The following is a 144,179-nucleotide window of genomic DNA, read 5'->3' as shown; positions in this document are numbered from 1 at the left end:
TTTTGTTCCTCAAAACAAATTTTCTGGTTTAGTTTTCTACCTAATTCATGGAAATCTCTCGTTAGATCTTGAAAACAAAAGAATTGTAAAACAATATGTCTAGAAAATTTTACATCCATTTTTAAATAAGATTTAAGGCATCAACTGATGAAGTTAAAATGCTTTTATGAAATGTGATATTTTTCCATTTGATGTAGAAAACGTTGACTGTAACAAATACATGCAAAACAGACACCAAGAGTTAATGAGCAAGACAACTTATCAACAAAACACATGCTTTGAGAGTAACGATGCGCTATTTCTTCAGAAGCTTGAGAAGGAAATCTCACAAGTTATGTTGCAAATTTTTCAAGGAACATTGACAGAAAGGTTTAATCTCCCAAATATCCAATAGCCTGTGCTTTTTTCTATATTGAAGAATTTATTTCAAAAAGAACATTTGTATAATCAAATTTTGACTCTGAAGCTGAGACAACTAACATTAATAATGAAGGTATCTTGAAAACTGATTTTGAGATAAGTCCTCTTGAGGCATTGTTAGTTGCAAAAACAATTGGTTTTATACGTAACTACTAGATATAAGTCAATGAGAGATGGGTTTTACTCAAACTTCGAAACTCCTTTTTCTCATTTATTATCCAGTGACGAATTCTGGAAATGGAGCTAGAAAATCAAAAGAAATTTCGGAGATACATTTACATTGGCCCAAAATTTGGAAAAAAGAGGAAGGTTAAATCAAAAGAAAAAGAAATAAATTACTCATGACGAAGAGAAAAAAAAATACTTAAAAAGATATTTAAAAAAAAGCTTAAAAAATATGGGGAAAAGAGTAAACAAAAAAATGATCGAATTATAATAATAATAAAAACATCATCGGGTTACACAATGATAAACATTCATAATTTAGAACGGACTATTAAACTGTGAGAAAAAAATGAAAAACATTTTTTTTTTTAAATTATGTATTCAAACATATTTTACTTTCCATTACATGACTGAAAAAAAAAGTAATATTTTCCACATTAACTATGGTTATATGTCGTAATTCGAAGAAAAATCTTGTTTTTAGACATTTGTGTGGCCTATGGATTCCTAACGAGCATCAAACATCTATTATATATAATTCTCTTACGTGGCTCCCAAATTTTGGGTGTATTTCTTTTCCGCCGGTGGCAACGTTTGCTTTGTTTTGTTTACGTTTTGAAAACATCAAAGCATTCTGCCTTTTAATGATGTGTTTCTGATCTAATATACACTGGTTATCATAAATTAAGGAAAAATCACAAAAATAGCGATAACTCTTTCAAAAGTAAGCCAAACCGTGCAAAATTTGCATATGTTGTCCACTAAGAGTAGCTGAGTAAAATTGCAATATGCAAATTAGTGGCGCTGCACTCGGCTTACGTCATCTGCCTGGAGCATAAAAGTCCAAGTTTGAGAGAAAGCACACAAATTTTACTGTGATTGCGACATTGAAAATCTGAGATAGCCAATTCGTAATAATGACCTCTAGGCATCATTTGCCTGAAGAACTACGATGGAGAGCCATCGGGAGACTAGAGGCAGGGCAGAGTCAATCAGAAGTGGCCAGATGGCTAAATGTGAGTCCATCTGTGGTTCATAGACTTTGGAGGCAATTTCAAACCACAGATTCGGCATCTAGGAGGTTCAGTCAAGGACGGCCAACTGTTACGACCAGTGCCGATGACCGATATTTGACATTAAGTGCACGCAGGAATAGAACCGCTACTCCGACACATCTTAGATCCTCTCTTGCTGCAGCCACCGGAAGGTTGGTGTCAACGTCAACTGTGCGCAGAAGGCTCCACGAAGGTGGTCTGTATGCGAGACGACCAGCCATTTGCGTGCCGCTCACATCACGCCATAGGAGAGACCGTTTGCAGTGGGCCCGACAACATGTCCACTGGACGTCAGATCAATGGAGGCCTGTTCTCTTTACGGATGAGTCCAGGTTTAGTCTAGAAAGTGACAGTAGACGTTATTTGATATGGAGAGAACCTGGGACCCGTTATCATCCATCAAACATCCGTGAAAGAGATGCATACGGAAGAGGCAGTGTCTGTGTTTGGGGAGGCATATCCTTAGGAGGGCGCACATACCTCCATGTCTTTCCAAGGGGAACCGTGAATGCTCAGGTTTATCGAGACAACATTCTTGATGCTTATGTGCGCCCATATGCCGGGGCAATTGGTGATTGCTTCCTGTTACAGGACGATAATGCAAGACCACACAGAGCTCGCATTGTTGATGATTATCTTCAACAGGAAACAATTACTCGCATGGAGTGGCCAGCTCGATCCCCGGACTTGAATCCTATCGAGCACGTTTGGGATGCTCTAGGGAGGCGTGTATCTGCCATCAATCCGCCCCCTCAGACCCTTGCCACGCTTGCAACTGCTTTACAAGAGCAATGGCTCTCACTTCCTATTGAACTGATAGACCGCATAATTGAAAGCATCACACATCGCTGTTTGTGCTGTATTGCTTCTAGAGGCAATCATATTCCATATTAAAGGTACTTTTTCTATTGCAAACCGATACTTCCAATTTGTTTATTTTATACATGTGCTAATTTCTATACTACTATTAATGTCTGATAATTTCTTTTTATGTTGTTTAATACCTTACTATGTGTTGTATATTGTGGGTAAGTTTCATAAAATTCCATGTGTAATTTCTTGAGTTATCGCGATTTTTGTGAATTTTCCTTAATTTATGATAACCAGTGTATATAATTCTCTTACGTGGTTCCCAAATTTTGGCTGAAGTACTTTGTACAACTAAATAAGATTCTTTTCACGACACTTAAATATTTACTTTATTTTCTTCATATGAGTCGCTCAGAAGCCAAAGCGGTTAAGTCCAAAACACAGAAATTGAGAAAATTAATGTTTTCTGATACATTAGTTTTTAAAATTCTTGGTTTAATAATTTAATTAGAAAAGTGTATAAAGTCTTTTTTCGAGGTGTAAACTCTGCAAAAAAACAAGATATGTACAGGATGTCTAAATAAAAACGTAAGTATTTATTGAAATAATGACAGCATCTTGAAAATTTTAGGACTTATACCTTTTGGCAGCTGAAAAAGATAAGAAATTTATGTAAAAAAATACATATAAAAAGTGGACTTATTCACAATGGCTTCTGAAATTATTGTACAATATATTCAGAAGCTATTAAAAAAAGGGCTGTCTAACCTAGAAAAAATTAACCAACGAGTTAATCCTTTAATAACTTAGAAGATTATTATTTATTTCATCAAAATTTCCAAAAATCAGAAAATATCAAAAAATGGACTTAACCGCATTGGCTTCTGAGCGGCTCATATATCAGTCGGCAAAGAATTCTGTTAGGTTAAAAAACATTTCGCTAAAAAAATTACAAATTAAAAAAATAAAAATAAACAACTTAAAAAATAAAAATGCTGTTGCCAGCCATAGAATTTTTTGAAAGTTAACTTAATAAATCAAAATGACATAGAAGGGCAACTAGATCAAAATTATGATACCTGAGCGCTTGACGTAACAAATCCTTCAATTCTATAAGTGTTGTATCGCCAAATGCCCAAATTAACAATTGTGTTTTTAAAGAAATTCTATAAAACGTTTTAAATAAACAACCTACTTCTACAACTGCATCTTGAAGAACTTGGCTCATTGATTAAAAATATTGTTTTAATTTTACAGTACTAACTTTACTTCTACTTTTATTATTGCTATGACCCTCTTTCATTACATTTTACAACTTCATGCTAAATTTGAGGACTTTAAGTTGTTTTGTGGTTGAATACTGAAATTTAGAAATGTGTACATAAAAAAAATTATATTTAGAGGTTAAGAGTAGCCTCAGAAAAATTTGAATTGTTGACACTGAATTTAATAATGGAAACAATCGTTTTTGTGAAAAATTGAATTGTATTGCTGACATCAAAACTAAAAATATTGTGTTTCAACTTAATACTACCTTAATTTATATTTTAGAATTGCCTCGGAGAAATTTGAATTGTTAGAAATGACTTAAACAAAAAGTTTTATTTTAACTGACAAATACTATATTATAATTTTAACTTTTTCTATGTCTATACTCATTTTCTTACTCTTTTCGTTGTTTTTTATACATTTTATAATTTTGTGATAAAATAAAAAACTTATAGTTGTTCTGCTTCTGAACACTGATGAAAACACATAATGATGGGCTTCATCAACAATCAAAAATATATACATTTATTTTGCAAATTTTTTATTATTAGGGTGGCGCCCTTCAGAGAATTGAAAATGCAAAATTATCTTCATAGAAGCCGATGCTGTACATCCGGCGTTCAGTGGCAGACTACTATTTCATATTGTTTTACAGCACATGGCTTTTGCCCTCTGGTGGGAAAGACTTTGAAACAAAACTTACAACCGTTACTTTTCTCAACAACTGAAATTTCGAATAGCGTGATTAAGAAAAACTGTTTGCAATTTCAAATTAGTATTGAAATATACAGGTTTAGAATTTTCTACACAGAAAAGTTTTTGGAACTTCAGTATTCAAAAACGTATACAAAAGCTAGACGTTAAGAACGTATTCAATGAGCGAGCAAAGCGAGCATTGGATTGCGAAGCAATCCGAAATGAACTGCGAAAGCAGTTCCGGGGGTTGGTGAGCGTTAGCGAGCAGGGGGCGAAGCCTCCTAGTTCTCAAAATTAAGTGTTCATTCACTGGAAAATTTAGTGTTTATTCACTGGTAAGAACTGTTCCTTCACTTGGTCATCTTACTACTTATTATTTAAACCACCAAAAGCTTAAAACAATATTATGTAAGTTATCTAACTTTTTTTACATAATTTGCATTTAATAACAAATATGTCGACACCATCATTTAGCTAAAATTACAAATTTTGAAATTTTTATGAATTTTTTTTAAAGGCAAGCTATGCTTAAGTGTTCCTTCATTGTTTAGTTTACCCTATAAGATGTTGAGAAATTTGCGATGTTGTGAGAGATGTTTAAAAATGTTGACTACGTATTTTTATTAATATTTATAAAATATATATTCAAGAAATTGATAAATATATTATTCCAAATTTATACATACGTATGTATATTATTGAAATTGTATCAATTATTGAAAAACAAAATAAGAAAAATAAAAAATAATCACATTAAATAAGCACAATCTGGTGTGTTCTATCAGAAGCACGCTTTTTTAAAACTAGACATTTGTTGAATAAAGTGTTTTTTATTCAAAATTCTTTACTAAATTGCAAATAAATTATTAAATGTCTAAAAAAGAAACATCGTATTTTATAGTGTGAAAGAAATAAAAATAAAAAGATTAGCAAACGATTATTAGCGAAAAAAATATGAATGAAATTTTACGCTACGCGCGCGAAGTCAAGTTCCTCCCAAGTTTATCACATTTTAATATTAATCGCCCCAATCAGTTATTTCTTTATTGTCGCCAAATTATTTTTTTAAAAATAATTAATTTTAATTTTTCTCAGCTTCTAATAAATAAAAACAGTTGAAACTTTAGATTTTTCAATTGAAAAATATGTAGATTAATATGGTATAAAAAAATTCATACCTTATAATTCAATATTTTTTCATCCTCACTTTAATTAAATAATAAAAAATAATAAATAATTATTAAAAATTATTTTTTGCATGAAATTAGCTTTGGGTAAATGAGTTTTATGAGTGGGTGCAATTTTTCTTTGAATTGCTTCATTAGTTTTGAAAATATGACTGAAAACGCAAAAAGCGAAATTAACATTAAAGGGTACGAACTTTGAACTGCTCTCCTGACCAAACTATGGGGACCACATTTCCCAGATTGCGGCTACCCACTATATTTTGAAGATAAGAAATCCAAATATGTAAAAAAAAATGCATGTTTATTCAGAGAAAGTACGTTTTTGTGTCTGATTTCGTAACTTAATTAATAGTTAGCACTAATTAATTAGCATATTTGAGGTCACCCCCAGGAACCATTAAGATTGACACTTAGTTCGTGAAAATACGATCATTAGAACGAAAGTTATTCAGGGTAATTCGTTTTTTTTTTTTGCGGACTGTACATTGCTGTCTTAAAGTTATCAGTGTCTTCACACAAAGTATTTAAACATTTAGAAAAAGTTTCGTATCCATATTCGGAATTCCATGTTTGTGGAAAAAGTTTCCATGTCCGATCGAATGTCTCCGACTTATGCCTACCAAAGCTTGCACAAGTTTATGATTGACGTCATACTTACGACTAAATTTCTGACACTCACTTGAAAAAGTGGAGCCAAAACTTTTCATGCATAATTGGCAGATGATTTTTAAGTTCACGGAATAACCAAATGTAATTCCGCTTTTAATATTTAAATTAAATTTTTCTCAATCATCACAAGGTACATTTCGAAGAAGGGGTTGAAATGCAGACATAGTCATCATTATGTAGATAGATGAAGACTTATAAACATAGTCATTCTGAGCAGTCTTACTAGTTTCCTCAACTGCATGGGGAACTTCATTCACAGAATTACAGTTCAAAGAATTTTTATCAACATTACTTGACACGCAGGTTTGGAAAGTACTCCGTAAACTGTTTTAATTTATTGTAGAGTGGTTTTTCATTGCACATCTAATAGCTTTACTGGGCTTAGTTGCCCGTTTCTTAATATTCCTCCAGCGAGAACTAATTATTTCCATTATGTAAACAGATAATTAATCCAGACAGATAATTATTTCAGATTAATTAATCCAGACAGATAGACAGACCATTATGTAAAAATTAACAAGAAATTAAAATATATATATGTATTAACTATAAAAATAACAATCAACAAAATAATAAACTTAAAATAAAGATTTAGTTCTAAAAGGAACTGTTTTTTTATCATACAATACTACAATTATCAAAGAAACTATATTTCAAAACAATAATCTGCATGTAAACAAATCGCTATAAAATCGATGTGAAAGTAGTAGTATCAGCAGTAAAGTTGCCAGATTTCAAAATAAAATATTTATTAAATTAAAATCATTGTGAGTAAAAAAAAAGAGTTGTTTGATAGTTTCGGTTACCACTGTTCAGTTTAAAAGTCGAAGAGCGCTACTTTCGTTTTCATTTTCTGAGAAAGTGGTTTGCTTACAAATTGAAATTCTTATAACTCGTTAACAAAAGCTCCAATTTGAATTATATTTGTTGCATATTATTCTGAAAAGTGTGAATATTTTTAATATCACAAAAAACAAAAATAAGAAATTGTAAGTATTTTTCGTGTTTTGAACGTCCATTGTCCCCTTAATATCTTGTAGCTAGAGCACGTGGGCGGAACAGAGGGGTCAACCCCCAAGCAATGTCCCCACGTTGTCCTAATCAATGTCAAAGAAATAAAATATATCCTAGGAAATCTGAAGTAAAGTTCTTCCTTTTTGTCTGAGACACTGAAGTTGGCAAAAATGAGATTCGATCCGGTCAACTTCCACTTTTAAATCACAGGCCAGTTGTTTTTTTTCCCCGAAGGGCAACTCATTAGATATATTTTTAATAACGCCTTCATCTGTATAATTTAAAAGAACTTTGGAACTCTTTTTGTTTTTTCCTCTTTTAAATATTGATTTGCGTCACCTAATGTACTTGCTTTATTTTACTTTATTATTGACAGGGATTCTAAACTTGTGAATTGTGCAATGGTCCTGTATTTGCATCATTTATAAATAAATTAACTGTACAAAGGATAAATAATTTTTAAAAAAAACATTTGTTGATTAAAAATCTCAATTAAACTTAATTTTATATAAGAACTATCTCCGTAAATTTGTCAGAAAATGGCAAAAAAAATCTTTCCTTGATTACGTGTTATAGTCACTTTTGCATAATCTTTCTAACACAATAAACCTTCAAAATATTATTCAAAAGAGCAAAAATAATAACCAAATTTTATCGAAATTTTGTTCTTTTTGATGCATTTAAAAATGAAACACAATCCCAATCCTTTATTTTTTTTACATTTTTGATGACATTCATTACTTTATTTTATTTATTCATTTTATGCTGATAAAAAAGAAGAAAAGGGAAATTTAAAATAAGTGAGTTTTGAAATACCATTGTTTCAAGCCACCATAATAGATCTCTCATAGGTCTTTCTTTTAAATAAATTTTGATCATTATATTTGAAATAAAAGTCCTACGTGAATTGATTGACAAATAAAAAAATATCCATTTTGATTTTAGAAAAACAGAGATAATAGTGAAAAATTAATTATTTAATAGAAGTTAGAATTGAGTAAAATAAAAATTCACAGAATGAAAAAGCAATTTGCAAATCATAATAATAAACGAAGTTTTCTAATTTTTGATAGACTAACAAAAGAATGAAGTTTATTGTTCTCTTGATTTACATACCTGATGCGATTCAGCTTATTTTATGATCTAAAATAGAAAAAATTCCAATCTAATTTAGAGGATATAATTACTTACGTAAATAAATAAATTAACCTAACAATAAGCTGACTTATTTACATGCATTCAACTTGGAAGTTTCACGTACTTCAAAACTGCACAATCAAGACTAACAAGTGGTCACTTAAAGTGTCTTATATTTAACTAGTATTAAAAGATCTTCCCCATCGATGAAAAATTCAAAACCTTGAATTTCACGCCTTATCATATCTTCAGCTTGATTGGGAAGGATTGAAACAAAGACTCCTACATGCTTTAGATTTTCTGAACGTATACGAACAAATGGACCTGGTATAGCAGATAGGCTAGACCAGTTAGGATGGACAACTTATTTACATAATCCGGTAAAGCTGTCGGTAAAGGCGTCGCTCAGTTTTTAGTGCAGTTCATGAATCATGAGTTCGATCCTCACAGCCGACATAAAGATAGGCTTACGCAAGCAGAAAGATGCATGCTGAATCTGCCATTACTGTAAGTCCTATCATTGGTTGTGGAGTTGAAAATACTCCAGGCGCTGACAACTTTGTCTGACCACAGTCAAAATTACGCTGCTTTCCTGCCGTTACCATTAAAAGATTAGCTAGTTGGGTGTAGGTTGCTGAAAGAACAAAAAAAATTCCAGTTTCATATATTTCGAAAGAGTCGTACCAACAAAAGTATTACTTATAATTGTTCAATATTCATCAATTCAAAATAGTAAATTATTGTATTAAACTGTTTAACAAGAAATTAAAACCTATATCTTAATTCAGAAAATTTCTCTTAATTGTTAAAAAGTCTATTAAACACAATATAGTTTACATTGGTCTTGAAAAGGAATTTTATATTTTTTATCAGCAGAAAATGTATTCGAATAAATGGCATAGCCGATGCAGTAAAGAACTAACGTTATTTGCCACCAGTTCACTTAAAATGAGGACAAATAAAGTAACAAGTAGAGTCATTACCAAAAAAAGTGAATGCTTTAAATTCATAACAAATTGCCGTGTTTATCCAACACAATACTACAGGAAAGGTTACTTGTAAAAACAGATATTAAGAAAATAGTACAAAAAGAATATGTTGTAACTAGAAAAGGAAAAGAGGGGCCGGGATAGACTCTCTGTGTAATAAATGGTGACTGGTGCACGTTAAGTCTGTCGGATCACAAAGTCTACCATGTTCCCACAACAAATTATACCTCGGAGGGTACTGGATAGGAGATTAATCGATATATGGTTCAGGTCAAAATTATGATCTGTAGATGCATGAATAAGTCCGCCCTATAATCGGGTGTGACGTATGTGGCTAGCAGAAGTCGAATTCTTAGCCGTAGATGGCGCTGCTAAAAAGCAAGAACCAAGAACCCCCAGTGCCGTAATGGCCTACGACAACTAGAGAAAAAAAAAAAAAGAAAGAAAAGCCTGTATATCCTACAAACCAGTTATTATTAGTTTTTTTTATATTTTTTTAATAAAAATATAACATGAACAACAAATCTCAAGCAGAAGAGACGAAATAATACGGATATTTTAGACTGTAGAATGGGTTTAAGGGAATTCTTTCGTGAATCGCACCCTGACTTTTTTCCTGAAATTTAGGATTAGTTCGTGAGGAACAAGGTAAAATATTTCACTGAGATATAGAGGAAATGGAATGGAGATATCTAAGGAAATGGAATGTCAGTACCCCAAAGCTGCATTCTACAAGGACACAATCTCTGCACAGTTCACAAGAGGAAAAATGGCAAAAGAACATATAAGGTGAATAAAATTGTTACTATAAAGAATTACGTTAAAAATTTCGTTTTAGAATTTTATGTAGAGTTTACAAGGGGGAAAATGGCAAAAGAACCTGTGAGGTAAATAAAAATGTTACTCTGAGAATTTAAGTTCCACATGTTAGCCTGAAAACTATAATTTGTATGAATTTAGGAATTAATGAAATTTAAATGGCGTCTCAAAATTTCCTGATTTTATTTGTTACTTTCAAAATATTTTCACTTTAAAAGACATTTACGCGAAGCTGACTAGAGAAAAAATGGCGAAAGAACGTTGAGGTGAATAAAAATATTACACTAAGGATTTGCGTTCTGCATATATTGCTTGATTTATTATATAACTTCAATTTAAATAGATTTATGAATTAATAAAAAATATATGGCGTATAAAAATTTAATAATTTCAACTGTTTTCTTCAAAATACTTTTATTCACAAAATTATGCAATGTTTACTAGGATAAAAGTGGCTTTAGAACTCTTAAGGTGAATGAAATACAAAGGTTTATAGCGTCACATATGTACTTAATAATTGCTGTAATTTATCTGTAATTTATATTGATTTTTGAATACTTAAAATTTAAATGGCATCCGAAAACTTCGTAATTCATAACTGTTTCCTTCGAAATATTTTATCACTTACAAAGAGTTTTATGCAAAGTTTACAAGAGAAAACGATCTTTTCAAGCAATAAAAATCTCTACTTTAATGACTTAGAGCATTTTACATTATTTTTAAGAATCGCTTGAATTAGGCTATAATTATAATATATATAGATTTATAAATTATCAAGATTTAAATGGCATCTCAAAATTTCTCAGTTTCAAGCGTTTTCTTCAGACTATTTTTAGTTTAAAAAATAATTCTAAGTTTTTTAGGGCAACAGAGGCAAAAGAACTTTTGGGGCGAAGAAAATGCGTTACTGCGTTATTACAAAGATTTATAATTTTATATATATACTTAAGTCCTTTATGATATAGTAGCGATTTATATGGGTTTTTGAATTAATGAAATTTAAATGGATCTCAAAACTTCATGACATAAACTGTATCCTCCAAAATCTTTTATCATCTTAGAACAATTTTACAAGAAGTTTACAAGAAAAAAAATGTCAAAAGATCTTTCAAGTAAGAAAAAAAAACTTATAGCGTTCTACATTATTTTTAACAAATGCCTGAATCAGGCTATAACAGTAATTCATGGGGATCTATCTGTTAATAAAAATTAAATGGGGTCTCAAAATTTTATGTTTCCACCTATATCCTCATAATCCATGTTATCATTTTTAAAAAAAGTACGTTACAGAAATAATTTTCTGTGTCAGTGTTAGTGCTGAAACAAACATAAGAAAACAAACATAATGTATTTTTTCGTATTTTACTTTATTTACACAACAATAAATTAATATGCAAATTAAAAACTAATGTGTCTGAAAAGAGACCAACTGAAATATATGTGATTCCCCACTTTACAAAAGAAATTTCACGAAAACATTTTTTTTACTCACCACCTAAATTATATAATAAATTACCATTTCAGTTGCGAAATATCCAAATCTATTCTTCTTTTAAGCGTGCTTTATTTCAATTTGTGATGAACATTGACGATTTAGATCTCTATTTTTCATTTTAAAGGAAGCATTTGATTTTTTATACCAGTCTTGTGCCATTCCAAATTAATTTCTTATGTTACCTTTGCTATTTTCTTATATAGTCTCATGTACTTTTTTTCGATTATTACAGTGTTCAACAATATATGATGTCTTATGACGAGCAAAATAATTTATGATTGTAATATCCCCCCCTTTTTTTCTTAATTTCTATTTTAAATTTTTTGTATTACCTTTCTTTGTCGCTTGGACAGGATTATCCTCTTGGCGACGAATATATATTCTTTGTATTTATGTGTTTGTTTTTGTTCCCAATAAATTTTGTTTTCGATTTCGATTAAATCAGTCCGCAAAGTTATAAAAATCGTCAAAAAATACTTTTTATCAGATAAAACTATTTTAAAACATATTTTGTTGTAATTAATACAATTTATAAATTTCCCTTTTACATAGAGTAAATTTAAAACTTAATTTTCTATTCAGATTGTAGAAATAACATGGAACAACTTCATTTAATTTTCTTTTTCACACTAATGTAAGATATTTTGTGTTAGTGTAACGGCAAAAAAAGACGTTAGAAAAATGAAATTCATAATTCGTGAAATTTTGATGCAAGAAGCATCAAATTTCTTTGATACTATAAGCTCAAAACCGTTTAGCGCGAAAAATTTTCTCACATTTTATGGATTTTCAATATTTTTTTTGTGATCACATTCAAGAATATTTGCTTCTTCACAACATCATCCCTACATCTCAGAAGCAAAATTCAAAAAACAGATACTTTAAAATATTCGATTTCGAACAAAAAAAATTAAAAAGTAAGCCTCACTAGGGCCTAGAAAACGAACATTTTATGCCTAGACAACTTAGGTTCCAGTATTTCCCGGTACTTTCCGAAGTAGGACCGTAAAATCTGATCCGTAATGGCCCTACACCAGATTTTATTTCGCTTAGGGAATCGCATTAAACTTTCGTCCTGTTGCCAACAGGAAAGAAAAAAAAACAAAATAAAAGTTGAAAATGAAAAGAAATCTGAAGGAGGGAAGGACGCGGGTAAAAGTTCCTCTTTGGTTGTAAAACTTTTCAAAGTTAAAGTGACTCTTTCTGTTGATAAAGGGGACAGAGTGTCCGATATTTTTGTCTTTTTCCTTAACTCAATTGAACCCCGCTTCACCAAGAAGAAGATCGTGTTTTTTAACTTCAAATAAAACTTTGGGGAGGGGGGATTAACCGTATGTCAAATAATTTCTTTAGTTTAGAAATAAAAGACAACTAAATTGTGAAAATAAATAAAAACTTTTTTTCTTCTTTTGTTTGATATCAAAAAATCGATGTTGATATGACAGAAAAGTTGAAAGAAGAAAGCTTCACGAATTTGGCAAGCAAGCTTTATTTTCTGGTACGTAGAGTATCATTTTATTTCACTAAATCAAAATTCTAATTTTTCTCACTCTGTTTAAAAATTTTGTATCCATAATAAGCTAACTGCAGAGCATTCAAATGATGATAAGGTATACTTGGTATTCAAATGATGATAAGGTATTACGTATGAATAAATCACAAATATAGGTACAAAGATGGAGGTACTATAGTTTCTGTTCTCTAGAAAAAGAGCCTTCTTCAGTGTCTAAACACAGAATGACTATAGAAAAGTTACGAAACTAACACATGTAAAGTGCTAGTTTAATCAGTTGGGAAAGAAATACAAGCTTGAACAATCTTGTTCATGTAACTGACTTCACGTATTAGTGTAGTGACTTTTCTACTAAAATTTCAAGCTTATCCACTACAGAGTGCTCTTGTTTATAGAACAGAAACTATAGTATGTCCATTTTCGTACCTTCACTTGTGCTTTCTTCATGGTGTTCTTGTTTTAATATCTGCATGTTGTTCTGTTGCAAGCTTCACTGATATACGCTTTTAGAATTCCTGATGAAAATATAGTGATGAAATGTCACAGTTTATAATTTATGCCAAGAAAAACGATATCTAAATGTGACGAATTACTAAAAAAGTGGGACTGAATGCTGAAAAGCTTGTATAAGTACAGAAGGAGGCAAAATGAAATTATAAGGTGATCATCAGAAGTGCCTCCAAGTTTTTTTTTCAATCAAACTGGTTTTGATATTTTTAGTCCCGACTTTCTCACTAATGATTCTTTAGATTTTGATAGTGTTATTATTTTTTAATCTCTTAAATATTAATTTTTATGCATCATTAATGTATTTTAAAACTTGTTTCCTCTTATGTGAATATTTCTTTTACTTCGTTTTTAACACGATACGAAAGATATTTATAAAAGAAAACATTTCTCGACAATACTCAAATATTTACCTTTTTTTGAATAGGAAAAAAATATGAGAAATAACATAAATCGAAGTATCATCGACGTTTATAAGTCTTCTTTTTAAAATAAGCTCACCAATATCTCATAAGAAATCGTAACGTATTGGTAGCCTATTTTCTTTACTGTAAAAATATTATTGAAAAAGATTAATCATTTCAACCCCACTAAATTCATTTTCAAAGTTTCCATTTTGACGACCAAGTATTTTAGTTTCTTCATAACTTTTTTCAGCTGGAATTTTTCTACAAAGCACTTTTATTCATCAAATATAGATTTCAGATAACAAACGAAGATTGTATTTAAATAATTAAGAAACTAAATATGAGCGGGAAAATTATCAGTAAAAATTAGAAATTTAATGCCTTTTCTATAAGATAAGAACACTCTATATAACATAAGGTAAAATATACTTACATCTAAAATTATAAATATATACTCATACGATTAGTTGAAAATTTTATTAATAAAATGATTAAATGAGGTCTAATAATGAATGAGGTCTTTAACTAGATGAGATTTTTCTTAAATATCATCATTTCAATAAGCTCATAGCAAACAGGTTGTAAAATTAAACAATTAAAAAAATGAGATTTTTTTTCAAATAAATTTTAATTCATTGTTTTTCTTATATTTGGGACAGGAAAACTTCACTAATCCTTTGACTGCTGTAGGTGCATATTAAACATTCATCGAAAATCATTTGTATAGTCTACACTATAAGAAATTCCAGATTGAATTACGGTATGAAGTACCGGCACTTTGTGTGCATAATCCGCAAAATCCATTTAAGTTAAGATATTTTAAGTTACGAAATCAGAAACATAAACATACTTCATCTGAATAAAATATCTCTTGTTTTTCGACAAATTCGGATTTTTGACATCCATATAGAGGGTTAGTCACAATCTAGGAAATATGGTCCCGATAGTTTCGTAAAAAGTGTCGTCCAAAGTTAGTTAATTTTATATTTCGAGTATTTTGCCATATCTAGAGAACTTTTGAAGAGAACTGAGAATTGTCTGCACGCAATTATAAAATTCGTCGATCCAAGGAAAAATTCATACAAAAAATAACTTTTATTTTTTTATTAAGTAATAGTACGAAGACTTTTGAATTGTAAGAAATACCGTTGCAATTTTACTTGAATATAAGAGGTGACCACAATCTGGGAATATGGTCCCCGTATTTTGGTCAGAAGAGAGATCCAAAGTTTGGACCCCTTAATGCTAATTCTACTTTTTGCGTAATTCGCCATATTTCAAGAACTTTTTAATGAATCTATAGTGAATAATTACTGTAATAAATTCTGCAAAAAGAGATACGCAAAATGTTAATTTAAAAATTACCGTTATGCACGAAAGTTTGAATGAAAACCCTTAAAATATATCGATTGAATTATGAGAATGACTGGTTGGAAAAATTTTAGTTCCTGTAATGTGTCCTATAGAATATGATCTGGACTCTCTGCTTGATAAATGATTCTAAATCAAAGAACTCTATTTTCGACATTCTCTTACCCTCTGCATTACTGACTATTCAATAGATTAATCAGTAGTGAATCAGTCTCTGAAATGAAATGGACCAATCCGGTCGTGAATTAATGTAACAGACGATTTTTCGTTTCGAAAGACACCCCTTCGTTTCGTTATCTTAGTGAAACAAAAGAATGAAGACAGGACAAGAAAAGTCAGGATTAATCTTTCTCTCCTCGAACTAATTGATGTCAGTATCGTTTGACGTTAGGAAATGGCAGACGAAAACGATCATTATCCGCCCCAACCCCACTTCCATCTGACATGTGACAATTTCTTAATAATGTTCGTGTCAAAAAAAGTATTCCTCACACCTTATCTTTAAAAAAGATCAAAAATAACACAAAAAAAGCTTGAAATTATACGGTTCCAATATTTTTTTCTAATATATTTTTTAAAAAAAATATTCTGTGGTTTTTTTTTCTTCCTTGCCTGTTTCTTGGATTCAGTTCAAAATGACTATCTAACTTTTGTTTTATTAATTGCAAAGATAAAAATGTTTCACTTTTATCGACAAATTTAAATTAGTTTCATCACATCGTACCTAAAATTTGAACAATGAAGCAAGAAAAGTTTTAATTCTAACCAATAAAATAACTTCAATTTAAAAAAAAATATTAAGAATACAATGAAAAACAAAAAAAAATTAAAGATCTATGTGAGTGAGATCACTTATTTCATGACAAATATAAAAATCATGTCTCTCTATATAGAAACGAGTCAGTCTGCATGTATGTTTGCTAATAACTCAAAAACGTCAGTACTGATTTGATTCGTGCTTTTTTTTTTTTTTGTTCTTTACTTTCCAAATTTTGATAAGGTAATTTGTAAACACTCACCCGTCTCTGTAGCGATGCAGTATGGGCGTAATATAGAAAACACGAAATTCTAGTGTTAAAATTCATTGAACTTTCCTTATTAACCTTTGAATGGCTTACTGATTGCTTGGCATTTTTTGTTAGAGATTACTAATATTTTTGGATAATTTTTTTGTATTTCACACCTCTCTACGTTGAGTTGTTCACTTGAAATATTGAAAAATTGTATTTTTTAACAGCTTTGTCGTTGCTCTATCTTAGCAACAGCATCTTTGCAATTTATTTTGATTCCGCAGTGGACTCATCGTTAAGACATGGTTCCCAGCAGATCACCGAAGTCAAGCTTCACTGGTTGCGGTCAGTGTGAGGGTGGGTGATCACTTGGATCTGTCTGCATAGGGGTATTGGTCCTCGTTAAACTGTTCTACCGTAAAGTGCTCGACTTCGCTTACAGGTCATCGGCTACCGTGGGGGGGGGGCATCCCCTTTGCAGAGGATAAAGACTGTGATGTAGACAACCGAATTAAAATGGCAAGCAAGTGTTTCTTTGGACTAAGAAAGCAATTAAGATCAAGCCTAATCAGTCGAAAAACCAAAATTAAAATTTATAAGACTCTTATTCTACCTGTATTGCTCTATGCAAGTGAAACATGGACACTAAACGCAGACACTCAGCGTACTCTTGGTGTTTTTGAAAGGAAAATCCTTAGAAATATTTTTGGCCCAGTACAGGAAAGAGGCTGTTGGCGAATCAGATACAACTTTGAATTATATAGACTCTATGCACAGCCACAGATAGTGCAGGTCATCCGAAGCAATAGATTAAGATGGCTTGGCCATATCTGGAGAGATCCAGAAAACAATGCAGTATTAATAGCCACCTTTAAAAATCCATCTGGATCTCAGGCCAGAGGAAGGCCCCCAACTAGATGGCTCGACGACACTACTAAAGATCTCAAAGTAATAAAGATTAACAACTGGAAAAAAGTCGCCATGGATAGGAGGCGTTGGAGGCTACGCGTGGTTGAGGCAGCCAAGGCCTGTAAGGGGCTATGAAGAAGAAGAAAGACTGTGGTGTGTCTTCGAATTTTCCTCAGGGATGTTTCCCAGAGTATCGCCCATATTAAATAATAGCCAATAGTGCGCCTCTAGTGCGATGTAAATGAACTATAACAACAACAACAGCAATTTGTTTTGGAAAAAAAATGTCATACGAATCTGGAAAAAAGTGAAATATGTAATAGGCATGTAGGTACTTTATTAACGTTGCACTAGAGCAGCACAAAGGGCTTTGGTGATGGTCAGGGAAAGATCCCTGAGGATAATACGAAGACCTCCTATCACAATTTTGTGAGGCCACTTCCTCAATTTAAGCATCTAAAGGAGAAGGAAATTTTCTCCAGATCCCTGTACCCATGGTACGGACCTTCTATTTCACAGGCTTTACGATCATGTATATCGCATGTTCTCTGTGGGTCTTAACATAGTCGAGAACCAAACCCTACTCCTGCGGATCGGAGTCCGACTCTCCAACCACTGGGCTAACCACAGAACGATTTACCTAATATAAGCTTACTAAGTTCATAGTTTAAATGCCAAAGTAAAACCGTGAGCTAAAAGCAAATACGCAGGCTAACAGAAGTTTTCAGTACTTAAAGAAATACTACATTCAACTGTCAGAACAAAGATAAATATGCTTATTCTTATCCACCCAAACGGCAATTCAATTTTAACACGTTTAAAATTATTAAATATTCTCTAATACTGAAACTTTTTGTTGCCAAATATTAATAATTATTATTAAATTTTTACGTCTTTTAAACTCAATTTCTTAATCACTATCTTTATAGCACAAATCACTGTCTTTTAAATGAAAATACCTTCTTCCATCAGCCTGACAGCCTAGTACAGGCCAGTGCGGTCCAAACTAGTCGTCTCTATGCGGCTTCTCGTGGTCTTAAGATCTTTTTCCACAGAATCAATCCATCTGGTAATTGGTTTATAATACCTAAAAATAAAAATATCATGGAACTTATTAAAATAATTCAAATTGTTTATGATGATAGTTTGGGCCTCAAGAGCAGAAAGATGCCTGCAGATATTTACTTTAATATAAACAAAGATCGATGCATAGCACACATTTCAACTTAAAAAACCGACGACGAACGTGAAAACTGTTTTGCTTAGACGCTGTGAAATTTTAAAAAAATTCAAATTGTATGCAATAAAATAAAATTTAAAATTTTCAAATTTTATTTTCCAGTGAGCGTGGAAACTTCAATGACAAATTAAATGAGAGAAATTCAATGTAAATGAACACAAATTTTTAAAACTGAAAGTCTAAAACTAGGTTTCAATTTTAAAGCTAGGATCCAAAATCAAATCAAAATTTTAAGGTAAATCTATTAATAAAATTGAAAGTAAAAGAAAACTTTAAGACGAAATTTTAGAGAACGCGTTGAAAATTTTTAGATGTATATTTAATATTATTCTAAGAAAGTGCTGTTTAGTTTAATCATTAACGACATTATTATTTTAATTATGATTTTCCCAATACTTTTATAACTGATAAATAGGAATGCACTTTAGGTAGTTCAACGAGCATGTCTTCATGAATTGACGACGGATAGTAATATTTTTTTAGATAATAAGAATATAAATATTAACTTGTAATGAACCATTAACGCTAATGGATTCACTGCAAATTCAATTATTTCGAAGTTATTTTAAGTCGAATTTTATGTGTTTAAATCATCAGTTCACTGATTATATAAAGTTATTGCACAATAACCTCAGAATTTCCTTACTAAGAAAATTCTTAATTTATTATTGTTTCTTACGATATATATACCATTAACTATATGTAAATAATGCATCAGAATAACTCAATATATGGCTAGAAAACGTCAATGAAAATGAAATAAAAAAGCAAGTGAAAGTAAAAAAAATTGAATTGCTTTCAGAGTTCTTCGTAGACACTTTCCAATCAATATGTTAGAACACATAACAATATAGTTATGAGCTTTTGAATTTTAGAGTTATTTTCTAGAATATTGGGGGGAAAATCTACGTGTAAACATTCCAAAATAAATTTAAATGTCACCGCTGGAATTTATCAAAGCATAACTTAAAAAAAGAAAATTTAAGAGAATGATAAATTTTTATCAAATTATTAAAAAGCATAATTTAGACTATGAATTTCAAATTAGTTTTCCGAAAGCTAAAGTTAATACTCGCAGAGATAATAAGAACACCGTGAAATTTGAGTCGATGTATTACCAAAATTTAAACAACATTTTCTCAAAACTATCCTTTCAAATTTCTCCAGATCTAATTAGTTTAATAAAAATACTAACATTGAAACTATAGTTACTGTTATATGCCATTAACTATATGTAAATAATGCATCAGAATAACTCAATATATGGCAAAAGTAAATACAATTATACGAACATGTAGCATAAGTAAGTTCATGCAAATTAAATTCCCGATAGAAGTCGCAACACAAAAAATGTCGAAGATTATTGCAATCAGAATAAATGTATTATTTAGGGCATACATTTATTCTGAGGTGATTTTAGGACAGCCTAAAATAAGTTAAGACGTGTTAGCATTGCGCATCTGAAGTATGTGTATTGATTTTAAATTTTTGTGGGTGAGACAAAAAAGCGTTTGTTTTAAATTTTAATTAAACACGTAGAATTATGTACGTATAAATGTGGCATTGATAATTTACCTGGTTTCTACCAATTAGTTTATAAAGTTGAGTCATTCGGGAAAAGTAATTAAATGGTTTTAAATGTTTCATAAAGCATGCATTTTACAAGTACCCTTTTATTTTATATCCGTCGTTGAACAACCAACCCAATTTAGGGTTTTACGACTACTAATGTTCAACTCCGTAGCTTTGTAATTTTGAACCAATCCAGAAGACAAGGAAACTCCTGGATCAGTAGCCCCAGAGGTATTGATTTGGTACTGGAACATGGAGGACTTAGCGACTCGACAGACTTAACGAGCATCAGTCAGCAGTTAGTTTACGGGGAGTCTTCGGCCGACGGGAATCGAACCCACGAACTCTTGGACATGAGCCTAGTGCCCTACCAACCAGGCTATTCCGGCCTCAAATACTCTTATAGACGAAATTCATGGGTTTTCTTTAATTTTTATTAAAAGAATTTACTAATTATGCTAGTATCAACATTAGATTAGTACGAATTAAAGTAAGACTTAAAAAAGGGGATCCAGCCTTGTGACGGTGACTGTAACTGTGAATAAAGTAGACCCTCATAAATTTATAGATTACGTTATTCCCTTTGGCTTTTTCTTGTCTGTTCCTTGGTTCGTTTTAGAAAAAAATGTTCTTTTTTTGGAATTTTACAAATTTATAAATACTAAAATTACTAGTCCTGGTACACGAAAACCTCGCAAACATTGTACAAATATGCTGCAATAACGGAATTAAGTTAAATAATTAAGTTAAGTAAATGGCAGTTAAATTATACCTTATTTTCGGGACATGCTGAGACCTACTCAGTCAGAACACAAACCGAAATGAGACACGTAAGGCGCTTAAGACTGTTGATCTTTTCTGAACTAGCATAACCTTGAAAATAGAAAATGTGTATTCTTAGAGGAACTGGCAATACTCTTTTTGTGCAAAAACGTCAGAGAATTTTTTTTCGAAATTCGTTTACTTACGTTGCAAAGTGCCAGGCATTAAGCTTATTTCAATCCAAAACATTGCGATGACAATTTTCAAATTAAAATGATAGAAAGACTTAGTTAGATTACATAAAAAATTGAATTTTTGAAGCAATAGTTGTTTTAGATGGATGAAATATTAGAATTAAGAGTTTAGGAAAAATTTCTAAAATATCTGAGAGAGTTTGAGGTTTTGTGTGACTGAAGTACACTGCTAGAAATTTCTCGGTAAAATATTTAAATAGCAACTTATTTAATTTTTATTTCACCATACTAAACCAAAACAGTTAAATAATCACAAAAAAAATTACATTCAATTTGTTAAGAATAAGAATAAACGTTTATTCATTGTTTTTACCTAACCGGAATTTTCGAATTTCAGCTTTGGTACTACAGTATTTCTTCTGCTCCTTCAGTACATGAAATTTCTAGTGCCCTGCATTTTACAATCCGTGACCCTAGTAGACTATCAGAATTCGAAAGTATCATCCACGCATAATTGGTACGTTATTTTTATGGTTTAGAAACTATGCTAGTTGTCACAGTTTGAAAACCGTAAAGGTAAAAAAAATGTTCCTAATCATAATCTCTGCGGTTAATCTGATGAACAAACTACTGCCAATAACTTTTCTGTAGTCTCAGAATTAAAATTCTAGCAGTGTACGAAGTCAATTGCAAATCCAAAAGTGTACGAAGTCAATTGCAAATCCTTTTGATGAATGCTTTTTTCAAATTCTACAGCAATTTTAAGAAACATTTTTGTTTCCGCGAATTAAATGTAAATTAATAGGTTGTCATAATTTTGTCTCACCATATATCTAGATGAATATTCAGAGATTTGGTATTAACAATGCCAAAAAACATTTTGAAAATATTTTTTTTAAATGTTCACACTCTAAATAAACAAAACTTAACGGAAAACAAAACAATGTTTACATGAGAAAATGAAAATTGTTGATCAATGTTAATCATTCTTTCCCGTTTCTGAAACTTTTCTAGCCTCAAACTCCTTACACTTCTTTAAAAAATCGTCGTTGAAATAAGGGAACCATTTTAAATGAGAAGAAAATATACTTTTCTTCCCATTTACAATATCACATTCAGTTTTAGAAAGAAAATAGCCCCGTACATTAAGCTCATTTCCAAAGGAAATTGCAAGTCCCAATGGCATTTCTCTCACATTTCAGTTTAAAACTAATATCTTTCAAAAATAGCCTCTCATACGTGAGAAAATTCGTTGTAACACCAAAGGGGTTTTTTTTTAACCCATCTTTGAATAAATCATCACCACAAGGCAATCCCCCAAAACACGTCGCAATCTCAAGAAACCCCTAAAGTAAATAAATAGTATGAAACGCTTCACTAGAACTGTGATCGACTCGCTCCCAATTCAAATATAAACCCATTTCAGCTCTCTCCAATCCAGGAAAAGTAGTCGGAAAACTGGAAAAGAAAAAAATATATATATAACCTTTGAGTTGCTTACAAAATAAAAAGAAAAATCGGAAAATATTCCGCAAAATATATTTTCCCATCTACACAAGTTTTGTAAGAGCGCCAGTTCGATATTACCATCGATATATTGGACCTCCTATTTGCTTTAAAGGGAACTTCGATTGAAAACGTTTAGTCTTGATAGATCGATTTGAACTCTAACATTGATGCCGAATTTATATTATTCGGAAAATGTATCTAAAACTCATGCACTCCAAAATCTGAGAGGCATTTAAAAGGAAAAATGTTTTATTCGGAGGACATAAATCAAACATAAGAACCTGGAAGAAAACTGATGACGAAACAAACGTGATTAAGTTAAAATCAATAGTTTGAGACCCATTCAGCAAAATGGAAATCATAGTTCAAAGTTCCTAAAATTTATTCCGGTTTTAAAAGAATAATCGGATTCAGTTTCTTTATAGAATAAAATTTAAATTTAATACATCCTCTTCTGTATTGTAATACCATTTATTTCCGATGGAAAAATTTTCGGTAGGAAATCAATGTTACGAATTCATAGACGCTTTATTTGATATCGTATATCATTTTGATTAAAAATCCAACTTTATATCAATGAAACTGATAAAGAGTAAGTGACTGAAAAATTATTTTATGTCAACAAATGGGATTAAATAAAAATCTATATTTTAAATGTCTCGCTAAAATAGGCAATCATTAGTAATATTCTCGTTTTACTTATCAATCTATTTTTGAAGAATCTTTTGATTTAGTTCCTTTATAGAAGAAATTTTATATCTTTCATTTTAACACTTCCCATAAATAATTTTCTTATAAAGAGAAAATTCATTTAAGTAAACTTTAGAATGTCTGTTTTTTATCGAATGCTATTTTCACTTCAACGTTTAAACTTATTGTGGTTAAATTTATATCAATTTTTTTTTCTAATTGAAAAGCAAAAGGTACAAATAGAAAGATTAAATAAGTAACGAATACAAATGTACGTAGGATAACAAAGAAGGAAAACCGAAGTCATTGCCTTAAAAGTTCTCTTGCTTCCCAATATCTTGAGGACTCAGTGTGTCCATGAAGGGCCCCACATAGAAGCAGGTGGTCCCTGCCCAATTTCTCTCCAGATTTTACAAAGTGGACAAAAAGGCGTGGTGGAAAGGCCTATGCGGTATAAGTGAGCAGAAAGACAATCGTGGCCTATATATAAGCGGAAGGCTGCAACTGCATCACGTCTTGGTTTGTCGGGAATTAAAGAACTTACATTTCTCCAACTTTTCAAAGCTGTGCGAGTCTGAAGGTCTTGCAATGAGTTGGTTTTACATAAATTTTTAAGGAGCAGTTTGATTTTCCAAAAAGAAGTTGCCGTATTTGGTTGTTGTAGCAAAAGGCACCTTTTTTATATCAAAATTTAAATTAAAATGCGTTATAATTAAAATTAAAATCAACTCATTTTAATGTTTATATCAAAATTAAAATGTGTTGATTTCCTGCATTACATTATATTCATGTATTCATTGCTATTATATATCGTTATATAATATAAGAAGAGAGTGGAATGTTAACACATAGCCAATCACAGAAGACTTCTCTTTAGTAAGGCACAAAACAGCCAATCAAAATTGAGAACGCATGTGTGTGAAAAAGTAATAATTTTTAATAATGCTACCTGCAGAAATGTTACAACTAAACTTACCAGCTAAAGCTTGTTGTGATTTTTATTTGTATCGAATGTGTGAAATATATTGATCAGAGTTTACTTCAAAATACTCACATATTTGTTGCATAAAATGAATCGCCATGAAAATCGTAGACGTGAATATATTTTACTTACTTTTAATTGTTTTTTAGTAACTTTCAAAACATTGTTCAGGCAGAAATATTAATTAACAGTTTATATTGGTTTGAGATATTTCTTAAATAATGCTTAAAAGTGCAAATTATTTGTACACAAAATGATGAAAAAAAAAATCAATGAAAAATGTACATAGCTAGGTTTTGGGAACATTCAGAGATCTATCGTAAATAGTTTTTAATTTTATTGTTTTAACCTTACTTTTTTTACAACAATTCTGACAAAAATGTTTATTGATCATTAGTAACATAATTATTTCATTTTATATTTGTGTTTTTATTAGTATTGAGTATGACAAAAAAATTTGTATAAATATACGTGAGGATGCCCCGTGGCGAAATTGGTGACTTATATTTGGCGCCATTCCTGTTTGCATGTAACACCGTAGTAACAGGAATATCTGCAAAACATAATGTATGTTCAATAAAACTATGGAAAATTTCAACAAAAGATCGGTCAAAACTTTATAAAACTGCAGTGAACCCAATATAAACAAAATTAATAAACCCAATAAAATACATTTTGAATCGAAACAAAAATTAATGGATTAAGCACAGAAAGAAAAGGGGAAAAAAACAACTCACTTCACAACTCCCAGATTCAGGTACACAAAATTCTCTAATGGCAGTTAGATACTGTCTAAATTTATCTTGAATAGAATAGACATTTATCATGTGTGCCTATCCATCGCCACATAAATTCGGCGAAACACGAATCGAAAAAGGCGTCTGTGGTACCGGTCTGTGGACCGGTGACAATTTTTTGTGAAGTCCCTTTTTATGACTGCCCACATACCTTTGATCTTATTAGCCAGAAGCAAAAGTAACCTTACAAGCCGGTATCCAACGAAGAACTAACGTATCTCTGAAATTACATATACCATTGAACATTTAAAGCTAACACTAAAATCTAAACCAATCAGAATCATGATTGGGTTTCAACATCGCCTAGCTTGGCGATCAACCGCGATCACAACTTGGCGAGAATCAAGGGGCGCCCTCAAATATAGTCTACCCAAGAAATTAAATTACTTAATTTAATTTGTCGAATTTCAGTTGCATATGTTTTTATTACATAATTTGCTTTTTGTCTGATAGAAACTAAAATATTTTGTCAGTCAACAGTATTGAAGTTAATTGGGAAATTGCTTGCAATGGTATTTGCTTTTGGAATATTACTTAGCATCAACTTATCAATATTACATGTTTTAAATTTTTCGCCATATTTTAAAGTTTTTTCATCAGGTTCTAATTTATTTCAGTTTAAAATTTAAATTACTTGGGGGGGGGGTATATGAAGCACCATATGGGAAACGTCCGGCATCCTATAAGATCAACAATGATTTGAGTTAGGCTCTGCCATGCATGCTTCGGATACGGAGATTAATCTCCGGCTAATACCCTATGGTAATGTGTTAAATAATATTACTTCCTCGCTTTATATAAGTTTATAATATTGTTTGTATTAAAATTGCTTTATATAAGCTTATAATGCTGATAATAAGCACCTCTGAGATTTTACAATCCTACCATATTCTCTTTATGTGATGTTGGTGCAGAAAAAGTGCCAGATAATCTCTAGGAAAACGACTTTAACAAAAATGTAATTGCGTAGCAATTAACGGGGGTTGGCGAGCGATAGCGAGCAGGGGCCGGAGCCCTCTAGTGTATATATATATATATATATATATATATATATATATATATATATATATAAATAAATACAAGAAAACACGAAGAAAGTTAAGAAAAACAATAAGTTTCATTTATTGCGCTTAAGCTGCAAGTAAACAGAACTCATTAGATAAGTTCAAAATGAAGAATAAAACAAAGAAAAATCAAAGACATATGAAAAAAAGGGGGGGGGATAATAAGAAAAAAAATAACAAACAACAGTTTATATATATATATATATATATATATATATATATATATATATATATATATATATATATATATATATATATATATATATATATATATATATATATATATATATATATATATATATATATATATATATATATATATATATATATATATATATATATATATATATATATATATATATATATATATATATATATATATATATATATATAAAAGAATGAAATTTTATTTAAAAAACCGGAAAAAAAGATATAATCTTTTCTTCAGCCCACACGATTATATCCGCAAAACAGAGTGCTTTCTGATATTGTATCAATAAAGCCAAAGCAAAATATATTAATACAATAGTGTGAGGAGCACTCAAAAATTTTTTTTACAAAAATAACAATAAATAAAATAGATCACAGAAAGTAAAAATAACATGTAAGAACAGAAAATAAAATGAAATAAAAAAAAAAACATTAAAAAGGGGCTATAAAGTGAGTAGCAAAATCAGATCAACTTACATGGACGAAAAATTTTTCAATAATGATTTAAAAATGTTTTCGCAGAAAGATTGCCAGATTACAAAATATGAAAACAAAAGATGAAAACAAAAGATCCTTGGTAACTAACAAATCAAATCTCAGAATACCAAATCACTTCAGCAGTGCAGTAAGAACGGCACTTTAAAACCCTCTTGTTACACTCAATTTGCGCTTTTGTTTATATATATATATATATATATATATATATATATATATATATATATATATATATATATATATATATATATATATATATATATATATATATATATATATATATATATATATATATATATATATATATATATATATATATATATATATGGGTCATTCTCACGAAAACTGTCATTTTTCAGTTCATAAAATCCCGAAAAAGTAAAGTGAATAAAAAGCTCTGAAACTTTTTATATTAATAGAAATATGTAATGGCATTATAAAGAAAGTATATATCCTATAAAATATACTCAATATTTAAATTAATTAATTTTTTAAATAATTAATTTATAATTAATTAATTTATAATAATTAATAACTAATTAATTAATTTAATAAATAAATTAATTAATTTAATAAATTAATTTATTAATTTTTTAATTTATTTTTCAAATTAATTAATAAGTAAATTAATTATTTTCACTATTTAAAAAGTGAGGGAATGACACTAATAGTGAAGGAATGATATTTTATTTTAATACATGTTTTTATCTAAGTTACATCTACCTAAAGTTTGAAAATGATAACATACTAAGTATATCTAATATTTATTATAATTTACTCTTACATATTTAATAGTTTTCACAGGTTTGGGAAATAAAATTGGCTTGCACGATTGAACAAAAAAAAATTAATAATATACTCATCTTGAATCATTCCCTCACTTCAGCGTCATTCCCTCACTTTATACACTAGTGAGGGAATGACGAATTCAATAAAATTTAAAAATAACAGTTAGGCCTAATTAATTTCTGAAGTCAATCACATACAATTATAATCATACAAGAAAGCAACATATAATGATCCACTTTCTCGATGAAGTTGTATTTTATTTTACTCTAAAAAATGACATGAGGGAATGACAAATGTAAAAAAATTTTACCTGGTTTGATTCATTCAAATTTATTCCACAGCAAGGCTTCTTTAAGTTGAAGATGGAAATATACTGCAATTTTGTTCTATGATGCCAGTTGTTAACATCTGAAGTTTTTATTAAAATATTTCTATTCTAAGAAGATTGCAGGTGATAAGAACATTGTTGTGAGGGAATGACGCGAAACACTGGGGACAAAGTTTAAAATAGTGCTGTGTTAATATTTTTATCAGAAATTAAATTTAAAATTGATTTTCTGAATTCTATATTTTAGTATTCTGAAATAAAAAACACGAATTTGTAAAAAAAAAAATTTATTTCAGTAACAATTTTTTTCTTTTTTTAAATCAGCAGTGGGGACAAGTGAGGGAATGACATATTTGTATATTTTAATTACCTAAAATAAATAAAAAATAAAAATTGATAATTTTATTTTTATTCTTTTGTTAGCTTGCATTCTGAAGGACACTTTCCCTGAATTTTTTTTTTCGTAAACTGTAAAACAAACATAAAATATACTGGGGACATGAAAATGACTGTTTTTGTGAGAATGACCCACATCTATATATATATATATATATATATATATATATATATATATATATATATATATATATATATATATATATATATATATATATATATATATATATATATATATATATATATATATATATATATATATATATATATACATAAAATTTGCGTTTGCAATTTCCGATCGGAAAAAAAATTAAGTACGAAACCAATGTTAATCCAGCTAACCAATCTTTTCATTTTAATTTTATATTCTACACCGATTTATAAGTTTATATTAAATCAATTTAAACCATTGGTCATAAAACAAATGCGTTTAAGTAAAAGTCAGTAGCTTAGGTACCTGAATGAAATGTTATTTAATCATAATTTATGTTCTTGAGCTACTTCTTATTTTTTTCCTTTTAAAACTGTTTGATTATGAGAAAGCTAATTGGATATTGTTAGATAAAAGAAGTAAAACCAATGTAATTTTATTTTAGAATTCTTATTTTGTTATTGTACTATCGATCATCGTACGACACTTTAAGTATTTAAATTTATATCATTTAAAGTTGTATTAATAACCTTTGTGTCAATGATAGTGATAGTATTTTTAAAATATAACGTTTAAATTTCACAACAAAAGATAAATTATAATCTTAAATTCTTAAATTATGTTTTACTTTAAGGAAAACTTTAAAATTTAAATATTTACTTCTTAGACTTGTTTTATCAACAGCAATTTAAATAAAAAAAAACATTTCTTCAAGTGTTAAAAAATGTCTACTATCTTAATCTCCATTTCATGTGAAAACTAGAATACTGTAAGAACTTCTCGCTTTACTCACCGACCCCCGTGGTTGCTTCGCATTCATCATTGTTTTTTTCTTAAAATCGACATTTAAAAAAAAGCAATTTTGTTAATGTTTGTTTATCATAGTTTTATGTTAGAGCATTCTGATAATCGTAACAAAAGGTGTGAATACTGAATTATAAAAATTATTAACTTGTCTGAAATTTTATCATTATAATGTTAGAAGTTGGAAACAATTTTTATCTTTGTATAATTCAGATTTTGATATTTTTGAAATATTTATTATAAAATTTAAATTTATTTCTGGGAACATCTTACCCCTCACAATTCTATTACAAAATTTTTCGGCACAAATACGAGTTTATAAAGTGAAGATCTTGAGAGAGTCAGATTTCCTATAAAAATGTATAATTAGTCATTATCTGACGTGCAGCAGCTGAGCGATAGCGCTTCGCGCTGTCGTGCCACAGGTCCCTGGTTCGATCCTTGGGCTGGGCAAGGCTGACTCAGCCATTCATCCCCTCAGTGGGTCGATAAATGAGTACCAAGCATGCTTGGAAACTAAACACTGGGGGTTCCGTGTTCGGCTGACCACCTGACCGGAACACTTGCTCCTGCACCCCAAAGCCCAAGGTCAAGAAAACTGAGATGAAACAGTAGGCCTTGGCCCTCTATGGGCTGTCGAGCCACTGAGTTTAGTTTAATTTTTAGTCGCCATATAACGAGGAAAAGATGAGAAAAAAATTTCTAAAAAAGCATTGAAAACCGTAATTTCTGTAATTTGTTAATTCTAAATATCGAAATAGTACTTTCAGAACGTCGAATTTTAACATTGTAATTGAATTTTTACTAGATGCGTAATGTTAATAGTTGAACTGTATGGCATTTTTTACTTATAGTTAAGCAATTAATTATTCTCAAATTAATTATCGAATGTTTTTTTTTAATTCGTCGTATTGTCTCTGCATTTCTCTACACACTTGTAATTTCAAATATCTAGAATGTATAAAAATGCAAAAACAAAATGTATAAAATGTAAAGTTAAATATCCAAAACAATGGCAGCTTCACTTACTATCTTTTAATACAGAAAGATATCAAAATTATATATCTTGGAATTATATAGTCAAACTTAATTCCCTTAACTTAATAGTTCAAATCTTTGAAATTTAACATCCATGACGAGATTTAAATGGGATTTAAAAGAAAAACATATTAGTTTTAAAACTACAAGGAAGAAAAAAAATTATATTTTAAATTTTTTAAATTGTATTTTGCTTTTTGAAAAACATTTGTGCTAAATATACAAATAAACATATTTTTAAACAAAAGATTAAAAGATTAAACAAAAATATTTTCTCACATTTATTTGAGTAAAATATCCCATGATTACAAAATATTAACTTATATTGCTCAAACTTGAAATAGTCTAAAATTGGTCTTATTAATAAAATATGAAAATTATATGAAGTAAAAATGTGAAATTAAATTTTTTATAAATTAAAATTCTATGTATTAAAACTGTACCAATGATAGGATAACAAATTAAGTTAAACTGAAAAAGTAATTAATAGGAATACCTCTTATAAACTTTCAACTCTTTCAAAATATGCTCTATATTTATATTTTATCAAAATTATTTCACTTTTGGAGAGTTATTGAGATTTAAATTTTTTACCACATTAAATATTGTATTAACTTTTTTTGCATTATTTTAAATTTGTTAAAATTTATTTCTTATAAAAGTATTTGAGCTTGAAAACTAACGTTAAAAAAGCTTTTGACTTGATATTAAATATTAATTTCGTATCGGCAGTCCTTTCAATTCACTATAACTACAAATAAATAAAATAATATATTTTTAGTATGATATTTTTTTTTAAAAATTGGTACAATAAATTCATTTATATATTAAACATTCCAGCATAAGTGAATAAGCTTTCAAAAAGCAAAATTTAATTTTAGCAACATGAAAAATTGCTATATATGAAAAGCTTGAAAAAGATTGAAAAAGAAGATTTACAATTTTATAAGAAAACATAAATCATTTTATAAAATCCTATATTTTCCAAATTAAATTTTGAATACCGAGGCAGATAGAGATTTATAAAAATATGAATACATATTAAATTTCTGTCTTTAACTTTTATTATATTATTCGATTCGTAAATTTATTTCTTTGAACAATTTTTAGTGAAATATTTATTTCCTCTATATTTGGAGTTTAAAAAAAATAGAAGAGCATTAAAATTAAAAACGCAACTTAAATTTCAAATGTATGATCAAATAGCTTACTTTATCAAAAGAAAAGAAAATAATTGCGTTATGTCAAAAGTAAGTTTAAAGTCTTTTTTCTTCTAAGTTCTTTTGAAAAATTTGAAACAGATTTAGATTTATTTCAGTATTTCCATCTAATGTATTATAATTTTAAGTAATTAATACGAGTATTCGTATTTTACTCTGCTTTATAGAGATTATACCGTACATTATTATTCCGATTATTCGTATTTTACTAAAAATTAAACATAAATGCTTACCATTAATGATGTTATATGTTTACAATTTGTGTTTACAAGAACTGACGTTTTAAAATTTTACAATTGCACTAAACAAATATGGTAATAACATTAAAAATTATTTAAACATAATTAATTAATTAATAAAGCAGAAAGATTACTTTACTGCTTTAAGCATAAATACTTTTAGTATAATTACTTTAACTTATTTTACTTAGTTTAATTTTACTTTAACTTTCAATTACTAATACTTTAATACGTGTTAATAATATGTTATGATGTTTGAAAAACTTAATTTTTAAACTAAGACAAATGAGGAAGGCAGATGCAAATCTTATACAGTTTAACTTAAAATTCTAAAAACTGAAATTCTTCCAATTAATATAGTTGTTGAATTTTACGCAGTGGAGATTTTCAGCTTTAATATGCTCATCAGTTATTTTTTTTCAGTTTTAATATGCTCATCAGTTATTTTTTTCAGTTTTAATATGTTTATCAGTTATTTTTTTCAGTTTTAATATGTTTAATTAGCTTTTGAGTGTAAAAAAATTGTTCATCAGAATGATAAGCCATGTTTTTTTTTCCAATTGTATCTGAATTTTAAAAACACGATTTCCATGTTAAACAATAAAACGTTTCAACGAAATATGCTTCCACCTAGTTGTAAATTTCATTAATAATTAGCGGTAACTAGTAAATAAGTACCTTTGTGGATACATTAATGCGAAAAGTTAAACGTATAAACATCATATATGAAAAAAGATTGTAGCTTATCACTATAATGCCTTCAAACTTGTCATTCATCCAAACAAAGAATGTCAATGTCTAACAGTGGTATGACAAGAATTGGAAATGATTGGACATCATAATGATAAGCCATGTTTTTTTAATTCGTGTAGGAAAGAATTGGTTTAAAAATATACATTCTCCATGATAGACGCTTTATTTAATTATGAGGATGCAAAGTTGTTGATGACGAGTGGATACCAGTATAAGTAGTTTTTTGGAGGCATCACTAAGAAACAGTTATCAACGTCAAGTTTAGTAAAAAGTGTGGCTAATTACTATATTACCCCAAACCCATCATATATTTTATTTTATTTTATAACAGTTGTTGAACAGCAGATCCAATTTTTAGGTTTACGACTACTAATGTTTAACTCAATAGCCTTGTACGTTTGAACCCAATCCAGAAGACAAGGGATCTCCTGGATCAAGTATTGGAAGAAATTCGCCTTCGTGGAGGACTTTCTGATGGAACTAACCCGCATTTGCGTTACATGGAGAGGAAGACCACGAGAACCTCCCACTGTTAGCCGGACGGCATGGGGACTCTAACCCATGATCCGTCTAACACTGAGAATATTTCACGTCAGCACTGTGATCGGTGCAAGCCGGATGCGGAATTCGTATCGACCAGCCATCGCCCAGATTGGCTTGGTCATCGCCCGGTTCACCACATTGGGAGGCGAACGCTCTATCCCCTGAGCCATCGCGTCTCAAACCCATCATATATCTCAATGACGAAAATCAGAGGTATTTATGGTATGACGAGAATAATTCAAAATTGGTAGAGTTAGTTGGAAAATCCGAAAGAATAAGCCAAATAAAATTATAAATGCTGCATATATATATTTAAAGTTACTATAAATGCTGCATATATATATCTAAAGTTATATCAAAAGTTACAAAGTTTATAGGTTCAAAATTGAATTTGACAAAAAAATACATTTTATTTATAAACTCAATTAATGTGTGACATATCCCCTTTTTTGTTGCTATATAAATATAGAGAAGGAAAAATGCTTTTCATTTCTATAGTCTCTCTGTATTTCAAAATGTATATTGCCTTTTAAGAATTCTTGATGAATAACTTTGCGTAAGCAAATGTTTCATGAATAATAGTAAATTAGAACATGAATAACAATACTAATGAAGCATAGGTTTTATTCCAATACTTTCAGTTAACGAACTCCTTTAAACTAAACCATGTAATCGAAGTGTTGGGATTTAATGAACTTCATTGGTTGCAGTGCGCGTCCTCATTACGTCAACTAACACTAACAATCAATGCATCATTATCTTGGAGGCATCACACCTCCAACAAAGTCAACCATTTAGTTCGCGATCGCAAACTCCCACAGTATACAGTTTATATCATAGAGCCACGAATGCTGGATTGAGCATTCATCAGTTATTAATAACAACTCAATGGATGCCTTGCGAGGAATGGGTTGGAGTCTCTAATTGCAATACAGAAGAGACTAGAGCTCTGAGAGAATGAATTATATCATCCATGGTATGTGTTATTATTTAACGCAGCAGAGCTTATATGAAACCAAATCAAGACTCCCCATTCTATCAGAACAGGAAGTTTATAGACCATTATATTCATGGCGAAGTTATAATATTTAGCCATTTACATTTACCTTAGGCATGATGTCATGAGACCTAATATTTTAGCCACCATTCATGAAGTATGACTCAAATATTAGTAGATATAAGCAACACATTATGCTTGTGGTTTTTTCTTCAAATCTAATTGGAATGTATGTGTAATTGTTATGATGTGGACATTAAAAAAGGACGAAAATCATCGAATTCTTTTTTATTTTTATTCAAAACAGAAACTCTGGTATATTGCAAAATCTACTCATTTTTGTATGTGAATGTGTATCGAGTAATATTATTAAATAGTAAATACATTTTAAGCCTTGCAGAAATTTTTAAATTAAATAATTCACTGAATCATTGAATTGTAAATTTTTATAAATAGAAAACAAGGAATTAGTAATAGGAAAAAAAGGAGAAGGAGAAAAGGAGGACAAAAAAAATTATTGAAAAAAAATTTTATTACACTTTTACGATCTTCCCTACACTAATGTTCATTAAGGTCAAGTGCCACAGTCATACATTTTCCCGATATTCCATTGATGTTTTTAAGGACTTATAAAATTTTTGTGTTAATATCAATTTCTATAAGTGGACTGACAATTAAATAGCAAAAGTCCTTTTCAGATTTTGTATCGCATATTTTACTCATATTTTCCAAAATGTTGATAATTGTTCATTGTAGTAATATAATCTTCATTTTAGTTATTGAGAGCCGTCCAGTACGACGAAAGCATTCAATGTTTTAGTCTGAGAGAATGAAAGATGAACTAATTTTTATTAAAAAAAAGGAAATTCATTGCTGACCACTAATCAAATTTTAAAAATAATGCTATTGAAATCTAACAAATCGAAGTACAGAAAGGTGTATGTAATAAACATCAAAGCAGTGCGTTGAATTTTGAAGGTGTTACTAACAGTCGTCATAAATCTCCCTTCTGTTTCATCTAGCAATCGCACTGTTTATTACATTCACCATTTGTACGGTGCATAGTCAGATTTCAATAGCGTTATAGCGTTTTTGTTTTTCTCCCCATAAATATTAATTTGCTACCCCTACTGTGCATACTTTTTTGTGTTCATTTTAGATAAGGATTCTAAAAAATACTACTTAATAGGGGGTATTTACTGCTTATCCTGTATGTGCAACCCTAATGAAATAGCTAAAGTGTTTCATGGGCTTAACAAATAAAATACAGATGATTAAAAATCGTGAACTTAAAGAATTAAATAAACTTAACACATTTATTATTAGTTGAAACATCTATTTTAATACTTATATATTGGATATTTGAGTTTTAAAAAAATAAGGAAACATAAAGGGAAATTATAGCATTTTCAAATTCAAAAGTATTATAATTTGTATCGATGAATTTACAGTAAATTTTAATTTTTTCTTTTAACTTTAAAATTCTTACAAAGGAATATTTATCGATTTTATTTTACTTAAGTATTGTCTTTGTAAACCACTATATTTCTTTCAATAATTTCTCTTTATATTTACGGATATGTTTATTTGAGCGCATTTCTCAGATATGTATACATTAGAATTTTCATTCTAAACTAACGGTAAAGTAACCGGCTGTAGCCTCTCCCTCCAATTAACCATAACATTTACGATTAGGAACATTTCCTTACATTGTGGTTTTAAAACCATTCACAAAAAAAACAATGGTAAAGAAATCATGAATTCAAATCAATATAGCTTCGTAAGCTTTTACAACTAGCACTATTTCAAAACCATGAACATTAAGTTTAATTAGAGATTCGAGGTAATGGATTACTATTGTTGGACAATTCTTCTAACTAAACAATTCGACTTCGGTAACTCTTTAGGTAATGGATTTTGGAGCTAAGTTAAACTGTGTCGAACCGTGAAGTATGAATTAGTTAGCTTATCTGAGGGTGGCATCCAGCGTTAGAGATGTGAAATACTAGTTTTTGTGTGTATTAAGCAGGTTCTGTAATAGGAAGCTTATTTTGTGTTACGAAACTTTCATTAATACGTGAATGAAAATTTCGTATTCTAAAAGTCCAGAGACATTAATTGAGGAGAGCAAGACATTCGAAACTCTTCGTCTGCTGAAGGAATGGAATAAAATATTCTAGTATCAACGCTAGGATTCGAACTCCAATCCAACAGGTCATGAGATTGACAAATTAGCCCTCTTGGCTCTTGTATATACCCAGCTGCAAAGAACTAAGTGACTTCATAAGATGAAATTCTGGTTATTGACAGTATTAGGTGAAAGAAGTTATTAAACGATTATTCTCGCTGTCAGCAGTTCGAATACCATATTTTTTATGGTTATTTTAATGTTTTAATTGAATATAGTAAACTTAATAAATCAAACTTAAATAAACTATTATTTAATATTTTTTTACCGAGAAATTTCTAACAGTGTAGGTCGTAAGCTAATTGTAAAATCCAGCTATTTGCAAACATTCACTGTCATTTTGCATTGCACATGTATAATTGGAAAAGTCTTCAACATTTTCTAAACAGATATTGGCCTATTTTAGGGTTAATGAAGAAAGCCGATAAATTTGTAGGCTAATTACCATCATCCAGTAATTATTCATAGCTAATTACCATGAATTTAGGCTAAATATCATTCAATGTTCAATCAACGCCTGATTCATTTCAAACAGCAAACAATAAAATCCAAATAATGGAGGCTTATTGTAAATAGCCTTATTAAATGTTCACTGCTATAAGACATGAAAATTCAATCAGATTGATCAATTCTTGCTTTCTTTATTTTATTAAAAGCATATAGGCTTATTTTTATAAGAATAAAGATATCAGGCCTACTAGAAAATACTGAAGACTTTTCAAATTCTGCATGGCGATTTGCAAAGAACAGGATTTTTAAATTTAATTATAAAATACAGGTTTCTTTAAGCTAAATTAAATTGAATTTAAGACTTACTTTTTTTTCATTTCTTAAATATTTTTTTCGATTGGGTAAAAAGTACACGCATTAACTTATTCACATACATTTTTATTCAATAATGATTTTTTTCAAGAAAATATTAATTTATCGTTATTAAAATATCACTAATACTAATTTAAAAATTATAATGTTATAATTTTAGCGAAATGAAGAACCTTTTATTAAAAATGGAATAAAGAAAGAGTCAGTAGAATGTAATGCATTTTAAAACAAAATTAAAAATGCAAATCAATATACCTTTTTTTTTAACTATTCATACTATGAGATCAAAAGAACTCCTTAATGAAGTAAATTCACTTTACTTTAATAAAAACTTAATTTTCTCCCTGAAAAAATGTAAGCGTCTTTTGTTGCCAGAAAAATTATTTTCTTTATGCATAAATTAAGTATAAAGGATTTCATGAGATTCGCTTTGACAGAATTTATTTTAATAAATAATGAATACCAACACGTGATATGGGTGATATTTTTTTGTAGTTTGAAATTTAGTTTTAAAAATGGAATATTCAGAAATTAATACATCTAATAGACATGTCACTGTTTTTTATGACTATATTGAATATGTTCTACACCATTACCTAGGGTGATTCATTATTTTTTTTAATAAAAAACTATTTTTTTGACTAAATTTTATGTTTTCAAAATAACGATTAAACAAAATATTTCCTTCGTCACAAATGTTTGAAACTGTTCCGAAAATTTTTTTTTTAAATTCTGTAATTAATTTTTCTCACTTTTCCATATAAATCGTCAGAGTAAGGTTTCTTTTACTTTTTTGTATATCAATACGACATCTGAAGGAAATAACACTATTTTTTCATGACTATGAGTTTGTTCTAAAGCATTACCTTGTGTGATTCATTCTTTTTTTAATAAAAATCTATTTTTAGACTAATTTTCATGGTTTTAAAATATAACTGAAACAATATTTTCTTCGTCAAGAAATGTTTGAACTTATTGTTGCTATAACCCGATCTGATTTATAAATTTTAAAATATTTCTTTGTTAAAAATTTAGAAACATTTTTTATTTATTTATTGGATTCAAAATTACGAAAATTATTTTAGAATTATAGGTACTCTTAGTTCAGAACTGTTCAAAAATCAACAGTTGACTTAAAAAATATGTCACGTTCTCCACAGAAAGAAATCATGCCATAAATTCTATAATTATTTTTCTTATTTTTCCACGAAAGCTGTCAAAATAGGGGGTTTTTTTTTACTTTTTTTTCACTACGTCATATGAAGGACATGACACTATTGTTTTCCATAACTATGTCGAGTATTTTCTACGGCATTATCTTGCGTGATTCATTCTGCTTTTTGAAAAATAAGAACCCATTTTTAGACAAATTCTCATGATTTCCGAAATGTCAATGTTTTTTTCGTTAAAAAAATTTTAAAGCTGTTGTTATTATAACCCGATCACTTTTAAAAATTTCAAAATATTTCATATTTGAAAGTTACGAAACAATATTTATTGGATTCTAAATTATGAAAATTATTTTAGAATTACAGGTACTAGTAGTTCAGAACTGTTCAAAAATTAACAGTTGACTTAAAAAATATGTCACGTTCTCCACAAAAAGAAATCATATCATAAATTCTATAATTATTTTTCTTATTTTTCCATAAAAGCAATCAAATAGGATTTTTTTTTCTTTTTTTTTACTTTTTTGTTTCAATGCGACATATGAAGGACATAGGAAGTCATGTCATATATTATATTCTTACTTTTCTTATTCATCTATGAAAGCTGTCAAAGTAGGGTTTTTATTTTTTTTTTTATTTAATTACGCATTCTATGCTGTATTCTACCTATCTATAATAATAAAATGAAAAGTTTGTCTGCATCTGTGTGTTTTTGCGTCTCCAGAACCATTCGTACTAGCGTCCTGAAAGTTTAACAGTGTGTGAGAGGAGCGATTTTAACCCCCAAAATAACCTAAAACCTTTTAAAAAATTTAAATTTCATAACCGCCGTTGAACTGCAGACCCAATTTTTAGGTTTTTCAACTACCAAAGTTCAACTCTGTAGACTTGTAATTTTGAACCCAATCCCAAAGACAAGGGAACTCCGGGATATAGTATGGGCAGAAATTGTGTCTCCGTGGAGAACTTTTTGATGGAACTAACCCACATTTGCGTTATATGGAAAGTAAAAACACGAAAACCACCCAGTCTGATGGCAAGGGGACTCTAACCTCTCATCCGTCTACCACTGAGGGTATTCTACGCTAGCACTATGATCTGTGCGAGCCGGTTGTGGAATTCGAATCGACCAAACAGAGCTGAGATTCGAACCAAGTGCCCCTGGATAAATATATATATATAGTTATTTAAGCAAAGAATAATCCGAAAACCTTATGGATCAAATGCTGGTGAGAAAATGAATGCAAGAGGTATAATCATACTTGATATTTATGCTATTATAAACGAGAAAACGAATGCTAAAAATAATACATAATTGTTCCTTCAGTTTTATATAAATATCATAATGAAAAAATATTTAGTTTAGTTCTGTAAATAAATGTAATGATATTTATGCAGCTATAAACTAGCAGATTTATCGTTAAAGAAAACATGTGCAATGAATGAATAATAATAATTACTGTAATAATTATAATAAATAAATATAAACAAATAATAATAATAAAACAATAATAATAATAATAAAACAATAATAATAATAATAAAACAATAATAATAATAATAAAACAATAATAATAATAATAAAACAATAATAATAATAATAAAACAATAATAATAATAATAGAAGAATTAATAATTCAGTTCTTTTTATGATTTAGTTGAATAAAGTAACTAAAAATTATTATAGTTATGAATCTAAGCTCAAATGTTTGAAGCCGTACTATTCTTAGTTTTAGCAGACTTAATATATTTACTCCTCACAGATATTCAGAAATTTTTTAGTTCCCAAATCCGTTCATTTCAAAATTACTTCTACTTCTTTTGCCCTTGTTAAATTATTTACATTTAATCCCCAAAAAATAATTGACTCATAACAGAGAAATTGTTAAAAAATCAACTCCGGTATTTAATCAACTACTTTATTTTATTTTTTTTTTGTATGATTTCGAAAACATTTTAGCTAGTTCTTTCTAATGATGGAAAGTAAACAAAACCACTCTACCTTTTTTTGTTTTGGAAAAGCAATGAAAAAAAGAAGAACAATTATGGCAAGAAAAAAGATTCCAATAGAATAAAAGAATATTGATACTTTTCTTTTAGAACGTAGTATCGAATTCTATCATTTGTTATAGTTTTTTTATAGGAATAGTATATTTACCGGTGTCAAATTAAATTCTTGATATTACTTTTATAACAATCTCCAGAGGGACTACCATCATTTATTTTTTAAGAAGAGCATTATTACATAATAGTTTAAATCGTATTGATTTAGCGTTCGTGATTTCGAGTTTAACGTGATTAGTTACTACTTTGATTTAATGTTAATTTTATTTTTTGATAAAAAAAAATTAGAATAAGCATTTTTATATAAAAACTTTTGAAACGTAATATTGTTATAAATATTATGCTTTTAAAGTTTTATAACTGTTGTTATAGATAGAAAAAAAGAATATTGTTACTTATTATCAAATGAATAAAAGAATATTGTTACTTGATATCAAATGAATAAAAGAATATTGTTACTTATTATCAAATGAATAAAAGAATATTGTTACTTATTATCAAATGAATAAAAGAATATTGTTACTTATTATCAAATGAATAAAAGAATATTGTTACTTATTATCAAATGAATAAAAGAATATTGTTACTTATTATCAAATGAATAAAAGAATATTGTTACCTCCGTTTTTTAGGACGTAGTATCGATTTGTATAGTCCGTTTTTAATTTTTTAAAGGAATGAAATATTAACCGCTTCAAATTGTATTCTTGATATTATATTTCTAATAATCTATGTAGAGGCCACCATAATTTCTTTTTTAAAAGGAGAATTATAAATGGAACTGATACGTAACTTAAATCATATTTTTTGAATACTTGAGAGTTCGTGCAAGTACCTTAAGTTTATGATTTTTTTGTACTAATTTCAATTTTTTTATCAGTAAAAATGAAAATAAGAATGAAACAGTTTTATGATAAATACTTGAAAACTAAATATTTTTATCAATATGATGTTTTTTTAGTAATCTTTGAGCTATATTTCGTTAATTTTGAGACTAATTTCGTCGCGAAATCACGTGATTTGTGACAAAAACTCTCAGGTATATGCTGAAAATGTTTCCTTAATTTGAGATATCGTCGTAGTGTATTGTGGGAAATTATTAACTTGAATAACGAAACTAAGATGAAGGCTAGATGAACTAAAATAAAGTGACGAAATAATAAGACAGCACTGCATGCTGGTCAAAAAGTTGTCCCTGTACAAGGAAGATCCCGGGATTGAATCCCGCTTCGGGTGAGTGGATTTCTTTGTCCTGTCTGTCCTTCTTGTGCAATCCACCTATATGGTACCCACGATAAAATGATGATTAGAAAAGTTCGATACTTTATGCACTACGAGTTACTTTTTAATTCAGGAAAAAAATTAAATGACATAAAATTTCTTCCATTTTGACGAATTTCGTTTCCTTGAAATGGCGATAGTTATTTTGTCAATTTGACGAAATTCACTGGCAACATATACCAGAAACGGTTTCGTCAAAGACGAAGAAAACTTCGTGATATTTGAGTATCCATTTTTTGCCATGTTCTTATAGATTCTGCCTAAACATTTTGCTTTTCGTAGGATTTCTTGCATAGTTTGCGAAAAGTACAAATTTTATTAAGGAGTTTTTTAATTGTTTAAACAATTATTTTCACATTATCTTATTAACAAAATTTGTATGTCAATTAATTGTTCAATTGTATGTTAGTTATTGTTCAATTTTTGCTTATTTAAATCGGATTTCTAATGTCCCATCATTTTCATATAATTTTCTACTCATTTTTAAGAACTAAATACACTTTTATATTAAAATTGGTACGAATTGGCGATTGGAAAAATTGGTGAAATAGTACAACAATATAATATTAAAATTGGTCATAAGTCTAAATTATTAAAGAAAATCGGAAGTTTCATTCAAACTCATGTAGAAATGATAAAACTTGTTGAACCTTTTCTCAGAAAATAATGAAGCAATTTACAATTTATTTGTTTTATTTCTTATAGTATTAGTTTTTACACTAAAATGTTCAAAGTTTTTTAATTTTTATATTTTTTATTACTTTTGAAGTCCAATTTATGAACAATTCAAATTCAAAATTTAGTTTTATGAATTTTGAAAACAGATGTTCAAATGTGCTTCATAAAAATATACTTAGAAAAAAATATTCAAAAGTACCAGAACATGGTAAAATTCATCATGTTTCTAGCACTAAGAGAACGCTAAATTTACGGTATTGACTTTAGGTAAAATTAACAATAAAATATAGTTTTTTTTATCACTATTCTGTTTAGTACTAAATGTGATAAAATATAGTAATTTTATCAGGAAATCTTAGCATAACATAATAAGCAATTCGGTTAAATTTTCTTTTCAATTGTTTTGCATCTACTAAATGTGTGGTAAGAGCTATAACTCTAAGAATTGGAATTTTCGATGAACCGTTGCCACACGAACGAAACAATTACCAAATGAAGGGTTTATAAGTACTGTATATTTTGGTTTTATTAAAAGGAATGTTTTTTTCTCCAGAAATCAGAAATGTCAATACCATGCAAGTACGATAATTTTAACGTTCTGTTTTTTCAAATTTAAAAATTTATACAATATTTTCTGAGAAAAAGTAAATCAGTGTTGCCCAATTAATATACACAGAGATAAAGCATCTAAACTACCTTAAACATGTGGGGGGGGGAGAATCCAACATTTGATTTGTTTAATAATTGTAATGTACACAGAGAAAAAAAATCTGGTAAAATTATCGTCTGAAAAAATTATCATAAAATTAACAAATTTCATTATAAATTATTAAAACTTATTTTACTGTCAATTTTAAAAAAAATCATTACCAGAGATTTGATAAAATTTAGTGAGCTTTTCGGTGCTCTGATAAAGGCAGAAACATGGTAAATGTTCCCCAATATTGGTAATTTTAAATATACTTTCTTTCTCAATATATATATGTAATCAAAAAAATCCTAAAAAATAGTTACTGAAATTTTTCTTTAAAATCAATAATAAAAATCTGTGTATTATAAATAAAGAAAAATAACATGAAGTACAAATAAGGAAAAAAAGTGGATAGGTGACAGTTTAGGTTCAATACACAATAACTTTCATCCTTTTGTCCACCTCTATTTATAGAAAAAACAGTAGTAACTGTAAACTGTAGTAATTCGTTTTTATCCCGTTATTTGTACTTTAGTCACTTTGTTTTGCTCGTATCTCAAAGTATAACTCGTTTTCATCTTTGCGTGGAGAAAAAATTCTGGTAAAATTACCGTACTGTATGACAATGACATTTCTGATAAGAAAAAAAATTTTAATTCTGGTAATAAAAACTAAAATATACGGTATTTAAACCATTTATTTGATAATTTTTCCATTCATATGGTAAAGGTTTATCGGAATTTCAAGTTCTCAAAATTACAGTTCTTATTACCTAACATTTGATAAAAAATATAAAACTGAAAGTTAAATTTAATAGAATAAACGGTTTATTTGCAATGCTATAAAGTATCATGATAAAATTACAAAATTGCACCCTATCTGCTAAATTCTATTACACATTATAAAACCATATTTTAGTGCTAATTTGACAAAAATATTTACAAAAGTATTTCGGTAGAAATCACCGAGCTTTTTGGTGTTACCATAGAGCCACAAAAACGGTAAGTTTTACCTGATTCTGGATAAATTTCTGTCACAAGATACTATTAATCGATTTGAAATATTTATGTTAGTAAATAAAAAGTTCCCTTATTTTTCAAAAGTATCTGAATTTTTTTATAGTTTTCAGATATTTTTTTAATTATTTTACTGTCTATCCTTACCACAATTAAACTCCCACATATCTTTATAAAAATTAATATTTTTATTTGATCAATACGGATCCTTATTTATTTTGTGCTGATAGCTTTAAAGGAAAAATTCAGATGCAATTTTTAAAAATTCTTTTGTTAAGTATTTCATTGACCTGAATTATTTTCAGGCAAATGCGACTGGATACTTTGCAATGTTTTAATATCACTCGACTATGACCGGAACTGCCTACGTGGTTCATTTTCAAAAACTTGGCTTGCTTTTTCTGTCCTCATTTTGTCTAGTACCCCAAACTTTACATTTCATTAACTTTTATACTTTTATTTACTATATAAGATTCTAGATTTCAAATGTCAACCTATCATAAAATATCACAATTCACATATTTGTTGAAATAAAGATGAGGCATTTGCCTTGCAAATAGTCATCAATTGTTATACTTAAATTTAAAAGCTCTTCCTATGTAATAAATTGCTGCTAGAAGCAATGAGTTTAAATTAACTGCGATTAGTTTTTCCTTTGCTTCGAAAAGTCTGAAAAATTGGAAATATAAACTTTTTAATTACTTTTAACTGAATTCGAAATTTAAACAAAATAGAAACGTCTTACTATTTTTTACTAGTAGTTCATTTACGTCGCACTAGAGCTGCACAATGAGCTATTGGCGAATTCTTTTTTTTTACAAATCATTATATCTAATCTTCATGTGACAGGTGCAAACCATTAAACCAAAACTCAAAAGCACCACAGTGTTATGGTTATTTTCTCTTTTTTGTGTGATTTTCAATAAATCAAAAAAGAGAAATATTTCATTACGATTGTCTAATGCTTTGTGCTTTTAATATATAATTACATTTTCATAAAAATAAATTTATTTTATTGACTGATTTTCATTTTATTGTTCTTCTAACACTTGATTTTTCCAATCACACCTTATTATTTAATAAATTAAATAATTGATAAATTTTACAACAGTAAAAAGGCCGAACTGCATGCTGAAATATGGATGACATATTTCCTAACAAAAACTAAATTAATATCTTATTTAATCTGTTCTTCAGCAAATAAAAATAATTAATATAATCGATATTCTCTTAATACAACAACCTTGAATTGAGTGCAGATTAAAAAATAACTTTAGAGACTCTGAATCTGCCTAACACATTGGCATAGAATTCAAAAACCTTTATATGATTGCTAATGTGCTGAAGTCATTAAAATTCATTATTTCTCACACTTTCTTTTCCGCCATTACATTTGAATGCGCAAGGTCAAGAAAACGAGCCTGGGCAATAAATAAAATCGATTAATAGCCACCTTAACTTTAGTAAGCGAAAGCAATTCTAATGTATACTTGGCGCTCGCACTTTTGATTTGTGGATGGACAGAAGTGTCCTGTGTTGCTCACCCTGCCGAAACACCCTCTGGACTATTTTCAAAATTTTTTATATTTAATAATTCATATGTACATAAAAATAAAAATTTATCTTAACTTTTGCGCTCCATATGACTTACTGAAATAAAGGATCCTTTTATATTTATCAGAATTTGGTTCTTCATTTAAGCAGTTTATGATGTTTAATATATCATTGCTAGCCTGTATCATTCTGGAATAAAATAATTACAATTGGTAATACAACGATGAACATTATATTGACTAATGGTAAACCATCGAACATTTTCAGCAAAGAATAATTCCAGCATCAGCAAATAATTTCTTCCGTGCGAATTAATATTTTTTAAAGTATTAAAATACAAACATAATTCCAAATAATCACTTCTTCACTCAAGTATGCAAACGTACCAATCCAAAATATAATTTTTGCACCCTACAATAACTGTAACAAAATATTTTGCTATTAAATCTATTTTATTCGTTATAATTTTGCTATTAAAATAATTTAAATTAATCAATAACAGACAGCAGATCTGTAAAATGTACTTTACCTATTAGTTATTAGCAAATGCATTTTTGTTTTTGAGTATAGCTCAATGGAGGATATTCAAAGAACATATTTTATTGTATTTATTAAAATATTTCTCTGGGAACTTAACAAAAAAATTTTAATTAAAAAACATAAATTAGCATAAGAAATGCATCAAAGTCGAATGACTATTAAAACTTTTATTCTGGTTAACATTCAAGCAAAGCCTTTATACAAAATAAAAAAAGAATAATGAATCTCGGAAAACCTACAAAAACACTAAATTAAAAAGGAACAATGGATTTAATTAAAATGAAATAAAATTTTGTATGATATATTAAATGATGACTTATGAATTATTTTCAAAGAAATTAATTTAAAATTACTTCACAGTAGATGTCACCGACCTTTATTTTGAATAAAAATCTAATGAGAGACTTTTATGAACATAAAGTTTATCTATAGTATTTTAGAAAACTCAATAATTTAAAAATAAATTATTAACATATGAAATCTTTATTTGAATAGTGCTTTATTCATTTTAAGTAATTGGGTTTTATGAATAGATATTTTTCCTATCCTATCTGATATGTAGTGCCCTCTGTTGTTCATAAGAAATAAACTTGAGTTGTATTAATTTTAAAATAAGATAGAAATATTTTTGTATATGTTACCGCAAAATCACAAAGTCTGAGAAATCCTTGGTTTTACCGGTGAAACTTAGGATTTACCAAAATAGCTTGGTAGAATTCCGAAGTATGCATTAGTATGATTCAAATTCAGACTTTTACCAGGTCTTCGCGGATATACATTGAATACTGTTCAGTTGAAGAGGGCCGTAAAAAATTGAAGAAATTTAACCTTCGCCAACAGCATCCTTTATCAGAAATGTTGCACAATGTGTGTCTTAAATAAGTTAAAATACACCGAAATGTTTTGATTGAAAATATAAATAGTAAAAGTGATCAAAATCAGGTATAAATTTAATATTATGTCGATGAAACTGTCTCACAATTATTTTTTAAAGAGTTACAAAACAACTCTTTCTTTCCAAACTTTTACCGGAAGGTGCTGGTAACTCCCAGGTTTTACTCCAAAGAATTAGTAAAAGTCCGAAATGGAAACATCATGAAGCATACTTCTTAATTTTACCAAATCATACTGGTAAATTCCAATTTTACCGGTTAAACATAGGATTTACTAAATTTTAAGCTTTTACAGTATATATACACATGAAAATAAGGCTGGCTCTTATTTTTATTAAGTAAAGTTCCTCCCGTAATCAACTGCATGCCATTAAAATTTCTAAAACTATGGAGTAATAAATAAATTCGTGTATCTGGGATATACTGTTTATAGTAATGAAGTTAACAAAGTAGGTAAGATTTTGGAGAAAAATCTCTTAAGTCGAAAAAAAAATATTATTTGAAAATATTTGAAGATGAATAATAAAGTTCTGTATTTATATTTATCATTAGAAATATGGATTTAGCTTACAAATTTTGAAACTAATTGCGTATAATAAACTGTTGACAAGATGTGCCCATATTCGTCTTATTTACAGTATTTTAGAAATAGAAAAAGAACATTACTTTCTTGAGCAGAAGCTTATAGATTCTTTCGGAGATAAAGTTCTTTTTTTTAAATTTTTAATTTAAAACATTGTCTGAAGAAAATAAAGAAGGGTAATTCCGTTAAATATATTGCAAGCTTTTTAAAGTCATTCGAATTCAAGAATTTCCCTATTCGAAAAATCTGTCTCTATAAATTTATTTGTATTTAAAAGTCATTTTGAAATCTGGTCAAAAGTCATTGTGAAATCTGGGCAATGAAAATGTATAAGATGTGAACTATTATGTAGTGTTTTACACGGGGTTTTTTTTAGAAAATATTTTAATTTTTTTTGTTATAAAAAAGAATTTGGTTACATCATTATCGTTCTCATCAAAATTCAAGGGAGTGAACAGTAATTCTAAAGAGCGATATTTCCAGAATTGTGATTAACTTATCGTTTGCGAGCTTTATATTCTGGACATATTTTAAAATGCGTGTTTACGAAAGTGGACATAACTCGAAATGCATATTTAAGAAAATGGTCAGAGTTTAAGAACATTAAAATAGCATTTGATTCTATTTTTTAAGCTTCTGTTATAAAAAAAAATTTTTTTTTCACAGATTAAATTAATGAATAAAAATAAATTCATCATGTGATATCGTTCATTTGCCTTAATTACTAAATACAGTCATTCTGATCTTTAAATCCGGGACTCCGACCCGTAATTACTATGCTTAGTGTTTAAAAAGTAAGAAAAAAAGTACGCAGTTTCTCCTTTAGTGGTTGAACACGGAAAAAGAGGTTTTTTTGTTGTTTTCTTCATTTCTTAACACGCATTTCTTAATATTTTCTTAAACACGCATCTCGAGCTGTACCCATTTTCTTAAACACGCATTTTAAGCTGCGTCTATTTTCTCATACACGTATCTCGAGCTGTACCCATTGTTTTTTAAACAAGCATTTTCAGTTACGTCCATTTTCTTATACACGAATTTCGAGTTCTGCCCATTTTCTTAAACACTCAGTTCGAGTTGTGAACTGAATAAAAAGTTGAACAACACTATGATTACTCTCACCACAGTACTTTATCAAAATTGGCTTCGATCTTGAAACATTGAAACAGTAATCTAGTTACCTAGTTGAAATCAGTGGCTACATTACAAAGTTGAGTTTCATTCTTGGTGATCATATAGTTACTTCAACAATGCGCTACTAATAAGCAAGCGACCTTAAAAAAAGTAATAAACTAATTAACGCATTCTTGAGCTATAAAGTAAACGAAAGTAAAACACTGACTCTATGACATTCATATTAGATAGCTATACGATCGTTAAATAGCATGGTTATTGCAATCAAATAAAACTGGTCAAAGTCAAGATTCTTCCTTTCCTAACAAACATAAATTTATAAATCGGAAAAAAAATAAAAATTTAATATTTTTACAACATGTCAAAATTCTCAAATCTGTTTTCAGTAGCTTTGCAATTTCATGAAATCCACAAAACTCAACCAAAATTGTGTTTCAAAATAAGAAACACTTTCGTTTTGAAACCCTCAACTTGTACGAGGCAAACAATTAATCCATTATTTAGCAGTAGAACTAACCCATCAAGGCGCTGCAGCAGACCCAACAACTTCAAATCCTACCGATGGATCCTCATTAGGAACTTCAACCAGAAACGATCGCTGTTCCACGGGTCACATTTTGTCAACAATTTAAATTCTATGGCTTATCCTCCAGCATCTTCATACTTGCAAGACAAATTTAACTTTAATGAGATCCCCCTTTTCCGACCGTACTCATCAACCTCTATTTTGCATCTCATTTGCAAGTTCAAGGGTCAGAACGTGGTGAAGTTTGATGTGCTTCTAGAAAGTAAAAAGAGAATTATTGTCATTGAAATTCGTTCGAAAATTTGTAGATTTGAATATTCTTTCCAGCATTTGCATTTACGATTTCATTTTATATAAATTTGTTTTCAACATTTAATCTGTATAGAAAATGTTGAAGAAGTAATAATTAAAATTAATTCAGTAATTATATATATATATATATATATATATATATATATATATATATATATATTCAGTTCAAAATGTAGAGAAACCAAGAGAAAAATTACAGAACAATGAAAAAAGAGGAAAAAAGAAAAATAATAATAAAAATAACAAAAAAAGGGGAAAACAGGACAAAAAATTTTAAAAAATCCGGAAAATAAAAGATATAATCTTTTCATCAGCTCACACGATTATATCCGCAAAAAAGAGTGCTTTCTAATATTGCATCAATACAGCCAAAGCAAAAATATCAATACACTAGTGGGGGAAGCACTCAATAATTTTACAAAAAAATTACAACAAATAAAATAGAACACAATAAGTAAAAATATCACGTAAAAACAGAAAATAAAACATAAAGAGAAAACAGAATAAAACATGAACTGAAATCTATAAAGCGAGTAGCGAATTCAAATGAACTTACATAAACTTCTATTTACTTGCGGGTTATGCGCAATAAATAAAACTTTTTGTTTTTCTTATTTTTCATCGTGTTTTTTTGTTTTTGTTTATTATGCTATGTATATATATAACGTTATTATCACTAATATATTTTGCTTGCTTCGACTATAAAAATACAATATTAGAAAGCATTGATTTTGCGCATATAAAAATATCGTGTGAGCTGATGATGAGATTACATCTTTTCGTTGCTAAATTTTCAAATGTTAATTCATTTTTTAAAATTTTGAACATTTTTTTTTCTTTTTTTATTTATTTCCTTGTTTTTTTTTTTTTTTTTTTTTTTTTTTTTTTTTTTTTTTTTTTTTTGTTTCTACCTATCTATCTATTTTATATGTATATATATATAAAGCAAAATTAAATATGAAAAGCTAAATAATAAATTTAAAAAAAATAGAACACATAACTCCAAGTTAAAAAACAAAGCCCAGCCACTAAAATTATTGTAAAAAATAGTTTTCAGATTTCAGTTTTTTTAATTTTAGTACTTACATATTTTTTATTGCTCTCATGAATAGTATCAAGATTGCTGTTACTCCTGAGGTTAACTAAAGTTTTATTTTTACTGCTTCTTAAGAGAAATTAGGTTACTTTTAGTATAAACTAATCCGAAGAAACAAATAATGTATTTTCAGCATGTTTCTTATTTTTTACAAATTTTAATATATATGTATTTTATTTATTTATTCTCCGCCAAAAAATAAATATTTTGCTGCTACAAATTTTGAAAAGAAAAATAGCGAAACAAATGCCTATTGTTAAAAGAAAACAATTTTCAAACTTCAGAATTAAGTTATAAATACTTAATCAGTGTAGAAAAGTCCTTTTAAACAAATGGTATATTTCGTTTCACAAATTTTGAGTAAGCACTCAAGTCCCTGCGGCAGTATTATAGAAATAACACAATACTTCAACTGAGAATACTTATCGAAATAACACAGTACTTAACAATTTAAACTGAGGCATCTTTAAAATATTAATATAATTGTACTTTAAGTAAATATTTCAGCGATTTTTGAAAAGTAAGTTCATGCATTTTTTTCTTATTTTAAACAACTGGCTTGATTTGTTAAAATATTCAAAATTTTTAAATCGACTGTTGGAAAACAAAACTTTGTCCGAGAGAGTGTAGTATTTTATTTTTTTACCATTTCATTGAATTCTTTGATTATCTAAAATTCTTCTATGCGTGCTTATTTTAACGAAAAATCACAGTGAATAAAAAAAAAACGAAGCTTTAAAGAGATCTTAATTTTTTAAATTATAATTATTAAATTATCTAGAGAATTTAATTTTTTTCAAAAAAAGATTTTGACAAAAATTAAATTCATCCTAAGGGAAAGTAGTAATAGTAAATTTTTAAAAACTCTCTATCTTGTTTATTTTGTATCCATTTATTTATTTATTTTTTTACGTTCAAAGAATCTATATAACGTCTCTTCTTTCGTACTTTGTGTTATTGCCAGTTCAGGCTAATTGAAATCCCTAAGGAGAATTCCGCAAGTATTTTTCTTACAATCATCTATTAACATTAAAGGGAGAGTTTGTGTCCGGAGTCTATGCGTCTCTTTACTTACTCCAGAACTGGGCTTTGAAATTTTGACAAAAGAGTAATTTCAGCCAACGAGGATTTTTTCTTTCATAACATTATTGCAATTTAAACTACGGACAATTCTGCTTTTTTAACAATAATTTAAAGGATAGCATCAGCATGACTTGTGAATTCATCAGAAGATAATTAATCTTCTTTCAATTCGCGATCGCAACGCTCGAGGACGCCCTCTAGCGGGAGCCTGAAAATATCGGACATTAGTTCCAGCATAAAAATTGGCAATGACGGACGCCATTTTATTCGCAGCAAATAAGAAGATAAATTTCCCTAAGGAAAAGGTAGAACTTCTTGAAAAAACTAACCAGAATATGCCAAACATTGAAGCAGAACACGCCAAGCATTTGAAGAACAATTTCTCAATAATTTTTACCTTTCTATTACCAGCAACATAACTTCCAATATCATGATCACTTGCTGTTACAGATTGTGTGTATTACGGTAAAATAATGTTTTCTGTCTTCAATTCATTACAAATTAAAGTGAAGTCAACATTGCTTTCGTCATTCCAATGAATAAATGTGAATTCAGAAAGTACAGAACTGTAATAGTTATAGAATATTCTTCTTCCTTATAGAATAGTATATATTTCCGTATCTATATAATTCCGAAAACAACAATAAGGAATCATCACATTACTTGAACTAGTACCATTTGTGCTGATTATTAATAAATTTTTATCGTTTTCTTGGTAAGTATTTTTTTTCTGTTTTGAAAGAATAATTTCAACTAGAATTCAGCTATTCTGTTTTTAGGCTACAAATTCAAATTCATATCGAGAACTTACAATTATAAAATTTTGATGTTGGTATGTTATCTAAAAGTAATGGAGGGATAATCTATCCATATATTATTTGAAAATAAAATTTTTAAACGAAGAACATTTCATTTGGAATTCTGCGGATTTATAAAATAGGTGAGTGTTTTGATTTTTATAATAAAAAATTTGCTTGTAAATAATTCTTCTTCGTATTTGATGATCGTTCTCTACAGAATGGTTTTTTACGTCTGATTAAGAACTATAAGAATGAAAAAAAGAAACTGTATGAAAGATTTTAAAATAGTTTTTTACAATAAGAATTTTTTATTTTGCGTTTCTTAGTTCATGGATTTTTGATAAAAATTGTTGTCAAAATTCTTTTTTTGAAAAATTAAATGGTATAACATTATGTGCTTATGTATACTTCTGGCATATTCTATAATGTTTGAAGTAATATGATTCAGAAAAGTATGGAAAAAAAATTCGGTACTTACGTATTAACACCACCGCAGCTACAGATTTGGTGGTTTTTAAGTGCCGCCAATCTACACTTAAAATTTTTGCGACAAATCATAAAATAAAACATTTCATTTAAAATTAAAGTATTCAATCGGATTTCGGAGGGAAATGGGCCAATATAGAGCTTAGCATAGATTCAAAACAATCTCTATTTTCTTTCACCTGGTCCCCATATGAACTCTAATAAATAAGATTCCAATTGAAATATTATTTCCAAAACGTACGTTTACTAAGATAAAGTTTAATGTCATGGGAATTGGTACATTTTCGTCTTTTCGGTAAAATATTTCGCTCCTGAAAAAATAAAATTGCATCTTGTTTTGTTTTTGGCAAATCCCAAAGACGAATTTTCGTAGCACTAAAAATTAGCGTCAAAAAAGAATTTTTTTTTTTTTTTTTTTTTTTTTTGTGTGTGTTTTGTAAGCATTCTTTATTTTACGTTTTTCAGTTTCTAAATACTGATTTTTATTAAAACGTGAAATTTTCTGATAAAAATTGTTGTCAAAAAACTTTTTTTACGAAATTAAATTATGCAAAATTATGAGGTTAATGTATACTTTTTGTTCATTTTAATTTTTGCGGTAATATGAACCTTAAAGCTCTCAAATGTAAAGTTTGAATAGGCCTTTCATGTTATATCATTAAATTTAGTAAAACTATTTCTCGGGCATTAGGTTTTAACTGTAATAAGAAGATACAATTTTTTTTTCTGTTTATGTACAAATATTTTTCCGATGTGTTTTGGATGTTCCTTCTCTAAAAAAAAGAGAAACCATTTTGTTTTCGCTTGCATAAGAAAGAATATCAACCATTTTTCCTTTTTTAAAATTAATAAGTCACAATAAAGAAGGAATGTTACAATGCTACGTGGTACATTAAAGATGTCTCTAGAGTAACTGAATGACTATTCATATAGAAATCGCAGGTATTCGTCTCATACAACAACGCTCCCTATAGTTCGTTGCGATCGCGAATTCTTTACTAATAAATAAGTAAACTTTCAGATATTCAAAAAATTCTTTGCTCTTCAAAATATATAATAAATGCTTAAATGAAAAAGCATGAAATGAAGAATACTTAAAGATCAATTTCATGACTTCCACAGTTCAAATAATAATGAAATTATACTAAAGGGCTAAACACCCTCTTCGCGGTCATTCACCAGTCCCGATAATTCCTTCGTAAGCAGTATTAGTTCTTGTCATAAAACAGTTTTAAGTATTCACTTAAATTATCGACAAATTGTAATTATTCACTTAAATTACCGGCATTAAAAATTCTCACACGCTTATACTTCCTTCCCTTCTGCTTAGTAATGAATTTTAAAATAAACTTTTAAATTAAAAGTGTATAGTTAAAACAAATTTGAGGAGTTTACAAACGTAAATTAATATTTTTGCTTACCAAATATGCAATTAATGCATACACGCAATGTTTTAGATATAATTTGTGCATGAAGTTGATTGTTAAGTTTTTAATCTTTTAATGAATTTCTTGATCTGTAATTTATAATAGTAAAGAAATTATATGATTTTACAGCTAATAAAAATGTACGGACGGCAATATGAAAAACTGCAGCACCATCATTAAATTTTTATACATAGTGTTCAATAATGTGTGAGGTTCTTACATTCTGCGAAAAGCTCCAAAAATCGATACAATTTCTTTGGCGTTTATAGTAAAATATTTTAAAAGGATAAAAATGCTTGAATAAATTTTCATCCATTATCTTCCAAACTCAATTTTAAGATGGTTATTTACTTTTGGCGAAAGCAAACTTTAAAAAAATCGCCATTTATATATCTAAAACCGCCAATCTGCAGAATGCTATTCAAATCTTTAGATAAAACATTGAGGGTAAAAACTCAACGACTGAAATGACACAGGATTCCGTTTTAGGCAAACAAAGCTAAAAGAAATGTAGGCCCCACATCATGCGTTTTGCCTAGGGCCCGAAAATTCCATCTTAAAAAGTTGCCTTTACTTTCGGGGGAATGATTATTTCTATTTTCTTTGTTTTTCTTTAAAGAAAATTCCAAAAAAAAGAAAAAAAACCAAGCCTTTACAAAAGCAATATAAAAGAGCATTTTATGGTAAAAGTATTGACCGTGAATTTTGAGCAGCAACCATCAAAAAAAAATAACAAATAAATTTTCAAGAAAGAAAATAAAGAGAAAAATTTTAGGAAAGGATAATTTAATGAAAAATGTGCTCGTCTAAAGAAGATGGATCAAAAGGAAAACTTGCACTCGTTTTTTTCGTTGTCGTTTTTTTTACCCCTCAGATTTTCTCTTATTTTAGATTTTTACCGTGTTTGGATTCCTCTGAGTCGTGAAATGAAACTCAGTTTTAAAAACGGATTAAAAGCTTTCCGCTCTTCCGTGATTGACGAGATTTAAATGACATTTCCTCGTTCGTTTTTTACCATGTGGCTTGTCGATTAACAATTTTCGGTTGCATACTGATGGCTTTAAATTATTTTGTAAAGCCTAGCTCAGATTTATGGTGCGTGTTATGAAGAATGATTTTTTTACAACAACGGAATCAATAAAAGAAAGTAAAACCTAAACTGTTTAAAAGCACTCATTAATTTCTTATGAATAAATAAATATAGTTCAGTGCATAAGTCGTATTAGCATTTTCATGTCCTTAAAAATGTGATTTTATTGTTAATAATTATTATCATTTTATTGGTCAACTCTAATAACTAGTCAATTAAAAGAATAAAGAATTATTAAATATTTGTTTTTATCAAGTTAGCCTTTTTTACAATTGAAAAGGTTTTATGGGTAAAAGCTCTTGTCTTATTTTAAATTTAAACAGCTCACTTAATAAAAGTTCTTTTTCTTCTGAGGACTTCTGATGATATATTTTAAATAGCTTATTATATGTTTGGTACACAGTAAACTTGTATTTCTTGTAAAAAGTGCATTAAAAATGCGTGATTTGCTCGTTTTGCGTAAGGATATATTATTTTATTTTTGCTGCAGAGCATTTTGAAAATAAACCATTCCTGCAATATCCAGTGTTTGGCAACTTGAGTCATAGAAGTTGTGGCATCGATTTTCTGATAAATATCGATCCAGAGTAACTGGTACCAAAGACAGAACACCTATACCCAACACAAGACAATTGTTGGACTTTGTTGAGAATAAATTAGACTGAATGTCACGTAGAACAAACTGAAAACTTAACTTTTATTTATATAAAAAATAATATTAAAAAAAACAAGAAAAGATGTTGCCAACACAGGAAACTCAAAACTATCTAACTAATCTCGAACTCAACCTCATCATCCTCCCCACCCTGGTCGACCTCGAGGGGGATGACCAAAGCTACCGGACGGGTTATATTGTGACCATTAACTCTCAGCTCACAGGATCTTATTTTCCCATCTCGTCCTTCATGCAAGTTCACCACTCTAGCTTTCTTCCACATGTGCCGTGGTCGGACATCCTCTTGTAGGAGTACAATATCGCCAATTCGGATGTTAATGATATTGTCCTGATTACGAACTTGATGAAATGACCGCAATTGAAGCAAATATTCCTTGGACCATTTTTTCCTAAAGCAGTCGAGTAAGTCCTGCAGCTGCTTGTAGATTTTTCTTAGCTTTGTGTTGTTATTTGGGTTGGATGGAATGGCCGTTAGTTTTCGTCCTGTCAAGAAATGGCTTGGTGTTAAGGCTGTGGAACTGTCATCTTTTCCACCTTCGTATGCCAATGGTCGACTGTTCAGAGCGGCTTCTATTCCAATGAGGGCCGTGGACAGACCTTCCTCGTCAAGAAGTGCTCGTCCGAGTACCTTTCGTAGACATCGCTTGACAACTCCTATTAGGCGTTCCCACCAGCCTCCCCACCAAGCCGCTCGTGGGGAGATAAATTTCCAAGTTATGCCATTTTGGGCATAATACTGCTGAGTTTTAGCTGATGACAAAACTTGCCATAACAGAGTTATGCGTTGCTGAGTCTTACAGTTGTATACAAAACGCAGAATCCAGGCAGTCACACGAAGAAGTTTCGTATAAGAACTATAACGAGATATATCTATGATGGGTTCTGCAGTTGCAACGTAGGAGGATTGAAATTTGGTTTTTCGTGATTCAGCTTCAACTAAAGGCTGTGTACGTGTATATAAAACTTTGTTGGCCAAGTTTCTGGATCATTTTTTAGCCATTTCGGGCCGCGCCACCAAGATTTTAAAATCGATAATTGTGATGGAAAGGTACCACGTGTAAGATGATCCGCAGGGTTATCCGTACCGGGACAGTGGCGCCATTGTGCTGAAGTAGTGTTTTGAAGAATTTCTGTTGTTCTGTTGCAGACAAATGTTTTCCAAAGGTTGGGATTTCCCTTTATCCAACTTAAAACTACAGTAGAATCGCTCCATAGTATGGCAGTGTAAGAATTCATGTTCGTTTCCTTGCAAAAATACTGAAGTAGGCGAGCTCCTAGTAGTGCAGCTAACAATTCAAGCCTCGGAAGAGTGACCCTTTTGATTGGGGCTAGTTTATTTCGACTGCAAATGAGATGGATCTCAGTAGAAATATCATCAGCGTGACGAGCGTACAAGCAAGCACCATATGCACGTTCCGAAGCGTCGCAAAACACATGTATGGTAACTTCGGAATTTTCGGAAAAGCCAATCCATCTTGGGATGTATATTTCATTCAGATAGTGTAATTCATTTATCCACTTGTGCCACTGCTGTGCTACAGATGGAGGTAATAGTTCATCCCACTGAATACCACTAGGCCATGTATCTTGAAACAATATCTTCACAACTACTGTAACTGGAGCAAACAAGCCTGGAAGATCGTAAAACTTTGACATCAACTTCAGTAGTAAGCGTTTTGCTACTGGTTCTTTACATGCTTGAACAATTTTTGTCTGCACATCAATTTGAAAAACATCACTGTTAGTATCCCATTTAACACCTAAGACCTGCGTAATATCCTTAAACGAGACGTTCTCTTGTTTCCACATATCTTTCAAAGTCTTAGAATTTGTAGTCCATTTGTCTAATGGTAGGCTAATAAGTGATGTAAGTTGCTGCAGTTCTTGGTAAGGAATCAGAGCTTCAGTATCCGTAGGCGTTCCCGTTGCAAAATCATCCATATAGGTGTTATTCTCAACGTGTCTAGTTGCTGTAGGATATGATTGTTTGTGTTTTGAAGCCAATTCACGAAGAGAAGCTGCTAATAAAAATGGACTAGAGACGAGTCCAAATGGAAGACGTGTGAATCGGTAAGTTACAATGTTATCTTCAGTGCAGAGTTTCCCATCAGGAGTACATGTATTGTACCAAATAAATCGCGTTGCATCTCTGTCTTCTTCTGCTAGAATCAGCTGCAGAAATGCTTGTCGCCCATCACTAGTGATTGCTATTTCAGAAAGTCGAAATCTCAACAATGTGGCTAAGATATCAGGAAGAAGATTTGGTCCGACTTCAAGAGCGTCGTTCAAAGATGGGTGACCTGGAGAATGTGAAGATACATCAAAAACTATACGCCACTTAGTTTATCCATTTGTGATTTTCTTTACAGCGTGATGGGGCAAGTAAAATAAACGTTCCTCATTATGTGTTTCTGAGACAACTTCAACGTGTTTTTTATCAATGTAATCTTGTATGTGCTCAATATATTTTACTTTGAATTCTGAATTTGCGCGCAGTTTCCTTGTTAAAGATTTAAATCGTTGAATTGCGACTTCATAATTGTTCAACGAAAGTTGAACTTCTGGTTTCCAAAGCAATTTTACAACTCTTCTACCATCGATGATTTCAAAAGATTGATGAAAGTTCGTTAAGAGTTCAGAATTGTGAGGACTTATTTTTCTTGTGTTGGTTGTATGCCAATGCTCTCTAAGTTCCAGAAATTTCGCACCACATTGTCTAATTCCTGAGTTGAAGTATCCACATCAACATTATGAACCGTTGAAATGAAGGAAACTGTCGCGTGTGATCGAGTTCCACTAAGTACCCAACCAAAACTTGATGGGACCAATGCCAGAGAATCCGACAACCTGACTGGAGCTTCAGAATTCATAACAATCCAGTAGAAATCTGCACCGATTAAAATCTCAATTGGTAAGTTCGACAATGAATCATCTGGATCAGCAAGTTTCATTCGCTTGTTTTTAGCAAAGAGTGAAACATCCATTGATGAAGGTAGGTGTGATGCAGATCTGTTGGTGCTTTCAAATGCAGTAGCATTAACTTTAGATTTGTTCCAGATACTTGATAACTGAAATTTGACTTGTCTTCGCATGTAGCCGATATTAGCTGGGGATTCGAACGCTTGAATGTCCAAATGTCTGGTTGAAATTACTGGAAGTTTTAAAGTATCCACAAGATTAGAAGAAACGAAACTAGATTGACTTTCACCATCCAAAAGACAACGTGTCGGTTTTGTAATGCCAGTGGGCCCAGTTATGAAAACTCGTGCAGTTTGCAAATGAACGAAACTGGAAGACGATACATCAATTTTGTTTGTAGATGTAGCAGCAGGCTGCTCATTGGTTAGAGGTTTGCATATTGATGTATGGTGTTTTCTCTTGCATTTGGCATTCTCTACGGGGGAATTATTTTTGATATGTCCTCGGTTAGTGCACAAAAAACATCTATTACAAGTCTTCAATTTCTGTATGCGCACGTCTATGTCCGTTACAACATTGCACTGTTGAGGCCAATGTCCGACAGTTTCACAGAAAGGACAAAAGGGTGACATTATTTTACTTTTGGTAACTGATTTAGAATTCACGTTAAAATTTTCTAAGGAGGATTTAATACGATAGTCCGGAGCTAGTGAACCTTTAATATTATTTGCAGTAATTGCTCCCTCGACTTCTGATAAAAATTTTATTAATTTTGAAATATCGCTTTCAGCAAAATTTTCACGTTTGGCATGTACAATTCAGTTACGACAGATTTCATGAGGAAAAGCACGAAGTATTTTAGGAGCCAAAATTCTTCCGTATGATTGAATTTTTTCTCCTAAAGCATCTAAAGCCGGTATTCTTCGATTACAATCAATATATAACTCATTTATTGCTGCTGGAGAGTGATTTTTGACAGGTTTTAGGTTTTCTAAATAATCGAGATGAGCCTGTATTATTTTATCTTTATTGCCATATTTCGATTTCAAAATATTCTTTGCTGTTGCATATGTTTCTGCAGTTATATTAATTCCATCAACTATTCGTTTTGCCTCTCCATCTAAATATCCCCGCAAAAAAGCATGCTTTTCAATCAGCGATAAACTTTCGTTTTTGTCGATACAGTTTTCAAAACGCTCCCAAAAACTAAGGAATTCTTCAATTTCGCCGTAAAACGTATTTATTTTTATTGTAGGCAACTTTACTGTAACATTTGAAGGCGAAGCTGAAAAATTATTTATATTGGCAGCTGTTGGCGATGTTTCAGAAATTGAATTCGAATTCCGATTCGCTGTTCTTTTGAAATTAAATAACGCCAAATGAGCATATTCTGTGTATCTTTCGCATTCTATTATATCTTCCTGATATTCTTCATCATTTAAGAAATTATGTATTTCATCGTCTGCCAAGGTTAATTCTTTAATTTTATCTTGTAAACGTTCAATATTGTATTCCTTTTCAGTTTGTGTACTAGCAGCATCGTTCAATTTCGTCGTTAGTTTCGTAATGGCGGTACGTAGCGTTGTTCGTTTGCGTTTAAATATCACAAGTTTTTCACTACCGGTAGCCATTCCAATTCAGATTTATGACGAAAGTAATTAAAACAAGTTCAGTATGACTTACCGAGTTATTTCGGCACCAAATGTTGGACTTTGTTGAGAGTAAATTAGACTGAATGTCACGTAGAACAAACTGAAAACTTAACTTTTACTTATATAAAAAAAAATATAAAAAGCAAGAAAAGATGTTGCCAACACAGGAAACTCAAAACTATCTAACTAATCTCTAACTCAACCTCAACAACAATGATCAGTGTCTTAAACACCGTACCTTAATGACAAATACACAGAAAAAAATTCGAATAAAATCATCGTAAATTATAGTAACGACATTTCTGATTAAAAAAAAACACTATCTTGGTTTTTTTTTTAAAAAAATAACAAAAGTATTCAATATTTAAACCATTCTTTTGGTAATTTTTTTATTCATGATTTGCCGGAAATTCTGGAATTTAAAATTATAGCTCTTGTTACCACACATTAGATGTAAAATATGAAGTTCAAAACCAAATTTAACCAAATGAATACTTCTTTTGCCATACTCTAAAGGTATTTTGATAAAATTACCAAATTTTACCTCATTTACAATGTTATAAAACGTTTTTTCTTCTTTAATTTTTTTTTACCAAAATCATTACTAAAGTGCTTTAGTAAAAAATACAGAATTTTTTAGAGTACCCATAGAGTCAGAAACACGATAAATTTTTCCATATTCTGGTTGCTTTAACCGCACTTTTTTCTCAGCGCAGGCTTTAATTCATATTAATATACTTTTTTAAATTTTACATAAAAAGTATGAAGTTACAATTAAAGACAGTCAATTGTAGCACGATAAACTTAAAAGAACGAAACATTTAAGCTTCCTACCATTTTTCTTATTTTTAACAATTTTTTCTTCGACTACTAAAGTTTATATTTATATGGATGACATGCATCATTAATCCTTTTAAAATAATAGAAGAAAACATTTGGGAAAGGGATTTTGCTTATAAATACTAAATGATTTTCCATAAATTTTTCATGTGGACTTTTCTCTTTTCTTTGTTTATAGTGGAAATTTACCAAATGACAGAAGGAAATAAATGCAAGTAAATAAAAATATGGCAAAAAAATAACGTTTTACGATTAATTGAACTGGATTATAAGATTAAATATTTGAAATTGGTTAGAATAATTTATATTTCTACATAAATGTCTAGTATGAAAAATAAGCTTAGAATGCTGATAAAAATCCACTCAATCAGGTCTTAATATAATACATTTTACTCAAATAAAGAAGAAAAACGTAGCTTTAAAACTATAAATCATTGAGAAGAGTGCATTGCTCTTTCAGTTTAAAAAATATAATTGTACAGAAAAATATTCCAGGTGTAATTATTGTACTAATGTCATTTGGTACAATAGGTAATGTCATTTCTGACAAAGAAAAATCTGAATTCTGGTAAATAAAATCAAAATATTATTTAAAATATTCATTTGGTATTTTTTCTTTTCATACAGTAATAATTTACTGGAAATTCTAGTTTTTAAATTTATAGTTCTTATTTTCGCAACAAAACTGAAATGCAAATTTTTCTGCCAAGCTTTTGGGTATTTAATTTAATTTCACTTATTATAAAGTTATATTTTATTGTCAATTGGGTATAATATGAAAAAAACACAACTACTTCGATTTAGTAGGAACAACATATGACGCAATGCTAAACGAATGGAATTTAGTTGTTGCTTATTTAGTTATTGTTATTAGTAGTTGTTGTTATTTGTTTTAGTTGTTGTTGTTTATTTAGTTGTATTTAGTTTAAATAACTTTTCTTTATAATGCAATAAAATCTGGCGAGCAGCTATTTAAACGATCGAACACTTCGTTTGTTTATTTGTGGCTTGAAGTTAGGCTCGCAGAAAATGCCGTTCATGGGTTAAATTTAGTAGGAACAACACAACCTGTGACGAGGCAATATTATACCAAATTTTAGCGAAATCATTATCAAAGCGCTTCGTTTAAAAAATATCTAGCTTCTTTGTGTTTCCATAGAGACACTCTGAATTTTATTATATTCTGATAGTTTTAGCTAGACTTTATTTCCTCAGATGATAATAAGCATACAATTGGGTATAATATGAAAAAAACACAACTACTTCGATTTAGTAGGAACAACATATGACGCAATGCTAAACGAATGGAATTTAGTTGTGGTTTATTTAGTTATTGTTATTAGTAGTTGTTGTTATTTGTTTTAGTTGTTGTTGTTTATTTAGTTGTATTTAGTTTCAATAACTTTTCTTTATAATGCAATAAAATCTGGCGAGCAGCTATTTAAACGATCGAACACTTCGTTTGTTTATTTGTGGCTTGAAGTTAGGCTCGCAGAAAATGCCGTTCATGGGTTAAATTTAGTAGGAACAACACAACCTGTACGTAGGCTATATTATACCCAATTGCTCAACGTTCATTAATATCAACAAATGCAGAGTTAAATTAAGGTAAATAAAATCTTGATAATTATTTAGAACTTTGCGAGAAAAAACATGCAATTTGAGCATGCATTAATCTGATCAGATTTTACCAGATTATTTAATGCGTAAAAATGCTAATAAATATTTCAAAAAATTCTTGTTTATTCATTAAAAACCAAAACGTTTATTAAATTTTTGATTAATATCATAAAATTATATCTTACAATTATTTCATTGTTGTTTTATTGCTAGACTTAAATTAAAATCTTTTTTTAATCTAGAGTTATTCTTATTAATGCTAACAAAAATTAAAAATGTTCTTATTTAGATTAATAATCGTAAAACAGTTTAGCAATATTAATACGATTTATTTGGGTGAGAATTCTTTCGTGAAAAAAATTGCTTTTTGGACTTTTATTTAATTTGTAAGCTTATTAAGTGCAAATATTAATTTTAGAGATGAGTAATCAATTTGTTAATCCAATACTTTATGAAGACAGAAAGTCATTAAGTACTTGCTTAATTAAACTCAATAAAAACCAATTTCGAAACATGAATTTTAATCAGGGATTTTGAAAAGTGCGTTTCGCTTTTCTACGTTTTGATATATTGTAATAAATACTTTCATGTAAGCAAACTAACTGGCTATTACTTCATCTCAAAGTTTTTTACTACGTGAAAAAAATTAATTGCAAATGTAATTACAGTTTAAGCTAATTTTGCTTGAATTTATTTTATATTAGAAGCAAAGATAAGGTATTAAATAATTAAATAATTCTATTGTAATAAATGCTTAGATGTAAGCAAACTAACTGGCTATTCGCGATCGCAACGCTCGAGTACGCCGTCTAGCGGGAGCCTGTAAATATCGGACATTAATTTATCCCGTTTTCATTTAGTTCCATCAAAGTCATTGACTGAATCAGACGCCATTTTTTAGCAGCAAATAAGAAACAAAATTTCCCTAAGGAAAAGGCCGAAGAACTTGAAAAAAAATCTCCAGAATATTAGTAAATCTTTCAGGAACAGAACACGCCAAACATTTGAAGAAAAATTCGTCAATAATTTTTAATTTCTATTATCAACAAACTTGCAACTGATGACTTCCGATTTCGGATACTGTTACAGATGTGTGTATTAAGGTAAAATGCATTTCTTCTGTCTTCAATTCATTACGAATTAAAGTGAAGTCAACATTGCTTTCGTCATTCCAGTGAATAAATATGAATTCAGAACATACAGAATTGTAATAGTTATAGCATATTCTTCTTCGTTATAGAATAGTATATATTTCTGTATCCATATAATTCGGAAAACAACAATAAAAAATTATCCAAGTTACTTGAAATAGTGCCATTTGTGCTGATTCTTAATTAATTTAAATCGTTTTCTTGGTAAGTTTTTTTTAATTTTGAAAGAATAAGTTCAACTAGAATTCAGCTATTCTGTTTTTAGCTACATATTCAAATTCATATCAATTATAAAATTTTGCTGTGTAGTATGTTATCTAAAAGTAATGAAGGTATAAACTATGTATCTATTATTTGAGAATAAAGTTTTCAAACAAGGAACTTATCATTTTGGAATTCTCCGGGAATCATAAATCAGGTAAGTGCAATGATTTTTACAATAAAAAATTTGCTTGTAAATATTTTTTTTTCATTTGATGATGGTTCTCTACAGAATGGTTTTTTACGTCTGATTAAGAACTATAAGAATAATAAAAAAAGAAACAATATGAAAGTTTTTATTTCAATGTTAATAATTCTTAAAATCGTTTTTTTTATCCTAAGAATTCTTTATTTTCCGTTTTTTAGTTTATAATTTTTTGATAAAAATTGTTCTCAAAATACTTTTGAAAAATTAAATGGTATAACATTATGTGTTTATGTATACTTCTTGTATATTCCAATGTTTGAAATAATATGATTCAGAAAAGTATGGAATAAAAATTCGGTACTTACGACGTATTAACGCCACCGCCGCTACAGATTTGGCGGTTTTTAAGTGCCGCCAATCTACACTTAAAATTTTTGCGAAAGTTCATAAAATAAAACACTTTATTTGAAATCAAAATAGTTAATTGGATTTCGGTGGAAAATGAGCCGATATAGAGTTTAGCATAGATTCAAAACAATCATATCGCCATATGAACTCTGATGAATAAGATTCCAAATGAAATAACATTTCCAAAACGTACGTTTGCCAAGATAAAGTTTTATGTTGTGGGAATTGGTACATTTTCGATTTTTCGGTCAAATATTTCCCTCCTGAAAAAATAAAATTGCATCTGGTTTTGTTTTTGGCAAATCCCAAAGACGAATATTCGTAGCACTAAAAATGGCGACAAAAAAGAATTGTTTTTTTTTTTTTTTTTTTTGTTTCGTCAGCATTCTTTATTTTACGTTTCTTAGTTTCTAAATAATAATTTTTATTGAAACTTGAAATTTTTTGATAAAAATTGTTGTCAAAAAACGTTGTTTACAAAATTAAATTTCATAAAATTATGAGGCTTATGTATACTTTTTGTTCATTTTAATTTTTGAACTAATATGATTCTTAAAACTATAGAATGTAAAGCTTAAATGGGCTTTTCATATTATATCATTAAATTTAGTAATACTATTTCTCGGGCATTAGGTTTTAACTCTTATAAGAATATACATATTTTTTTCTGTTAATGTGCAAATATTTTTCCGATGTGTTTTGGATATTCCTTCTCTAATAAAAAGAGATACCATTTTGTTTTCGGTTGTACAAGAAAGAAGATCAAGCATTTTTCTTTTTTAAATTTAATAAGCCACATTAAAGAAGGAACGTTGCAATGCTACACGCTACATTAATGACGTCTTCAGAGTAACTGAATGACGGTTCATATGGAAATCGCAGGTAAGCGTCTCATACAACAACGCCCCCTATAGTTCGTTGCGATCGCGAATTACTTCATCTCAAAAATTTTTATTACGTAAAAAAAGTTAATTGCAAATATAATTATAGTTCAAGCTAATTTTGTTTGAATTTAATTTATATTAGAAGCAAAAAAAGGGTACTAAATAATTAAGACCCATTGTTCTGAACTTCAGTGTGCGAAAGTTATATTTTTAATTGGCTTGATTTTTTTTATATTGAAGTAGGCTATAAAAATTAATATTGTGCAAATTTGATTTGGTCGTTCAAGGTCATTTAAAAGTCTTTAAAAGTGAAATACAAGTATATTTTATTGGGTTTATCCAAAGAAAGCAACAACACCCCAAACTTTTGCTTCGCTGAATTAATAAATTATCACTGCCTTGTTATACTCATGCGCACGTTTCCATGGGGCTGTGATGCCACAATAGGCATTACATATTTCCTAGCTTTTAAAATTTCTTTAATTTCTGAAACTTATTTTTTTTTAATCATTCTTAATCAAATTTTGTTTAAATTAATCCAACTATTTATTTTTCATTCATTTTATAAAAAGCGAGAATAAAATATTTCATTCTTTCCTTAACAATCAATGTAACGACTAACTTTTTAATTTCATTACTAATGTAAGACTTATTAATTCACTGTGACGACTAAATTGAAAATAAATATTTATTTATAACTCTTTATTTTTTATTTCTCAGAACAAAAATGATTCAGTCACACGGTTATACTAATTTCCACAGTCTTTTTGGTGATTCTCTTTCTCAAAATTATTTTCAAACTTAGTATTGCTCATAGGGGGTAGACTTTATTGTTGGTTATGTTATCTTTCGATAAATCGCCAACCATAAATATCTCTCCATGCTCCATCTGTTCCTCGGAAACAATTCATTTACTTTAAATTTCGATTTACGGGTGATAGCCCGGGGGGGCCTCTCAGTCCCAACATTTAAATCGATATCTGTGTTTTTATTTTATATTTTGCAACCGTCGTCGGACAGCAGACCCAAATTTAGGGTTTAGGACTACTAGTGTTGTAATTTTAGCGAACTCTATAGCCTTGTAATTTTGAACACAATCCAGAAGACAAGGAAATTCCTGTATTAAGTATTGGGAGAAATTTGCCTTCGTGGAGGACTTTTTAAGTGGACTGAACAGCATTTGCGTTACATGGAGAGGAAGACCACGAGAACCTCTTACGGTTATCCTGATTGCAAGAGGACTCTAACACATGATCCGTCTATTAATGAGGATATTTCACGTCAGCACTAAGCCTGATGCGGAATTCGAATCAGCCAGTCATCGCTGGGATTCGAACCCAGTTCACCTCATTGGAAGGCGAACGCTTTATCCCTTGAGCCCTCGCGGCTCAAATAGATATCTTTACAAAATATTTTTGATGTGAAGAGAATTAATTTCTTGATCTCTCTGAGGGAATTCTTTTCCTCATTTTTATAATTTTGAAATGTGACCATGTTCAATTTAACCTTTACATAATAAATTAATTTTTCCTAAACGACTTTATTCATTTCTCAAGGATAAATATCCCTACATCCTATCCAAGTTAAGATGCATCTGAAATGGCCATAATACTTCAATTCTACAAAGAAACTACATCCCACAGCTGCCACTACAGGGGCATTGTTGCTTTTCAGAGTTATGCTTTGACAATTTAATGAAAAATTAAGTTTTTCGCGTCTTCTGCCCTGAAAAGTTTGGTTGAGCAACAGCATCCCAACAATTTCTTTACTTAATATTATTATCTCCCTACTGGGACAAGTTCTGTGACCAACACTTTCTTGAGTTATTGAAACTTTCAGTAAATATAGCAATTCAAATTTTCAAAAATTCCAAAATCTAACTTTATTTATTTAGCTTATCTCAAAACAGCATAGTCTCTCCAAAAAAACTTTACTAACTCCTAAAACTTGTAGGTAACTGTATCAACTAACACATGTACAAAACAAATCAATTTAATCGCATTCCATTTTCATGGCAAAAATTACCTAAGTTTCAAGTAATTGCAATGTTAGAAATCACTTTCCTCCTCTTTTTGAGATGGTAATGATAGATTTCTTCTTCTAAATAAGCTAAAATGTAGAGATATTTATAAGAACTCTGTCTGCAATCAAAAGATATAATTACGGAGCAAAAATGGCTGAGACGTTATGCTGTAAAAAACTCATAAAAGGCTTTTTTTTTGCTTCGCAATATCTTTGTAAAAAGTACTGTTAGAAATATAAGAACATAAACTCTATCATTTATTATTTACTCATTTCTTAGGCTCACTTAGTTACGTTTTTAAAATCAAATTTAAGGAGTCTAAAAAACCGACATTTAATGAAGCAGAGGCATTTTTTCAAGCAAGATTTTTTCCCTCTTTTTCCAATAATCATCTTTCAGTTTTAAATTCTCTTTTCTTTTTTTTCAAATCTAATGAACTTTACATTCACATTTCTGATTCCGATATCATTTCTTAAAGATACCTCGCGTTATCAAATAAAATGACAAATCTGATTAAATGAAACAGAAATCACTTATGTTATGACTCGAGATTCTTTTGCTTCTAATTACTTTATTTCACAATACAACACTCAGAATAATAGGACTATTTACAATATATTATTTACATTGTTTGTTGGATGCATAAACTTACATCATAAAGATGAAAATCGTATAGAGTTCTCTTAAACACAACGTATCGTAAGTTCTTTAACTTAATATTATAAACATAAATAGAACATAAAAAATAATTGTCAGTTTCTCAAACGCAAAAGATAATGTTAATACAAAATAAAACAAAGAAAACATGACGGAATTGACAAACTTAATGTGAGTGGCAACATACTCCCACCTTTGTATTGCTGGCACTTTTGCTCTGAAACAATACAAAAAACATAATGCTGTAACACTGCAAGAAATTAAAAGTTATGAATAGTTCACAAGTTCATTCGTTACACTGGTACGATTCGACGTCCATATTGAGTTGTTCTTGCTTCCTCTTGAATATTGGCATTACCAAGTTTAGGTTCTGGAGTTTCCAATTCTTCCAGAATATGTGCAATACTAGACTCATGATCAGGCTTTGTTCTGGTTTCCTGGTAATCTTCATTGATATTGTCAATGGAACTAAGTTCCAAAAGATAAATTCGTTGAATGGGTCTCATGATTTCACCACTGGATACCCTTAATTTAGCCACCCGTTGAACATTATCCTTGCCAGGAAACAGTTCAATTACTCGAGCCAAAGGCCAATTCATTCGGTTTGGATTTTGTGACTCAACTAGAACAATTTCTCCCGGAGTAATAGCCTTTCTCTTTGAAGCTGTCTTATGACTTCTTACCAATTCTCCAAGATATTCCCTATAGCAGTGTTTCCCAAAGTGTGGTACGCGTACCCCCAGGGGTACGGGAACAGTTTAGTGGGGGTACGCGTTCTTATGCGAATTATCTTGCAACAAACGAAAATTTAAATTTTTTTTATTTAAAATCAAAAGCAACCATGAAAATTTGCGATTACGTATTTTTCTTTTGGCTATTTTTGCAGAGTTAACAGTTAATAATTAGAGGTGTCAACAGATTTTGATTTTTAACTTTTGTGCAATTTTTTTATAGTAAAGGTTTGTAATAAATTCTACTTATTTAGATTATTCTTTAAAATATAGTTTTTATCACTCTAACACAGTATTTTTTACAATAATTTGAGAATTTTTTACCGAAAATTTTGTAACAAAAATGAAAAGTAAAATTTTTTTTTAAAAATACATTAATTTTTCTAATAGTGGTACATAGCGTTACGAAAAATTTAGAAAGGGTACGCAAAAGTCGTAAGTTTGGGAAACACTGCCCTATAGAAACGCTTTCGTAAATTTAGTCGTAAGGTGTGAAGGTAACGCACTCGTTTCAATGAATGCTGAGAGTCGATTAAATCTAGGTCAAAAGTTTCACGTTCTTTTGAGTCTTGAATGAAGTGAGCAGGTGTAAGGGGTTTCAATTCGTTGGGGTCGTCTGACAAATATGTTAATGGTCTCGCATTTATAGCCGCCTCACAGTCGTAAAGCAAAGTCAACATTTCTTCGTAGGTGACACAAGCTCTGCTCAAACATTTTCGAAGGAATTCCTTAACGCAGCGAACCATTCGTTCCCAAAAACCACCATACCATGGAGCTGATGGTGGGCTAAACAACCACTTAACTTTCTGTAGAGAACATTCTGTTTGTATGAAATCCCAATCCAAATATTTTAACGCATTTGCTGTACCTACGAAATTCATACTATTGTCTGTATAAAGAGTAGAACATCTTCCTCTCCTTGCCCAAAATCTTCGAAAGGCTTGCATAAATGATTCTGTGGAGAGAGATGAAACTAGCTCCAGGTAGACTGCTCGATATACTGCACACGCGAAAAGCACTATCCACGCCTTGTTTCCACCACGTAAGAAAAGAGTACCAGCTAGATCTGCGCCAGTTATCTGAAATGCTGAAACTCGGTTTACTCTGTCAGGAGGTAAAGGAGCTGGCTCAGTATTAACATTTCTAGAAGGCAGTTTTTCGCATGGTACACATTGTCGCAAAACTGCTCTTACAACTCTCCGTCCTTTGGGAATCCAGAATCTTTCTCTCACTGTGCTAGTGTCGTTAATACACCAGCTTGCAAAGATCTATGAGTATGCAAAATCAGTCTTTCTAGAAGAGGATGGTCTGGTAAAACTATAGGATATGTGAAGTCCTCCGGATCTTGGCTGAGGGTAAGTCTTGTTTGAACTTTCAAAATTTCATTTTCTACGAAGAATTGTATTGCATCCTTGTACTTCTCACGTATGTCAGAAGGTCATTCATACTGTATGATTTTTATAAGAGTGTTTTCTGCCCATTCAATCTCTTCACATGAAATCGCACCGGTCAACTTACAAGAGTTTTTCTTAATGTTGTTACAAAATCTCAGAACATAAGCAGTCATTCTAAGAATCCTTGTGTAACTCGAAAAGTATAAAAATCTCTGTCCAAATTTCTTTTCGTTTTCAGCTGCTAAATTTGTTATCACTGTCTTGCGTCTCTCCAGAAAAGCTTCATCCGGAACGGATATCTCAGACATTGGCCAAGATTCTGCTTCCTCGTATAACCAGCTGGGACCCTCCCACCACTGACTTTGCAATAGATCTGCCCAGTCACAAAAGCGAGTAGCGAAGTCGGCATGATTGACTTCTCCAGCTACATGTTTCCAGTAATCTATATTGGTCAATTCTCTGATTTCTTTCACTCGATTTCCAACGAATGTATTCCATGGCTCCTTTCTCGTAATCCCGCTCAAAACTATCATTGAATCCGTCCAAAAAAGGGTTCTAGAGGAAATGGGCAGAACAGAACGTAGAGTTGCGGCTAAACGAGCTCCGAGGGCGGCTCCAGCAATTCAAGTCTTGGGATTGTTGGTTTTTTCATTGGATTACCAGCTATTAATTTGACTGTCACTTGACGTCGGTATTCACATCGCAAGAAAGCACAAGTAGCATATGCAAAAGAAGATGCATCTGTGAAAATATGCAGTTGACATCATCGTAATTTACAGGCAAACATTCTTCGAGGAATGGTACATTCAGGTATGAGAGCAGCGGTTTTCTCCCACCGTCTGTACTTCTGCTCAAGTTGTGCAGGTAATGCATCCTCCCAACTTAGTTTCTCTCTCCATGCTTCCTGCAAAAGGAATTTGGGCAACAATAGCGCTGGAGCAGTAAAGCCAATTGGATCGTAAATACTGTTGATGATAGAAAAAAGTAAACGTTTCGTAACTGCCTTTTCATTGACCGTAACTAAATTTAACGGCATCTTACATGAAAGTTCATCACTAACTGAATTCCATTTCATGCCAAGAACCATTTCCGTTTCTTGTCCTTCCCCAGAGTTATTGGAAGCCCAGCATCGTAATTCAAACCCACCTTCTTCCATTATTTGGATAGCTTGAGATTTTAAATGTTCCAGTTCATCGACGTTATTAACACTTGTGACTAGGTTGTCCACGTAAAATCCTTCTCTTAAATTATCAATCGTATTATTAAGACTCTCTGTTTGGAATTTCTGCAATCCTAGATGATAATTTATTGTAGCATTTAGAAGAAATGGACTGGAAGAGACACCGAACACCACTCTGCAGTGTCGATAAGTCTTAAATGTTGTGCATTCAGCGTCTTCCCACCACAAGAACCTTAGTACATCTCTGTCTTCGACTCTTAAACGTATCTGCAGAAATGCTTGTTTTTTGTCGGCAACAACTCCTAATGCCCCTGAACGGAATCTCAATAGTAATGGCAGTATCCTATGTATAAGATTCGGTCCCACACTTAAGTATTCATTTAAGGAAGCAAATCCAGGTTTCTTGAAAGATGCGTCGAAAACTGGTCGAACCTTCGTAGTATTGCTGGATGGCTTGATGACTGGTCTATGGGGGAGATAATGACCTGGTTTCGTAATCTGCTCTTTTAGTACAGTTTCTATAATACCTTCTGATTCCCATTGTTGAAATATAGCGTCGTAAGCATCAAAATAATTTTCGTTTAACAAACGCTTAGTTGCTGTGCGAAGTCTGGATTCTGCTATGTCGTATTTATCATAAAGGGCAGGATGTCCAGCCAACCATGGCAAAGATACTTCATATCTCTGATCTTCACTGACTCTTAATGTTTCTCTGAAATGGATCAACGTTTCTTCCTCTAGTTGGATCTTATTTTTTCCTTCAACGGGATTTTCAATGCCTAAAACGTCCAAATCCCATATTTTTTGCAACTCCATATTTTGCAAACTTAATGCAACTAAGTTAACCATTTTCTTTTTTCTTCCTAGACCTAAAATTGTCCAACCTAGTAAGGTTTCTATGGCTGAAACTCCCGATCTTAACACTTCTATTTTTCCAGTCAGAATTCTTACAAGTACATCAGCTCCTAGAAGAACTCTTATAGGGGGCGTATCTTTTCCAACATCTGTTATTTCTATTCCTCGAGAAGCTAGGTCAGCAAGTAAACTTCTATCCTGTATCCTTGGTAGCTCTGAGCAAATTTTTGCTTGGTCAAGAAGAGATATTGAACTCGTATATTTGCGATTTAAACTTTCAACAGTTACCATACATCTCTTATGCTCTGAAGCAGGAGAAGTTCCTCCACCAAACAGTCCTTGAGAAAACACTTCGCTTCCAGAGGGAGAAAGTTTCAATTCTTCAGCCAAACTATTTTCAATATAGGAACGCTGGGATCCATTATCCATTAGTGCACGAACACAGACTTCCTTGTCTCTGTTTCGTAGTCTGATCGTAATTGTTTTGAGATATATTTCACGTTCAGAAGAACGATTCGTAAACAATATTTCTGTTGATTTCTGTTCATCACCTGCTATTTTGTCCTTAGATGAAGAATTAATTCCTTTACGTAGATCCGGGCAAAGTATTGTGTAATGCCTCCGTTTAAAAACTAAGCATCTTACATTACTGTGACATCTTTTTGCCATGTGACCAGATTTGAGGCAAACAAGACAGCATCTCTTTTGTATAACTCGTGATTTTCTGTCCTCATAACTCATTTCTGCTATTTTCTGACAGTCTTGACTTGGATGTGATCGGTCACAGAAAGTACAATTGTTTTTTCCTACTGAGGTGTTGGCGATCAGTGTAGTAGCAGTAGGTTCATCTCTTTGTATCGATTTGTGGTAATCTTTTCGTTTCTCGCCACTTCCCTTATCTCTACCAAACCCTTCACGAGCTAAACTGATCATTTCTTCAGGTTCGACCTCATGTCTCAAAAAACACATTAGTTTTTCGAGGGATCTCTGACTGGTAATGTCATCAGTATTTTCAGAAATTCTACTCCGTTCCCAGGCTTGCATAACATTTTCAGGTAAGCATGACTCTACAAGAGGCTCTAGAAAGTCAGCAAATTTCTCTTTCGTACGTCCCAAACTTTCCAAAGCTCTTAATTTTGTTTCCAGCATATCGTAGAGGGTTGCTAAATCAGGAGAATTCTTTCCGGCAGTAGCATTTTTCATAACAAGAGAAAGGAGATCTCGAACGTATATTTGTACTAAAAGATCTTCTCTGCCAAACCGTAATTTTAATTGTTTAATGGCTCTCGGATAATTATCTGCTGTTATTGGGAAACTGGAAACTAATCTTGCGGCCCTGGATTCGGGTACCATAGATTATAAATATTGGAACTTGTCGATCGCAGATAAATCTTCAGATTCATGAATTTTTGAAAATATACTCCAGAATGTGAGATATTCTTTAGGGTCACCTGAGAATGTCTTCAATTCAAATTTCGGTAGTTTTAGTTTCACGGCATTATCCTCTAAAGAACTTTTGGCGATGGAACCGGGGTCCTTATTTAAAAAAGTTGCGACTTTTGCGTCTAGTTCAAGATAATAATCTCTGTAATTTTCCGCTGCTTCAAAATCAGTTTCGTATTCAGAAACGGTCTCAGGTTTTTCTAAAAGTACTGGGGATATTTCATTTTGAATTTCATTCAAACGAGAAAATTTATCTTGCAATTGTGACCTTAGTGCGTGCAACTGATTAATATCCTTGGCAACAGTTTCCGGTGACGCCAAATATTGCTCCAACTTATTCGACGCAGTCCTAAAAGTTGTTCTTAATGACTTTCTTTTCACTTTAAGAGCATCCATATTCTTAATGTAAATAATATTTAGTCAGTTTATTAACTAAATTCACTTAATAAGCCCTCAGTTTCTACTTATTCTTAATCTCGAATTATTTTTCGTTCTTAAACTTAATTCAAATCAAACATATAAACTGTACATAAAAAAAGACTTCGTAAAAAAGAAATAACAGAAGCAGCCAAAATTCAAAATTATTCGTACCTATTTAATCCTTGACAAAGTAATATCTTGTTCGTAATTTTGCCGTCTTCTATTTCACATCGGAATGCAGAGTACAATGTCTATGTCACGGACGCCACTTTGTTATGACTCGAGATTCTTTTGCTTCTAATTACTTTACTTCACAATACAACACTCAGAATAATAGGACTATTTACAATATATTATTTACATTGTTTGTTGGATGCATAAACTTACATCATAAAGATGAAAATCGTATAGAGTTCTCTTAAGCACAACGTATCGTAAGTTCTTTAACTTAATATTATAAACATAAATAGAACATAAAAAATAATTGTCAGTTTCACAAACGCAAAAGATAATGTTAATACAAAATAAAACAAAGAAAACCTGACAGAATTGACAAACTTAATGTGAGTGGCAACAACTTATATTTCTGAATATGGATCTCATAACTTCGGTAACATTTCCGCAAAAAAAAATAAACTAGTTCTTGGAATAATATAATACAAATACTAATTCTGATATAATTCCGAATTATCGTGCAGATACAATACTGATACACTGTTTTTACCCTGTTGATTACACTGTTTTTTTAATAATTAAAAAATAACAATATATATTTTTGCTCGTAATTAGAATGGTAAGAAAAGTATTTTTTTTTTAAGGGACACCGGTTTCTTATCTGCATCAAAGAGTTAAGGGCTACTCACCATCGTTGGATGAGATAGCCACAAAAATAAGTATTAAACAATAATACATAAATTTCTGTCGTAGTGTGTCGAAATCCAAATGAGTCGGAAAAGCAACTACTGATTAATTCTTGTTTCTTCAAGTTTTTGGATTACCCAAGCAAGCAAGTAGATTTTCAGTAGAAACATTTTACTCTCTATGATCACAATTAAGATTGAAATCAAGAGGCAATGAAAGTTTTAAAACCGCAATTTGGGCTACATATTTCTATGCGAGTCGATTTCAGGTAATATTGTTCAACTTTATATCATATTAGTTAAGAACAGAGCAACTTCAAAATTTGAAACACCTGATTGTATTTGAAAGACGCTTCCACAAAAAGAAATTGAAAAAAATTATATTTAGCACTGTATAATCATAACTCCTAATTCACATCTTTGGAACATGTTCTGTTTTTAAAGCTGGTCGGCTTTTTGGCCCAGAGCAGTACAGGAATTAGTTCGTCAACACAAACATTCCGGGGGTATAAGTGTTTGATTTATTGATTATGAGATGATTAATAATAAAATATCCCTTTCCTTTTTTTATATCTTGTCTGTAAAATTTATTTTCAATCTTTTTCATCGGAGAAAAAATTCTAAAATAACAGTTAAAAAAATGTACTCCATCAAATTCTTTTAATTTAGAACTAACTCAAAAGACTTACTATACACACGGCGAAAAGCATTCTAGTAAAATTACCACACTGTTTAGTAATGCCATTTCTTGTAAAAAAATAAAAATAATTAAATAAACAACGTAATTATGGTTAATCGAATGGAAATGTATGGTATTTAAACTATACATTGGTGAATATTTCTCGTTCGCATGGCAGCATTCTGGTTTTCAAAATTATGGTTCTGAATCTTTCTAAGGGCAACAATTTGCCACAGTGAAAGTCCGTTAAAACGGGAAAGATATAGCCTCATACTTAAATTTATTTATCTTCAATCCTGTGTTTTCTCTTAATTTCTTGAAAGAGGAGAAAAAAAATCAGCAACATTCAATTTATATTCGAATTCAGTGGCTCTATTTTTTACTCTTCTAACAGATGCCATCACCATGACACATTACCACACATTTACTAATAAATACGCAAATTGAAAAAACATTTAACCGAATAAATGGCTTTTATGCCATTCTCTGAGGCCTCATGATGAAATTACCAAATGTTACTAAACTTTACATCACTTACTTTATTCAAACATATGGTTAAAAAACCATTTCTACGGTAAAAAAACACATTTGATTGTTAATTTTCATTACCAAAACGCTCCAGTATAAATAACCGAGAATTTTGTGTTCCCATAAAGACAGAAACAGGATAAATTTTACTATATTCTGCTAGTTTTGATCATACTTTTTTCCTATGCATAATTAATTAATTATGCATTTTTATTTTACATTATAACCATCGTCATTGAACAGTCATCGTCTTCGCCATCTGTTTTCGGCTACAAATGTTCAACTCCGTAGCCTTGTAATTTTGAACCCAAGTCAGAAGACCGGGGAACTCCTAGACCAAGTATTGGGAGAAATGTGAGGACTTTTTGATGGAACTAACTTGCATTCCCGCTCCGTGGAAAGGAAAAACCACGAAAACCTTCTACGGATAACCTGACGACAAGGCGACTCTAATCCACGATCCGTCTACCACTGAGGATATTTTACGTCAGCACAGTAGTCGGTAGCGCAATTCGTATCGACCGGCCATTGCTGGGTTTCGAACCCGGTTTACTTCATTGGAAGGTGAATCTATCCCATGTGCCATCACTATTCATTAATAATGTATTATTAATTCTCTCTCTCTTTCTCTCTCTCATCCTATCTCTCTCTCTATCAATCTATATATCTCCATATCTCTATCTACCTATCTATTTGATTATGCTGAACCCACATCCATATTTAAAAAAAGTAAAAATCACAAATACCGCTTATGCTCAGTCTGACGGCTATAAGGTTCTTAAATATTCCATAAGTCAATAAGATAAGATCGTTTAGTTATAAAAAAAAACTAATTTGAAAAGAATTCGAAAACTTTAGATTACAAGGTTACTATGAAGAAAAATATAGGATCTTTTTGTTCCAAGAAGCAAAGGGGTGAAGTGTTCTAATTGGATATAAAAAGAGCTGCATAATTGCAGAAAGTAACCAAACAAAAAAACGTTTTACTATCGATTTCATTGTTTCTGAAGTATCTGACTTATATAGGGATGATTGCGATGCTATTAAAATCAAAGCACAGCGCCCACTGAAAACAGAAATCAAAAAGATTTGGAAAATGGCCCAATAGTTTAAAATTTAGTACCCAATTAATAGTATCTGAAATCACCCTGTTCTTTGGTAATAGTTCTGGACTTAAATGTTATGTCTTTATGCTACTTTTAAAAGTACCCTTTTTCTTATTCTTTAACTGTATGTTTTATTTATTTATTTTTTTAAGAAAAAGAAATTGTAAGGAAATTTATCAAATGCTATCAAGATCTAATATTGATAGCATTTAATAAATTCCCTTATGACTTATGGAGAGAAATAAATATTCCAAAAACTCTGCTGAATCTACTAATGTACTAATAAACTGAAATTCTTTTTATAAAATTTGTTGATATTTTGTTCTTAAATATTTGTAAATCAATTTTTGAAAAATACTCTCATATAATATAGGATAAAGACCGGATCCTTAATCTTTCATTTTCAAGAAATTGCTTGAAATAAATTATCCTCGTATAACAAATTAGCCACTAAGTTCACAATAAATATTAAAAAATGTTTTTAAAAAAATTAATTATTATTTGGAAGTACGCTTGCATTCTGTTTTATGGATCATGGCCAGATAATGCCGGTACGTACTGAAGTAATTAAATACTATTAGTTGTTTTGTTTAATCTGAATTGTTTGTTTAAAACATAAAATTAATAAGATGACCTTTCTGCGCAGAGAAGCATACTGAGGTTTTAAAATCAAGAATCATAAGTAATTTTTAATTTAATGCGTTAGATACTTTTAGTAAATTAAGCCGGCTGATCATGTTTAAGAACATAAGGCTCCACGTATCCATCTTTGCCTTGTATCAAGCTTTCCTGGTGTTTTAACTTGGCCTAACCTGTAGTTAATATTTTTTTATTTGCCCAAATTCCCTGGACTGACAATGTTTAGCATTAACCGACACTACTATTTAAAAGAAAATAGGATTTAAAACGTTATAAGCATAAAAGACTTTTTTAAATTGGTAAAAACGATGCAAAGGAAGTATTATCAGATGTAGAACTTGACAAAAAAAATAATCAGGCAATTAAAAACTGCAGTTAGAAATCTGTGGTGAAAAAATCAAAACTCTTCTATTCAAATTCTTCAAAACATTAGGTTTGCCAAACTAATCGAAAAATTATTCAACACTGTCTTTTATTCCTCTCTGACTAACATGGCAGTTTGCAAATAGTTTTAGCGATTTCTTATAAACGTAGAATTTGATAAATGCAGAATGTTATTAACTGAACACTAGTTTAGTCGCAACTCCCGGGATTTCAAATTAGTAAAAAGTGCCAAAAAGTACCTTAACCCCTTCTCTGTTTGCTTTGCATCTCATACGTTTGTTTTTTTTGTGCCCCGTATGGTCGGCGACTCCTGCTATGCGACGAAGAGAAAAATTGCATTATTGAAATTGAATTTGTCGCTATTTAAACGTCTCTATAAATCCCTTGATTATTTTTGTATTTCTGAACATCGTTAAGAGATGGCGCAACCAGGCCTACTTTCTTCACAATTTTCTCAGTGAGATTTCCCGCCTTGAATTGAAATCAAAATAGTTTTGTACTTTCTGTAATTTTCCTAAATTTAAATAAGCAAAAATATAATCTGTATTAAATATCAGTTTGATGATAAATGTGATTTTAACGCTCTGATGCCCAAGATAGATTGTAAAGCTGTTTTAACGATAAGGTTAGAAAATTAATTTCCAAAATATCTTTTACCTAATTTGAATAATTATTTTATGCAGATATTTATCTCAAACACCTTAAATCAATAGAGTTAATAAATATGTTATCATAGTGTATTTTTTTAAGACAAAACCTGGATGCATTTCAGTGAAAACTGGAGATAAGTGAACGGGACATTGCATATTTCACCACCAATAGGTAAAACAAAAAAAACTACTTGCTGACTAAAATATTTTGCATTTTCGAATTTAAGATAGAACGTCTATTAATATTCAACAATAAAGAAAAATAATTTTTTTTGGATCGGAAGTTCAAATAAAAAAAATTCGACGGAAAATGTCCGGTTTTGTTTTTTTGTTTAAACTGTTTATTGTATCCATTTGCTTCGGCATTAACACTTTCACCACATCATTATAAGCAAGTTAAAATATTCACATTATGAAGTACGTACAATATATTTGCTAATTGAATCGTCGATATTACAGGAAAAACATTAGTTATATAAATAGTAGGGAAAAAATACTTTATTTCATCTCTGTTTTTCAATTAAAATCTAAAGCATCAGAAAAAATTCTCTTGTCATGCAAGCGAGAGATTCTTTTGTTAGATGAACGTATTAACCCTAGAGTATTTCTACTCAATAAATTTTTTAAAAAAATATGTATTAATTTATTCAAAAACTGCGTGCTTTATTTGTTATCTCTTTGAAACATTACTTTGAAAAACTATTCAATTTCATTAAAATCTATTCATTTTACGTTGCTAATTGAAAAGTGCCTGCCAAGATGATAATTTAATTACACATAACCTTCATTAAAAGAATAATTATTCGCTTTAATTATCTTTTTAACGTTCTTTTAAGGGTGTTTTTATCTACGCTATATACCGTCGAATTCATTGAATGTGATAAGTACGAGATATTGCCGTTAAAATTGTTTCTAAAGATGAAAACATATTTTAATTATATTTCAAGAAATTATCTTGAGGCCTATTAAGGAAATGCGAATTTCCCCTGGCAATGTATAGAACTTAATCAAGTTATCTCGGAAAGACTGCTTTACGATGTTTTTTATGCAATTTTATAAAGAGTTTTCTCAATTAGTAAATGTAGTTATCCTTTTAGCTCATTTTACGGGAAAAGTTCCTTAAAAATAATTAGTTACCGCGACACAAAGCGATAGTATTCATTGCATAACTATTAAAAATATTCCTATTCTATATAACATGCAATTTTTTTACAATTTATTTAGATACTTTATATTGATATAATTTATTACTTAGTTTACGATACTAAGCTTTAAAATTTATCTTATTTTCTTGAAAAGACTGCATCCCAACGCTCCGTTTTTTTATATGATTTCATTAAAAGGTTAAGGATTTATTTAGCTTAAGGAAATTGCGTAAAAACAATTAGTTATCACCGAACAAAGTAATAGTACTCATAGCATAACTATTAAAACTATTCTAATTCTATATGAAAAGGAATTTTTTTACCAATTCGTTTGCATACTTCATACTGATATAATTTATAACTTAATTTACGGTGTTAAGTTATTAAATTAATCAAGTTATCTGAAAAAGACTGCATTACAATTACTAATTTCAGAGGAAAAGTGCGAAAAAAATACTAGCCACCACGATACAAAGTGATGGTATTCATTGCAGAACTATTAAAGCTAATTCGAACTTTATATAATTCCTGAATTTTTTGATTAATATGTTTGGATACTTCATATTGATATAATATATATCTTAATTTAGGATATTAAGTTAGTAAATTAATTGAGTTATCAAGAAAAAAAACTGCATTACAGAATTCTGTTTTCTTATAATTTCTTAAAAATGTTAATAATTATTTTATCTCATTTCACATAGAAGGCGTGTAAACATGATTCGTTATTACGCTATTTCGAATACCAATGTTGCAACGAATGTCAATATTGTAACGAATGTCAATGTCGTAACGAGTAACATTTAATATATATTAGGTATATATCATGTCATCAATATAGTTTACTTGGCACTAGGTGTTGGATTTAACTTAAGAATTTATATTACCTTACACATTGAAATTCAAATTGTTGTTGATTTTTTTGTCATTCTCATTAATAATTATTATGAAAATTATTTTAGAAATATACTACTCTTTAAATGTATTTTAAAAATTAAAAGCTATTTAAAATTTGAAGATAACTACTTAAAGGAAGGAGGATTTGCGACCTAATGCGAAATAGTAAATTTAAGATAATTAAGATAAAGATAAAGTTAAAGATAATTAAATGCTGTCTAAATTATCCAAAAAATTGAAGCACTTACTTTACCACTGAAATATTGCAATTTGGTAAAAGTTTCTAAACAAATTGTAATTAATAGTACAAAAAAATAAATATGTATGTAAGCATTCTAATACATTGTAACTAAAATATATGTGTGGGCATATAAATAATGAAAACTAAATATAATTTTGACATAAGAAAATCAACATAAATTTTCTTTTGAAATGTATGTTTAATACTCAAAAGAATCAACCATGCAATATATAAACCACAAAGATATAATTAGTATTAAAAATCAATACATAACATGATAAACTTGCTTTCATTTTTAAAACGCAAAGAAAACTGCTCATAAAATATTCAAAAAGATATTTATCTGCATTTTAAGATTAACTAAATTGTTTAAAAAAAATATGCGGATAAAAAGAAGTTTGTTCAAGATTTTAGATTCGCAATCTTTATATAAATAAACCATTTATTAAATCTTTGTAAATATTTTTTTTCTCTAATATGTTTCAGTTAAAAAATTTAATGAAACAAAAAATAACAATAAAAGACGAGCACTCTTTTTTTTTAATTATGTGTCGTAAATGTATACATATGAAATTTTTTAAGCTCTTTTTTTCTGGCTTTAGCTTAATTTGGCTTGGGAAACATTTTTTTCCTAAATGTTTTATTTAAATTATTTTTCTAATCCAATTAAGGCTAATTAAATATTTCGGGATCATTTAACTTTTTCTACATATATTTTCTTTTTAATATATCTTTTAACCGTACCTTAAGTTAAGAGAAATTTCTAAAAATAAAAATTGCTTTTAATGAATTTTATGTAATGATTAAAAGACTAATATTGTTTAAATATTTGAAAAAAAAAACTTTAAATCATTACCTTAATACATTTCGTTTTTAGAAAAAAATAATAAAAATGCGTGTGTAGACATTTTAGAACGTATAAACAATAACATAGTTTAAATTTTACATGGTGCTAAACTAAACTAAACTCAGCGGCGTGACAGCCCATAGAGGGCCAAGGCCTACTGTGCCCATCTCAGTTTTCTTGACCTTTGGGCTCTGGGGTGCAGGAGGAGATGTTCCGGTTAGGTGGTCAGCCGAACGCGAAACCCCCAGTGTTTAGTTTCCAAGCATGCTTGGTACTCCTTTATCGACCCACTGAAGGGATGAAAGGCTGAGTCAACCTTGCCCGGCCCGAGAATCGAACAACCAGGGACCTGTGGCACGACAGTGCGAAGCGCTTCCGCTCAGCCGCCGGGATTTACATGGTGCTAAGCAACATTAATATGGTGCTGATTTGAACTATATCTTTGAATTTCTGAGATATAATTAAATGATATTAGGCTTCAAATTCAACGAAAAAAAATTTCAATGTAACTTTTTTACTTAACCTTATTATGATACCTTATTATAATAATATCACAATCTATGCCTCAATCTTTACAAGGTTCTAAGTTAAAATACATTTTTGTACGTCTTAAACTTGTTTTAGCGATACTCTCGTTCAATTTGAAAGAAGACATACCTCATTTTATTACCCTATTAAGTTTGCTCAAATTTGCACCTTATTATTGTTAAACATGGAACCAATTTTTCTGGTAGTATACTTAGTAATTTTTTTTTCTACTACTCATATTATTATTTTATTGTTTTTTTTTTGCCTAATCATTCCCTGCCAAGACACCTTATTTTATTGATGTGAAAAGTGCCCTTATGAAAACAGTATAATTCTTCTGTACTTAATCCAATTGAAATTTTTTTAATGTAGCTACCACTATAGTTTTTATGAAATTCCCATGATTTAAGATGAAAATAAATATTTTTTTAAAGTTATTAATGTATTGTGATAGACGTGAATTTTTTTTCCTTCAAAATAAATACTGAGATTTAAACATTTGAGTTACCAGTGAACTTCTCGAAATAAAACCTGTTCCCGAAATAGTAGCTTTGACGACTAATAGATTAATCCAGAGAAAGATTTATAACTAACAACATTGCCATAACATATGGTTCATCTAAAATGTTTTTTAGCTAAAAATGCTGCAATGAAGAACTTAATCTGCCATGAATTTTTTTTAAATTGTTGAACTTGGCTTGTTTATGAAATGCTGGTGTGGTATTAAAATCTGATTATTGCCCTTTTTAATATATGTACTGAATCGTAATTAAGCTCTAACTGTTTAGCTGTGTAACAATGGAAATATTTCACGTAAGTTATGCAGAGTGATGCAAAAACATATTACTGTCAAAACTATAAGTAGAGTGAGTTTTGTGTCAACGTGACCTTTTATGTTGGGTAAAGAGTAGCGATGACAAGTGTGCAGTCTTATAATACAGTATGTCCTAAAAAAACGCAACACAAAGAAGCAAAACATGGACAAAAGAAGAAAAGGAATGTTAGTTGAACACAAATTGCAAGCAATGTTGAATTCTTGTTTGCTGTCAATTGAAAAATTAAGCAAGTTTACCAAGATTATCGAAAACATGAATCAACATTTTTGATCTCCTATTAAATTTTCAAACTGAGTTCGGCGTTAGGTATCTAGCAATTTTCGAATCCAAGCTTATAATTACTTAAAAATTACTCACCAGTTTTCTTAGTAAAGAATTAAAAAATAAAATTAATAATCTTCAAATCGAATGTTTAATGTTTTTAACAAAGCTTCTTACTAAATATAACCAACAAACTAAAATAACTTAGTAACCTTCCAACACTCTGATCAGTTTAAAATTTACTTAAAAAATTAATCAAACTCAAAGAGAGTCTTACAGAATTTGAGTGGTTAAGTATTTGCCAAAAGAAAAATATATCTTAAGGAAGTAACGATTTAAAGACCTTTAATCATTTACCAACTATCTTTCATCTGAGGCATATTTTAACAAACTTACTCTAGCGAAAATGTTAATTTGTTTAGCAACGAACAAACAATTAATAAAAATCAACACCTGCGGGTGCTTTACAAAAAAAAGCGAAACATATTAATTTAAAAAATATCTCCCCGCGGAACCATTTTTCATATTCAAGGAGTAAATAAAGATATTTTTCGTTGAGAACATGAAAAAAAGTAATTCTAAATTCTATTGCAAGAATACAGCCATTAGTAAAGGTTAAGTCAACGTTTATTAATCATTCGGATCTTCTGTTAAGGAAAATGAAGATAGCATGAATGGCTTGTCGTGAGGCATTTTTCTACTGGGAACAGTTGATTAAACATGTCGCCGCTAAGAGGCGCTATTTGTTAAGTCTTGTTGCCACGTTCTGTGTAATTAGGCCTAATTATGAAGGAATTCTACATGTAAAGAAATGCTTCGCAAATTGTTATCCATGGTCCATAAAATGGAATGCAGCATTTTGGAATGTGTTTGATGAATGGCTTTATTCATAAATTTAATTTTGTAGAACTGTTAAATATATTTAAAGACACGAAAAAAGTTAAGCTTTCTACAATGTATTAAGCATCATAACAGTCTCACATTAATTAGCTTTAAGATTTAGTAATGGAATATTTACTAGGGTTTTAGCATGCTTTATTAATATTTAGTTTAATGATGCTAATGTTCGTAATTATTTTCAGTTAAGTTAAATTTTTCTCTATTAGATAATATTTTAACAGAATAGAATTGTATTATTTTTTTATTATTATTATTACTGTTTACAGGAAAGGAACAAATAGACAAGAATTATTATGGTTACCTAAGATTACATGGGCCATAAAAGTCATTTCATTTTATTCACACAAAAAATTTTAGTTATTCGCCTATGTGTATTTTATTACACTACGCAATTTCCAAATTTATCTAGATGAAATTTCATTTAGGCTAAATTTTATTTCCTTTCTTACAAAGTCTGGAAATTATAAAAAACATGGTTTATAATTACATTGTATGAAAGTTACTTTTATGAAACTAACTTGTTTTTATATTTTTAAAAATGAATATTTTTAAAAAATAAAGTAAGCTTATTACTTTAACTAGTGAATTAAAAAACCTTTTTTAATTGTATATTTCCTAGATGTTTAATTTTATTTAACTCTAAAGTTTTTATATAATCTTTGAATCCATTTCTTAATAAAAATAGCCGTTTAATCTATCATATAGACCCAAACGAGCTGAAATCAATTTCTCGAAACGTATATTCTTAGCCGTAAGGTGACGTCTTTTGAGTTTTAATTTTCACCAAAATAGGAAGAACTCGAAAATACGTCATCACTTTATTTTTTTTCTTTTTGGGGGGGGGGCTTTTTTTACCAAATAATAAATATGCTTCTGTACTGGAAGCGAATATTTTACTGACACTTTTTATCAAATTTTAAACCTAAAACATTAGGAGTTAAAATTTAGTCTGGAAGGAAAAATTTTCTGCTGTTCAGTTCACAGAATTACTCAATTTTGTCGAAAGAATAGTACGTTTAGAATTTTTTACAAAATAATTTTCTCTTTAATACAAAAATTGATCATAACTTTTACATGAAGAAAATTATTTTAAAATATGAATGCGTTCTTATGGAATAAACTATTGTGAATCCATGCTACGAAACATTGCAATTTCACTTATACATGGTGTCTAAAAGAGACTGATAATTTTGAAAAATCAAGCTACGAAAAACAGAAAATGATCGAAATGTTTAGTTTTGTGCGTTTCGTGCAGAAAAAAATAGCTTTATCCTCACTAAGTGCTACAATTACTTACGAAGCTTCTCAAAATATGACACAATTGATTTGAAAAACTGCAAAACAATGTTTTCCAGCAAGTTAAGCAATTCCAGCGGAAATATTTTCAAGGGCTTATGTTATTTATACCCTATACGGACTATAGGTTCCAGTCCATGTCATAAAAAATCCGCCCACACTATAATGGAGCTACCGACAGCTTGCACAATGCGTTGTTGATGACTTGAAACTAGAGCACACTTAAACGCTTTAATCATCTCTAACAAGCTGAAATCGAGACTCATCTGACCAGGCTGCGGTTTTCTAGTTGTCTAGAGTCCAATGAATATGATCACGAGCTCGGAAGAAGGGTTGGACGTGACGTCGTGCTGTTAATCGAGTCAGTCTTCTGCGACTATATCACATTATAGACAAATCTCGTCGCACTGTCCTAGCTGACGCGTCTTTTTCACGTCCCGTGTATTGCCGTTACTTCAAGCAATGTTACTAGTCTGTTATCACTGACAATTCTACGCACACATCAGAGGTCTCACTCATTAAGTGCAGGTGGTTCGCACTACGTTGTATATGGTGAGGAGTTATTAGTGAGGAGTTAAATTAGGTATTCTTGGCACACTTTTCATACTGTAGAGCTAGAAATGTTGAATTATCGTGCAGTTTCCAAAATAGAATACTCCATGAGTCTAGCTTTAACAACCATCCCATGTTAAAAGTGTTAATTCTCGTATTACGGTCATAATAACATCAGAAGCATTCTTAGATCAATAATAATCATTAACTACTCATATGTACTTTTTGTACCAGATACTATAGTGATCTGTATATTTGCATAATTGCAATCTCATGACTTTCATCACTGATGTATATATCTTACACGATACTCAAGTTAAGCACTGCTGAGGTTCATGAGAAAATAGTACATCACGTATAGTTTGTCTAAAGTAAGAACTCCCCTAGCTATTCGTCTGGATCCGTGGCTCTGACTATGATAACCAGGTAAAACCATTTTAAGTAAGGGTGTAGGGTCATTGTTTTGGACAGGTTTTGGCTCGGTTCGGCGAGAGAAAGAGAATCTTTTTCGTCAGTCTATTGTGTTAGCCCTTGCAGGAAGAGAAGCTACCCTCCCTGAAATGTGCTAATCTTGTTTCCATAGCAGCAGACGGCCTCAGACTTTGCGACGGGGGGAGTTCTTACCGTAGGCAAACTACAATGAAGCATTGGAACGAGTTTTCAATCTTACCTCACTCGACAGAGAAGGAAATAATCTTATTATGCCCAATAGGCTGAAATTTCCTGAACTCATATTTAAGGTGGTTTGTGTGATTTAATACCTGACGGATGGATTCTAAATTATTGCTAAAACTAATAAATGACATTGAAAAATGTAGCGGACATCTCTTAATAGTTAAAATTAAAATCAGAAATATTTCTATCCATTCAACTGTTGAAAGAGAAAAAAATTTCATTATTATCTATATACAGTGGTGGCCAAAAGTGTGGACACTTTGCGAAAGTTTCATGTTTTTCAACTTTGTGTGCTTGTAGAATATATTAATTTTCACTTAAATACAAAAGTTTATATATCAAATTGAAGGTAATTTAATGTGAAATTTAATAACAAAAACAGAATTAAAATATCTGTATTACAAAAAAAGTTATGCCTATTTTAGTAGAACAAACAAACATTAAACGTTTTGAATAAAGACGTGTTTTGTAATAAAAGCGTACTAGCCAATCACAAGCACAGTTCTTAGGACCAATCAAATGTCTGTAACTATAGTTTAGGTTATTTGGATGGCAAAAGAGTTATTGTTGTGGAAATATTTTGCGGAATGATACATACTAGTACAATTAAATAGAGTATTGCTGTTTTTTAATTTTAAAGTCCTTTCTTTTAATTAAACTAATTTTAAGCAATGTCATCAGCAAGAAGAACTAATTGGACATCTACAAAAAGAAGCCGAATTGTCATATTGAGAGAAAATGGCCTCTCTTATGCTGAAATTGCAAGACAAGTTAGTGGTTCAGTGACTTGTTCTGGTGTACGAAAGTTCTGTTTACGTTATGAAAAAACGAAATCAGTGCAAAATGAAGCCAAATCAGGCCGTAAAAAAATGCACAAGTGCTACCGCCGATAGAAAAATTAAACGGCTATGCCTTCAAGATAGAAAAACTTCATCAGATGCCATTAGACGTGAAATGAATGCAGCGGGTATTGCAGTAAGTTCAAGAACAATAAGAAGAGGGTTATCTGGATTTGGACTACAAGCTAGAATTCCAAGGTAAAAACCATATTTAAATCAAAAGCAAAGCGAAAAACGAGTTAAGTGGGCAAAAGAACACATTAAATGGTCAGAAAATCAATGGAAGCAAGTAATCTGGAGCGATGAGAGTAAAATATCGCTCTTTGGTAGTGATGATAGAAAATACGTGAGTCGTAGAGTAGGTGAAGCACTTCATCCTGATTGCATTGAAGCAACTACAAAAAACCAAACAAATGTTATGATTTGGGCATGTATGTTTGCAGATGGTGTGGGCCGAATTCAAGTGATTCTTGGCATCCTGAATGCCAAAAAATACATCGAAACTGTCCTGAAACCAAAATTGATACCTTCCATCCGGGATCTCTTCCCCAACAACGAACCATTTATTTTTCAGCAGGATTCAGCTCCATGCCACACAGCAAAAGTATGCAAAGCATGGTTTCAAAATAAAGGTATAGATATATTACCATGGCCAAGAAACAGTCCTGATCTCAATCCAATTGAAAATTTGTGGCGACGTTTGAAAATTCTTGCACGAAAAAAATGTCCATCCAATAAAAGACAACTTATTGAAGCTATAATTGATTCTTGGCACCATGTGATTACGAAAGATGAACTTCAAACAGTCGTTCACTCAATGAAAAGAAGCTGGGAAGCTGTCTTAAAAAATAAGGGTTATCCTACTAAGTAATGATTGTGTAAGTATCACTTTAAAAAAATGCAAATCTAAGATAGATCTTACTATTAGTTGCATAACTTTTTTGTAATACAGATATTGTAATATTGCATTCATTATTAAATTTTACATTAAATTACCTTCAATTTGATATATAAACTTTTGTATTTAAGTGAAAATTAACATATTCTACAAGCACACAAAGTTGAAAAACATAAAACTTTCAAAAAGTGTCCACACTTTTGGCCACCACTGTATATATTTCTCTTACACGGCGATGAAAAAAAAGCCTCATTACAACTCCCCGAATGGCAACGCTAGAAAATAGACCAATAATTACCGCTAAAAATGTCACATGCCAAATCTAGCTAAGATGGCTCAACATATAGCGCTTTTAAAAACAGAAACTGAAATAACCAGGGAGAGCATAAGCTAGGCAGAAGTCTTTGTCGATAGATCTCTATTTTGGTTTTTTGTCGAAAGCGTTTTTTTTTTCACGAATTTATGTATTACGAATTTATTTGACAATTTTTGATTTATATCACGAATTTATTTGTTTTACTAGAATTTATTTGTTTATGCAGGTTTTTCCATTGCAATTCACTTATTTAAATTTTTAATAGACTTAATTATAGCCGAAATTTTAATCTTTTTAAAGAGATATCAGTTTTAGAAATTTTATCTTAAGATTTTATACTATAGCACATTTCTAATAGATTTAACGAATTACATGTCATTTATTTGAATTCAAATATATTTTAAGGACTCAGTACTAACTAAAAAGATGTAATTTTTTTTAGAAAAAAAAGTTGTTATATGGATTTGAATGATTGTTTTGAATTCTTAGAATTTTGTGCATTTGCAATGTACCTAAGTTAATAGCGAGCGAAGCAAACCATATAACATTGCGTAGCAATTTTCGGGGGTTGGCGAGCGTTAGCGAGCAGGGGCGCAGCCCACTAGTATTGTTTAAAACTGGAAGTGTTAAGATGGCTGGAGGGCTCTAAGAATTACACTTTGGTCTTGATTATCATTAAAATTTATTTGTTGTACAAAGACAGTTAGAAAGGTGACCAAGCTGCAAGCCGAGGCTATTTTTCGAGTTTAAAAGTAGTTTTGAAAAAATACTATTTATTAAAAATACAAAAGTGAGTTCAAATAATATCCTCTTTTTCTTTCTTATTTGCCAATTAACTATCTCCAAATCAGCAAACTTTTACATTTTTTTAATAATTTTTTTGTGATTTTTAGCGTTAGCGATTAAAAACGACTATTTGTCAAAAATACTAAAGTGAGTTTAAAAATACATCTACTTTGTCTTCTCTGTTTGGCAATTAACTATCTCCAAAAGGACAAACTTTTCTCCCTCTTTTTATCCCCAATTGCGGTTCAATCTCAGAATCATTTCTAACAAAGCGAAAACTTCAGGAAATAATTTCTTCAAATCAATTACCCCTTACAAAATATCTGAAAATATACTTCTATCTGACATCACCTTGGGATCTTAAAAAATACACTCAAGGGCATAAATTTAATCCTTTAAAAGTAACTCTCTCTCTCTCTCTTTTTTTAAGGCGATTTTCTTTAGGTATTGTTATTTTATTCTATAAGTTTTCTTTTCCAGTCTTTCTTAGATTTACTTTTCTTTGTGAAATCTTAACTTAAAATGAAAATTGGTTAAAAATTTGTGCTTTTTATTTAAAAGCATTCCAAAAAATAAAAGAATATTTTTTAAGCGTAATTGTTTTTGAAATTTTAGTTAAGGGATGTTTTGAGAATAAATTAACAATGCATTGGGTAACGAAATACTGATTCTGCGCTGTTAGAAATTTCTCGAAAAAAAAGGTTAAATAACAATTCATTTAATTGTTATTTTACCATGTTCAAACAAAACAGCTAAATAACCATAACTAAGATAATTTTTAAACTATTAACTGTGAAGAAATCTGTTTCTCAGCTGCTTTCAATATTAATACAGTTAAACAACCAGAATTTTACTGCACCAACTAGAAACACCTAATGAGGCCACTTAGCTCCTTGCAGCTGGGTACATATCACAACCAAGAAAACTAACTTGTCAATCTTATGACCGAGGGCAAGGGTTCGAAATCCAGCGTTGGCACAGCAATATTTCCTCAATTCTCTTCAACTAATAAAGAGTTTCCAATGTCATACACTCCCATTTTGCGACTCTGGACTTTCTGAATGCGACACTATCATTCACGCATTGATGGATGCATAACACAAAACGTCTAGTATTTAACATCTCTTATGATAAATTAAAAAACCAGATAAACTAATTAAACTACATTCCACTGTTCATTTGATAAAACATAACTCAACCCCAACCCATCTCCAATCCACATTAACTAATAAAAAGTCTAGCTCCAGAGTTCAGATAAATTTCTTTTTTATGGTTTTTAAACCATGCAATTTGTAAATGGTTAAACCGCATAGTTTTTTATTCGTGATTTTAAACCATACCAGTTGTATACGGTATCGAAACTGTAAAGGTAAAAAAAGTTTTTTAGCTCAAACATTACGCTTAACTGGAGGGACGGACCTTAGTCAGTTATTTTACCGTAATTTTAAAATGGAAATTCTAACAATGTGCTAAAGTGGTAAATATTTGCTATTCTATTTTTATCTACAACAATACATAAAAATATACCGATGATTTGAAATAATAAATTAATAAGAGTTCTCAAGAAAAGAGAGCATATTACCGATCTAATCTTTAAGCTTAAACAAGACAATTAAGTTAAAATTTAGTTCTCAATAAAAAATTTTAGAAGGATTTTATAGTCTAGTATATGGGCGGAAGTTAACATAAATTATTGTAAATTTTCTGCAAAAATTTTAAAAATTATTTTTTTTCAAACAGCGAGGACCAATTTTGAACTTGTTACAGAACAATAAAATGCGATATATCATAATTTTTACAGTAATATTCATTTAATTCGAGTTATTCGGTGATTTTACGGCAATTATTACTGTTCAGTAGCTAATACTCTCTACGGTATAATATTTTACGGTAAATACTGATTTAACAGAAAAATGAATGATGTGAATGTGTATTCAAAGTGCTGGTACTTTATACAGTAATTTAATCCGGAATGTTTTGCAGTGTTGGCTAATTACTTCAAACTTTGGATTAATATGCAATAACCTTTATCATGGAAAAATGTGCTAGATTTTTTTAAGAAACTTTTAAAACTGATACAAAACCAATGATGTTTAATAACTATAATCCATCACAGTATTTCACATTCTTTTGAAAAACACATTTTTTTTAAAAATATTTTAGCTTATTTCCATCTAAACACTTTAATAGTCTCTTCAAAAGAAAGAAAACGCATGGTTGCAAAATGGTTTTTTTTCTTCTATTTATTGAGAATGTAAAACTTGCAAAATATATTTCGTTACGTATCTCAATATCAATACAAATATAATTTAGATTGAAATCTTCAAAAGTTTTAATACACGAGTCAATTATACTCTACAAACATCACATATTTTTTCCAGATCACAGTTTTCGGCTATTGGCTGATATATATCATAAAATTCTTTTAGAGAACATAATTTATCATTTTTACATCCATCAATTCTAACTGGCATTTCATTGTGCAAAGTCATAATCTTTAAATCACCATCACAGTCATAAAGCACAAATACTATGTTTGTGTTGAAGGGTGCAAATGAGCTTGTGCGCCATCTTCTATTACTTTGAGAGCAAAAAGACTTTGCTGTTAATTTTTTATCATTCCTGGAAATTCCTATAGCTGTAAAAAATCTCGACAAAGCTCCGCTATGACTGAATTGTAAAACTATTTTGCTCATTCTGGTTCCCTCATATAATCTAGAAAGCAAGAATAAATTGCATGAATTAATGATTAAACTAAATGAAGTTTGGTGATAAAAAGTGTACTCCATATTCAAAAGAAATTTGTCATAATATGTAAATAAAAATGCATTAAAAACATAATATCTGTCTTTAAATGTGATCCTGAATTACTGTAAAAAGTTTCTGTTAAAAATCAATAATTCTCTAATTTCCCAACAGAAAATTTTAAACAACATTTATACACTCATTTTCTTGGTATATAAAAATTATTAACAATAAAATATAAATAAATAAAAAAAATTCTAATACATACTTAAATAAATCAACGATATATTTTATGATTGGACAAGCTTGCTGATAATTCACCGCATTTCCGTAAGATCTCCGATAATAACCTTCAATATCGTCGCCATATTCCATAACTTTCAAATCGTCACTCGAAAATGCAGCACACCATGCATCACTGGTATTGAGAGCATAACCAAAACTGCATGCCGTGTGCATATGTATCATATCATCTAAAAACATATATAATAAATAGTTATATATAGCCATTTTTCATGCATGTGCATTAAATTTACAGAAAGTAAGTTGGAGAATGATACACAGTGAAAAAATCCGTATTGAACAACGATGTAAAGTACCGGCACATCATACGTTAAATCAATTTTTCCGTAAAATCCATTTTTACCCTAAAATATTATTACGCAATATTGACACCAATATTTATTTAATTAGAGTAATTCAGAAATTTTGCGGTAATTATTACTGCACATGCCTCGTAATATTTTCTGGTAAAAATTATTTTCATGGTATGACGCACCCTGAGTACCGGTACTTTTTACCATAATTAAATCCTTAATCCTTTACAATGTAGGTCAAGTATGCTGTATAAGTAAAAACCTTTCTTTTAGCTGAAAATATTTGGAAAAATATTATCTTTCAAAACTGCTAGCGTATTTTAAAAGAGAGTTGTCTATTTTTCTTCTATTTTTTTTTACTCAAGAAAAATTTGAATCAATCAAAATAAGCAGAGAGATTGGAAAACTTTAAATAAATATGTCGTGAAATTAATACAAATCACGTAGCATCGACTTTATTTAACTATTCATGACTGAATATGTGCAATTGAGTATTTTCTTCTGAATAAAATGAATATTTTTTTAACTTCATTGTTATTTATGTCTTTTATTTTCAACTGCCTATTTTTATCAGTGAAAATTTTGCGCTGGTTAAAAAAAGCATTATTTCTAAGAGGTTTATTTGTTACAGATTTAACTGAAACACAAATCATTTAATCTAAAAGTTTTGTCACACGAAAAATCCAATTACGTCTGCAACTGAGACACGGTGTTCAGTTTTGATACAAATACAATCTAAAATTTTCTGCACTCGAAACAATTTTCCTGCTCATTGACTGGCAAAAAGTGTTCCTAAAAAGTACCTTAAAATATAATTAAATCTATAAAGCTATCATGACTATAAAATTACAAAGTTATGCTCTTGAAATGTATCTTCAGTTTGAGCATTGAGAGAGGATGAGATTTAGGGATTAACCTGTAAAATTCGTTTACCGTTGATTTACCGTTGCGTGTTCGTTGTCCATGTTTACCAGCACTGATTGAGTGCCGGTGAGGAGCGAGGTTATTTGATATCGTCTGGGCTCAAAGATGAGACCTTTGAGACCGTAGCATGGAATTGTAGCATGAGAGAGTACACCTATTGTAGAGAGTACACCTCAGCCAGCGTGAGTCAGAAATCTTCGTATAATGATTAATGCAATATGTACCCCAAATAGTAATAAAAGTAATTTATTCGATGAGACAAAATGTAAAACCCGATTTCTGTTATTAAATATTTTGAAAAAAATGAATTATTAGTTTTATAATTTATTCTAATATTTTTCCTAGAACCGCGGTGGATCAGAGGATAGAGAGCTCACCTCCCAATGAGGTTGCTCGTTGATATGAATTCTGCTCCCGACTCGCACCGACAAAAGTGCTAACGTAAAATATCCTCAGTAACAGACTGATCATGTGTTAGCCATATGCAATCGAACTAACAGTGGAAAATTTCGTGGTTTTAATCAGTATGTAAAGCAAGTGGAGATTTGTTCATAAAAAAAGTCTTTGACGAAGTCTAGTTTGTCCCAATGTTTGATCATAAAGGTATCTTGTACTCTGGGTTGGATTCAAAATTTGCAAGACTACGGAGTTAAACATTAATAGTCGTAAGTTCTAGATTCTGTCTGCTGTTCAACGCCAGTTACATTATGTAAAAGCAGTTTTATTCAACAAGGAAAAGCTAAAAAAATTAATAAAATATATTTAATTTCAAAATTGACCAAACACAGAATTGTTTATAAATTAATTAATTATGTAAAATCTTACCTCAAAACTTTAGATTTAGATGATTAAAAATAAAATAATAATTAGATAATAAACAATTCGAAATTTCGAAACGTGTGCCTTATGTGTATATATATGTATATATATGTATATGTTACGGCCAAAGCCTGAATTCGGCCACATTGCGAATTGGCCGGCCGAATCGCGAAATGGCTAAGAACGATGTAAATTGGCTGGCCAATGACCGATCTTTTCTTGATTTCAAGAATTGGCCGTCCAGATCGCGAAGTGGCATGGGAAGATCAGCCAAAGTTGGAAGAACAATTTTCGACACGCATTATTGGCTCTGTATAACCATAACTTCATTCTTTAAAAATTACTAGGTACCCGCAGCTAATTGTGGTGGGATGTGGATGTTTGAGACAAAGTAAAAAATTAAATTTTCTAAATTTTAATTTAAAAACTTGTCTGTTTTCGTATATTTTTTAATTAGAAAATTTATATTTTAAATTAAAAAAGAAAACAAAAGGGGCAATATTATCAAACTAACATTTTAATAAAACAAATATTTAAAAATTTTGGTCCTACCGTACCACCCGGTATGTGAGAAAACATACCACTGCAATTTTTTTTCCTGTAGAGTAAAATTATTGCAGATTTAAAGTAAAATTATTGGGGAATTGCAGATGCGTTGCCTATCGGTCATTCTTGAATGAGCACGTCGCGCTTTGGCTGGAACATCGTGGCCGCTTCGTGAAGTGGCCGGACCATAACATATATATATATATATATATATATATATATATATATATATATATATATATATATATATATATATATATATATATATATATATATATATATATATATATATATATATTTAAATGGGGCTGTAAATTAATATTGAATTATTTAATGAAAAAAAAAGACTCGTGAATTATGATGGAAAAATGGGATTAAAAACAATAATACCAGTTTGATAGCCAGATACTGTCTTAAAAATATTCAGTTTAATGGTCCCGTTAAATTTGAAGGTCCACCATATTGGCAACAATTACTTGCACTGGGCTATTGACTCAGAGTAAAGAGGTGGCTGCATAAATTAATGGTCAATTCTCTGAAATTCATGAAATTCCTTAAAATGCAGAATGAAAATATTAGGTAGGCAAGGACAGATTGAACAGTAATAGAGGTTGCGCACAAAGAGTAAGGGCTTTCTTGTTACGATTCTATGAGGTCAAACAATGCTCAACCGAACATTTTCAATATCTGCCAACTGATTATTGAAGCCAACAAATGTCTTTAAGGAGAAACGATAGAAATTCAGCGATGTAATGCGAAAAATAAAAAGTTAGGGAAAGGAGGAAATATAGCAATTATTAAAATATTGCGTTAATTTATGTATGCATTCAAAACTAAACAACTTAGTTTACAGAATAAAATTAGGCTCACAAAAAATTTTGAATTCAGTCAACATATTTTATTTTTAAAATTTAACAAACATATTAAATAAATCCTGATCTATATCTTTTGTAGTAATTCGCTCTGCATAAAATAAATAATGTCACATTTTAATACGGCGAAAAAAATATGTATCTTGTACATTTTATTTCTTGTTATAAAATATCCAAAGCAGCTAAAAACGCAAAATTTAGTATATTTTGCACAAAATCCTGAAAACTATGTCTTAACATAAACATTTTAGTTGTGAAATTCTAATCATTGACCAAACATTGATTAGTATCATATTAGAGATAGGAAGATTTTCTTAAACTAAATTTTTGTAATTTATCAAAGATTGAATATTCATGTATAATGATATTGTTCTCAATTATTTAATACTGCAACGTAATAAAAACAACTGATAATTGTATTTTTATTATCTAGATACAAAATAAATGAAAGGAAGGAAAATAAACATAGTGATGAAACAAAATAAGTGTAGAGTAAAGCACACAATAGGATAAAGTGAATTAACTTTACCATTAGTTAGGGTGAATCCAACTCTTTTTGAAACACTTTCAATCGTTTTCTGCATTAACGAACCATTTAGAAATTCCTTGATTTCCTCCAAATCTAATTTTTGGGTATCACACTTATTCTGCAAAGTAAATTTATCTAATTGTTATTCAGCAACATTTACGTAAAGTATTTAAATGTTTTGTTCCGTTAACTTAACTTTCTCTAGCGACAAAATAGTATTGCAATCTATAATATACAGAAAATCTTATGCGTACTCAAAAATCCGAGGTTATTTTCTTTTCTCACGTTGGCAATGAAAAGCTTATACTGTCTGAGATTTTAAGCTGCGCAGAAATGGACAACAAAGGAGAAATGCTCCTTTTTTTTAAAATCGTGTTGTTTTTTTAATTTACTCAGTTTGCATAATTATATAAAGTTATATTTTGATTTTAATGGAGCTTAATAAGCAGGAGCTAGTATGAAACAGCAAATAAAATTTATCTAAATGAATGAATGCAAATAAATTTTAAATGAAACAGCAGAAGTACGGCATCAATATTGATCAGCCCGAGATTACAGTCTTTCTTGAAATTCTTTTATTCTGTCTTAATTGTGCTTGCAGTGAAATTTAAGAACTTTTTCTATATCCCCCTTTTATTCCAGTTACATTGAACGGTCTTGCTCATTGATTCAACTTAAAATGATTTTTTACCCTGAAATACTATCTTCAGTTTTATCTTTTTTCCCTTACCTCATTTTTTGGATTTCATGAGTTTTACAAGTTTGTGAAAGATTAAAGGACTTAAAACTTCTTTTAAAAAAAACTGAAACTTGGAATTATTTAAAATTTAAATTTTCAAGTTCATATAAAATGAAGAAAATTATAAAATTTAAAGATGTTTTAGAAATTTTGTTTTAAATTTTTATTAAAAAAACACCATTTGTTAAAAGCTAGACTAAAATACTTCAGTATCCAATGAGCAAGCTACACGAACTCGTAATGCAAGGGAAAGTCTAAGGAACTGCACTCCCAGGAGTTGCAAATAGGAGTTTTGCAACAGCAATGAGCAAATGGGGATGTCCCCTTTCATAATATAAAACGCTTGTAAGTATGTATGGGGTCACAAAACCAATGAATATTCTTTCCTCGTATTAGTAACAAAAAAAGTGAAGCAGACGGAACAATAAGTTCAAGAGATATGAAAAGATCATACCGATGCTCATGTAAACAAACAGTCTTATTTTTTATTTTCATTATAGTTATTGGTTTACATAAGTTACACAATAATTATTAGCTGTACTTTTATGATGTGCTATACTTTTATGATGTGCTTTTTAGATGATCTATAAATTTTAATGATGTGCTGAAAATATTAATTTTAATGAAACTGCAGAAGGACAAAAGCAATGGAGATTGCCCGAAAAACTGTTATGAGAGAGTTAGTTACATGTAATTCTTTCTAGTGTGAGATATTTTTAATTTTGACACTGTAACTCCAAACTCTAAAGTTTGCATTTGTTGCTGTTGTTGTTGCTACAATGCCACTTTTCTATATCAGCAAGCCCGTTATAGGAAATCATAGCGAATTCATAAGCCAGAGGTTTCGTTTCATGTTTTTCAGTGGCGCCATCTATGGCCAAAAATATGATTTCAGCAACACACACGTTACAGCCCGCTTAACAGGGAGATCTCAATCATTCTCATTCATCTACAGATAGTAATTTTGGCCTGAACCAGGGAATCAATCTCCAATTCAGTACCCAAAGGTATTGATTTGTTATACGAACTTGGAGGACTTTGTGACCCCGATAGATTTAACATGCACCAGTCACCGTTTAATAAAAGGGAAATCTTTGGAAGATGGAATTCGAATTCAGGATCTAACGAACACGAACCCAGCTTCCTACCAACCAGGTTATGTTTGATCTAAAGAAAAATGTTCTTCATTTTTAGAGTAACCAATTTTTAAGTTACGTATGATCAACTTCATCAATAAAACCTAATTTTTTGTCATAAACCTTAAACTTTGCTCTTATTTAGAAAAAAGTTGCTCTCATTTTTATGTTCGTAGTTGTTGTCTTTTTCTCTCATTTTTCTGCCTTTTACTTCGATTTTTATACTTTTTAAATTCTGTAATAGATAAAATGAAACTTACCATCATTTTTTTACACTCTTTATTAAAACTTAGAAGTTTCTGGTTAATCCTCCCTTTCACTTTTTCGTCTGTAATAGAAAGAATTACGCAATAAGTTGAACAAACTCACAAGATCTATATTTAACGTTTTTCAAAATATCACTAGTTGTAAATGTTTATTTTTTATATTATTTGTACCCCTCCAAAATGTAATTCAAGACAAATAGGGAAGTACTATTTTCTTTCTTTGCAGAAAATAAGGAATTTAGACTTACTTAAAGTGGGTAAGAAATTTATTCTAACTGGAAAAATATGTTTTTAACTGTTCTATATAAATATAGCTAGAACCTAATATAGCGAAATATTGATATTACTGAAATAATTCTTAATTATTTTTACAAAAAAAACAATTTATAACATCTTTAAAAGAGTTTATTAATCAATTTAGGTCTTCAAACAAAACTGTTGTATTCCACTTGTTCTTTAGTCCAAGTACTTTTAATCTGTATCATAACTGACTTCGTAAATTGCAAAATATGCTATGTTAAGCATTCTTATGTGTAATCTCAATGCTAATTACTTTTTAATCATGATAATTACTTTTTACACTAATGAGGATTATATTTATCTACTTCTTGAAAGTCTTCGTTCGCTTCAAAAAATACGAAAATGGTAATAAAAATCTTCTTTGAAGCCAATGAAATGTGTAATAATATATATTTACAATGTAAATGCATAATAATGTATATATAAGTATATATTTTTGCTACAGTTTCTTCGAATTATTTATTTAATTAATTTCTGTGAATATCATTAAATAAAGCCTATGAAATTTTAGAATATCATGATATTAATCTAAACTATCTAAATTAATTATTTGAAAAAAGATTCTGAAATATTGCTTGTGAAAAATTTTTTATTGATATTAAGTTGTGGATTTAGGAATAACTCATTACTATTTTACCTTTTTAAACATTAAAAGTGCATTTTACACATATATTTACTAAAGAGAGAGTATAATTATTTAAACAGTAATAAATGTATGAAAGTAGAATAGTTTTCAAATGTTATTTTATTTGCGATTTTTTTCATGAATACAATGATTCTACTGCTATTTACTATTACTTGTAATTAATATTACTACTTTGAATTGCAACTTGCAATGACTACTATTTACAATTACCAGTACTACTTGCAGTTTTACTGTTATTACTCACTATACTATACTTACAATTATTATAATTACTGACTACTAGTTACAATTACTATATTTACGTACTTCCACTTACAATTGTTACTTCGAATTACAGATACTGCTACTTCTTACTAGTATTTTCAAATAGTACTGTTATTTACTACTACTTATAAGTACTAATTTCTACTACTAACAATTACTACTACTTATAAGTACTAATTTCTACTACTAACAATTACTACTACTTAAAACTGTTAGTTACAATCTAGTTCTGTAAACAATCCTCGACTAAAATTTTGGGCAGTATCTCTCGTTCTTTCTTTTTCCGTATATTCGATAATAAATCTTCCTGGAGAGTACTTCATTCCTAAAATCTCAGGAAACCTTTGTCGCAATCGTTCACCTGCAATATAAAAAGTATCAATTATACTTAAAACTTAATTAAAACGTAAGTTAACTAAATGGTTTATTGAAAATTCTAAACAAGATAGCAATTGAAGCTAGTGGGGTAATGCGGCAATTGTTTTCTAAAGGTGCTCTTTAGTACTGTTTCCAGGTAGATACTTTAATTCAAAATTTTGTCTACTATGTAATAACCCAATAGAGGAAATTTTCTTATTGCCTTCTTTAAATCTTGATGATTTAAACTCACGCACATTAAGAAAACGCCCTGCTGAATTATTTAAAATGTGGCTTATCATTAAATCAGCATTTTTAAAGAAAGCGGATGAAAAATCGATTGATTATTTAGATTAATTATTGTTATTCGAAAACCCCGACTTTTCATAAACGTTTTTAAAAATTTTATAAGGAATTATTATATTAATTATTATTATATTAATTATTATTACACCTATCAAGATAAACTTTATGTAAAATGAAAATAATGTCTGGAAAATTAGCCGAGATTATGTAAACTCGATGATTATGAGTTACACGTAATAATTTATTTATTACTTTTCCGTGCAGATCAATAGAGAAGTTTTTTGTTCATTCAACTTTTTTAATTATTTTATTTAATTCTTTTTTATATTCGGATTCATTAAGCCTTAAAAAAAATTGCCCTTTTTTTCTATTTTTGGAAATACATTTCAGAAGCACAACTGTGTACAAAATAAACGCGTAGTTTTAGATAACTATAGAAATGCTAATTCAGTGGCATAGCACTGATCCACATGCCACTCTCGGGGATGCCTGAACTTGCAAATAATAATTAAACATTAAAGAATAAGTGATGATTTCTCAAACAGAATCATTCACGATCTTATTTATAGCAACGGCTATAACGTTGAAACTAGTGCGAAAGAATCATTTTTCAAACATTTTTCGCATACGAGAAAGTTGAAATGTTTAAATGATTTGTCGGATTGGGAACTAAAACTGCTCCTCATAGTCGAGGTTCAAATTTTAGACCCCTAGCACCAACGGTTTTGAAGTTATTAATGATTCAAAATAGTAACAAGGATAGATCAAATACTGAATAAACAAACTAGAAAAGTTGAAAAAAATCGACATGTGTTCAATCTTTAAAATGATATAATATAGAAATAAAAGTTTTTTTTTTAGTTTTAAAATAATAGGAGACTTTACTTTTGGGATTCCTCTCACAGCTAAAATTTAAACATAATTATAATCCCTGAAAATGGCTTGGATATTGCAAAAAAATAAACATATCGCTCCACACTCAAGACGATGATTATTTTTAGCGTAAAGAAACAGCATGTCTGAGAATTAATTTTTTTTTCTACATTAAAATTAGTTTTGTTTTTCTGTAACTTTGTTATTTGCAAATTTAAAAACTACATATTTTTGAAATAAAAATATTACCAAGTTCTTCTGCTTCTGCTGCACCTGTTGCAGAAAGTCTTTTTTCGTCTTCCACGGCCAGTGTAGGTAACCAGTCCATTAATTTGTTAATGTCATCTTCGCACATTTTAGCTGATAAAATAAAAAGTAAATAGACACAGTAATTCTTAACGTTAATAAATAACGCTTTAATAATGTTAATAAATAACGCTTAAAATATATTTATAAATTTCACCACAAACAACGAGAAAAAAACCTTCGAGAACCAACTTCCCTTTCTTTTGAAACATTATATATTAATTTTGTGTGTTAGTTTACTAGTTTTGAATTTTCAATGCATTGAATGTAAAGTTAAAAAAAATGCGTGTCATAATTATTTATATGGATATTACATTTTCATGGTAATGAAACCAATAGGTGTTGTGGTGTTATAAACTGATTTTGACGAAAAAAAACTAGAAAGTATCTCTGGGGTGTTTCTGTGTCGTTGGACACGTTTTTACCTACAGAAGACAAATCTTCCTCAGAAATAAGAAACTAAGTAAATATTACTTGTTTAACTAAGTAAATATTACTTGTTTATCAAATACTTTTGGATCAAATTTCAATTTTTTTTCTAATGATAATTTAAATGTTTTAAAATTTCATTTTTTCTTCGTGATACTCAGAAAGTTATATGATTATTTCTGACTTTCATAGTCTGTACACTATACTAAGTAGCACAAAATTATAATGCAAAATCTTAATAGCATCAACATTTTCACCATTGCAAATGTAATGGTTACCAGTTTGTGCAGAAGGCAGTCAAGAAACTAAGCACAGCAGTATTCCTATTAGTATATTAACCCACTACCACTTTAACAAATGGGAGAAATTGGGAGAATGTTTCTCCCTAATGGACTATTTTCCTATCTAATCATGGAAAAACCGGTTTTGGTCTGCGTAAAAAACTGCTGGCTAAAATACGACATTTTACTTGTAGAACCGTCAATGGGTTAGGTATCCATACTGCTGGAAATTCCGGAACAAAATACGGCATAAGTATCGGCATTCAGTGTGCCGGTATTTTTTACCGTAAAATCTAATTTTACCGAAACATGTCATGGAACAAAAAATCTGATATACCGTAATTTTTACAGTAATAATTACAGTAAAATCACTAAATCATTCGAATAAAATCATTATTACAGTAAAAATTACGGTATAATTATTATGTCGTAAAACGGATTTTACGGATGATACGCCCAAAGTACCTGTACTTTATGCTGTAATTTGATCCGGAATTTTTTACAATGTATATTTACAGCACACCACAATTGCTTAAATATATTAGAGTAGAACAAGTGCCATAATAATCGAAGTACCTTCTGTTGTAGTAGAACATTTTAAAATGCTATAAACTCCAGCAAACAAAAAGATGGTTTTTATTCTAATGCCATTACAAATGTTGATGAAATTTTTACCAAACTCTCCTCCAAAGAAATTTTTAATTATATAATTATTTTCTAAACTAAATAAATATTTCATTTAAACTCACAAGTATACCTTGGCCATTTCGATAAGAAGTAATGATTTTTTCTTTCAAAATTGGCAAACGCTCATTAATGTACTCAATGTATTCCTTCCCTGGATATCTTGTAGCGTGTCTATTCAGTAAGTAAAATACTTTCGGGGTGCAACCTAGAACAAAAAAATAAATTAGCTCTTTACGTATTTGAAATTGTACTATCAGCATCTTTATGGCATCAAATATGTGTAAAGAGACTATGAAATAACCCCATAACTTTAAACAGGTTCTTACAAACTCAGTTTTGTAAGTTTCTACATAATGATATCAGGTATATTTATAATCAGCCTAATTAATGATTATGTTGATATTTTAGTAAATATTTTAAAACACGTATTACTGCTAAAGCCTTGGATACGTAGCGTAAGCAGCGACACGCCGCCGTTTTGGTAACTGCAACTCTTTTGTGACCGCAACTCTCAACATAGAAATACGGAGTTTCCATTCTTAAACGTTACTTTTTATTGATTAATATTTTTATATTCTTGAAGACAACTTAAATACTTACTATTTATTCCTTTAATTATTTTCTCTGAAATTGTATACTTCACTTTTATTCCATTCAGGGAAAATAATACCTTATCTATATGTTCAAACTTTATCTCTTCGTATTTAAAAATCTGCTACAACTACACTATTAATAAAACAAAAGACGATGCCAATAAAATTTTATATTTTACTAACGAGTACTAATGTTAATAACATATCTTTAAAGAGGAAAATACTTGCTATAATCATTGGTTTATTGAAATAGACACATTATTCTTTTATAAAATAAGACAAAAACAAATCAAATCAATTATGGTTTGTTCAATTATTAATAGATATTTCTTCGAAAAATCTTATTCAAATTCTGATTATTAAATATAAAAAACTCATTTTGAACAGTTCCAAAGTTTTACAGTGATGTATGAAATATTTAAAATAACAAAAAATTAAGCAACTAAGAATTCAAATAGGAATTAGATCACCTTATTAAAACGTAGAATTTTTGAATTTATTCAGTTGAAAAATGTTTTATATGTAACACTAGTTTACTTTTAATTCTAGAAACAAAAACACTCAAATATTTAAATGCAATTAAAATCTATTTTTAAATATTTCTAATGAAACAAAATTATTTAAGTTAAAAACAATATTTGTAATCTATTTTCATTTCTTTCAGGTAAATATATTTAATGCATTTGAATTTGTTAAACCTCTAATTTGAAAATAAAAGACGAAACATATTTGCTCCTCATAGTTAATAAAGGATATCATGAAAAATTTTAAACAAATGAATAAATACATAAATTTGAAACTTTCCTCTCATAATCTTCTGAATACGTTTAGATTCCATTTATTATTGCCAATTTTATGCAGCCATACTTCCGCCGTTTTTTATGGTGCTCTCCAACAAGTAAACCTTATAAATTAAAGCCTAAATTTGACTTATTAGAACACCCAAATGCGTAACAACCGGAGATTATTAATTTCAAAGTGAAAACAAAGTAAAAAGAAAACAATGACTATAGAAATAACAGGTTGGGTGCGATGATCCTTCGCCGTTCAGACTAATCACCAATATGGCGACTGTTTACCCATGTGATAGGTGGAAGCAAATCAAAATCGAAAGTGACTCAAAGGTCGTGGAAAAAAGAATGATGCTACTTAAGTTAACTAATCTAGAGCTTCAATTGCTGCATCTTTCAATTTAAATTTGCGAAAAAAAAATTTAAAAAAAAGCTTGTTGAAAATATTTGTTTTAAAACCAATGCGAAGGAAACGTCTTGAACTCTCACCTTCTGAAAATCACCAAGCAATCAAAAGTTGCAAAAATTCACGCTATTGACCATTTATGGCCATTTATAAGAGATCTAGATGGTTTTGATGTCATCGAGAGAACATAAATGATATTTACCAATTTTAATCAAAATTATCTAAAATCTTCAAAATTTTACATGGTAACAGATATTAACTATACCGACCATTTCGTTTTCATATGTTTCAATAAATTTTATCTCCGTAACATTTAAACCTAGACAAAAAAAAACCATTTAAGATGTCGCCGATATTTTCCCATGGTTTTTTTTTATTATTATTATTCTATAAATTATTATTTTACAAATTCATCCTCAGATAAGGAATAAAATCAATTTTGTCCTTAACGTGGAAAAGTTCTGCAGTCCAGCAGTTTCTGACTTTAGAGAGGAGCACGAAAACTACCGCCTTGTCTGATAAAGGGTGACATTTTACAATATGCGTATATTTGAGACAATTATGAAGATATAAATTAATTTCAATACTAGATTTCTTTTCAAATATTTTTAATTTAATTTTTAAGTAAAACCCAATTATTTTGTCCATTGCTCCTTGAAAAGTATCAACTTATGGCAGCACCTCTACTTATCTATAGATTATTATTCATTTGATAGAACAATTTTTAATACCGGTTTTAATAAATGTTTAATGTAAAAACTTTTACTACTTTAATTGGTAGTTCTTATTTTTATTTTAAGAGTGAGCTGATTGAGAGATAAAGGTTTACCCAATATTGCTTTCTATCAACAACACTGACTTTATTTTTGACAAAAATTTAAAACTTTACAGAAATAAAAGTATTTAAACAGTTTTTTTATTTTTGAAAACCCTAAAAATAGAGAAATCACCACTATTCGATATCATAGCAGTATTTATAGGACTGAGATACTTATTACCACAGAAACTACTATTTATTAACACAATGTCAACAGTTAATTTTTATCTTAGGATATAATATATTATATATATATATATATATATATATATATATATATATATACACTCATGGACAAAAAAAATTAGCACACCAAGAAGGAGTCGTCAAAATGAACCGAAATTTTACATACGTAATGACTACTTTGATATAAATAAATGATTAGAAAATCAAAGAAAAACGATAATCCTCGATTTTCTAATCATTTAATTATATCAAAGTAGTCATTACGTATGTAAAATTTCGGTTCATTTTGACGACTCCTTCTTGGTGCGCTAATTTTTTTGTATATATTACCACAATTAATTAAAGATCACTGCTAATACTAATAGTTCGTTACTTTTTTAATTGACCTTCCAAAACGGAATAGTATTAAACAAATTTTTAAAAAAGTTATATTCGATCTTCAAATTAAACCAGATGAAAAAAATTTAAATTGTATAAGAAAAAATGTGAAATGGCTTTAACTGAAATCATAAATATTTTAGTTAATGAAATAAATAATTATAACAAATAAAATAAATTATCCTTAATGTTAGACATAATAATATTAACTAAATTATCATTTAGCTGCTGAGTTGTCATTCAATCATTTTACTTGATAAACAGGATTTTTGATCATGGATTTAAATCTAAATAAAATTTTAACTAACCTTTTAAGTCATATGTTTTTGTATAATCCTTATGTACTGCAGGATATGCTGTTTTTGAACCATAATTCCTGTATGGATTAGGATCAGATGAATGGCAGGTAAGTCCTCCATCTAAATTCACACAATTATAAAGGGGTGATGGATTTGATTCAGAACAATGTAATTTCAGAAGTATAATAAATATTGAGGAAAGTACCTAAATAAAAAAAATATTCATCGTTACGTCTAAAAAATAAATTAAAAATTTTGAACATAATTTAAGAATAATTTATATTATCTTATATAAAATGAAAGAAAACACAGGAAATAAATAGAAACTAAAATATTTAAAACGAATTTCAATTTACTTTTCAAAATGTACTTTTGTTTTTATTAACATACGACATTTTTAAAAGAGTTAACTTCTAAACATTTTATGGAATCAAAATATCACAAATAATCAAACAATTGCGGATAATTTAGTAAAGTCAATAAGAAATAATTCAATAAAAGGATAAACTCAACAGTCTAAATAGAAGTTGGGTTTTTTGTGTCAGTGTGGAGCTGAAACCGTTTGGGCAAGTATTGAAATTTTGCCACGCTTTGAAGAAGAAGCGCGTTGCTTTTTTGCATACTCTACTTATAAACTGAAAAGCCTTTATACATTTTTCTGAGGTTTCATCAAAACTGAGTTAAATATCCTAAACCTGTTAGTAACGACATCGGTTTTTAACCTCAAGATGATATCCACCCTCCAATGCTTTTTTCCATGACGTTATACAGCACTGCTAATTAAAAACGCAGCAGAAGTTTCATTACTTTAGCATGGGCTGTCTGTTAAATGATGATTTCTAATTATATATTTTAAACAAATCAGTATAATTCGGTTAATTAAGCACCAATTTCACCAACTACTTTTTTTTCTTTTCTTTTTGGCTATATCAGGGGTAGGTAGTACTTGAACAAACAATTCATTATTTAAGCCTTTTAATTATTAAATAAGATCAGCTAAGCTTAAAATCAAAAAATTTCTTAAGCACTTCCCTTTTTATAAAATGAATAATTCAATAAAAAATATTGCAAGTTACTTAATTTTGCCATAACTGTACAATAAAGCAGGGGAAATTAATACGTTTGAATTTTTCTTATCATTGTGGAACCCACACTTCCTGAAGCTAGAATGGTTTCACCCCTTCCAAAAAAACTACCCACACTTCCTGAAGGAAAAAAACGTTTCTTAGACGTATTCCCAAGAAATGGTAATCTTTTAATCTAAATATAGTTCTTTTGTAGGAAATAAATTTTTAATGATGCTAATAGAATTTGGTTCTGAATAATGGAGAAAGAAAGAGATTTTAGGCAATGAATTAATGTAAAAAAGCTCATTGAAGATTTAAAAAATACGGTTGTATGACGTAAGCTGAATGGAAAATACCAGCTTTTTTCAATGTGTCAACGGCACTTGTTAGGCTTGTTGCAGTTACCCTTTTAAACTCATTGCAAGGTGACTTCGGCATATAACCGCATTTAACATTAAAGCTTATATGAGTGTTTTAGTAGAATCTCGTAAAATCTCATCGTTACTTGGTTTTATTTCAATTGGACCTCTTGTATTAGTTCTAGGTAATAACCGTTGAAGAGTTTATATTTTAAGACATAAGTCTTTTTTTCTTTCTTTTTTTTGTAATCTAAAGAGTGATTATAAAATAATGGGATACCTGCAAGAAATGTAGTGTATGTATCTCGATCCTGATTGGTTGTAGAAACGTGGCATTTGTTTACGTTAGCAACTGTTCCTTCCATTCGATTTTGAGTATGCAAAGTGTCAATTCTCTTAAGTGAGACATACTATATTCTTTTACAAAGATTATTTCACAAAGATTTCAATTCTTTCACTTCATATTACCAATTTAACACAAAGATGGGCACGAAACCACGTAGAACAAAAATAAAATAATTATGCATCGAAGTTGCCAGGCACACAAAACAAAAATATAACTCGGTTACTTTAAAATACATAAACAAATAATGCGTGGACATGAAAGAATTATATTTCAACAAATTCGATATGCTATATGGCACTGTATTTAATTAACTTCACTTTAAATAACAATTCAACTTACAAGAAAAACCTAGCTCAACTTTATCACGCTATTTTGATTACAAGCGATTACCTGGCACTTACGTCACAGGTCACACGTGTGGGTACATGTGGTCTTCTTCTTCTTGAAGTGCAAGTACCCAATTATCCAATGATGAGTTGATTATCTAATGATAGATTTAATTGCTCCTCTGTGTTTTCCATAAATTCGATACATCAGCATGAAATTGCACTTCTCGAAATACTTGCGAAATATTTGCCACAATATAGTTTTTAAAGTCGACAGGACTGTGCAATGGTCTGAGAGCTGACCTGACATCAGAAAGGTCCTGAGTTCAAATCCTGGACAAGGCATGGATGTTCCTTCATTCCCTGCACTATCTGTCCTTATTGTGAGAGAAACGTTGGCCCACCTAATATGGTGTCCTTGAAAGAGTTGCCAACAAATATGCCCTACTGATACCTGAATAACGAGTGTCAATTATACAGTTTATTATGTAGTTTAATTATATAGTTGCAGTTAGAGTGCATATTATATAATTTAAAAATATATAGTTTTTAGGATTGATCCAATAACCCAATCAGAACAACTCATTGCAAACAGCTAGCAATCTTTATTTAATTTGACCATGAATTCTGTAATAACTAAATATACAATTACTTATTAATGTGGCTAATTAACATTTATATAACACAATTATAAATATTATGAGTAGCAACTAAAACATTGTGTGCGTCTCACTGATAGCCATGATTTTTTATATTGAAAAATTAAAATTACGAAATCATCTTCTACAGGAACTTTTTTTAAACTTTATTTTATTAATATTCAAGACGGCGTAGTCAGAAGTAAATTTGTAAACTAAGCAGCCGTTAAGGAAACCGAACAGCCAGAAGGTAGCGTCTGATGTCAATAACTACAAAACAATAAATGTTATCAAACAAACAAGCCGCCCATCACGGAGGAATCACATAAGGAAAGTAAATCAACATTCCTGTACTACTGAAACTAATTTTCCCATACAATTTCAGATTATCATTAAATTAAAAATTATATTATATACTAACTATCAGAAAATTTATTAGATTATCTAATAAAAATTAGAGCTTAGACTAAGTAGCCACTAATAAGTATGAAAATGCTTTTAAAGTTTCTAATCCTGCCATAAATATTAAGTCATATTACCTGCCATCCGAATTTTGATTTTATACTCATCTTCCTCTTTTGAGTGAAAACGTTAATCACAGTTGATGTATTGAATAAATATGAGATTGATAAGGAAAGCATCACCTCTACCAATAATTTTTGAAATGTGAGAATATTTTCACCTGGTGTAATACTTATCACTGTTTTCGAAACGTGATCTTTCTTTCACATTATAAAATTATGTCATATTACGTAAATGTAACAATTGTTTGAAAATGGGAGAAAGTTATTCGTAAACACATGGATTGTGCAGATTAAAAAATATATTTTGTTTTTTAATTAATATGTCCGATAACGTATTATAACAATGTTTAATTAGAAACATGTAAATTTTATTACCGTATTACTGGTTCGCTTTCGCAAAAAAAGCATAATTTTATGGTCAAAGTATTTAGAATATTGTCTGTCCTTTTTTAACTTATAAATATTTCATATTTGTTTCATTTTTCTAAAAATTTGCTATTTTCCTTCAAATTAAAATTTCTATCGAAATATGTTATTAAATAAAAAGCAATATAATATTGTAGTTAAACAAATAAATCGAGAGGAAAAATAACTTTGACTATATTTGAAATCAAATATTTTTATTGTGTATCTGTCTGGCGTCAACTTACTTTTTGGGGCTAAGCTCCTTTTGATTTAATGTAATCCGTTAATTTTCCTTATTCCGCTTAAATCAAAACAAGCGCATGCTTGCTATGCTCTGTCAGTGCATGAGCGCATAAATGTTTTAATTATATTTCTTATTAAAATAAAATTTTGTTATCATTTATACAGTTCATTATTATGAATTAAATGATTCATTTTCTTAGAGAAAATTATGACTCAGATATAACTGGATTTTGTCAATCTCACATTGAACGATATTATGCCTCTTGGATTGCAAAAGGTTTTTTTTTTAAACAATAAAATTTTGCTCTAGAACGCAGATTTATAAATACACTCAAGAACTAATGAAATTCAAACTACCAGCACATTCCTTTACTAATTTTCGTACAGCACAGAAGGTGCCAACGTTTTCCCCTGACTTAATCATTCAAATCTGAAAGACAGAGGTTTGTGCTTATGATTTAACATCCCTGAAAATTGTCTGATGCATGGAATGGTACTAAATATCAGTAGGTCTGTTGCTGTTAGTTTTGCATTGAGACCAGAAGCGGCAAATTTGTAAAAATGGGTATTTTTATAATTATTCGAAAGTTTAGTTTTGTTAATTTTAAAAATTTAGTATTATATGTGCCCAAGTTACCGGGTATCACAATGACCAACTATTTGAAAAAATCAATTAAAGACAAATGGAAAATGTCAGATATTTTTAGTTTGCTGTTTTTGCTTAGGGATTTATTTTTAATAAGTCTTAATATCAATTTCAAAGTTCATCTAGAGATCGCGCTGCTGACAGAACAAACTATAAAACAATATTTTAGTTTGCATGTTGCACCATTCTGTTGTTTTATTTTCCTCAAGATGCAACAGGAAGAGCTTCAAGCAATGGTTCTTTTACAAACATTGTCTTATAATTTTTCTCAATCAGCATCACCATTTTAGAAAAAAATTGGAACTCAGTGAGATTAAATTATATGGTTTTCTCAGTAGAACGCGTTTAACCTTGCATTTCTATTTCCTTCTATTTTTTATTTATTGTATTTTTTCCAAATCATGTGTTGATTTCAAATTACTCGCTATTTCTTTTTTTTTAAAGGCAGGCGATGAACTTTCATTGCTAGGAAGTGTTATTCATTTACGTTACCCAGTGGGCACTTGTGAATCTAAATGAAGGCGAGCAACATTACCCACGCCACAGAGCCACAAATACCCGTTTATAGGGTGGGCCACATTCGCACATCACACAGCAGAGAACAACACACAGAGAGGGAATGTCCTGAGCTGGATTCAAACCAGCAGCCACTGGCTTCACAGTCAAGCACACTAACTGCTCGGTCACCTGGCCAGCACCCGGTATTTCTAGGCCCCTGTTTTGGGCAAATGTGTTTTAAAAGCTATTTAGCCATTTAGGAATTGAAAAAGTCAAACTTATTTACAAAAATTTCTCAAAATTAAGAAAAAGAGCATAAAATTCGAGAAGTATTATTAAAAAAACAAAACTAAATGAGTAGTCCTTTGTATATTTCTTTCCTTTTATGGGAATTCTGTTACATTAAAATAATGGTTTGACAAGTTTTTTAATTGGTTGTACTCAATTATTTCAAGAAAAAAAATTCTCAGAACTTCTTAAACCATCTTGAAAATGTATTTATCATTTATAATAACTAAAAAAAGTCCTAAAAGACAAAAATCATATTCTTTCATAGCAAGAAAACAGATTTCTCTTTTGGGATTACTACTCATCAATTTTATTAGAAACATCCTTCACATCTTACTTCTACTGTTCGCAAAAGGTCAACGGAAGTACTAATTTGATAAATAATTCATTAATTAGCACTGTGGGGATATATTCTGTGGTTAAAGTGTTATTTTAGTTTTTGCTCATGGTATAAATAAATAACCAAAACACGAAAATTAAAAAAAACATGTTACGTGATTCAGGCATATATTCTGAAAGCTAAACTCATTTATAAGATAGATTAATTAATAAGATAGATTAATTAATAAGATAAACTAATTCCTTATGTAAAAAAAAACTCATTAATAAGGTAGCTTTAATAGTGCCATTTGCAAAAAAAGTCTTAGTAAAGTGGCTCATTTTTTTAACACCGTAAACGTCTGAGTTTATTACTTTATCATTTGACTGTTATTTTTCCTTTTATCATTATATAATTAAAAAAACAACTCCTATGAATAGTTAAAATCAAACTGTTCTGAAACGTTAAGTCATTTATTTGTTTTGCTTTACCTTTTGTTATAGTATATTGCATTTGGAAACTTTCATCTGTTTTTATTATAAAAAGTTTGAATTTGGCTCTTCTCTCCAACCTCAGCAATGGCTGGGAGGGTGGAAACCAGTTTCAAGAATTTTTGCTAGGTGTCCCTAAATTTTGTTTTTTCCTTTACGCACAGGGACCACACCAAACCATGGAGGCCTGGTTTGCATTATGTCTACGGAAGCTGCTCTTCTTCCCCTATGTATGATCTTTGCTAAAAGTGCCAAGTTGTTCTCTTGCAGTGAATGTCGTTCCATTGTGGTATGCCTGAAAATAATAGTTGTCCCAAAATATGCAGAAGATTAGAATTAAATAGATAAATAATTTGAATGAAACAGTTTTTTTCCTCATTTATATAGATTTTTATTCAAACATAAAGTACATAGGATATGGTTATGTATTGAATCGGAAAAATTGAGCTTATCAGGAAAATTATTTCCACGGCTTTTCTGTCATATGCACACTCATTTATTAAAATATTCCATGACAATTTTTCATAAAGTTGGCTAAATTTCGTAGATGCTACGTTGAATTTTTACCTTCAATGCACGGTTTGGACGTGGGAATTTGTTGACATACAATTATGACTCCAATTAAACTCTTCTCAATAGCTTATGATCGGGAAATGTCGCATGTAGTAATTGGATTGTTTCATGGATTTTCAACAATGAAAACACGTTGTTCTTAATTTTAGTGCTGTATTTTTACAAACCCTAAACTGTCAGCTGTGTAACTTTTTTTTTTGGTCGCCTGCACTAAATAATCAGTTTTCTATTTAATTAATGCCTTGCTTTAATTTTGAGACACTCTTTAGATAAGTTAACCAAAAATGGGTGTACCATCTAGCAAACTCCTTTTCCGGTAGTTTGGTATGGATCTGCTGCCTCAAGAATCAATTTGGCAGAAAGAGATATACATATATCCAAGCTAAAACAAAGATTAGGTAGAAACCTCTGGAGTAACACTTTCCTTATACTTCCGAACCATCATAGTTACAGAGCGGTCATTGCTTTTGTATTACACGATTGTTTTCGTGATCAAGATTATCGACTTCAGATTGCCAACAGCCCTGCTTGCCCTCAACGTTGCGACTACAAGGACTGTGGGTAACATCCCTCACTTCCCGGGAATAGAAGAAAGGATCTATCTACTCCCCATTATTGGGCGGCTCTTATGATAAGCGAAAGAACCAGATAAACTAATTAAACTGCATTCCACTGTTAATTTGATAAAACCCAACTCAACCACAACCTATCTCCAATCCACATTGACTAACAAAGTGCCTTGCTCCAGAGTTCAGATAAATGTCGTTCTTTATGGTTTTTAAACCATGCAATTTGTAAATGGTTAAAAAACCGTATAGTTTTCAATTCATGATATTTAACCATGCTATTTGTATACGGTATCGAAACCGTAAAGGTAAAAAAAGTTTTTTACCGTAAACTTTATGCTTAACTGGATGGACGGACCTTAATCAGTTATTTTACCGTAATTTTAAAAGGGAAATTCTAAATGTGTGTTAAAGTGGTAATATGTTCTATTCTATTTTTATCTACGACAATACATAAAAATATACCGAGGATTAGAAATAATAAATTAATAAGAGTTCTCGAGAAAGGAGAGCATAATACCGATCTAATCTTTAAGCTTAAACAAGACAATTAAGTTAAAATTTAGTTCTGAATAAAAGTTTTAGAAGGATTTTATAGTCTAGTAAATGGACAGAAGTCAACATAAATTATTGCAAAAAATTTCTAAAAAAATTTCTAAAAAATTTTTTTTTCAAAAAACGAGGTCAATTTTGGACGATCATGATAATAACTACTTCATGAATGGTAATATAGCAATGCAAAGCGAAAAAGGAATTTCAATTTTTTAAAATTATATTAAGTTGTTTCAATGCAAAAAACTTGTTACTAGAACTTGTTGCAAAATAATAAAATGCGATATATCATAATTTTTACAGTAATATTCATTTAATTCGAGTTATTCGGTGATTTTACGGCAATAATTACTGTTCGGTAGATAATACTCTCTACGGTATAATATTTTACTTTAAATATTGATTTTACAGAAAAATGGATGATGTGAATGTGTATTCAAAGTGCTGGTACTTTATACAGTAATTTAATCCGGAATTTTTTGCAGTGTTGGCTAATTACTTCAAACTTTGGATTAATATGCAATAACCTTAATCATGGAAAAATTTGCTAGATTTTTTCAAAAACCTTTTAAAACTGATACAAAACCAATTATGTTTATTAACTATAATCCATCACAGTATTTCACATTCTTTTGAAGAACACATTTTTTTTCAAAATATTTTAACTTATTTCCATCTAAACACTTCAATAGTCTCTTCTAAAGAAACAAAACGCATTGTTGCAAAATGGGTTTTTTTTTCTATTTATTGAGAATGCCAAACTTGCAAAATATATATCGTTACGTATCACAATATTAATACGAATATTATTTAGATTGAAGTCTTCAAAAGTTTTAATACACGTGTTAATTATGCTCTACAAACATCACATATTTTTTCCAGATCACAGTTTTCGGCTAGTGGCAGATAGTTATCATAAAATTCTTTTAGAGAGCATAATTTATCATTTTTACATCCATCAATTCTAACTGGCATTTCATTGTGTAAAGTCATGATCTTTAAATCACCATTACAGTCATAAAGCACAAATGCTATGTTTGTGTTGAAGGGTGCAAATGAGCTTGCACGCCATATTCTATTACTTAGAGAGCAAAAGGACTTTGCTGTTAATTTTTTATCATTCCTAGAAATTCCTATAGCTGTAAAAAATCTCGACAAAGCCCCGCTATGACCAAATTGTAAAACTATTTTGCTCATTCTGGTTCTCTCATATGATCTAGAAAGCAAGAATAAATTGCATGAATTAATGATTAAACTAATTAAAGTTTGGTGATAAAAAGTGTACTCCATATTCAAAAGAAATTTGTCATAATATGTAAATAAAAATGCATTAAAAACCTAATATCTGTCTTTAAGGGGTTACAGTACCTTTGCAACAATTTTTTTAAATAAAGGTATAATCATTCATTTTGAGGATGCTTTACATGCTTATTTAACTTATAATCAATAATTTATCTTTAAAAAACAATTAAACTGTTTAAATTTTTTAAAATTTTAAAAAAAGTTGAAAAAATTCAAACTTTTTAAATCCCTAAGGATTTTTTATTTTAACTTATTTTTCAAAAAATTTTTTTTCTTAGTGCTTACAATATTCTTCTTAACAATTTTGTGCATTTATTTATTGATATATCAATTAGAGTATTTTTTATAAAATATTTTGTAAAAAAGTAGAAAAAAAGGGTAAAAATTCCTGTTAAGTATATATAATATGATGTAAAAATTGTAATACCTTATATAATGCTTATTCCATGCACAGTTTAAATAAGTGTATTGTGCTTAAGATAAAAAAGTTTACTTCAAATCTTTATCTTAAATAGAAAAAATTCCTTAGGGATTTAATCAAGATCAAAACACAAAATTATCATTTATGAGAAAAAGCCCTTTAAAGTTTGTCTGCAGAGCAAGATTCTGTATTAGGACAATCTAAAATCATTCATAACTTTTTCAAAAATATAGATAGAGACATAATTTTTTTTCAGTGCATTTGAAATATTCTGAAGTTTTATTATAAGCAATAAAAAAAAATTGGTATTTTTGTCACTTTTTGGGTACTGTGACCCCTTAAATGTGATCTTGAATTACTGTAAAAAGATTCTGTTAAAATGCAGTTCTCTAATTTCCCAACAGAAAATTTCTGTTTTCCATAAGTACAGAAGTTTGCTGCTAATGTACATAGTAACATTTTTTCCGATTAACGAATAAAATCTGCAACCATTGATACAGATTGTAACTGTTGGGTATAAATTTTTTCAGTTTTGGATATGAAAAACTTTAGAATCCAAGCGAAAAATTTATTTGAAGGAGGAATTTGAGGCATTGAAACGAGTGCCGATGGGTTGGAATATTGGTCAAGATGTTGGTCTATTTCTAGACCTCGTTCCTGTTTTTTCGTGTTGGAACTCCTGATCTAATGATGAAAAAAATAATAAAAATTCTGAGATAATTCTTTCAAATGTGAAAGATTTCAAAAATCCCGAAAAATTGAACAATTTAAAAACTAATCAGAATTTTAATCATTTTCCCTATGCAAACCAGAGGGTATACAGCTACTTTCATGCCACATTTCTCTGCCAACCTCGACCTACAAAAAATTTCTTCTGAGAACAAATATTTTCTGTAGTGTTTTGTTACAGGAAATTTCTGTAAACCTGCTTTTTCTGCAGCGTACTGGCAATGTTGCTGGCAGAAATTTTTCTTTATATAATTTATTTACAGTGTACAATTATTTTGTTTGAATAAAATAAGGCAAATTCAAAGAATTTCAGGGGGATATTGGCTCCAACGTAATAATATGTGGATTACTTATAATTTCAGAGTTTTTTCTCACACGTTTATTTACTTACAAAAATATAAATTTTAAGTTTTTATATTTTTAGATGTCAATAAAAAATGAACCTACATAGAAACTGAAGAATATTTGGTATAAAACACTTCAGTGTAAAATAAAAACCTAAAATGTTTCTGAAATATACTTCAATATACCTATAGTATATTTCACAAATGGACAAGCTTCTGATAATTCAACGCAATAAGATTTTTGAAATTATTAAAATATGAGAGTTGCGTCTTACTACGCTTTATTAACATCACAAAAAGATAGCCTCAATTACATTTACTCTACAGCGACTCTATTTAATCTACTATTTACAATTAGATCACAATATAATATACCCAAAATATAAAGCAATGAGATGCCTGCAAGTGACGTAGTGAGGGTATCTCGATCCTGATTGGTTGTTGAAACGTGGCCTTTTTTTACGTTAGCAACTATTCGTTCCATTCTATTTCGAGCCAAACACAGTCAAGAATCAATTCTCAAAAGTGACACATTCTTTCGCGAAGATTCTTTCTCAAATATTTCAATTCTTTCACTATATATTTACACAGACTTAACACAGAGACAGGCACGGAGCCATGCGAAACATAAACAAACCAATTATGTATCGAAGTTGCCCAGGTACACAAAACAAAAATACATGACAATTACATTAAAATACATAAACGAATAATAAATCTAAGTTAAGTAAAAGAAGTAGACGAGAGAGATTTATATTTCAACTAATTCGATGTGTGCACTGTATTTAGTTAAATTGTAGTTAATTAACATTCTAAGTTAAATAGAGAAACTTTGCTCAGCTTTGATACGACTTCTTGCAGATAAAGATTAGCTGGTGCTGACGTCATATGTCGCATGTGAGGATATGGAAGGTCTTCTTCTACTTGAAGAGCAAGTACCCAATTATGTCGTTAAGAATGTATTAAATTATATATATTTTAATTGAAATTTACAAAAAAAAAATAATTATTACACATTACTGAAACAAAAGTGAATAAATATACTGTATATTTGATAAATACATGCGATCTCTGATTACACTGAGAAGAAAATATATTTTTGTTTTTGGATATTTTTGTATCTTTTTGGTTCGGATCGCTTTCTATCTCGGATATTTTCACGTCTCTGATTTCAAATTTGCAATTGGTTTTTCTCTCCGACGTGCAGTTTTATGATAATGGCATTTTTAGTCCATTTTTTGTTGAAATGTACAATTTTAAAGTTGCTATTATTAAAAAGAAATCGCATAAATGTTGCTACTTCTATGAGAGTTTGGGCAGATCATCATGATTAAAATTAAATAAGAACCTATGCCCCGGAATATCGTCATACGTCACTGGGGTCGTTTCTCTATTATTAAATATATATATATATATATATATATATATATTATTAAATATATATATATATATATATATATATATATTATTAAATATATATATATATATATATATATATATATATTATTAAATATATATATATATATATATATATATATATATATATATATATATATATATATATATATATATATATACACAATATCAATATTTCAACATTAATTTTTTTGGTATATAAAAATCATTAAACAGTAAAAATGTTTCTAAGACATACTTGAATAAATCAACAATATATTTTATAATTGGACAAGCTTGCTGATAATTCACCACATTTCCGTAAGATCTCCGATAATACCATTGAATGTCGTCACCATATTCCATAACTTTCAAATCATCATGCGAAAACACAGCACACCATGCATCACTGATGTTGAGAGCATAACCAAAACTGCATGCCGTGTGCATATGTATCATATCATCTAAAAACATATATAATAAATAATTATATATACTCATTTTTCATCCATGTACATTAAATTTACAGAGAGAAAGTTGGAGAATGATACACTGTAAGAAATTTCTAATTAAATTGCGATATAAAGTACATCATCCCTTAGGTACCTCATCCGAAAAATCAATTTTACCGAAAAATCCATTTTTACCCTAAAATATTATTACGCAATTTTTACAGTAATATTTATTCAATTAGAATGATTTAGAAATTTTACGGTAATTATTCCAGCACGGTATATCAGATTTTTTGTCTCGCAGCATGCTCCGGTAAAAATAATTTTTATGGTATGATGCACCTTGAGTACCGATACTTTTTAACGTAATTAAATCCGGAATCCTTTACAGTGTAGGCCACGTATGCAGTATTTGTAAAAAAAAACTTTCTTTCGGCTGAAAATGTTTAGAAAAATATTATCTACCGAAATAGCTAGCGCATTTTTAACGAGAGTAGTCTAAATTTTTTGCATATATTTTACCCAAGAAAAATTTGAATCAATCAAAATAAGCTGAGAAATTTGAAAACTTATGTAAAAAAATATATTTTGAAATTAATACAAATCATATAGCATCGACTTTACTTAACTATATTCATGACTAAAAATGTACAATTGGGTATTTTTCTCTGAATAAAATGAATATTTTTTTAATTGCATTGTTATTTATGTATTTTATTTTCAACTGCCTATTTTTATCAGTCAAAATTTTGCGTTGGTAGAAAGAAATCATCATTTCTAAAAGGTTTATTTGTTACAGATCCAACTGATGCACAAATCATTTAATCTAAAAGTTTTGTCATACAGAAAATCCAATAACGTCAGCAACTGAGACGCGGTGCTCAGTTTTAATATAACTACAATCTAAAATTTTCTGCACTCGAAACAATTTTCCTGCTCAGTGCCTGGCAAAAAGTGTTCCGAAAAAATACATTAAAATGAAATTAAATCTATAAAGCTATCATGACTATAAAATTAAAACGTTATGCTCCTGAAATGTATCTTCAGTTTGAGCCTTGAGAGAGGGTGAGATTTAGGGATTTACCTATAAAATTCGTTTACCGTTGATTTACCATTGCGTGTTCGTTGTCCATGCTTACCAGCACTGATTGAGTGCGGGTGAGGAGTGAGGTTATTTGATACCGTCGGGGTTTAAACATGAGACCTTTGAGACCGTAACATGGTATTATAGCATGAGAGAGTACACCTATTGTTGAGAGTACACCTCAGCCAGAGTGAGTCAGAAGTCTTCGTATAATGATTAATGCAATATGTAGTTTATTGTACCCCAAAATAGTAATAAAAGTAATTTATTCGATGAGACAAAATGTAAAACCCGATTTCCGTTATGAAATATTTTGAAAAAAATGTATTATTAGTTTTATAATTTATTCTAATACTTTTCCTAGAGTCGCGGTGGCTCGGAGGATAGAGAGCTCCCCTCCCAATGAGGTTGCTCGTTGATATGAATTCTGCTCCCGACTCGCACCGACAACAGTGCTAACGTAAAATATCCTCAGTAACAGACGGATCATGGGTTCACCCTATGCATTCGAACTAACAGTGGAAAATTTCGTGGTTTTAATCAGCATGTAAGGCAAATGGGGATTAGTTCAATAAAAAAAGTCGTTCACGAAGTCTAGTTTGTCCCAATGCTTGATCCAAAAGTTATCTTGAATTCTGGGTAGGATTCAAAATTGCAAGACTACGGAGTTAAACATTAATAGTCGTAAGTTCTAGATTCTGTTTGCTGTTCAACTCCAGTTACATTATGTAAAAGCAGTTTTTATCAACAAGGAAAAGCTAAAAAAATTAATAAAATATATTTAATTTCAAAACTGACCAAACACAGAATTGTTTATAAATTTATTAAATATGTAAAATCTTACCTCAAGACTTTAGATTTAGATGATTAAAAATAATAAGATAATAAACAATTCGAAATTTCGAAATGTGTGCCTTGTGTGTATATATATTTATGTATATGTTACGGCCAAAGCCCGAATTCGGGCACATTGCGAATAGGCCGGCCAAATCGCGAAATGGCTAAGAACGCTGTAAATTGGCTGGCCAATGTCCGATCTTTTCTTGATTTCAGGAATTAGCCGGCCAGATAGCGAAGTGGCAGGGGAAGATCAGCCAAAGTTTGAAGAAAAATTTTTGACACGTATTATTGGCTCTGTATAACCATAACTTAACTCTTTAAAAATTACTAGGTACCCGCAGCTAACTGCGTTGGGATGTGGATGTTTGAGACAAAGTAAAAAATTAAATTTTTTAAATTTTGGTTTGAAAACTTGTCTATTTTTGTATATTTTTAAATTAGAAAATTTATATTTTTAAATTAAAAAAGAAAACAAAAGGGGCAATATTAGCAAACTAACTTTTTAATAAAACAAATATTCAAAAATTTTGGTCCCACCGTACCATCCGGTATGTGAAAAAACATACCACTACAGTTTTCTTTTCTGTAAAGTAAAATTATTGCAGAGTAAAATTATTCAGAATTGCAGATGCGCCGCCTACCGGGCATTCTTGAATGAGCACATCTCGTTTTGGCCGGAACCTCGTGGCCGCCTCACGAATTGGCCGGACTTCGGGCTTGACCATAGTATATATATATATATATATATATATATATATATATATATATATATATATATATATATATATATATATATATATATATATATATATATATATATATATATATATATATATATGTAGATATATATATATATATATATATATATATATATATGTAGATATATATATATATGTAGATATATATATATATATATATATTAAATGGGGGCTGTAAATTAATATTTAATTATTTAATGAAAAAAGTCTCGCGAATTATGATAGGAAAGTAGGATTAAAAACAACAATACCAGTTTGATAGCCAGATACTGTCTGAACATTCACACATAACATTCAGTTTAATGATCCGTTAAATTTAAAGGTTCACCATATTAGCAACAATTACTTGCACTGGGCTATTGACTCAGGGTAGAGAGGTATGAAAATATTAGGTAGGCAAGGAGAGAGTGTGCATTAATAGAGGTTGGGCACAAAGAGTAAGGGTTTTCTTGCTACGATTCTATGAGCTCAAATGATGTTCAACCTACCATTTTTAATATCTGCCAACTGATTTTTGAAGCCAATACATGTCTTTAAGGAGATACAGTAGAAATTCAGCGATGTAATGTGAAAAATAAAAGTTAAGGAATGGAAGAAATATAGCAATTATTAAAATATTGTGTTAATTTATGTATGCATTCAAAACTAAGAATTTAGTTTCATAATAAAATTAGGCTCACAAAAGATTTTGAATTCAGTCAACATATTTTATTTTCAAAGTTTCACAAACATATTAAATAAATCCTGAACTATTTATTTTTATTAATTCACTCTACATAAAATAAATGTCACATTTTAATACGGTAAAAAAATATGTATTTTGTACATTTTATTTCCTGTTATAAAATATCTAAACCGGCTAAAAAAGCAAAATTTAGTATATTTTGCACAAAATCCTTAAAACTATGTCTTAACATAAACATTTTAGTTGTGAAATTTGAATCATTGACAAAACATTGACTAGTATCATAGAAGAAATGGAAAGATTTTCTTAAACTAAATTTTTGTAATTTATCAAAGATTGAATATTCGTGTATAATGATATTGTTTTCAATTATTTAATACTGCAACGTGATAAAAACAACTGATAATTGTATTTTAATTATCTAGATACAAAATAAATAAAAGGAAGGAAAATAAACATTGATAAAACAAAATAAGTGTAGAGTAAAGCACACAATAGGATAAAGTGAATTATCTTTACCATTAGTTAGGGTGAATCCAACTCTTTTTGAAGCACTTTCAATCGTTTTCTGCATTAACGAACCATTTAGAAATTCCTTGATTTCCTTCAAATCTAATTTTTGGTTATCACACTTATTCTGCAAAGTAAATTTATCTATTTGTTATTCAGCAACATTTATGTAATTACGTAAAGTATATAAATGTTTTCTTCCGGTAACTTAACTTTCTCTAGCAACAAAATAGTATTGCAATCTATAATATACTGAAAATCTTATGCGTGATCAGAAAACCGAGGTAATTTCTCTTCTCACGTTGGCAATGAAAAGTATATTCGGACTGAGATTATAAGCTGGGCAGAAATGGACAATAAAGGAGAAACGCTCCTTTTTTTAAATCGTGTTCTTTTTTAAATTTACTCAGTTTACCTAAATATTTAAAGTTATTTTGATTTTAATGGTGCTTAGTAAGCAGGATTGAGTATGAAACAGCAAATAAAATGAATATAAATGAATGAATGCAAATAAATTTTAAATGAAACAGCAGAAATACGGCATCAATATTGATCAGCCCGAGATTACAATCTTTCTTGAAATTCTCTTATTCTGTCTCAATCCTAAATTTACAATCGTGCTTGCAGTGAAATGTAAGAATTGTTTCTGTATCCCACCTTTATTCCAGCCACATTGAACAGTCTTGCTCATTGATTCAACTTAAAATGATTTTTAACCCTGAAATACTATCTCCAGTTTTACCTTTTATCCCTTACCTCATTTTTTAGCATTTCATAAGTTTTACAAGTTTGAGAAAGATTAAAGGACTTAAAACTTCTTAAAAAAGCTGAAACTTTGAATTATTAAAGTTAAAATTTTCAAGTTCATATAAAATGAAGAAAATCATAAAATTTAAAGATGTTTTAGAAAATTTGTTAAAAAAAATGCCATTTGTAAAAAGCTAGACTAAAATACTTTAGTATCCAATGAGCAAGCTATGCGAACTCGTTATGCAAGAAAAACTGTAAGGAACTGCACTCCCAGGAGTTGCAAATGGGAGTTTTGCAAACGCAATGAGCAAATGGGAATGTCACTTTTCATATTATAAAACGCTTGTAAGTATGTATAGGGTCACGAAACCAATAAGAATTCTTTCCTCGTGTTAGTAACAAAAAGTGAAGCAAACGGAACAATAAGTTCAAGAGATATGAGAAGTTCATACCGATGCTCATGTAAACAGACAAACTGTCTTATTTTTATTTTCATTGTGCTTATTGTTTTACGTAAGTTACACGATAATTATAAGCTATACTGTTATGATGTGCTATATTTTTGTTTTTTAGATGATCTATAATTTTTAATGATGTGCTGAAAATATTAATTTTACTTCGAGAGAAAGAGAGAGCAATTGTAATGAAGCTGCAGAAGGACATAAGCAACGGAGATTTCCCCAGAAACTGCTAAGAGAGAGTCTTTTATATGCAAGTCTTTCTAGTGTGAGATATTTTCAATTCTGACACTGTAACTCCAAACTCTAAAGTTTGTATTTGTTGTTGTTGTTACTATGCCACTTTCCAATACCAGCAAGCCTGTTATAGGAAATTTTAGCGAATTCTTAAGGCAGAGGTTTCGCTAAATGTTTTACAGTGGCACCATCTATGGCCATGAACATGACTTCAGCGTGAATATGTTACAGCTTGTTTAACAGGTAGGTCTCAATCATTCTCCATTCATTCCTCTGCAGATCGTAATTTTGACCTGAACCAGAGAAAGATCAATTTCCAATTCAGTTGCCCCAGAGGTATTCATTTGGACTTGGAGGACTTTGTGACCCCGTCAGATTTAACATGCCCCAGTCACCGTCTAATACGAGGGAAATCTTCGGCTGATGGGACTCGAATTCAGGATCTTATGAACACGAGCCCAACTTCCTGCCAACCAGGCTATCCCGGCCCTCTTATTTTTGGTCTAAAGAAAAATTCTATACTATTTCAAAGTAACCAATTTTTAAGCTACTTATGATCAGCTTCATCAATAAAATCTAATTTTTTGCTTTTATTTAGAAAAAAAGTTGCTCCTATTTTTTTGTTCGTAGTTGTCTTTTTTTTCCTCTCATTTTCCTGCCTTTTACTTTTACGATTTTTTTACTTTTTAAATTCTGTAATTGACAAAATGAAACTTACCATCATTTTTTTACACTCTTTATTAAATCTTATAAGTTTCTGGTTAATCTTCCCTTTCACTTTTTCATCTGTAAAAGAAAGAATTAAGCAATAAGTTGAACAAACTCACAAGATCTATATTTAACGTTCTTCAAAATATCAGTAGTTGTAAATGTTTATTTTTTATATTATTTGTACTCTTCCAAAATATAATTCAAAACAAATAGGGAAGTACTATTTTCTTCTTTGCAGAAGATAAGGAATTTAGCCTTACTTAAAGCGGGCGCGAATTTGATTCTAACTGGAAAAATATGTTTTTTACTGTTCTATAAAAATATAGCTAGAACCTAATATAGCGAAATATTGATATTACTGAAATAATTCTTTGTTATTTTTACAAAAAAACAATTTATAACATTTTTGAAAGAGTTTATTAATCAATTTAGGTCTTCAAACAAAACTGTTGTATTCCACTTGTTCTTTAGTCCAAATACTTTTAATCTGTATCGTGACTAATTTCATAAATTGCAACATATGCTATGTCAAACATTCTTATGTGTAATTTCGATACTAATTACTTTTTAATATTGATAATTATTTTTTATACTAATAAGGATTTTATTTATCTACTTCTTAAATATCCTCATTCGCTTCAAAAAATATGAAAATGGTAATAAGAATCTTTTTTGAAGCCAATGAAATGTGTAATAATGTATATTTTTAATATGAATGTATAATAATCTATACATAAGTATATATTTTTGCTACAGTTTCTTCTAATAATTTAATTTCCGTGAATATCATTAAACAAAGCCTGTGAATTTTTAACACATCATGATATTAATCTAAAGTATCTAAATTAAATATTTAAAAACGATACCGGAATATTGCTTGTGTAAAATAGTTTTATTGATATTAAGTTGTGAAATTTAGGAATAACTCTTCACCATTTTATCTTTTTGTATATCAAAAATACATTTTACATATATATTCACTAAGAAGAGAAATAATTATTTAAACAGTAATAAATGTATGAAAGTAGGATAGTTTTCAAATTTTATTTTATGTGTGATTTTTTTCATGAATACAGTGATTCTACTACTATTTACTATTGCCTGTAATTAATGTTACTACTTTTAATTACTACTTGCAATTACTTATAATTACCACTTCCACTTGCAGTTACTATTATTACTCACTACTACTTACAATTATTATTACTGCTGACTACTGCTTACAATTATTATAATTACTGACTACTACTTACAATTACTATATTTACTTACTTCTACTTGCAATTATTACTTCAAATTACAGAAACTGCTAATTCTAGCTACTATTTTCAAATAGTACTGTTATTTACTACTTCTCATAAGTACTAATTTCTACTACTAACAATTACTACTACTTAAAACTGCTAGTTACAATCTTGTTCTGTAAACAATCCTCGACTAAAATTTTGGGCAGTATCTCTCGTTCTTTCTTCTTCCGTATATTCGATAATAAATCTTCCTGGAGAGTACTTCATTCCTAAAATCTCAGGAAACCTTTGTCGCAATCGTTCACCTGCAATATAAAAAATATTACTTAAATTTAGAACTCAATTAAAACGTAAGTTAACTGAATGGTTTATTGAAAATTCTAAACAAGATAGCAATTGAAGTCAGAGGGGTAATGCTGCAATTGTTTTCTAAAGGTGCTCTTTAGAACTGTTTCCATGTAGATACTTCAATTAAAAATTTTGCCTACTGGGTAATAACCCAATACATGAAATTTTTTATTTACTTTCTGGAAATCTTGATGATTTAACCTCAGGCACATTAAGAAAACGCCCTGCTGAATTATTTAAAATGTGGCTTATCATTAAATCAGCATTTTCAAAGAAAGTAGATGAAAATTCAATGGATTATTCAGATTAATTATTGTAATTCGAAAACCCCGACTTTTCATCAACTTTTTTAAAAAGATTTATGAGAAATTATTATATTAATTATTGTTACAAACATTAAGATAAACTTCATGTAAAATGAAAAAAAGGGCTGGAAAATTAGCCGAGACTATGTAAACTCAATTATTATAAGTTGCACGTTATATTTTATTTATTGCGTTTCCATGCAGATCAATAAAGAGGTTTTTTGTTCATTCAATTTTTTTAAAATTATTTTTTTTAATTCTTTTTCATATTAGGAGTCATTAAATCTTTAAAAAAATGCGCCTTTTTTTCTTTAAATACGTTAGAAGCACAATCATAAACAAAATAAACACGTGGTTTAAGATGACTTTAGAAATGCTAATTCAGTGGCATAGCACTGATCCATGCGACATTCGCATGGATGCCTTAACTTGCAAAAAATAATTAAACATTAAAGAATGAGCGATGATATCTTAAACAGAATCATTCACAATCTTATTTATGGCAACGACTCTAATGTTGACTCTAGTGCGAAAGAATCATTTTTCAAAAGTTTTTCGCTTATGAGAAAGTTAAAATTTTTAAATGATTTGTCGGATAGGGAGCTAAAACTGCTCCTCATAGACGAAATTCAAATTTTAGAACCCTAGCACCAACGGTTTTGAAGTTATTAATGAATCAAAATAGTAACAAGGATAGATCAAATACTGAATAAACAAACTAGAAAAGTTGAAAAAAATCGACATAATCTACACAATATAATTACACAATATAAAAATAAAAAATAAAAATTTATTTCTAAATTAATAGGAGGCTTTAATTTTAGGATTCCTCTCGCAGTTAAAATTTAAACATAATTATAATCACTAAAAATGGCTTGGACATTGCAAAATAAATAAACATTTCGTTCAACATTCAGGACTATTATTTTTAGCATAAAAAAACTGCATGTCTGAGAATTACATTTTTTTTTTTCTACATTAAAATTAAAATTAGCTTTGTTTTTCTGTAACTTTGTTATTTGTAAATTTAGAAACTACATATTTTTGAAATGAAACTATTACCAAGCTCTTCTGCTTCTGCCGCACCTGTAGCAGAAAGTCTTAGTTCATCTTCCACAGCCAGTGTAGGTGACCAGTCCATTAATTTGTTAATGTCATCTTGGCACATTTTAGCTGATAAAATAAAAAGTAAATAGGTACAGAAATTCTACTTCAATAAATAACGCTTATATATATCTATAAATTTCATCACAAACAACGAAGAAAACACTTTTCAAGAACCAACTTCCCTTTCTTTCGAAGCATTATATATTAATTTCGTGTGTTAGTTAACTAGTTTTGAATTTTCATTACATTGAATGTAAAGTTAAAGGACATACGTGTCATAATTATTTATATGGATTCAAAAGATATTACATTTTCACGGTAATGAAATCAATAGGTGTTATGGAGTTATAAACTGATTTTGACGAAAAAAAACTAAAAAGTATCACTGGAGTGTTTCAGTGTCGTTAGGCGCGTTTTTACCTACAGAAAACAAATCTTCCTCAGAAGTAAGAAACTAAATAAATATTACTTGTTTATCTAATACTTTTGGATCAAATTTCAAAATTATTTTTTCGATGATACTTTAAATGTTTTAAAATTTAATTGTTTCTTCGTGATACTCACAAAGTTATAGGATTATTTTTGGCTTTCATAGTATGTACAATATTCTAAATAGCTCAAAATTATAATGCAAAATCTTAATATCAGCAGCATTTTCACTATTACGAATGTAATGGTTACCAGTTTGTGCAGAAGGCAGTCAAGTATATTAACCCACTGGCGGTTTAGCAAATTGAAGAAATCGGGAGAATTTTTCTCCCTAATGCACTATTTCCTTATCTAATAACATGGAAAAACCGGTTTCGCTCTGCGGAAAAAATACGATTTTTTTTTTTTTTTTTTTTTTTTTTTTTTTTTTTTTTTTTTTTTTTTGCAGAACAGTCAATGGGTTAGGTACCCACACTATTTGAAATTCCGGATCAAAATACGGCATAAGTATCGGCATTCAGTGTGCCGGTATTTTTTACCATAAAATCTAATTTTACCGAAACATGTTATGGAACAAAAAATCTGACGATATAATAATATGCATTAAAATGGATTTTACGGCTGATGCGCCCAAATTACCTGTACTTTATACTGTAAGTTGATCGGGAATTTTTTACAGTGTGTATTAACCACACACTACAATTACTAAGCCATCACTGGAACCAATAATATTTTTTTCAAATTATTATGGCACCCTAAAACAGGTAACATAAAAATCGAAGTACCTTCTGTTGGACTAGAACATTTTAAAATGCTATTAACAACAGCAAAAAAATGGTTCTTGATCTAATGCCATTATGAATATTGCTGAAATTTTTACGAAACTCTCTTCCGAAGAAAATTTTTAATATATAATTATTTTTTAAATTACATAAATATTTCATTTAAACTCATAAATATACCTTGGCCGTTTTGATAAGAAGAGATGATTTTTTCTTTTAAAATTGGCAAACGCTCATTAATGTACTCAATGCAGTCCTTTCCTGGATATCTTGTAGCGTGTCTATTCAGTAAATAAAATACTTTTGGGGTACAACCTAGAGCAAAAAAATAAATTAGCTTTTTATGTATTTAAATATTGTATTATCAGCATCTTTTTAACATCAAATATGTGAAAAGTGACTATGAAGCTAGTCTTTTTGGTTTAGAAATAAATAGTGATAAGACCAAATATATGATAATGGATTGTAAGGGAATGGATATGGACACAGAACTACAAATCAATGAAATGACAAAATTTGAAAGAGTTAGAGAATTTAAGTACTTGGGCTCAGTTGTCACTGAAAACAATGATATTATGCCAGAGATCAAGCAAAGACTAAATGCTGGAAATCGCAGTTATTTTGCACTTAAGAAATTGCTAACTTCAAAAGTAATAACGAGGAAAACAAAGCTTCAGGTTTAAAAACGATAATCAGACCAACCGTTATCTATGGATCAGAGACGTGGACTCCAACCCAGAAACAAGAAAAATGCTGATTACCTGGGAGAGAAAAATTCTTGGAACTATTTTTGGACCTGTCAAAGAGGGTGATCTGTGGAGAAGGCGATACAATTTTGAAATTGCAAGACTATTTAAAGAAAAAGATATAATAAATTATGTAAAGGCAAAGAGAATTCAATGGCTAGGACTCCTTGAGAGAATGGAGGAAAACGGAGGCACTAAGAAGATATTCAAGGGGCAGTGCCAGGGCCAGGGCCAAAGGAAAAGAGGAAGGCTGGCCAAGAGATGGTTAGACGAGGTGGAAGAAGACCTTAAGACTCTAAAAGTTCGAAACTGGAAACAAAGAGCTACAGACAGGCGACTTTGGAGGAAAATTGTTAGTGAGGCCATAGTCCAACATGGACTGTAATGCCAGGGAGTTAGTTGGACTATCAAATACTTTTAAACAGGTTCTTACAAACTTAGTTATTATAAGTTTCTACATAATGATATCAGGTATATTTATAATCTGCCTTGTATACGTAGCGTAAAACCGCTAAAGCCTTGTATACGTAGCATAAGCAGCGGCAAGCCGCCTTTTTGTAACTGCAACTCTTTTGCAACCGCAACTCTCAATACAGAAATACGGAGTTTCTATTCTTAAACGTTACTATATATTGATTAATATTTTTATATTCTTGACGATAACTTAGATACTCTCTATTTATTCCTTTTAATTCTTTTCCCTGAAATTACATATTTCGCTTTCATTTCATTCAGGGAAAATAATACCTTATATATAAATTAAAACTTTCTCGTTTCATATTTTATAATCTGCTACAACTACACAATTACTAAGACAAAAGACGATATCAATTTTATTAATAAGTACTAATGTTAATAACATATCTTTAAAGAGGAAAATACTTGACATAATCATCAGTTTATTGAAATGGACACATTATTCTTTTATTAAATAAGACAAAAGGAAGCAAATAAATTATGGTTTATTCTGCTATTAATGGATATTTCTTTGAAAAATCGCATTCAAATTCTGATTATTAAAGGTAAAAAACTCATTTTGCACAGTTCCGAAATTTTACAGTAATGTATGAAATATTTAAAATAATAAAAATAAAAAAAACTAAGAATTCAAATAGGAATTAGATCACCTTAATAAAACGTAAAATTTTTGAATTTATTCAGTTGAAAAATATTTTATATGTTACATTAGTTTATTTTCAATTCCAGTAGCAAAAAAACTCAAATATTTAAATGCAATTAAAATCTATTTTTAAATATTTTTAATAAAAAAATTGTTTAAGCTAAAAACAATATTTGTAGTTTATTTTCATTTCTTTTATGTGAATATATTTAATGTAATTAACCACTATTGATAATTAACCACTAATTTGAAAATAAAAGACGAAACATATTTGCTCTACTTACTTAATAAAATATATCATGTAAAATTTGAAACAAACGAATAAATACATTAATTTAATGGATAATTAAATAATTATAACGATTGAAAAATAAATAATTATAACAAATAAAATAAATTATCCTTAATGTTAGACATAATAATACTATTAAAAAAATTTAAACTAAATTATCGTTTAATTGCTGAGATGTCATTGAATCTTTTTACTTGATAAACGGGATTTCAGATCTTGGATAAAATTTTAACTAACCTTTTAAGTCATATGTTTTTGTATAATCTTTATGTACTGCAGGATATGCTGTTTCTGAACCATAATTCCTGTATGGATTAGGATCAGAAGAATGGCAGGTAAGTCCTCCATCTAAGTTCACACAATTATAAAGAGGTGCTGGATTTGATTCAGAACAATGTAATTTCAGAAGTATAATAAATATTGAGATAAGTACCTAAATAAAAAAGATATTCATCGTTACGTCGTAAAAATAAATTAAAAATTTATATTATTTTATATAAAATTTAAGAGCGCAGGAAATAAACAGAAATTAAAATATTTAAAATAAATTTTAATTTACTTTACAAAATGTACTTTCGTCTTCATTAACATACATCCTTAAAAAAGTTAACCTCTAAACATTTCATGGAATCAAAATATCACAAATAATCAAACAATTGCAGAGAATTTAGTAAAGTCAATAAAAAATAATACAATAAAAGGATAAACTCAACAGTCTAAATAGAAGTTGGGTTTTTTGTCTCAGTGTGGTGCTGAAACCCTTTGGGTAAGTATTGAAATTTTGAATTGCATTTAAGAAAAAGCGCATCGCCTTTTTGTATACTTTACTTATAAAGTGAAAAGTCTTTGTACATTTCTCTGCTGTTTCAGCTAAACTGAGTTAATTATCTTAAACCTGTTAGTAAAGAGCTCGATTTTTAACCTCAAGATGATATCCATCTTACATTGCGAGGGCATTGCTTTTTTCGATGACGTTACGCAGCGTTGTTAATGAAAAACGCAGCGGAAGTTTCATTACTTTAGCATGGGCTGTCTGTTAAATAATGATTTCCAATTATTTATTTTAATTATTTATTATTTTAATTACTTATTTATTTTAAACCAATCAGTATAATTCGGTTAATTAAGCGCCAATTTCACCAACTACTTTTTTTTCTTTTCTTCTTGGCTTTATCAGGGGTGCGTAGTACTTGAACAAACAATTCATTATTTAGGCATTTTATTATTAAATAAAATCAACTAAGCTTAAAATCGAAAAAGTTCTTGAGCACTTCCCTTTTCATAAAATGAATCATTTAATAAAAAAATATTGCAAGTTACTTAATTTTGTCATAACTATGCAATAAAGCAGGGGAAATTAATGCATTTGAATTTTTCTTATCGTTGTGGAACCCACACTTCCTGAAGCTAGTGTGGTTTCACCCCTTCCAGAAAAACTACCCACACTTCCTGAAGGAAAAAATGTTTCTTAGACTTATTCCTAAAAAATGATAATCTTTTTATCTAAATGTAGTTTTTTCATAGGAAATAAATTTTTAATGATGCTAATAGAATTTGGTTCTGAATAATGGATAAATAAAGAGATTTTAGGCAAAGAATTAATATAAAAAAACTCATTAAAGATTTTAAAAAAAACGGTTGTATGACGTAAGCTGAATGGAAAATTCAAGCTTTTTACAATGTGTCAACGGCACTTGTTAGGCTTATTGCAGTTACCCTTTTAAGCTCATTGCAAGGTGGCTTCGGCATAGAACCGCATTAAACATTGAAGCATGTATGAGTGTTCTTGTAGAATCTCGTAAAATCTCATCGTTACTTGGTTTTATTTCAATTGGACTTCTTGTATTTGTTCTAGGTAATAACCATTGAAGAAATTATAGTTTAAGACATAAGTATTTTTCTCTTCTCTTTCCTTTTTTTGTAATCTGAAGGGTGATTATAAAATAATGGGATACCTGCAGGAGATGTAATGTAGGTATCTCGATCCTGATTGGTTGTAGATACGTGGCATTTGTTTACGTTAGCAACTGTTCCTTCCATTCTATTTTGAGTATGCCAAGTGACAATTCTCTTAAGTGAGACATACTATATTCTGTTACAAAGATTATTTCGCAAAGATTTTAATTCTTTCACTTTATATTTCCAATTTAACACAAAGATAGGCTCGAAACCATGTAGAACGAAACGAAAATAAGTATGCATCGAAGTTGCCAGGTCTATATATCTCGGTTACAATATATCTCGGTTACAATAAAATACATAAACAAATAATGCGCAGACGAAAAAGAATTATATTTCAACAAATTCGATATGCTATATGGCACTGTATTTAATTAACTTCACTTTAATTAACAATTTCACTCACAAAAAGAAACTTAGCTCAACTTTAAATTGCCATTTTGATTACAAACGATTGGCTGGCACTAACGTCATAGGTCACACGTGTGGGTACAAGTGATCTTCTTCTTCTTAAATTGCAAGTACCCAATTATCCAATGATGAGATGATTATCTAATGATAGATTTAATAGCCCCTTTATGCTTTCTATAAATTCGATACATCAGCATGAGATTGCACTTCTCGAAAAACTTGCAGAATATTTGCCACAATCTAGTTTTTAAAGCCGACCGGACTGTGCTATGGCCAAAGAGCTGACCTCACATCAGAAAGGTCCTGAGTTCAAATCCTGGACAAGGCATAGATGTTCCTTCATTCCCTGCACTATCTATTCTTATTGTGAGAGCAACGTTGGCCCACCTAATATGGTGCCCCTGAAACAGGGGCCAACAATTAAAACAGGGGACAACAAGTGCCAATTATATAGTTTATTATATAGTTTAATTGTATAGTTGAAGTTAGAGTGTCAATCATGTAGTTTAAAAATATATAATTTTAAAGATTGATCCAACAACCCAATCAGAACAACTCATTGCAAGCAGCTAGCAATCTTTATTTAATTTGACCATGAATTCTTTAATAACTAAATATACAATTACTTATTAATGTGACTAATTAACATTTATTTAACACAATTATAAATATTATGAGTAGCAACTAAAACATTGTGTTTGTCTCACATGTATCCATAATTTCTTTATATTGTATAATTAAAAGTACAAAATCATCTTCTACAGAAGCTTTTTTTAAACTTCATTTTATTAACATTCAAGACGGCGTAATCAGGAGTAAATTAGTAAACTAAACAGCCGTTAAGAAAACCAAACAGCCAGAAGGTAGCGTCTGATGTCAATAACTACAAAACAATAAAGGTTATCAAACAAACAAGCAGCCTTCAGTAAACCATCATACCTGCACTACTGAAACTAATTTTCCCATACAATTTCAGATTATCAGTAAATTAAAAATGATATTATGTAGGTACTAACTATCAGAAAATTTATTAGATTATCTAATAAAAATTAGAGCTTAGACTAACTAGCCACTAATAAGTATGAAAATGCTTTTAAAGTTTATAATCCTGCCATAAATATTAAGTCATACTACCTGCCATCCGAATTTTGATTTTATACTCATCTTCCTCTTTTGAGTGAAAACGTTAATCGCAGTTGATGTATAGAATAAATATTAGATTGATAAGGAAAGCATCACCTCTACCAATAATTTTTAAAATGTGAGAATATTTTCACCTGGTGTAATACTTATCACTGTTTTTGAAATGTGATCTTTCTTTCACTTTATAAAATTATTGGAAAATGGGCGAAAGTTATTCGCAAACACAAGGATTGTGCAGATTGAAAAATATTTTTTGTTTTTTAATTAATTTGTCCGATAACGTATTATAACATAGTTTAATTAGAAACGTGTAAATTTTATCACAGTATTACTGGTTCGCTTTCATAAAAAGGCATAATTTTATGGTCAAAGTATTTAGAATATTGTCTGTCCTTTTTTAACTTATAAATATTTCATATTTGCTTAATTTTTATAAAAATTTGCTATTTTCTTTCAAATTAAAATTTCCATCGAAATATGCTATCAAATAAAAAGTAATATAATATTGTAGTTAAACAAATAAATCTAGAGGAAAAATAACTTTGACTATATTTGAAATCAAATATATTTATCACACTGTGTATCTGTCTGGCGTCAACTTACTGTTTGGGGCTAAGCGCCTTTCGATTTAATGTAATCCGTTTGTTTTTATTATTCTGCTGAAATCAAAACAAGCGCATGCCTGCTATGCTCTGTTGGTGCTTGAGTTCATAAATTTTTTAATTACATTTATTATTTAAATAAAATTTTGTTATCATTTATATAGTTCATTATTATAAATTAACTGATTCATTTCCTTAGAGAAAATTATGACTCAGCTATAAATGGATCTAACTATGTCAAACTCACATTGAAAGATATTATGCCTCTTTGATTGCATAAGTTATTATTTCTTTTTTAAATAATACAATTTTGTTTAATCAATTTTCATTTTAATAAAATTTTGTTGTGGCAAACAGATTTATAAATGCACTCAAGAACTGATCAAATTCAATCGTCCGGCACATTATTATACTAATTTTTGTATAGCATAAGAGGTGCCAGCGTCTTCCCCAAACTAAATCACTGAAATGATTCATTTGTTCCATTTTGAAGACGCGGTTTGTGCTAATGATTTCACATCCCTAAAAATTGTCTGATACACAGAAGAGGACAAAATATCAGTAGGTCTGTTGCTGTTGGTTTTGCAGTGAGACCGGAAGCAGCCAATTTGTAAAAATGGGTAGCCATAAAAATACTTTTATAATTATTCGAAACTTCAGTTTTGTTAGCTTTAAAAATTTAGTATTATATGCGCCCAAGTTACTGGGTATCCAATGACCAACTATTTGAAAAAATCAATTAAAGACAAATGGAAATGTCAGATATTTTTAGTTTGCTGTTTTCGCTTAGGGATTTATTTTTAATAAGCCTCAATATCAATATCAAAGTTCATCTAGATATCGCGCTGCTGACAGAACAAAATATGAAACAATATTTTAGTTTGCATGTTACACCATTGTGTTATTTTATTTTCCTCAAGATGCATCACGTAGTAGCTGCAAATAATGGTTATTTCAAAAATATTGTTCTATAGTTTTTCTCAGACAGTAACGTCATTTTAGAAGAAAATTGGAATTCGGTGAGATTGAATTATCTGGTTTTCTCAGTAGAACGCTTTTAACTATACATTTCTATTTTCCCCCATTTTTTATTCATTGTTTTTTTTTTGTTTGTTTTTTTTTAAATCATATGTAGATTTTTAATGACCTGATATTTCCTTTTTTTTTAACGGCAGGCACTGAACTTTCGTTTTTCACCTCGAAAGTTGCCGGAAGTGTTGCTCATTTAGCGTTACCTAGTGGGCACTTGTGAACCTAAATGAAGGTGAGCAACATTACCCACGCCACTGAGCAACAAATACCCGTTTATAGGGTGGGCCACATTCGCACATCACTCAACAGAGAACAACACACAGAGAGGGAAACATCCATGTTCTGAGCGGGATTCGAACCCGCAGCCACTGGCTTCACAGTCAGGCACACTGACAGCTCGGCCTCCTGGCCGGCACCCGGCATTTCTAGTCACCCTGTTATGGGCAAATATGTTTTAAAAGCTATTTAGCCATTTATGACTCGAAAAAGCCAAACTTATTTACAAGAATTTCTCTACTTTATTAAAAATGGCATAAATTTCGAGAAGTATTATTAAAAAAACTACATTAGTAGTCCTTTGTATATTCATTTCCTTTTATGGGAATTCTGTTGCATCAAAATAATGTTTTGACAATTTTTTTAAATGGTTGTACTTAATTATTTCAAGACAAAAATTCTCAAAACTACTTCCACCATCTTGAAAATGTATTTATCATTTATAATAGCTAAAAAAAGTGCCCTAAAAGACAGAAATCATAATCTTTCATAGCAAGAAAACAGATTTCTCTTTTGGGATTACTACTCATCAATTTTATTGAAAACATCCTTCACATCTTACTTCTACTGTTCGTAAAAGGTCAACGGAAGTACTAATTTGATGAATAATTCATTAATTAGCACTGTGGGAATATATTCTGTGGTTAAAGTGTTATTTTAGTTTTTACTCATGGTATAAATAAATAACCAAAACACGAAAATTAAAAAAAAATTTACGTGATTCAGGCATATATTCTGAAAGCTAAACTCATTTATAAGATAGATTAATTAATAAGATAAACTAATTCCTAAAGTAAAAAAAAAGCTCATTTATAAGGTAGCTTTAATAGTGTCATTTGCAAAAAAGATCTCAGTAAAAAGGTTCTTTTTTTTTAACAGCGTAAACGCCTGTGTTTATTACTTTATCATTTACTGTTATTTTTCATTTTATCATTATATAATTAATGAAACAACTTCTATGAATAGTTAAAATCAAACTCTTCTGAAACGATTGAGTCATTTATTTGTTTTGCTTTACCTTTTGTTATAGTATATTGCATTTGGCATTTTTTCATCTGTTTTTTTTATTAAAAGTTTGAATTGGGCTCTTCTCTCCAACCTCAGCAATGGTTGTGAGGGTGAAAACCAGTTTCAAGAATTTATGCTACGCTTCCCTAAATTTTGCTTTTTCCCTTACCCACAGGGATCACACCAAACCATGGAGGCCTGGTTTACATTATGTCTACGGAAGCTGCTCTTCTTCCCCTATGTATGATCTATGCTAAAAGTGCCAAGTTGTTGTCGTGCAGTGAATGTCGTTCCATTGTGGTATGCCTGAAAATAATAGTTGTCCCAAAATATGCAGAAGATTAGAATTAAATAGATCAATAATTTGAATGAAACAGTCTTTTTTTCCTCAATTATATAGATTTTTTATTCAAACCTAAAGTACATAGGATATGGTTATGTATGGAATCGGGAAAATTGAGCTTATCGGGAAAATTATTTCCACGGCTTTTCTGGCATATGCTCACTCGTTTATTAAAATTTTCCATGACAATTTTTCATGAAGTTGGCTAAATTTCGTAGATGCTACGTTGAATTTTTACCTTCAATGCATGGTTTGGACGTGGGAGTTCGTAGGCATACAATTATAACTTCAGTTAACCTCTTCTTAACAGCTTGCGATCGGGGAATGTCGCATGTAGTAATTGGATTGTTTCAGGATTTTCAACAATGAAAACGCGTTGTTCTTAATTTTAGTGCTGCATTTTTACAAACCCTAAACTGTCAGCTGTGTAACTTTTTTCTTGGTCGCCAGCACTAAATAATCAGTTTTCTATTTAATTAATGCCTTGCTTTAATTTTGAGACACTCTTTAGATAAGTTAGCCAAAAATGGGTGTACCATCTAACAAACTCCTTTTGCGGAAGTTTGCTATGGATCTGTTGCCTCAAGAATCAATTTGGCAGAAAGAGATTTACATATATCCAAGCTAAAACAAAGATTAGGGAGAATCCTCCGGAGTAGCACTTTCCTTAATCTTCCGAACTATCATAGTTACAGAGCGGTCATTGCTTTTTGATTACACGATTGTTTTTGTGATCAAGATTATCGACTTCAGATCGCCAACAGCCCTGCTTGCCCTCAACGTTGTGATTACATGCTAATGACTGTGGGTAGCATCCCTCACTTCCCGGGATAGAAGAAAGGATCTATCTACTTCCCATTATTGGGAGGCTAGAGAACTTTCATCCAATTTAAAAATGTAACGCTTCCCCATCTGTTTTTCTTATTGGGTACTTGCACTTCAAGAAGAAGAAGATCACGGATACCCACACATGTTACCTATGACGCCGTTGCCAGCTGATCGTTTATTAGCAAAATGGCGTAGTAAAGTTGAGCTAAGTTTTTCCACATGAGTTAGAATGTTATTTAACGTGAAGTTGATCAAATACAGTACGTATCTCACATCGAATTTATTAAAACATAATTCTTTCTCGTCTGCGTCTTTTACTAAACGTAGATTTATTATTTGTTTATGTATTTTCTTGTAACCATGATAGATTTTTGTTGCCCCCCCCCCAAATATATTTTGTGTATTGTTATTTGTTTGTTTTGTCTTATTTCTGTCAGCAACTTCGATGCATAATTAGTTTGTTTACGTTCTACATTGCCTGATGTCTGTGTCAAGTAAGAAATGCGTGGTGAAGGAACTTAAATCCTTGTGAAAAAATCTTTGTTCTCGAAATAAAATTAAGAAAAACCAGTAGCTAACATAAGCAAATACCACGTATCAACAGCCAATCAGGATGGACCTACGTCACTTACAGATATCCCATTGATTACTTTTATTTGTCTATGTTTTACTTGTTTAGTTATATTTGTGAATACATTTTCTTTTGTATTTTTTGTGCTTTTCATCCCTTTATGAGTAAAAAAAGCTTATAAATCTTCTGAGAGACATTTTTCCATTTTAAAACTTAAATACATTACAAGAGTGATGCCTTTAATTTATGATATAACTGAAAATATTATGCTTAGAATAATGTAAACAAATGTTTACTTGATTTTTTAAACTACTTACACTATAATTTGCTTTTCATTTCTAGAATTTTAAAATATATATAAAATTCTAATTTTAAAATTTCGTTTTTTAATTAATTTAATTTTTAAAACTGTATACATTGCAAATCAAATCATTTTCGATTTCCTAAAACATAGGAATATTACAAATTTCATCAGTTTATTCTTAGTCTTTCACATATATACTTTTTTTCGAAATTTAAAGGATGTAAAAACAAAGCTGATCATGACAATAAATAATCGAAAGTCCATTTTAAGCTTAATAAAGAAAAAAAACTTAGTTTTATCTAGTGGGCTTATTCAAATCTGAATTTTTGTCCATTTTAAATAGAACTAATAGCATTATTATTTATTAATAAATTAAATACGTAAGTTTTTAAACTTTTCTGAACTTCACTAGCCTAACTAAAACATTTTATTTAAGTCTAGAAAACAGGAAGTCGTTGTATCAGAATAGTTCTAAAAATTTTATCATGACATTGGCAAAACCCAATCAATTTCATTATATTTTTGATAATTAATTCTTCAGAACAGGGAAAAGTTTGCTAACATTTTCACCCTTAACATGAAAGCCATTATTAAAAGTGGCATACATAAGATTTAAAAATAAGAATAGCAATCCCTTGATAATCTTTGATTCTTCAAATAGAAATTGATTTATGTTCAGAAAGAAAAATTTTATCGTTGTTTGGAAATTCTTTAATAAATGGAAGATAACAGTTAATTTTTCTCTAAGAAGCATTACGCTCATTTCAAAATGTCAGCTGTGATTTTTATCTCAAACACGTTTCATTTTTACTTTGTATGTCAAAGAATATTTATCTTCCTTATATAAAAATCAATTTGTCGTATTAGTTTTATAACTCTGTTGGAACATCTTTATTGGTCAAAACAAATCACGAGATACGATTTTTTAATAAAAAAAAATTCAGGTATGTTACATTGTTATAATCGCGAAACAAAAAGGAGCTATTTAATTTTGAAAAACAGTATTATTTTTTATTTACTTATCCACATTTATTATTTCTATCTTATACATTTTTAATCTTTATAACTTCATAAAATTCTTAAATTTTTCTTACATATTTAGCTAAAACCTTTTTCGAATTTTTCTCTACTGCATTGTTATTTTCTATTAAAAAAAAAGTTATTACCGTCCTTGAACAGAAACTGTTATGTTAAAAAATTTTATTAGATGAAGGTCTTACCATTTCTTAACTGTTAAATGCACAGTATGGCACTTTAATTGTTTTATAAATCCATACGTTATGTATGCATTCTACCACTTTTTATTAGCTTGCTTTCATGTCTATAACAACGGAATCTTAAAATCCAAATTTCGAACATTTCCCTAATGACGAATTCGAAATTGAATTTTCAAATTTTAACTAAAATTTCGTGACCGAAACAATGCATGTTATTAAAGTTTCTTGAAAAGCACAGCTTATTTTATTTTATTTTATTTTATTTTATTTCATTTTATTTTACTTTATTTTACTTTATTTTACTTTACTTTACTTTACTTCACTTCACTTTACCTTACCATATCTTGCCTTACTTTACTTCACTCCACTCCACTCCACTATTTTATTTTATTTTATTTTATTTTATTTTATTTTATTTTATTTTATTTTATTTTATTTTATAAGCGGTATTTAATTTTCGAAGCAATCAAAGTTCATCGTAGCATCCTTATAAATTCCAAGAGACAAGGGAATTTATGGTACAATTTAATCTTCATGACATATTTTTTAATAGAACTAACCACGTGTGTCACAAGGATAGGAACAACATGAGAACCTGCCTTGGGTAGCCCAACCGCAAGAGGATTATAAGCCGTGATCCGTCTATGATGAGGATATCTCGTGTCAGTATTGTGGTCTGTGTAAGATGGGGGTGAAATTTGAATGGAGCAGCCATCGGCTGGGATTCAAACCTGGGTTAACTTTGTAGGTGGACAGCTCTCTGTTCCTTATATATCATGGCTGCAGCACAATTTAATGTAAGGTTGTCTACCACTTCTGCCTTTCAAACAAGGAGAAAAATTGAATTGCGTCACGTTACTACATATTATTTGATATCAGTTTTGTGTTATATAAATTCCACCTAGAGTTTAAATTGCGTTTCTCGGCATTGTGAGTCGCAGAGAATCGTCTGTAACTGTGTCAACATGACAGAATGTCAATGTACCTAATCTAAAGACAGCTGGTTCACAAATATAAAGTTATTGAATCTATATTCTGATTTCTTACGTCTATTAGTTTATTAAATGCTACTGAACAAAATTTTGATGAATATGAAATTATCTAGATAGATTCAAGTTTAGGTGAAGAGAAAAAATTTGCCGTATTTCCATTTTTGCATAATTTTTATCTAATTCTACTGCATTATTTTCAATGAATATTTAATAATCTGGTTGAATTCATGAACAAGCATTATAAACTAGATTGTGCTATATTCATCATTGCAGGTTCATCTTCTATGATTCAAGAGCTATCATTATTTTATTGTGTATTAATTGAAATAAATATTCTCATACTTCTAAATTTCATCATTTAGTGATTATTCATTACATATCACTGGTGCTAATTACTAGTGATCTGTGCCTAAGGATTGCTTTCTGTGTATACAATTACATGATAATTGATTCATAATATTCAGTCAAACCTGATTTACGTTAATAAGCGGAATACTAATGATTACTTAACTGGCGGAACCTGCGGGATTCAGATACTACAGGAAAATTTTCAATACTGTATGCTTGTTTGCATCCATTCAAGTATTACTATTATCCTCTTTTGAGTTAATGACAGTGTATGAATCAACTGCATGTTTATTCAAATTAGGGGTGTCTAAAGTAATTCTTTATTTAATTTAGTTATCTATGACTCTGATCCTGGATACATGAGCACCCGGCACTTTGGTATTCACTG

At 29.7% G+C, this 144,179-nt stretch overlaps 4 protein-coding genes across 5 annotated transcripts; all 4 read right to left on the bottom strand.

Moving 5' to 3' along the window:
* Positions 1–69,180: 69,180 nt before the first annotated feature.
* On the bottom strand, positions 69,181–71,545 carry LOC122272061 (uncharacterized). The gene is made up of 4 exons (XM_043055078.2): positions 71,067–71,545; positions 70,851–70,967; positions 70,125–70,761; positions 69,181–69,441 (listed from the first exon to the last, which is right to left on the bottom strand). The coding sequence occupies exons 1-4, from the start codon at positions 71,543–71,545 to the stop codon at positions 69,181–69,183; spliced, it is 1,494 nt and encodes a 497-aa protein (XP_042911012.2).
* A 230-nt stretch (positions 71,546–71,775) lies between these two features.
* On the bottom strand, positions 71,776–74,400 carry LOC147806117 (uncharacterized). The gene has a single exon (XM_087149543.1). The coding sequence runs from the start codon at positions 74,398–74,400 to the stop codon at positions 71,776–71,778; it is 2,625 nt and encodes an 874-aa protein (XP_087005669.1).
* Positions 74,401–92,998: 18,598 nt separating this feature from the next.
* On the bottom strand, positions 92,999–111,277 carry LOC107449118 (multiple inositol polyphosphate phosphatase 1). Its single transcript, XM_043055473.3, has 9 exons — positions 111,140–111,277; positions 107,874–108,069; positions 104,465–104,599; positions 102,941–103,051; positions 101,376–101,516; positions 99,940–100,007; positions 97,805–97,922; positions 93,787–93,991; positions 92,999–93,488 (listed from the first exon to the last, which is right to left on the bottom strand). The coding sequence occupies exons 1-9, from the start codon at positions 111,239–111,241 to the stop codon at positions 93,122–93,124; spliced, it is 1,443 nt and encodes a 480-aa protein (XP_042911407.2). The 5' UTR covers positions 111,242–111,277; the 3' UTR covers positions 92,999–93,121.
* A 5,006-nt stretch (positions 111,278–116,283) lies between these two features.
* On the bottom strand, positions 116,284–136,456 carry LOC107449113 (multiple inositol polyphosphate phosphatase 1). Of its 2 annotated transcripts, none has more exons than XM_016064550.5 (9): positions 136,262–136,456; positions 132,995–133,190; positions 130,780–130,914; positions 129,344–129,454; positions 127,793–127,933; positions 126,389–126,456; positions 124,235–124,352; positions 120,156–120,360; positions 116,284–116,921 (listed from the first exon to the last, which is right to left on the bottom strand). In XM_016064550.5, exons 1-9 carry the CDS (start codon positions 136,289–136,291, stop codon positions 116,555–116,557), a joined length of 1,371 nt encoding a protein of 456 aa, XP_015920036.3. In that variant the 5' UTR covers positions 136,292–136,456; the 3' UTR covers positions 116,284–116,554. The 2 variants fall into 2 exon arrangements, with proteins under 2 accessions (XP_015920036.3, XP_087006335.1); XM_087150209.1 differs by having other exon boundaries at positions 136,067–136,287.
* Positions 136,457–144,179: the final 7,723 nt, after the last annotated feature.

The sequence above is a fragment of the Parasteatoda tepidariorum genome, chromosome 8 (assembly GCF_982258835.1).
Source record: "Parasteatoda tepidariorum strain Cologne lab strain chromosome 8, Ptep-v5.0, whole genome shotgun sequence".
NCBI classification, from domain to species: domain Eukaryota; kingdom Metazoa; phylum Arthropoda; class Arachnida; order Araneae; family Theridiidae; genus Parasteatoda; species Parasteatoda tepidariorum.
The sequence above is the reverse complement of the archived record's forward strand: the minus strand, read 5'-3'. Positions and strand labels throughout refer to the sequence as shown.

Bases quoted from the DNA above. Each gene is read 5' to 3' on its own strand.
- LOC122272061 (XM_043055078.2), bottom strand. From the start codon at position 71,545: ATGATAGTTTTGAGCGGGATTACGAGAAAGGAGCCATGGAATACATTC. The intron at 70,968-71,066 runs GTATGAATGACC...ACTTACCCTCAG, and splicing joins ACTCTTATAAAAATCATACA to CCAAGATCCGGAGGACTTCA. The intron at 70,762-70,850 runs GTGAGAGAAAGA...ACTGCCTTCTAG, and splicing joins GTATTAACGACACTAGCACA to AAATGTTAATACTGAGCCAG.
- LOC147806117 (XM_087149543.1), bottom strand. From the start codon at position 74,400: ATGGTACCCGAATCCAGGGCCGCAAGATTAGTTTCCAGTTTCCCAATA.
- LOC107449118 (XM_043055473.3), bottom strand. From the start codon at position 111,241: ATGCTTTCCTTATCAATCTCATATTTATTCAATACATCAACTGTGATT. The intron at 108,070-111,139 runs GTAATATGACTT...TTTTTTATTTAG, and splicing joins AATCAAAATTCGGATGGCAG to GTACTTTCCTCAATATTTAT. The intron at 100,008-101,375 runs GTAACTAACAGT...TTTCTATTACAG, and splicing joins ATTGTTTACAGAACTAGATT to ACGAAAAAGTGAAAGGGAGG.
- LOC107449113 (XM_016064550.5), bottom strand. From the start codon at position 136,291: ATGAGTATAAAATCAAAATTCGGATGGCAG. The intron at 129,455-130,779 runs GTATATTTATGA...TTATTTTATCAG, and splicing joins TTCTTATCAAAACGGCCAAG to CTAAAATGTGCCAAGATGAC. The intron at 116,922-120,155 runs GTATGTCTTAGA...CTTGCTTTCTAG, and splicing joins TATATTGTTGATTTATTCAA to ATCATATGAGAGAACCAGAA.